The sequence below is a fragment of the Amphiura filiformis genome, chromosome 15, assembly GCF_039555335.1.
Source record: "Amphiura filiformis chromosome 15, Afil_fr2py, whole genome shotgun sequence".
NCBI classification, from domain to species: Eukaryota; Metazoa; Echinodermata; class Ophiuroidea; order Amphilepidida; family Amphiuridae; genus Amphiura; species Amphiura filiformis.
Window position 1 is genome coordinate 26,677,999 of NC_092642.1, and position 144,179 is coordinate 26,822,177.

The 144,179-nt window shown below is 34.9% G+C and overlaps 1 protein-coding gene across 1 annotated transcript; it reads left to right on the forward strand.

The window, feature by feature from the left end:
- The first annotated feature begins 33,866 nt into the window (after window positions 1–33,866).
- Window positions 33,867–95,103, forward strand: LOC140170833 (substance-K receptor-like). The gene is made up of 5 exons (XM_072194048.1): window positions 33,867–34,374; window positions 77,632–78,059; window positions 79,239–79,334; window positions 88,459–88,702; window positions 90,085–95,103. Exons 1-4 carry the CDS (start codon window positions 33,867–33,869, stop codon window positions 88,678–88,680), a joined length of 1,254 nt encoding a protein of 417 aa, XP_072050149.1. The 3' UTR covers window positions 88,681–88,702; window positions 90,085–95,103.
- The last annotated feature ends 49,076 nt before the right edge of the window (window positions 95,104–144,179 follow it).

Here is a 144,179-nt window from a genome sequence, read left to right on the forward strand (position 1 = left end):
TACCATTATAGAGTAATATAGATATGTGGACATGGCAGCCTTAATACATTCTGATGTGTAATCGATCAGCAAGAGCATTCAATTTATTTAACTGAAGCGCCTAAAGTCAGGTGGGTGGTAAAGATGATTGCATCGACAGCTAAAGCCCCCTTTATAGACTTCAGACCCACACAAGCACATATTTGAGATACATGAGAACAATGGTACCACTTTACGCATGACTGCCCTTACACATGACTGTATTCACAATCACTTATTGATACTCGCCTGTTGTGTATATCGTTAATATGATGCCGGATCAGTGACCAATTTAATGGCGGAACCCCTTTGTTCGAAACAATGGTACCACTTTTATGAATAGCCTTGATATAAGCACAAACATGCTTAGCATTGGTTCAAATAAGTTTGATATAAGTGCTTGTTTATTGGAAGATAATATGAAACGTGTATGTCCTTAAAATGTTGGAAGCTTTATGTTTTTAATATACCATGAGTAAGACCTTGCTATATAATCCGGCATAGTCATGGGAATTTACACATGACGAAAGACATCAATATTTCACATCGGTGGGTTAATTTCATTTCATTTCATAATTTCATTCGGCTGCAAAGCAGGCGACTACAAAGTTTCTCCATGTACAACAATTTGAAGCCAAATGGCATCTGACAGTAAAAATTGTCGAAATCCCCCAATAGTTTTTGCACGTAAGACAAGTAGGATGTTTTTTGTTTGTCCTCCAGGTCTTCTTTTACCATGTAATGGGGGTGTAGAGAGCATATATCTTCTACATAGTTCATCTTCCTGCAATCGTAGTGTCGTGATTTGACAGAGTTGATAGAGCCACAGTGTTGGTGACAGTAAAGATCCTTTAACAAGATCTAGCAAAAGCGTTGATCTTATTTTCCATATCAGTAGATATCACCCAAAACTCACAGCCATAGAGCAATACTGTAACACAAGTGGTGCGAAAAAGCTTGGCTTTTGTTGTAACAGTGATTGTTGGACTTCTCCACAGATGCACCAGTTTTCAAAATGCATTTTGGAACGGTGGGCTATTTACATTTATTGTGAACAGGTGTGAATTTAACAGGAAGAAAAACTTTTGAGAAAATGCAAGATTTTGTTTGAAAAAAATTCTCACTTTCCACTGTTATAAATCAGCCACCCTGTGTGCAACACATTTCAGTAAACTCTCAAGCAATCAAGACGTTTTATTACCGACAGCTCCTGGTAATTCGGCAGTTGTATATTGGTAGCTTGTTACAATGTGGTAATCAGTACTGAGTCGCGGTCTGCCGGTGGCAAGTTAGCTTTTTATTAGAATCTATACGGCACGTAACGTGTCTTGTTAAGTGTAAAATAAGAACTCAATGGATACATTACTTGCGATGTCATTTATTTCTCCCCAAAAGACCTACAAAAATGTATGTCTTCAATACGAAAGGTCAAAATTTTCATATGATGGACGGCTGTTCATCCCAAAAAGTACATATCATTAGATTTATAAAATTATTTGATATCAGAAGGACATTCTTCGCATTCAGAATGTAATTTAATGTGCCGGATGTGCTCTCATGTCCCACAAAACCAAAAACATTACTGTGCAAACGTTGCTATCCGATCCCTTAAGAATACTTTGCAGACAATTTTTCATTCTGAAATAATATCTACAAAATCTAAAGAACTAAACCATTATTCTCCTTATTTCTCCTGGTTGTAGTCATTTAGCATTTTAATTTGACAAAGATTATAAAACTAGTAGAAAATAGCATATCAATTCTTGTAAACATTTGATTCCATGTCTGTAAATTACATACAAAGAAGGCTGGCAAAAGCTCATGTTTAATTCCAGCGGCTTACCTGTCTTTTACTCCTTTTTATTGATGATTTTTTTCAACTATCCACCATAAATAAGTGCCAAAAAGAGACACAATCATACTACATCATTCATTACATTGCATATTAATCAATAAGCATTAGAGTATCAATATCACGCAGACGTGATTAAATTTCAAATATATTTTAATAGCAAATTTTCAAGCTTAAACGCCATGAGATGAGAATGAATGCACTTGCTAAATTGGATTGAGTGTAAATGACGTGCGAGATTTCGTTACACTGCAGACAAACATGTCCATTGTATACGAAGTATACTTTGCGATTTCACTTTTTCAATTACTTGTACATATTTGATGATAAAGTCACAAAAATGAGCGAATTAATTTTATTTTGTAATAAGAATCGCACCTATAGACGCACCTCGCACTCGATTTATTTTCAAGTATCACAAATTAGCACGAAAGAATAGATATAAATCTTTCTTCAGGACTGCTTTGGTTCATACGAAAACGTGAACTATTACGTAATGGCTATTCTATTATATTGTTCATAAAGCGTTTTCCATTCACGATCAGCAGTATTATGGGGATACTGGATTCGTGGACAGTAGCAGCTCCATTTTGAATTCTTACAAGCATTGCCCCATCAGAGTTGTGCTGAGGATCCCACATACCTTAGCAAAACTCAAGTTTACACTGGTGTAGGTCTTATCAGAGACATGCAAGCAATGGACCAAGTATGATTTGCTGTAGTTTGGTTTTGTTATTCCAAGTTTAAAACATAAAAACACTTTCCTAACCCTACATCTAACACTTAACCCCACACACCCCTGCTTGTCTAACACGCATCCATACCTAAATCACATCATATGTCTTTATAAGTTAATAAAAGTGTTGGTTTACCAGCACCTGAGTTTCACTTCAACGTACGTAGTCATGCTCCAACATTGACACGTGTAATAGGAGAATACGTTAAGAATCCGGTTATTGGTTATCGATAATTGTTTTATAGTGTATGTGATAAGTTGGAAGGGAATCCTCTGTAACTCAACACGACAGTTTTGATGAAATAAATATTTAAAGAAATAAGCAACGCCATCATGGTAATAGATTGAGATAAGTAACTGTAAAAAGAAAACATCGTCATCTTTCACAGCCTCCTCTTCCTGTTCATCACCATGATCATCATCTACTGCTTTTTAAAACAACCCTTTAAAATATGTTACTATTTCCAAGTTGCTAATGCCTTTCAATAGATTCACCTTTTCGGTAAATCCCATAAGCCTTTGCGAGTACACCTGAGAATTCGTCATTTGACGTCACGCCGACTAGCAATGCGCAATAACGATGTTCGATAAACGATGTGCGCATCGGCGCAGATCGGCGTGGCGTCAAATGACGAGGTCTCAGGTGTACTCGCAAAGGCTTATGGGATTTACCGAAAAGGTGAATTTACCTTTTCGGTAAATCCCATAACCCTTTGCGAGCACACCTGAGAACTCGTCATTTTACGTCACGCCGACTTGCAATGCGCAGTAACGATGTTCGATAAACGATGTGCGCATCGGCGCAGAGCGGCGTGACGCAAAATGACGAGTTCTTAGGTGTACTCGCAAAGGGTTATGGGATTTACCGAAAAGGTCAATTGGTTGAAGCACTTAGTTAACACATTCACTTACGAATTAGGACTGCATATAAAAGGTACGAATAAAGATAAAGGCATATGACATTAGAAATTAAACATTAATAAGATGACGTCTGTAAAGTAAATGAAAACTTGAATACTATAGTTAAGCGTTTAAATGTCGCACCACCAAAAAATTCTCGTTGAATTAATCTTTAAAAAATTATCAAAATCAAAGCAATGTCAAGATAAGGTTTATATACCACCATATATATTATCGTTAAAGAATGAATTAACTTAATTCGTATTTAGGCTTTCATTAACATTTAAGAACCCCCAGAGCATTCAAGGTCATATCAAACTTACCCCGACGAGATGGGGTCGACAAATGTTCATTGATAAGTAAACAGTTGTCTAACATCATTACCCATATTTCAACTTCGCATAAAACTTATTTAAACATGATATGAACAATGCGTTCACATTAGCACATACATACCTAGCATTGGTTAAGATATCATTTAATATCAGTGCTTAATGTGTTGGATGACACTCTGAGACGTATAAGTCCTCAAAATGTTGGAAGCTTTATTAGAAGCTCAGACGTCTTTGATCATATACCATGAATAAGACATAGTAGTCCAGTCAATCTAAACAAATTAGTGGTGTCACCCACCACTAATTGCAACAGAATTTTTTTCACTTTTATACATTTTAGAGATGTCCCCTGAACATCATACCAAAAATATACTAAAACATACTTGGTGGAAAGGTAGTTTTTGGCGGGAAAAGGTCATACAGGGGTCAAATTTCAAAATTGCTTTAATCTTTTTTAAAAACTATACCAAAGAATTCCTCTAGTCATAAGGATTCAGAAAAAGTATAGTTTGTCATATCTGTAATGTACCATTCTCAAGTTATAAGCGAAAAGGTCAAAGGTCAAATTTTGGGCTCCATGTGGGTCAACTTCAAAAAAATGCTCCGATCTCCTTAAAAATGGTCTCAATGTGTTCGTCCTTTAAAAACACTCCAAAATAAGAATAGTTTGCCATATCTTGGATGCTTCGTTACCTAGGTAGCAGGGTAAAAGAGGTCATTGACCATTGAACTCTATTGACCCCGACCTAGTTTTCGATGTTACGCATGTAATTAAACAACGTAAACAGTGCAAATATTCTTTAAATGAATTTTGTTTGCAAGCCGAACAATTTGAGACCATTTTGGTTAAAATCAGACAATTTTTAGTTTTTGACCTCTGTTGACCCCAACATTTGACCTTTGACCTTTTCGGTTATAACTCAAAAACCGTACATCACAGATATGGCAAACTATATTTTTTCTGAATCCTTATGACTAGAGGAATAATTTGGTATAGTTTTTAAAATGATTGGAGCGATTTTGAAATTTGACCCCTGTATGACCTTTTCCCGCCAAAAACTACATTTCCACCAAGTATATTTTAGTATACTTTTTGTATGCTGTTCAGGGGACATCTCTGACATTCATAGCAGTGAAAAAAATTCTGTTGCAATTAGTGGTGAGTCAAAACCCACTTTGACTGGACTATAGCTTTATATCCGGTATAGGCTGACAAGGAATTTATACATGACAAAACACATCAATATTTCACAACGGTGGGTTACAGGTATGAATATAACAGGTAGAAAAACTTTGAGTTTTGAGGAAAATGCTACATTTTGTTTTGAGTAAAAGAATGTGTAGATGGGTCAATAAGAGTTTCAATTGAAGCAGTATCTGATAGAAGTACAAATAAAATATGGAATACAATTAATTAGAATTTATTCGACTTGCAAGTTGCCAAGATACATTTCAAACAAGCAGAGGTAACTTCTATATCAGATCAAATATCAAAAACTAGTTCATTAAAAAAAACACACAAAAAAAAAACAAGACACGAATTCACTCAAACATACTTTTCAATTATTTTTAGAAAGATGAATACATACATATACTGCATGTCCATTCTCTTCAGGTCACCATTGAACTCAAGGCATAGTATCATTTGTAAACGACAAGCTCCTTATTTGACTAATTTACACTATAAATCAGACGCGTAGCCTACCCCGCAACAAATTTCAGTAGACTCTCAAGCAATCAAGAAGTTATATGTGACCGTCCACGGCGAATGAGACGTAAATTCCTCCCCCGGTCAATTTTGTTTTATTTCGTGTTAAAAAAATTAACATCATAAACTTAAAAATGGTATATCATTTGACTTCAAACGATATCCAGAAGCGGGGTTATGGTTTGTTAAACTTTTCTCCTTCAACAAAATTATAGCTTTTTACATTTTTACATGTGTCTCTTTTTCCACATTGCTGGCAATAAATATCAAACAGTCATAATTGGCGGTCATTTCAAATCATCCCCAAGTCAACGAGGTTTAAGAAAGTTCTCTCATTGTTAATTGTTGGTTATGCATACCTGTACAAAATACAATGCCTGGTAGCTCCTGGTAACCCACCACTTGAACAGGATTTAGCAAAAGCAAAAGCTATTAAAAGTTCTATAGCCATCTAAGGTAGAAGCTTATTATCCACTTCAACAATAGGATTATTGATTAGTTTTTGACTATCAAAATGAGACAGATGTCGGGCCAGCTTAAGTTACCGATGAAAACGACCTTCGTACACATTTTACACCGTAACTCAGAATACAATTTACGGCTCATTTGTGCTGCCGGGTCACATATTACAGACAGCTCCTGGTAATTCGGCAGTTGTATATTGGTAGCTTGTTACAATGTGGTAATCAGTACTGAATCGCGGTATGCCTTTTATTTTTATTGGAACCCATACGGCATGTTGCGTGCCTTGTTAGATGTAAAGGAAGAACTCAATGGATACATTACTTGCAATGTCATTTTCCCCCAAAAAATGCCTACAAAAGATGTATGTCTTCAATACAAAAGGTCTTTTCATGTGATGGATGGCTTTTCAGCTCAACTACATACACTTTGAGAACATACCATAAGTTTACTTCGAGGATTATTAAATATCAAAAATATCAATTTCTCATAATTTACTATAATTTTTTTTTTTTATTGCGAATTTCAAAATATCTAAATTATAAGGACATTCCTCGTATTCAGAATGCAATTTCATGTGCCCGATGTTCTCATGTCCCGATGCACCCATGTCCTACAAAAATACTGTTCAAACGTTGCTATTCGATCCCTTAAGAATACTTTGCAGACAATTTTTTCATTCTGAAATAATACCTACAAAAACGTTTGCAATATTATTAGACTAATCTTAAATACAACTAAACCCTTATTCTCCTTATTTCTCCTGGTTGTAGTCATTTAGCATTTTAATTTGACAAAGATTATAAAAGTAGAAAATAGCATAGCAACTTTTGTAAACATAACATTTGATTCCATGTCTGTAAATTAGATACATACAACAAAGAAGCTGCCAACAGCTCATGTCTAATTCAGAGTGGGTTACCTGTCTTTTACTCCTTTTTATTTATGAATTTTTCAACTATACACCATAAATCAGTGCCAAAAAGAGAAAAAAATCATACTACATCACTTATTACATTGCGTATTATTAACCAATACGCATTAGAGTATCGATATCACGCAGACGTGATTAAATTTCAAATCTATTTTAATAGCACAATTTCAAGCGTAACATTGACACATGTAATAGGAGAATACGTTAAGAATCCCTTTATTGTTTATCAATAATGGTTTTATGGTTTTAGAGTGCATGTGATATGTTGACAAAGAATCCTCTGTAACTCAACACGGCAGTTTTGATTAGATAAATATTCAATATATTGCTTAAGGGGCTACTACACCCCTGTGGTAAATTTGTGACTATTTTTGCATTTTTCTCAAAAAATAATAACACACTGGTAACAAAAGTTATGTATATTATTGGGGCAAGGAATCCAATTACTACACTGAAATTTCAGTGACTCAAGACAAGCGGTTCAGTAGATATGATCGGAAATGAGGTACATCCTAGCGGTACCTCTTTTCTTATCATAAATAACGAACCGCTTGTCTTGGGTCACCTGAAATTCCAGTGTAGTAATTGGACTCCTTGCCCCTATAATATACATAATTTTTTTTACCACTGTGTAATTAGTTTATGAGAAAAATGCAAAAATAGACACAAATTTATCGAGGGGTATAGTACCCCCTTAAATTATGTTACTGGTCATATCAGAAGGAAATATTGCTAATGGTTTTTAAACAGATTTGGTTAAAGCACTTAATAAATAAATACATTCACATACTTATTAGCCCTGCATATAAAAAGTACGAATAAAGGTATATGACATTGAAAATAAAACAAACATGAGATTGTTTGGAAACTATACATAATCTGAATAGTGCAATTAGCATTAAATGTCCCATCGCTTCCTAATATCATTCCATTAACAAACTTTCGAAATCAATGCAATTTGAAGATGATGATCGTAAAGGTAGCTACAGACTCCGAGTATTTAACGTAGAATATTTGAACTAACATATCTACATTATTTAACCTATTCCCATTTTCCCATTCTATTCCCATTAATATTTAAGTTATAACGAATGTAAAATCGGTAATACAGGGTGAGTAAAAAAAGTGCAATAGAGAAAATAATCCATTATCTTTTAGGTTGTAAAACATTTTATATGATATATCCATCAGTTACCTTATATGAAAAAACAATCAAGGTTGTTGTTTTGTTTTATGACACATTTTATAGCGATACCCAATTTCAATGCTTGTCCAAGAGACATCTAAAATTGCGATGTCAGCCCACTCTGTGTAAGGTAGATTGGGAACAACTGCCATTTTCTTAACCTCATTGTATTGAAATAAAATGGAGCATCCAAAGTGACATTGCCCTTGGTCTTGTTTAAGGAGAAGAGACATTATTTGTTGCTATTTTTGTTTTACCTTTACTTTAAAGATGTTTATTCTCTATCAAAAACATTTTAGGCAGGTTTTTCAAATGAAATGAAATTGAAGTGGAGTGAATTACAAAAGAAGGAAACGATCGAGGAAGTTGGACATATTGGGATTTAAAAACACTGGAGTTGGAGTCGAGTGAGCTATGAAGGACTTAAAGTAATGTTAAAAGATTGTTTGAATCGTTATCTAAATCAATATATTATTGAAATAACACAAAATTCAACCTTATTTAAGTTAAAGTCAGTTTCAGAGCTGATGCTTTTATCGTGCATTGTATGCTCTCATTCAAAATACATGGTACCTCATGGACAAATAATGAAATTGGGTATCGCAGCATAAGGACTCATAAAAATTAAACGGTCTTTGCGATTCACTTAATTTTTTTGCAGAAGGTGACTATTGAGTGTGGCATTTATAGAAATTTTCAATAATGAGAAAGTTCGACTTAGTTCTTACATAAATATCGATTATTTGCTCTATTGCACTTTTTTTGACTCACCCTGTATGTTACGTAGAGTATGTGTTAGCAATATAGAGAGATTGCGATTTCCAAACGTACTTGGTGGAATCTATTCAAAAACACTCTCTTGTGACAGGATTTTTAACAGATTCCACGTACGTTCGATGCTACGTTTGGAAATCACAATCTCTCTTGTATTATTAATTCTACGTTATCAAACATTCGAGGGAACTTAAACATTACTTCAAAAAAGATGGATATAGACTTATAACATAGATATGTTACATCGAATAATCTATATACATGCACTAACAAGTCTGTAGGGTTCTTTATACCACCTTAATGCCAACTTAATCCAAACTTAGGCATTAAGTTAATATGTAAGAACCCTCCAGAGCATTCAAGGTCATATCAAACTTACCCTCTACGCGCGGAGAATGGTATACATGGTATAGACAAATCTTATTGGTGGTTTGGTTTTTTCGAGTAAGAATAGGTAACTCTGCTTTTATTAAATCCCCATAATTATTTCAACCCGACAGGAATGTTTTCAAATTAAGTATTAACATGCTTAGTATTAGTTCAGATATCAGAGTTGGTGTACTGGGTGAACCTCTAAGAAGTGTACGAATTTGAACTTTTGACAGCTTTATTAGAAGCTCAGACGTCTTTGATCATATACCATGAATAAGACATAGCTTTATATATCCGGTATAGTCTGACAAGGAATTTATACATGACAAAACACATCAATATTTCACAGTAGTGGGTTGGTCTGGAATTTCTTGTCTTGCGTAAGAGTATATCGTTGTTACGGGAAAAACATGTGAACAGGTGTGAATATAGAAAAACTTAATGTTTTGAGAAAAATGCAAAATTTTGTTTCGTGTAATATTTGCGACATTGTGGCAGATGGGGTCAATTAGAGTTTACATTAAAGCAGAATCTGTTAGCTGTCTAAGTACGAATAAATTGTGGAATATGATTGATATAAATGATAACTGACATAGGATAGGAATGAGTGGAAAATATATGGAATCGAGAGAGAGAGAGAATGGAGAGGGGGCAAGTCAATTTGATCTGAATCTCCATTTATTCAGCAGAAACCTACGATTCCTGTCAGAGACACCAATAAGACAAGGGACGCTACCCTTGAAGAGCTCTTTTCAGAGCCACCCAATCATACTATGGTCAACCCTCTAGGAATGTCAATCGGCGTATTGAACGCTTAAGGGTAGATCAGGTATTGTTGGTCGAAGCAGCCAAAAAATACTTTTTGGAATATATCGATCTTAAATAAAACACACATTTACCAAAACATAAACAATTGTCTTAGGAATATGAATACATACATGCATGCATGTCTGGATTCTTTAAGGGTACATGACGTATTGTTGGTCGAAGCAGCCAGCCAATCGATTTTCATTATTTAAATCAATATATTATTGAAAAATAACACTGTCATGTCTTGCAACAGTTCATTCTACAAATCATTTACTTTGAAAACGTGCTTGATTTATTGTTGTTAATGAGTTATGTACGTTTTACAAAAGAAGTGTTGTTGTTTCAGCCCTCTTTACGACATAACTCAAGAAACACAGGACCTACCATTTGCAAGATGTTGTGAACTACCAAATCGCAACAGTTTAAAATAGTTGCTAACCTTAATCTAGCAATTTACTGAACTCGTAGTATCATTGCTGTTTGTAAGAAAACAAAAGATTTTACTCTCAACCATAAATTAGACAACCTGCGTGCAACATATTTCAGTAAAATCTCAAGCAATCAAGAAGTTATATTACACATAGCCTCTGGTAATTCGGCAGTTGCATATGGTAGCTTGTTACAATGTTGTAATCAGTACTGAATCGCGGTCTGCCGGCGGCAAGTTGCCTTTTTATTGGAACCTACACGGCACGTCGCGTGCCTTGTTAGGTGTAAAGGAAGAACTCAATGGACACATTAGTTGCGATGTCAGTACTCGATCCTTTTTATAGAAATTTTCTACAAATGGTTTACAAGTTTTCAACTTACGTAAAACTAAAACACATATTTGTTCGTGTTGTAGTCATTTTAGCATTCTAATTCTTCAAAAAGTCATAGAAGTAACAAATTTTATAAACATGAAAGATAAGTCAGTCGTCTGCAAAATAGATACACGCCAAAAAGGTTATACATACTTCATGTCTAATTTCCCGCGGTTTTGCTTACTTTCATTCGATTTAGTTGATAATTATTTTCAACAATCCACCCTAAATCAGTGCCAAAAATAGAACAAAATACTACGTCATTAATTACATCATGTATTCATCAATATCATACAGCCATGATTAAATTTTTAATGATTTAAGTTGTAGTCTCACTTTCAAACGCATACGTCATGATTTAGCTTAATTGCTTTTCCCGAGAAGAGGATAAGAGCATCTGAAAAATTGCATGTAAGCGATATCCCTTCACACAAAAGCGTCCCTTATTCTCACTTCATCAGTGTATGTTTGGTCACAATCGACCGAACCTAATTTTGAAAAATGGGAAACAATAATTTTACTGTACAAAAGAATATCGACACTAATTTCTGAAAATCCAGAAATACTTGTTTTTGCAGTATACGAGTATATTTTTGCATTCTAATTGACCACATGATTTTAAACGAAAAGTATTTAAAACCTTATACGGTTTTTTTAAAATCCAAGTGAGGCGAAATAAAGGTATGTTTGGCTGCAACAATTTTATTTGGATGCAGCAGCCCTTTAGTATCGCACAGGGTATGGTGTGCGCGGCCGCCTTGTTCCCACTTCCCATGTGGTGAAATATAAAGAGCATATTCTTTCATTGGCTCGTCGTCTATAAGAAGCAGTATATGGCCAAGAAATTTGAGCTGGTGAATCTAGACTCTGGCAACCAATGGTGATGTTGATCCAAAATAATTTCATTTGGAATCTGATCCACACGTTTGATGTTAAAATGACTCTGTAGAAAAACGTTGCAAAGGCATTGATCCATGTTCTTGGTGATTACCCATGATTATCACCAGAACAGTAAGAAAGACAGTAACACAGTATGTTTCAAACAGCTTGAATTTTGTTCCGATTGGCTGAGATGGGATTCTCCAAAGGTGTTCCACTTTCGAGAATGCTGCCCAGACGAGTATTTTTCTTCTTTTTATTCAAGTCGTAGGTGCACTGATGGCAAGACCTAGATCTGTTGCAATATCTGTTGCAATATCTTCTTATATTTAGAGATTCTAATCATCTTGTTACGCTTCGTTAAAGACTCAAGGCCAAAACCACATTTTTATACCTAAATTAATTGCAGAATGCACAATAAAATACACTGTTTGATTAAGTCAACAATCTGAATCTTAAATGAAAAGTTAAGTATAATTTACTGATTTGATACATAGTACTTTATAAATCGTCAATCAAATACATAGATAATGAATGTTACATAAAAAGGAGCCTTGTTGTTGTTGATGTTGATTACGAAGTTCTGATGTATATCCTGGCAATCACGTACCCTAGAACCCATCATATATTTTGTATTATACTTTCACAAGTCGCTTACCTCTCATATAAAGGTGAAGGCCATTCATAACTCAATGATAGATAACTTACGCATCAACTTTTCTTTTATTACAGCATGTATTAAGGGATCTAAAATGAGCGTTTATTGCGTTTCGACAGTATTTTTGTGGGACATGAGAGCACCTCGGACCTATCGAATTGCATTCTGAATACGAAGCATGTCTTTCTGATATCAAATAATTTTCATTTTTGAAAATCACAATATAATACAAATTTTATGACAAATTATAAAAATTTGATATTTTTCAAATTTTGATATATAACAGTCCTCGAAGTAAATTATATAAATCTAATGATATATTCTTAAAGTGTATGTAGCAGGGAGGAAAAGCCGACGGTCAATTGAAAATGTTGACCTTTCATATTGAAGATATGGATTTTTTCCCAAAAAGACCTAATTTTTTGGTGTTTTGGGAAAAAATCCATATCTTCAATACGAAAGGTCAAACTTTTCAATTGATCGTCGGCTTTTCATCCCACCTACATACACTTCATCAGATTTATAAAGTTTACTTCAAGTACTGTTAAATATCAAAAATATCAATTTTTAATGATTTGCCATAAAATGTGTATTAAATTGCGAATTTCAAAAATCAAAATTATTTGATATCAGAATGACATTCTTCGTATTCAGAATGCAATTCGATATGTCTGATGTGCTCTAATGCCCCAAAATAAATACTGTCCAAACGTTCATACCCCAGCCCTTAAATTCAGTTCAAGCTTTTGAGCACAAGAGTTTAATCTACACCGATACTCAATTTGAAGTTAATAGTAGCAATATAAGATCAGGGCTTGTGGACATATACTTAGTAACACCTCAAGGTCCAAGAATTGACACAGCAGGGTACTTGCATGCCGCGACAAGGGGAAAGGGTATTAAAGGGATGTTACCAGTGTTCGAATTTAGGAAAAATAAATAGTTGTCCCACGGACAACCAGATTACAATTTCTGGTTGTCCGTCTAAGTTTTTGGTTGTCCGTAGGCCTACAAATGTGACTTTTGGCTAGATTTATGGTTGTCCATCGACTTTTCTAGTTGTCCCGGGCAACCGGACAACCAAAATTTCGAACGCTGGATGTTACATTTGAATGACTCCCCATATGTATGAAACAAATAAAGCGGCAAATATCATAATCTATGATTAAAGTGGCTGAAACGTAGGCTATTGATTAATGACTAGAACTTCTCAACATAAAAACGCAAACCTAAATAGAACAAGTCATGTTATTAAATATTACAGCAAAATTTCATGCAGCTAAATCTGCCAAATATATGGCTCCAAATCCAATAATAAAAAATTGGTGGTACCTCCAAATTTTACATTGTGCTTATAACTTGATTTTAAAATTTTCTGCAATATTTTGTGCAGTTTGTTCTTAATTCTTCTTCTTGCCCCTCGTCTTGTTCTTGATCTTCTTGTTCTTCATGTTCTTTTTCTCCATTTTCGTCTTTGTCGTCTTCTGTATTAATTACTAGATTTTTAAATACTATTTTAATTGCTACTTTTAATTACTATTAAAATAGTGCTGATAATTTTGGAATATTATTTGCAATATTGTTTGCAGTATGTTGGTTGTTTTTTATCTTTTCCACAAGGCACCGAGATGCCCTGTGCCTTTATTATTTTTTTTATTTTTTAAATCATCAAAATCAACAAAAATCACAATCAAATCACAAAATCAAAGATAAATCAAAAAATCAAAAACAAAAGATACAAATTGATGCACTACATTTGTAATATAATATACAATAATAGTCAGTCACAAACAAAAAATATATAAAATAGATTACAAGTCAAATCTCCACTTTTTATAATGAGAAGAGAGCTTATCATACCTTTTGGCAATATTCTGTTTCTCTGTTGTTTTTAATGAAATTAACACAATTAATAAAATTAGGGATTTTCTCCTGAAATTTGCAAACATAAAGGCAGTATTTAATACACAATAAAAGATATGTAATGAATTAATCATCTTTGATACCAAATATTAAATCAAAGGATGAAATAGAAAAGTCAATGACATGTCTGTCTCTAATGATCTTAACTAAGTCTTTCCAAATAGGTTTAACAGAATCACATTCACAAAAGAAATGAATAATAGTTTCAGGAAATTTCTTACAGAAAACACAATTAGGAGAATCTTTTCTTTTAATCTTGAACAATCATTAAAAGAAATAGCATTATGAAAAACCTTAAAATAGGTCGTCTAATATTCTTGATTTTCTCTTCTAGTTCTTGTTTTTCTTCCTGTCCTTCGTATTATGTCAGTTAGCAACCTGGACAACCGATTCTTTTGTTATGCAATGTTCACTCAGTCATTTAATGAGGCAATACAAACGATCGAATTTGGTGTTGAAATGAGGTAAATTTTGAGTTACCAGGATTTTTTTTTCAAATCCTAGTGTTAAACTTAGGCGTGAAATTCAGTCATTTCGTGTAAGATTTTCGATTTTGATAGGCTTAAACTCTGCCCGCGAGCCTTTTTTTGGATCAACCTTTTAGCTTTTCAAAGTAATATAGTTCGCTAATGAAGATTTTTTCCCAACTTTCTAACGCACATCACCGTGAGCGATATATCATAGTTTTGTCAGAATTTCCGTTTTGATTTCACCATTTTTTACTCCCGCCTGAATAATTTTCAAAATCAACGCGTGAAATCTAAGGCTAATACTAGCATTGTGGATCGATATCCCAGGGTTTAATAGGAATACCGGCATGGCTACAGTGTTGCCAGACCTTCAATATAGCAACGAAATTCCCAGGCCTAATAGCGTTCCTACTGATCACAGCGGCGTAGCTGGGATTTTTTCCAAGGGGGGCAAGCCTGTATGGGGCGGGGGCCCAAATCCACCAAATTTCCCTGCACTTGGCGGGGGGGGAGAGGGGCGGGTCCCAAATAGACAATTTTTGCCAGGCTTATTGAATATAATCGTATGGTATTGCATATCGTATGGATTCTCCATCTCTCTGCCCCTCTTCTCCCTCTCTTTTTTCTTTTTTTTTCCTCTTTTTTTCCTTGCACTAGGGGCGGGGGCCCAAATAGGCAGGGGGCAATTAATTATTTGATTTCATCATCACCGTGATCATCGGACCAATGTGTTGAAATTTGCTTCTCCTCAAAACAACTTTGCCCGACAATCTTACATGCAATTGGGAAATATTTTAAACAAAACTTTCTTTTACAAAACATAATATTACGCTGTATGTTTTATGATCAAGCAAACTGTTTGGAACACACTTCCAAATAACCTTCGTAACGCCCCCAGACTTTCGTTATTTAAACGCCAGCTTAAAACCAATCTTTATAAATTGATTGTTTTTATGTTTGTTTGTAAATGTCGTGCTTTACGCGCTTTGAGTTCCTCGTCAGAGATTGTGCCTTATAAGAACCAATCATTATCATTGTTAACTTAAACAGGTTTTTGTTTTTTAACAAAAACCTGTTCAAGCAATTATTTAAAATTGCTTGCCTAAAAACAGAATAACTTGGATGTTAATACTTGACGTAGTGTTTCAATTGTCACGAAGGTGACTGGGTATGGTGCCTTTTGTTTGTGTTTGTTTGAAACTGCTTTTGGAAACCCACCGAAAGTCATAAGCCCTAATGAAGCAGCCAAAACAATACCAGGTTAAACATGGAAGTTGATAAAAACCTATTAAATAACCTTAAGGAAAAAAAACATTTGTGGCAACAATAAGCCTTGCATTGGAAGTCATGGTTAAAGTGTGTTGAGTACCACCCCAAAGTTTCCATACATACACCCCCACTACCCACCTCACACACCTCTGCACCCACCCCACCCCATAGGCCTACATGTACATGATATTACATAATAATATATAGCATAGCTATACATTTAGGTATACGCCTACATGTCAAATTAAAAAACAACCCCGAACACAAATCTGAAGGGTGTAATGGGAAAGGGGGGGGGGGGGGGTAGGTCATACAAAATTCACCTGGAGATAGGAGGGACAGAAGATTAAAATCTCGTACACGCTAATTTTTCTAGGTTTGGACCGTGGATTTTCCCATGGACCTCAAGCGTGCGTCTCTTAATACGGACTAACCTAGGTAAACAAACAAACAGACAGACAAAATGGTTTTCATAATCATGGAATCCATATAAATTGAAATTGCAGGCTATCACGGTAGAAAATTTTAAAATTCACCTCATTTACCAGAAAATCCAATTGGGGATTTGGGCTACTAAATCGCTGGTCGGGCAATATTTGCTTTTCAATGGAAAATTGTCCTGGATGATAACAATGAAAATATCGACTATTTCTGCTGGTTGCTCACGAGATAAAAGTACTGAGTTTGACATTTTCGGAGCATGAAGGGAAAAAGGGTAAAATAAAAACGGAAATTCTGACAAAACTATGATATATAGACCCACACGATGTGCCTTTCAGAGGTGGGAAATATCTTTCTTTAGCAAACTATATTAGTTTGAGACGCTAAAAAAGTAATTCCGTAAAAAGCTCGCGGGCGAACTCAAGGCCTATAAAAATCAAAAATATCACACTAAAAGACACAATTTGATGCTTAATTTTAACACCAGGATTTTAAAAAAAATGTATATCCAAGCACCAAGTTTTTAACTGACATTACTGAAGAAAAAAAAAAATTGCTTTATATTTGACCGAGAAAATTAATTTCATAGCAAAAAGGTGTATATCTAAATTGTGCTGATTTTAACATGTATCGATCGACTTTTATCGCGACTAAGCATTTCTAAAGATGGTTGTCCAGGTGGCTGACTGATGTGCTATATACCAGTTGAAATCCATACGTCCTTTAAGACATTGCCACAATCCACTCTGAGTATGTGAATTTCAAATGGAGTCAGCCATTCAGGTAACCCCATTTAAAGTGTACACTCCCTGTGTGCAAGATCACATTCCCTGTATGGAAGATTAGGTCAGCCCCCCCGTGATTTCCATAGGGTGCCTATATGCATTTCAACTGGAATAGCAAAATAGAATAAAAACTGATAAACCTTCTGCAAGCTTTTATTGCAGATTATTATTGGCTTTTTGTAACTAATACGCAACCAATTACAAAGCAAACAACTTTTCCCCATTTAGTCTATGCAGTATCTGTTCGAAATAAGATTGATTTGTTTAACACAATGGTTTGCATTGATCTCATTAGGGTTCAATGTAAGCTAGCTAATGTAATGAGCCTTCAAAGTACATATTAAATCGATCAAATCAGAAGCATGACCTGAAATAACCACAAAATATTGGCCCATTGATTCAGTAAACAGAATGCAGCTTGGCTTTGTCGCTAGAATTGCTTTTTACGATGTTCACAATTTGTTTGAGCAGGATGTTTAATACTATAAAACATCGTCACTCTACTACGATAATTGCCAAAGTCATTTTTTTGTAATTTTGAGAACAAAGTACAAAGTGTGGTTCAAGCTGCCATTAGTTATGTAATCAACCTAATTATTTTGGATTATTCCCTTTCATTTGTATCATTATCATTTGTTCTTCAAAGATTGGTGAATAAATATGTTTAAATGCATGCTTGAACCATATTATTCTATAGGCTGACGATATTAGGATGGAATGCTGGGATGTATTTCTTATCCTCTTGTTAATGATAACTTTTTTGTGTAAAACGTATTATTATATTCAAATCATTATTTTGGCAATCATCCATCATGCCCGTATATGTATTTACCATTCCACATCATAATATTGACTTCATTAAGATTTAAGCAATTTATCCCCAAGGGATTTTTTCATGAGTTAGACGCCATCACATAATTCACATTTTAATAGCATAATGGCTTTTAATAGGATACTATCAATCATAATACAAAAACGTAAATTATTCTACTGTCAAAATAAGACCATATTTGGTGTGATCAAGCACATTCAGTCCGAAGTCGGAAATATTGATTTTAAGATATCCTTTTGTTCCTATTGTTTTGGAAAGTCTTTAACTGTTCATATCTTTTGAACTGGTTGTCCAATTTCAATGGGGTTTTCTGCAAAATGTAGCTTTGCAAATGCCTGTTACAATCCAATAGAGTGTATGCAATAAACCAACCGGAACGGTATAACAATTGAAATGGCAGCCATGCTGGAGGACAGTTCTAACGTAACTTAAGATGATAGAGGGACAGGTCTCTAGATCGATTCCACAACCATTCATACCTATCACACGTTTTATTGTACTATCATGCGAATTATCCCGTGGTACCTTATGGAGGACAACATTTTATTTAAATGAGGATGACTCTGTCATGAGTGACGTCGTATTGCATACCCTCTATAAGAAAATGAATAACTGACTTCAGACTGATTTTGCTTGATGTTCAATTTTAAGTTTTTACATGATTGTATAAAGCATTTACAAATCAACATTTTTCTCCATTGCAACGAAAGAAATTATTGTCTTTATTGCAACGAAAGAAACAATTGCAACGAAACAATTGCAACGAAAGAAATTATTGTTTTTATTTGGCTATATCTGAAATCAATATATCCGACTTCCGCTTGATTCTGCTTGATCACATCACACATATAGTCGAAAAAATGAACATACCACCATCTACATAGTTGTCAACACGGTTTGCAGCACCCTGTTATATTGTAAACGTAAAAGGTCGACCATAATTATCGCCAATTGAAGCTTCACTTGGCACTAAATATGACCCCATCTTAGAAGAGTCAAACCAGTCTATCATTATATCCATTGGAAGCTTTAAGGGGGTACTACACCCCTGTGGTAAATTTGTGACTATTTTGCATTTTTCTCAAAAAATAATAACACACTGGTAACAAAAGTTATGTATATTATTGGAGCAAGAAATCCAATTACTACACTGAAATTTCAGTGACTCAAGACAAGCGGTTCAGTATATATGATAGGAAATGAGGTACATCGTAGCGGTACCTTATTTCTTATCATAAATAACAAACCGCTTGTCTTGGGTCACTGCAATTCCAGTGTAGTAATTGGATTCCTTGTCCCAATAATATACATAACTTTTGTTACCACTGTGTTATTAGTTTTTGAGACAAATGCAAAAATAGACACAAATTTATCGAGGGGTGTAGTACCCCCTAAGATAAAATAGTCGTGTGAGTTCCAGACAAGAATATCTGCAAAGAAATGCCTGTGGTAGTACTTTGGATAATTTAGACCATAATGTATTAATATACAACTGTGAAACCCACCATATCACTATTCCAAAAATATAATGTACTTTTAACACTGTGTAATGCGCTTGTAAATCAATAATATTAGTTCGAAAAGAGCAGTGCATTTTATTTTTGGCATCTATTGCTTGCCCTAAATTTGAAAAGCTGTATCTTGAATTTGAAGGACAGAATCTTTTTCCCATGACTCAAATTGGTATTATGGGCCATCAAGACGATTTGCTGCATACCGATTGATTCATTGAAAATTTGTGTTTCGTATTGTGGTTATCCTGTATATACCGTCCGTAACCGGCTCTAATCCACAGGGTGTGTACCATATAGGAATACACATTATGTTATGTTTTATCCGAAATTGTACAGAACACTAAAAATGAATCGAAAAATATCACGTATACAGGGTGTCCCATAAAATGTGGATACCACCGAATGTGGCGATATTTTAAAATGTCAACCATTCAGAGTTGCACCATACTGGTAGATTGAACACGCACAATGCTCACTCAATGGTGAGTTTTAGGCGACTTTTAAGTTGTAGGAGTAGGAGACGTTAAAACATGTGTCCTAATGTGGCTCAACTTGACATTTTTTCCTCAAAGGATTTTAATTGAATATATTTTTAAAAACCGAAATTAACTATAATTTATAGGGAAAATATTCTGTTCAAGTTCTCTATATTTTTCCAAATAAATTAAAAACTAACAGACCTATCATGTCAAAATTTTAATGTCATTTTCGAAATTTTCAGAAACCCATACGATGTAAATATTACTTCTTATGTTTTGATTTTTGATAAAAATGGAAAAAAAAGGCCACGGATGGACGCACGTTACCTTTTGTTTTCACTGCAATTGCAACATTGGTCCTGCAACTATGTTTACATTCGAGATCATATTTTAAAAACTGTATTCGCAAATGAGCTCTGGTTTACTACAAATTATCGTTAAGTATTGTTAACACATTTTAGAACATCCACATCCATTTATGGGACACCCTGTATAATCCTAATGTCGGGTAATGAATCTATAAGACGAATCAAACAGCAGCTTAGATATAATTGGATGAGAGATCGTAAGTTACGCATTCATCATATGAGTTGTCTGGCAAGCAAGGCGCATCAAAGGGTATCATATCGTATGATACATCAAATTGAATTGTAATATGAATACTATACTAGGTGACGCTTCAATAAGGAATGATATGAGTGTATACTTAGAACAAAGACGTTACTTCCACTGTAACGTTTTATCTTAGTAAAATATCTAAAATTACAAAAACAAATGTAAAAATGAGTATTATATAATTATTATCAATTTTTCTATGCAATACATTTCTACCCATACATTACAGTCACTAAACACCTAAACTAGAATTCTGGTATAACCATTATGTTCATTACAATCGATATTAGATTTCAAACTTGTTATATTTATGTTACTGTATGGTTTACTAGCTGATATAACTATTGCATCTTATACCTGATCATGACGTATTCTTTTCCAAGTATTAACGCTACCTCAACTGATATAGTTTAAAATAATAAAACATTTGCTTCCTACAAATCGGAAATTCTAAAAAGTAGACATTTCAAATAAACTTGTTCCTATTTAAATTAACTAACCTAAATCTTAGATAAGGCAAAATGTTATTGTAAAATATTTTTTGCAAACATTTTTTTGCCAAATATTTTGTCAACATTTAAATAACATTATGTTAGAATATTTGTAGGAAGTTATCAAAAAATGTTTTTAAATGTTATAAAAACGTTCTATACCCTTTATATACCCTTTATATAACCCGACATTTAAACGTTTTCTGGCAACCTTTTCTAACCTTTGGCGAATGATGTCGAAAATTGTGTTTGCTCGGTAAGTAATTATTGCATTTTCAAATTTGGAAACAGATTATTGAAATATTCCTTCAAGTTTAATCAGCGCAAAAGCTCCTGCCCCTTTGGTCAAGGCTAACGTGCCCTTACCAGGTGATCTCATTAGCTAATTAAGACGATGGTGACCTTATTACCTAATTAAGATGACAAGTGCTTTATTTAACCCTTGGTTTCCTGAAAGAAAGAATAATCTTTGTTTTTTCAGTCAAGCTTCAGATGTCACATTATAGTCGACCCAGGTCTCGCTTACCTTATCCATTCCGACATGCCATAGACGTTTCTAACCTATTCACGAAACATATTCACGAAACATTCAGAAAATTACACAATGTTACTTTTTTAGAAACTATGTTTTGAAATATTGCATATTTGAATGAATACTGTCAAGTGGTCCTTCAGATTGGTCAGATAATGTTAGCAAAAACTATTAGGTTGTTTGTATCTTCTGTACGGTAAGTCTTACATATTGGCGCGCAAAATATTAATATGGCTATTCAGCTGGAATGTCGATACTTTAGAGGACCATCTGTCCAATGGGTCATTGCATTAATCAGACATGTTCTGATGCCGAATTGATTTTGGTATACGGCTTGAAGGAAATACGATAACAATTTGCTCATGTCACGTTTCTGTAATAGCTTGTGAAAATATGTAACGGTAAGAAATACTGAGTTAGAAAGTAGGTCTGATCTTGTGCAAAGTAGGATTTTGTATTCTAATCCTCGAAGGGCGACAATTTTCTGTCCCTATAACTACTTCATGGCTAAAGTATATCAGACTGTAATACCTGACAGACAAGGATGTGGAGAGGCTTTGATGAGTGAATATGGACTTAAAGCCTTTATAGTCATGGTCTAGTTGCTTTAAAACGGGAACGACAGAACACATATGAGGTGCGATCAAGCGAAATCAGTCTGAAGTCGGTCATATTCAACTTTCAGTTTTTTATAGGGTAGTAAAAAGTATGTTACAAAACTGCATTTTGCAGAAAACCCCATTGAAATTGAACAACCAGCTCAAAAGATATAAGCAATTAAATAGTTTCCAAAACTGGGGAAAACAAAAGGAAATATTTCCTTTGTTTGGCTATATTTCAAAATCAATATTTCCGACTTCCGACTGATTTTGCTTGTTCACATCACATATGGTACACGGTTAGCCTAATGGGAAATAAGGTCATTTGTAAAACTATAGAAAAACGCTAAATACTGCATGGTGCTTCAATCAAATACGCTAATTGCTGAATTGCCAGCGATAATCAGTTTTCACTCTTTGATAACATCAATAAGTTGGACCGCTATACTTTTCCACACAAATTACAATCTATTGCAATGACCAACGAGAAATCTGCTAGATGTCTGCGAGTCAATATTTAATAAAAGACAAAAAGCACCTCTACAGTCATTCTAACATCAGTATAATTACCTTTGACCACTAAGTTAAATGATGTTAATACGTGTAGGTAAAAGACGATCTGAGGAATTATTTGTCACATTATTTTATCCTATCTGCACTCATAATATAATAAAAATTTGCGATTATGTGGGGTGGGAGTTCTGTTTTGGGGGCCTACTGTAGTGATGATATTGCTTTGGATATTGAATATTGTTGAATTTCGTTATGCAGGGTCTAGGGTATATGATGGATAGTATAGAAGACACAAATAAGTAAGCTTCCCCCTAGTCATCTATACACTCATTCTTGTCACACGACGAATTTCGACAAAGTCATGTAAACGTAATTTCGTTTTTCACCCGACCTCCGTCCAGAAACAATCCTGAAATGTTGAAAACCTGGGGTCGGCGCACTCATGGCAGTTTATCCTGAGGTATACTCTGTGTCTTTTGTAGCCAACCCTGTGGCTAAGAGAGGCTAGGAAATACTTAAACTAATACAAAAAAATCATACCCTCCTTTCATATCATACAATTCCAAGAAATTGACAGGCCTGTTAAATCAAGGGTAAGATCGATCGTTATTCTTCATGAAAAATTATGTTATTAATTCTGCTAAAAATTAATTAATAAATAACAAAATTACGTCATAATTATGACTTTAAGTCGGCCATAGAACTCTATTTTAAACGGATAAAATAGCCATTGGGGTTTCTTTCACTTTACCTTGCTAGGAACCCTTCCCAGCAGTTAGGCATATTACAATAAATATTATTTCATTCAGCATTTTGGGTAAACACTAACAAAATGACGTAGGCCTAAATCTTACATTGTTGCTTTAAACTGCCCGACACCGACCCGGGTGAGCAACGGTGAACCACGAGTCAAAAGTCGCCTAATTGGGCTACCATATCGCGGGGTTGGCAACTCTGGTTGCAAATACACTTCTGACCTTCAACACAGTCATGTCTTCCGAATTTATTCCTTTCTCTGCTGACCAGAATTGAACTTTGTTAATTAATGTTTTTTATCAGAGATAGTCACCACAAAGATACTGAGCTGTGTTCTAATCAGTTAGCAGTCAAGCACATAAACCAATTAGTGATTTCATGATTGGTCAGTGGTTGTTTTGTTTGGTTTAAGGATTAGGTGTGCACATGTCGGGTCCTGTTGCTACTGCAATCACTATGGACCACAATGGCCTCATACCAGTGGCATATTATCAATAACCTCAATTAAACAATCATAGTGCAAAATTTGACCTTAAGTTGCAGAGTATGAGTTTTTGTACTCACATTTTCAAAGGTCATTCAATGAATGCACAAATGTATTGGGGTTAAAGAACTGTGCCCTGATAGATGAGCATGTTGTAGATTCTTCAAACTGTAAACAACTAGTTCATGTGCAAACATGTTCAAAACATACATAATTAGAATGGTCAAATGTCACCGTCTATCGGGTTCTAAGAGGCGGTAAACTGGTTTAAACCATACCTGACCATACAAAGGTCACGATTTATTTGGTGTTTTTATAAGTTGTTACGAGTCGTACTTGACTCAAGGCCAAAATCACCTTTTACCCGAACTCACACGAATGCACAACACAAATACACTGTTTGATTATGCTAACAAAATCTAAGTCTTTAATTGAAAGCACGTTATTATTGGTACAATATATGACAACAAATGCACATACACAATAATCAAATATAATCACTATTTATCTATTTTGTACTTAGCCAGCATTCTTCTTCTTGGCGATCATAAAGTTCTTCCAATGTTCTGGACGACTGATGTAATATATCCTTACTCACTTGTCCTGCGAAAATCAGCGAAGTCCTTTGAACACTTGCATTGATAAATCCTTGCGTATAAAATCCTCATACGAAAATGGTGTTACTTTCTCCCAAGTACTAAACTCCTTGCGTCGTTCTCCAAACACATTCGTAACTCTTTGCGCAGTTCTCCAAATCACTTTACTCCTTGCGCCGTTCTCCAATATTAAACTCCTTGCACTGCTTTCTCCAAACTTGGTGCTATTTCCACCTTTCACACAATATCTTCAGGAAGCAGGACTGCGATGTAGTTGTCCCCACTTATTTTGACAGTTGCGTTGAATCAAAACACCAGACTTCAGCAAGTCGACAGAAGAATATATATTCCTTTCTTGGAAGAATTACGTTCATTGACGTATTCTAGATCTTCTCCGACAACACTGGCAAATAGTAGTATACTTTGACTACATAAAATATTTCTGGTTTGCAATTTCCTTTCTTTGAAGGAATTGGACTGTAAGCATATTAGCTAGCTAGCCCAGGTCAACACTATCAACTGTGACAATAATAAAGGCTATTGCAGCCTGTCAGATCTATATCCAGATGATAATAATTGTAACATTTTCCATAAAGTCCTTCACAATCCGCAGTAGACCCTATGTCTTACTTTGGGCTATTTTCGTAGCTCCGAAATAATAATCATAATTTCAGTCAAGGCTGAACTTGTAGCACTGTAGGAATCCTCCAAGGCCACACTTTGTAATACTCTCTGAGTACCCAGCTTAATTATTATTGATCTCTCTTTTTTGAGAGATAACTACACCAACCACATATTACAATCACATCGATACAGGTCTGCCTAGAATTATTGCAAACATTTTGTTTTATCCCCCATCTGGGATTTTCCCAATGTTCTAATCATAGACATTAACATTACACCTTACATCACTTCCTGTGGGTTTTTCCCGTGATGTCATTCTTTCTTTATACAGTCTCAGGGATTTCCCCTTGACATAAATAGTCTTGATAAATGATGTTGTTATTGCATTCATCTGGGTTTTCCCCTAGATGTAATAATAAACAAACTATTGCATGATTATAAAGGTAACTTCCCCTATTCCATGATACACAATTATACAGGGTACATCACAAAGTCCATTAATTTTGTATTTTAAACAAAGAATATACGCACACCATTTTATCCCGTGCATATCAGAAAACAATAATTAAATTAAAATCCATGCATATTGTGGTTTTATTTCTGAGCTGGGCATAATTTTAGCGAAACAATTGCTAAGTAAATCTAGCAAGAGTGAAATTAGAAGCTTTTCACAAAGTCATGCCAATAAGGTGCGCCCGCTTAAGGCGGGCGCCCTAAAAAGCTCGACAGTCTACGATGCGCGTTTGATTGTTCGTATTATATTTCTGTATAAAGCTGAATTTATACTTCATCGCTGAGCGACGAGCGATTGGAAGCGCGCTTTTCCCAACACAACAAAAAGCACGCCACCTTGTTGGCAAGAATTCAATCATTCTTCGCTCAGCGATGGAGTGTAAATTCAGCTTTAGAAGCAACAACCTATTTATTGGTTAATGGGTAGTTAAAATCAGCGATTGTAATTATTATTGCATAATTAGTGTTAATTTTGAATAAACGCAAGAAATTGTGAGTTACTAAATAGTCAGATAAACGCCCACCTAATAAAAATATGTATCGCATTTCATACTACCTTTAGAAATATTAATAACGACGGTGTTGATTGTAACTGAAGCATATTTAACTTAGTAATTCAAACATGGAGCTCGGACGAAGGACGTCCATTAAAATTGAAATATTATAGGTTCAAGTTTCATATACGTAGACGCCGGTAGTTATATAAATCATTGTTATATGACGCAAAAGTGAACTAATTTTGATTGAAAGTCTGGTTTATTTATTCCACTGTCCTACTTAATGACATATTTCCTTATAATTAAAAACAGTATATCACAATTTTGTTTGGTATTTCTGACACAATAGGGTTAAAGTAAATATTACTGTTTATCCTGTCGGATTTTAATTTCACCAAAAATTAAAAGGTTGCTGATAACTAATAATATAATTATTTCACTCCCTACTGTTCTTATACTCTGTCTCTCGATCTGTACTAGAAGCGACCAATCTGATCATTCCAGGTGGGCGAGAGTATGTCAATTTTCTGAAAGACAATTTTCCTTATCATCCTCTTATTATTATCCCCGGCTTCTCATTTCCTTCAATTCCCTCTTAATTTTCTCTTCTCTTCCCCTTTTCCTCTTTAATTGTTTTCCCCTCCTTTCCTAATTTTTCGTTATGTTTATTATATCTTCTTCCAAATATTATGCCCAATCTCTCTCTATCTGCTTGTCACCATTTTCTCTTCTCTTTAGTTTTCTTATTCTGCCTCTCTCAATCTGTATCTTTTCCGGCTCTCTCTATATCTGTTTACCCCCTTTTCATTCTTCCCCCTTTTTTATTCAATTATACGTTCAACATTGATTATAAATGTATTGACATTCTGATTCTGCCGATATGGTAATTAGGTTTTCTTTGAGCAAAAACAAAGTTATCATTTATCTGAAGAAAATAAAACCTCGGTCGAGGCATTGACTTTTTTAACGAAATCCATTGAATTTCTCATGTTCATAAAAGTCGATATGGGATGGAGGGTAAGGGGGAATTTACCTATAAGCCTAGTTTTGATGATACCCGACACTTAATTAACCCCAAATTGTATCAACGCACACACCTAGTAATCAACAAGCAATAGTTTGTATAGCGCCAATTTCTATGATATACAATATACTACACCTACAATGCTGTTAAATGGCTTGAAAAATACATACACATTAAGAGCTGATCACCATAGATAACGAGTCGGACATCTTTACAAGACAGACAAATGTAGCTGACAATCGGGTGTTGCTCTGATCGGAACTGATTGTAGCGGTTTTTTAATGGATCATCTGCCCGGCTCCGGTGAACTAGAATATACTACCAGCGCGATGTCGTCAATGCGTGTCACTCGTGCTATTTACCGCACGGTCCTTTGATGTGTGTATGGCTGTCCCACACGCCATGTACGTACTGTGTTATGAACATCGCGTGGGCGCGTTCGACTATATTCATCATCACAATTAAACGTCGATTCCTGCGCTTTATTCAAAATTTCGGATTTTAACTAGAGCACATAAAGTACATTACAATCATGTAAAAAACAGAATTTGGAAAAATATTGAGGGCGTTCTTCTCCACAAATGTTACGATATGTCTTTGAGGATCATAACAAGTGTGTCAAGATGCATGCAATTAGGGATGAAATTCTTCTTTGATACAATTACGTCAACTTTGTAAATATTTGTTGTCATTAGTCGCCAATAACGATCCCCTGATGATTGAAAACAATACGCATTGAATCATAACATGGCTGTATCGATGAAACACAATAAAGCTGAATTTATACAACATCGCTAAGCGATAGCGATTGGTTAATGAGGTCAAATACCAATTGCTCGTCACTCAGCGATTGAATATAAATTCAGCTTTAGGCACCAGAAACAAATTAGTTCGATCTTTGGATCGACCGTCGATGCTGCTTCGATGGTTGTTATTAATGAACTATCAACTAATTAATCAGAATTAATGCTAGACTTATATTGGTTATTATCTGTACAGGCACATATTACTATTATATTGCAATTAACAATAGTAAATTAATTGATTTCATAAATAATAAGGATCGACCAAGCATCGATGGTCGATCGAAAGATCGAACTAATTTGTTTCTATCGCCTTAGAAAACGCAGTACGTACAAACGTAAAAAAGATTTTATACACAGAGCTAAATTACAAAATTTGTGTAAAAATAATAAAATAATAATTACCCATATCAAAAAATGAGACCTTTTTCGGATAACTTCCCGATAGTCACCGGGTAGACACCGGCAAATTTCACATGCAAATTAGATAGGTAGCGGGTGACTACCCGATAAATTTTTGGGAAACAATAGTGGATACCTTTCAGGTAATAGGTACCGGATGACTACCCGATGACTGTTTTGGGAAACTAGCGGGTAACCACCCGATGACTTTTTTTTGGGAACCAGCGGATAACTACCCGATAACTTTTCGGGGACCTAGCGGATAACTTTTGGTGACGATATACCTGGTGACCTCTTTGGAGACTTCCTGCTGACCTTTTGGGGAATGCAGAAATACAAATTCATGAGTATGCACAAATTTATTAGGCAATTTAGCTTATTATTTGAATTGTATAGTTTTTTGGAGAAATACAACTTTGCAGTCATGGCAGTTGAGCTTGTGCTATCTTGCTATAAGAAACTTGAAAGTGTACAGTGCAATTGTAGTTATTGTACAAAAATATTCTTCTGATTTAAATTTCAATTAATGTACAACCAAATCAGCATATAAACATGTATACAGTACCTAGTGTGATCACATCACTTACACAGCCTATAATTTCTATATCAAATATTATAATTTATTTACAACAAATAGCTTAACATAAAGCTTATAAGTTAATTGACACATTAGCTGATGATTAGTAATTTAATTGACATTAATTTACTGTCAAAATCATGTATGATTTACTAGAAAAGATATAAACTAAACATTCAAATGTGTCATATATTAGGTACATTGTGTATAAAAACTGCATCAATATAAATCATTTCATACAAATTTTCCTACCTGCATTGTCATATATGAAATCAAGCATTCAATGCTTTATAATTCCTACAGCATGTTCCAGATTAATTATTAAACATCTTGTAATGTCCTACATGTAAATCCATACATTTTGGACCACAAATAACTTGAATATTCTGCACAAATATATTCCAACTGCCAACAGCTAGCTACTCCATTTTGAATTCATACAGTGACCTTAATTTGACCATATACCCACCCACCCACTCTTAAGATGCTTAATGCTATTTTCAAGGTCAAATTAAAAGCGGATAACCACCGGGTAACTCCTGCAAAGAATATAACTTTCTGGGAACCTTCTGGGTAACTCATTTGAAATATTTGAGTTTTTGGGAGACTTCCGGATGTCTACCCGAAAACTTTTGGATAACAATTAGGTATCCGCAAGGTATCCGCTAGCGGGCACTTTCGGATAACTCTGGAAAAGGTACCCGAAAGGTTTCTGATAACCACCGAATGGTCATCGGGTGGTCACCGGGAAACTTTTCTTTTTGCTATGGGTATATATTATGTAACAGATTGTAAAAGATTTATATAATACGGGCCATAGACAATTTGTTTTACAAATGTTTTGTGTAAATCAAAGATGGCCGGTCCGACCCCGGGTAAGGTGCTGGCGTAAAAGTGTTATCACTAAAATGAGCGCAAAGGCTGGATCTACGATTAGCTTAGGTTATTTGGGCGTAAACGCATGCGGTTTTTTATGACGGATATGACGGATGACAACCCCAACTCGTAGTTCTAGGGTTAAGGAATTCTATTCGTACATATAGGGTTGTATTAAATATTTATCACCTATTTAAATATTTATCACCTATACAGTTAATGTTGATTTATAACCTTGAGTTTAATCAGAAATGATTAAAAACTTATAATTGATTTAAAATAATAGTCTCTTTTCCATAAATGATCTCCTTTCCAAAAAGGGCGGCAAACTGGACCCAGCCAACTACAGAGCCATTACCCTCCTGTCAATCCCGGGAAAAGTATTCTGTAGGATGGTTCTTAACCGAATTCAACAGACTGTAGATAATCATCTGAGAGAGGAACAGTGTGGGGTTCAGGAGTTCCAGAGGCACCCCAGATGCGGTATTTACAGTACGCCAAATCTTTGAAAAGGCTAAAGAAAGACGCATTCCAATACACTAGAACTTTATAGACTTCAAAACAGCATTTGACACCATATGGACCATTTTGAAATGTTATCTGCCGGAGACGTTTGAAATGGGCTGGGCATATCTTCAGGATGCCTCTACATCGGCTTCCCCACCAAGCCTACATTACAAGGTCGTCCACCAACCAGATGGAAGGACCTGGGAATGACCCCACATGAAGCAAAGACACAGGCAACAGACAGAACTGAATGGAGGAGGCTTACTCGGCAGAGGGCAAAGGGCCACACCGGCCTAAGCAGATAAGTCAAGTAAGTCAAGTCAAGTTTCCATAAATATAGCTGTAGACAATTAGATGAAAAAGATAACGTTAAGAAATATAGCAACTTGTACCTAAATAAAAATTAATATCAGAGAAGTAACAACAACATTTTCGTTGTCAATTTTTAATAAGTTAGCCCGAGTGTTTAGTCCATGATTTGACCCTTTAAATCAGGTACTACAACTCTGGCTTGTCTAGTTCATAGCATAGCTAAGATTCTTAGTCATCACAGATACAAAACGTCCAGGTGCTATTCATATCATTATAGTTTCTTGGCATTACAAATATGTACTATTTTTTATCTCAATTCGGAAGGATAGAATATAATTGGTTTGATTTTAATTGATTGACAGCTCTCTATTGTGTGGACGTGGCCCTATGTTGCCACATGTTTGTGAAAAATCAAATTAATTACGACTTTGTTATTAAATGAGGCATATTACCATATACCTCAGTCGAGCCATTGATTTACTATACCTGATTGTATCTGACACTATAGAAATCAATTAACACTTGTCTCCTATATTTAATGGAATATACCTATTTTGAATTCAGAGCTTTCAGAGATGTTATAAAATTACGTAATCGTTATTGATGAATAATTAGCAACAAGAGAATCAAAAATTAATTGAATGTGCATTAGATGAGGCATATCATCAATACTGGAGAAAACGCAAATTGTAATTAAACACACCACAATACACACACCATACATCTATTAGAAAAAAATACCGATGCGTATTTGTCATTATTTCTGGTAACATTAGGTACCATCACATCTTTAAGTTAAAGCTACAAAGTTAACCATAGATCATGGAAAATTATAATGGTTCTGCTAAATGGTTTTAATTACAGCAAAAAGACATAAACAAATGCATCGTTCTTCTCATCTTTTGCAATAATAAGTCACAATCCATTCTTTATGCACAATAGGCAATAATCCTGTCATAAATCTTAAGGGGTGGGGTATGAACGTTTGGGCAGTATTTATTGTGGGAAATTAGAGCACATCAGACATATCGAATTGCATTCTGAATACGAAGAATGTCCTTCTGATATCAAATAATTTTGATTTTTGAAATTCGCAATGTAATACACATTTTATGGCAAATCATTAAAAATTGATATTTTTGATATTTAACAGTACTCGAAGTAAACTTTATAAATCTGATGATTTATATTTGAAGTGTATGTAGGTGGGATGAAAAGCCGACGATCAATTGAAAATTTTGACCTTTCGTATTGAAGATATGGATTTTTTTTTTTTTACACCAAAAAAAAATAGGTCTTTTGGGGAAAAAAATCAATATCTTCAATATGAAAGGTCAAAATTTTCAATTGACCGTCGGCTTTTCCTCCCTGTTACATACACTTTAAGAATATATCATTAGATTTATATAATTTACTTCGAGGACTGTTATATATCAAAATTTGAAAAATATCAAATTTTTATAATTTGTCATAAAATTTGTATTATATTGTGATTTTCAAAAATGAAAATTAGTTGATATCAGAAAGACATGCTTCGTATTCAGAATGCAATTCGATAGGTCTGAGGTGCTCTCATGTCCCACAAAAAATACTGTCGAAACGCAATAAACGCTCATTCTAGATCCCTTAAGTAATGTCTGTGAATATTTTCGTGTACAACCGTAAAACTGTTTTTCATATTCATTAAGGGTAGACGCAGTATTGTTGGTCGAACAGCCAAAATATCGATTTTCAATATCTAAATCAATATATTATTGAAAAATAACACTTTGATGTTTTGCAAAAGTTTATTCTACAAATCATACACTTTGAAAACATGCTTGATTTATTGTTGTTAATGAGTTAAGTACGTTTTACAAAGGTGTTGTCGTTCCAGCCCTCTTTACAACATAACTCAAGAACCACATGACATACAAAAGTATATTTATGATATTTGAATTCTTCTACACACTCGCTATGAAAATGATCAGTGCATTTTTTGACAAAGCTTACTACCATTCGCAAGATCATGTGAACTACCAAATTGCAACAGTTTAAAATAGTTGCCAACCTTTTAAGGTTGCCTTTAAAAAGCATTATATCAATTGATAGAAATATTTACTGTAATTGTCCATATCAACACACGTTCGATAAATTCTAAAATTTTACGTATTTCAATTAAGTTTAAGTTTGTAGAGACTAGTTATTCTAGTTAGTTATCATTTTATTTATTTGATTAAAATACGATAAGGTGCAATCTAACAACCCAGTTCCAAAAGTACAACACCATATAATAATTCCATACATGAGCTGCAAGTTAACCTAATGGATATTTCGAGAAATCAGAAACATCAGCTATGTGATTGGTCATAAGCATGCTTCTCTCTGCCTCGCCACTTGACAATAACGCGTGACTTACAACGAGTCGTAGCACTCAACCAATCTGGCGGGACAACTAGTTGTCTCTAGATGCTAGTTGGATGGGTAAGAGTTAGTCTCAAGCTAACACACTCTCTCATAGAGGTAATTCTCGCTGGGTAATCTTACAAGCAACTCTTGACTCTGCCTCCTTTATTGCACGTGTTTTATTGTATCACATGTGTTGCCATACTTCATTAGAACTTAATTCAACCAAATGTTGGCGCACCATACACCGATTCAACTATATATAAATATATTGGGAAATATAATAAGAGAGGTACGCTGGTAACAAACTGTTTGCGATTGCCTGAGGACAGTACGAATTGGCTGCAATGTGCTAACGGTATCGTTCTTGACGGAGCGGAGCACCGGTACATCTATCAAATCATTCTGATGATAGATAAAATCATATCATCTTCGCCACTTAAATCTTCACAAATCCGAAGCGATCAACATTGACAACGCAAAAACATTAATTTTCTTCACTTGATGATTTGACGTCGTATGATGGACTGTTTGACGTAGTAATTATGGATTTGATTGAATATTAACTTTTGAATAGAGGATTGTGTTTATCTACTTGAACATTCTGAAATCAACTAATGATGGATGAGTTCACCGAAGAAGGACCAACATACTATGATGAAAATTCAACTATGGAAACCTCACAGAATGATTACCATGCCCAACCACCCGGACCGGATGTCAATCCAGCGGTACTCTGGGCTAAAATAATCTCCTTTGCAATTATCATCGTACTAACTATCGTCGGTAACAGTATAGTGGTCATCATTATATTACGTAACAAACACATGAGAACTGTGACATATTATTATCTAATGAACTTGGCAGTAGCGGACATAGCAATTGCGATATTTACAGAGTGGACGTGGTTACACCATCATTTTTACCACTCATGGATATTTGGTAAAGCATTTTGCAAGTTCTCTACGGTTTTTCAAGGTAGGTTACACCATCATTTTTACCACTTATGGATATTTGGTAAAGCATTTTGCAAGTTCTCTACGGATTTTCAAGGTAGGTTACACCATCATTTTTACCACTCATGGATATTTGGTAAAGCATTTTGCAAGTTCTCTACGGTTTTTCAAGGTAGGTTACATACGTGTTAAACAAAACGCTACGGATATAACATTTATTTTCTGAATAAAGGAATTAGGTAATACATTATTATGAATGTTTTTATATAATATAAATGCATTAATGGAAGTAACTTTGAGTGATGGCATCTAATATACTAAAATCCAGGAGGGGTAGCCATAAGGATGGTCTAAGGTACCAAAGTTCTAGCTTCAACCAACCAATCAGATTGTCATTGATCCATCCTTTACACAAGAAGAACATACAACCACTTGCTTGGAGCGTACCTCTCCTTTCTTTTACTAACAACATTGTTCTACTTACGATCAAATATTTTTGGTTAATAAGTTCAACTCTGCACAAATACAAGGCAACACCATAAATGTGTTCTGACATATGTGTTTATTTACATAAGCTTTGTGTTTATACATTGTATCTGTATTGACCCAAATGGAACTTGAAGTGGTTTTGTAGATGCAATATTGACAAATACAATATAACGAAATCAATTTGAAAGTGTGATTGATTAGCGTAGAAATTTAACCCATATGCTGTGAGCACAAAAAGATAAACATTACATCAAGATGTTTCTACTTTGCGAAAAACAACACTGATTTCTGTTACGCATAACGGCTGAGACAGACGTTTCAATTATATTGTCGCCTCCTGAATTAGTAAAAAATTCAGTTGCAGCTTAAAACTTTATGTTCTACACAATGAAAGCTCAGCATAGAAAATATTTGTGCCCGTGATTAATTCCCTTTGCTGTTTGTTTGATATTCTCAAGATCTCACTCGCGTCACTGTTTAGGCAATATCCACACCAATTGATAACAAGACTCCTTTGTAGTATGTCACTCTTTTCCCAACTTTGAGACAAATACGCCAATCAACAAACATTTTTGTAAAAAGTTAATATTTACGACAACATATTGCCAGAATGCTTAAAGGGATTTTTAGGGAACCGTTGATAAATCGGGAAACTACCCTTAACATGCTCAAAGAATTTTCTTCTCGGAAATATCGACAAAATATGAAGAAAACTGGCAGGCTACCTCCGTCTTTGAGATCAAGTCCCCAAACAAAGAGACTAGCTTATGCATGGTAGTGGTTAGTTACCACATTAGGAAAAATGCTAAATAATTAAATGTATCGGGAAAGGGTAGTTTGAGATTGACATGTCTTTGGATCTCTTTAACGTGAGCACTAACATACAAGTAGTTATAAATATGCAAACTACAATAAATACATAAACAATTGTAAGAAGGTGATGAACTCAACACTTATTAGTAAAGAACATGCATAATTGAAAAGGTGAGTCTCAAAGAATGTTTAAAAAATGCCCAGTGCATTGAATTCACTGGTATTCATTGGCAAAGTTTAGGTTTAGAGACATGAAAGGTGCGATCGCCATAAGAACTGGCAGATTTTGGTATTGTCAAAAGAAGTTTATCAGTCATAGAGCGTAGTAAGTATCGATGGTGTGAATGTGGTGTGAAATCTTTTAGATACAGACTGCGGTGCGGTGTCATTCAAGGTTTTCCAGTCATTCAGCAAGACTTGAAGTCAGTTTTGTTATACAGGTAACCAGTGAAGTTGTTTAAGAACCAAAATAGGGTAATGTCATTTTTTGCGCGTTTTTTTTTTTTAGGGGGCGGGGCTTTGGGGGTAAAAGTAGGGGGCGGCCAAAACGAAGGGGCGCCAGAAGAAGAAGGGGCGGCAAAAAGAACTAGTAAAGAAAACAGGGCGGAAAAAAAAGAAAAAGTATAAAAAAAACTGTGAAAAAATTGTACTATACTTTGCTTTTAGGGCGCTAGCGTCTATAACCTAGCCCCCTGAGGTGTCTTTTCTTTGCTTTTATGGGCCCATTAATGTTTGTTTTCTTTATTTTTACGGGCCCCTAGGTCCCGGGGGTAACGCACCAGCTTAACCCTCCCTCCTTGTCGGCGGCACTGTATGAGGCGTCTACAGACACTACAATTACCCAGTCCATCCCTTCGTAAAGTACTTGTGTCAGATTACTTGGAGTTCTTAGAAAACATGTATTAATGTTACAGATTGTTCTTCATGATGCAGTCATGTCTACAGTAGAATTCATCTCGACCTTTGCAGGACTTAACCCCATTAAAAGCTATTAAACCAAGATAACACTCATTGAAACAGCTCAACTGATTAAATCGGATCTTCTCTGGTTGTGCACAAGTGACTGTTTTCATGTGCGATATCGCAATAAAGATGGTATTCATAGCTTCAGTTGGGTAACCGATTATAAAGGAAACGAAAGGAAACAATGTTATGTGTGGCTTTGTTCACGAAATCAGACAATGTCGTGCTTTTTGTAAACCAGCATTCTTGAAAATGAGCAACATAATGATTTTTGACTTAACACGGTTTAGAAATAATTTCTTCATATTTTTGGTGTTATCTGTCGTTTACATATCCTTCCTAAAACACCAAAGTACGAGTATTTCCAAACATCTAAATTTGCTAAAAATTTAGGACATGTTACAAAACTATATTGTCTAGAATTTTAGAAGAGTACTTTTAATATTGGCCGGTTATTTTTCACACAGCGACGTTAACTAGGCAATGTACTATTACCTATAACATTAACTAAAACACCAAAGTACGAATATTTCCAAACATCTAAATTAGCTAAAAATTTAGGACATGTTAAAAACTATATTTTCTAGAACTTTAGAAGAGTACTTTTAATATTGGCCGGTTATTTTTCACACAGCGACGTTAACTAGTCATATCCCCATACTGTTAACGTAGGGCTATTTGTAAAGGTCACGCGTCAATGGGAAAGAGCACTGTGTATTGTGTATAGGAAAACGGACAGTAACTGCAGTATGTGTCCTTAATTTCCGCCGAACATGTTACAGTGTTCCCACGCTAATGAACTGAATGAACTAAATACTAGTCAAATGTTGTTAGATCATTATCCCATGATTACGTTACTCTTCCTCTTTGCAAAAGATGTTTGCCTGTCTTTTAAAAGAGGAAATGAACACCACCATACATAAATCAGATACTAATGCTCGGAATGAATCATGAATATGGATGAAGTACAGTTGTTAATGACTTGCATTATTTGTAAACTGTATTGTAATTAACTCTCGGAGGCCTATTGGGAATTTATTCATGAAATAATGAACAACCATACTAAAGAGGCAGTGGGGACACGTGTGATTAAAATTAAATATAGAGTTTAATGAAAACAAAAGAGGCGAGTAGGCGTAACGTGACATGATGTGTTTAGCACATTGGGCTATTCCATTTAAAATCCACACTCTCCCTGTGGAAGATTTTGGAAATACCTTCCACAGGGGGCGTATGTTTTTCAAATGTAATTTGTCAGGGTTAATCATTTTGAAACCCATACACCCCCTGCATTATGGCTTTACCTATATCTTCCACAGATGGAGTGAGTATTTCAAATGGAAGTTACCCAACTGTCTATTCTATTCGAAAACTCATACTCCATCTGTGGAAGACTTTTGCTAAATCTTCCACAGGGGTAGTGTGGATTTCAACTGGAATAGCCCATTGCGGCATTACCATGATTACTGACATTTTTTATCACTTGATATTTTAGTTTATTTACCATGCATTTCATTGCAGACTTTGATCATGTTGATACAAAAACTATTTCAAAACCTTTGTACGAATTTATATGCTTGAAATGTTTGGAGAGGATAATTATCGACTTCGTTTTGTCTGCTATTATCAGTAGTTGTTTTTTAACCACTTCAAGCGAAACCCAAATATATGAGTAAAAGGTCATAGTGATACATTTATAACTTTGTGATAGATTCGAGCTTTTGAAGGTTAAGAAACCTTAAGTATGTTAAAGGAGTATTTCGTGATCCTAGCATCCTCTATTTATGTCATTTGTCATTAGATATCCACGAAAAAAACATATTCCCAAAATTTCAGTTGATTCCGATTTTGCGTTCGCGAGTTATGCATGATTATGTGTATTACACTGCTCCATAGACAATGCGTTGTAATTTCGTTCTGGTGCACCAGAACGAAATTCAAATTTCACGATATCTTTGCTAAACGAATTAATCTGCAAGAAATATTTTGTACATAAACATTATGTAGCCAGAGGTTTCCAGTGATATAAAAATCTCAAGTTTTTTTGAGAAAAGTGGGGGGATGAGGCTGTTGATCACGAAATGCCCTTTTAATTATACCCATACAAAATAAAAACTTGCATCATAATAAATGCCTTTAAGATGTTCCAGGTGGCGCTAGTCAATTTGTCTGTTTGCAATATCCATGGTACCAGTATTCATTAACCAACATTGTTGCTCATTCCTTTTAGTTCTTGCTTGTTGTTTAGATTACGAAAAAGATATAACTTCTTGAGAAAAATGTTTGGGGTAAAAATCCTTATTATGTTACAGTGTTCCACGTTCGATGAAGCTCATCCTATGAACGGTGTCAGTCAAAGCGAGATATACCTACGAAGTTGGAATTTCTTTGGCAAACTCTAACTTCTATTAGTACGCCAGTACGTTCAAGATCATGTTATTAAAATCACATTCTTTGTATTTACAACAATAAATCAAGCAAGTATATGATTTGTAGAATGAACTTTGCAAAACATCAACGTGAAAATCGATATTTTGGCTACTTCGACCAACAATACCGCGTCTACCCTTAAGTAATTTTACTCGGGATTTCGCGATCACTACACTGGTAGATCCCAAAATCAGAATTATTCAGTAAGTGCATTCAAGTATACTTTACTTTTACCGTCACAAATATTATAAACATTTTTATGACCATAATTATTGAATACTTGTGATAAACATCTGTATGATTTCGATTTCAACTAAATGCGTTCATTATGATTGATAACATATCATGTTATTTATCAAAAATGTCATAGTTCTAAAGCTTTGCCTCCACAAAGATGGAACATTTCAACCTTTAATGTGCTTCAATATGTTACCACTGATTAACTTTAAGCTCGTTTTCCACAAGATTTGAAAAACTTATAGATGAATTTGCATGTAATCTAGATGTAGATAATCTTCGTCAACTACAATCTCACGTTATTAACTTGAACTTTGTGACTTTTAATAATCTTCAAATCACGACTTCCAAAGTCTAAAGCATCTTGAAGTGGGCCCGCACGGTGGCTTAGTGGCGGTCGGCAGTAATTTTCATTCCATTTGGCCAGAGGATCTGATTTATTGGCGAACACCGGATCTGTAACATCTTAATAATTGAATTTGTCGAAAGAGGCATTATACAAGCCGATGTTTGTGTATCAATTATGCCTTCCACGTAGACATAAGCCAACAAAGGAAGTCAACGGCGTGGACAAACGAAGTGTTTATTTACAAATCTATACGCATGATCTGGACTATAAAGTAATGATAAGTGACAAGTGAATGGTGCCGTCATTCAAGTGATAGAATCGTCTAGACCGATCTCTGGCTTTCAATTGACTGCAAAGATCAGGTAAACATTGGAAGGAATCAAGTTCAAGTTGTTAAAACATTCCGTTAAAGCTTTATTGGACTACGAGTAACTCGGGAACTAGTGATATTTTCTTGCTTGGCAATACAAGATGGTGTCTTTCTGAAAGAAGAAATCAGGGTATCGTAAAAATGGACACCTAGCTTGTTAAGAGTCTTTTCAAGTACAAAGAGCGATCCAATTAAAATGGATCTAGCATGTTGTTATGTGTGTAAGAATTATGGAGATTTTATTGTTGCAAAATGTATTATGACAGTGTAACCCATTGCGTAAGCTGCATATGTCAGATATCTTGAAGATCTAGAATAATAGACACTATGTATTAAAGGCCCATTCAGTGATTTGCTCATCCGGACGAACGTAAAAATCATCAAGATGTTGGTACCTTTGTCATTGTCATAGATATGCTAATGTAGCCTGCAAGTGGTTCAGCCGAAAGCCGTGTATTTAAGACAAAATAAGACATTTTACACGAATCTGTAATTTAGATACTGACCGTATCTAAATTAGCTACATGTATTTGAATGGGGCTTCAACTTCGTCAGTACTGATGTTTTCTTCGTTTTTTGCCAAATTTGTCATTTCAAAAATACCAAATCACAATTTGAATGACTTATCCTTCACTTTTAATCAATTTATAAACAATTTTGATTTTTTTTCACACTTGCGCTGGGATCACTGAATGGGTCTTTAATGTTAGTCCAGAACGTTGCAGTTGAGTGTTTACATGCCTATGAACCGATTGAACTGAATAGTTATCACACGTTGTTAGATCAGTACTCTATAATTATGTTGATCTTTCTCTTTGAAAAATACGTTTAATTGTCTTTTTAACAGGAAAAAGAGGCCTCATCTTGCATAAAGCAGATTTTTTGGAATATATCATGAATATGAAGTACATTTGTTATTGAATCATACCCTGTATTGTAATTAACTCTTGGAGGGGTTTCGGAATAATTGTATTCATGAAATAATGAACAACCATGCTAAACAGGGAGTGGGGATACAGGCGATTAAATTAAGTAAAAATTTAATTAAAGCAACACATCCTCTCTGCATTGTTTGCTTTATGAATATGGTACCCTCGTTATGTTTAATTATTTTCATTTAAATACTGTTATATATTTTATGAAATAGAAAATGAAAGAGGAATCAAATGTTCCAATATATCTCTATTAAAGATAACTGTAGCATTATGAATACCTTAAAAGTGGCGTAGATTATTTTGCCTTTTTGTCTTTTTGTAAATATTAATGATATGAGTCTTGCGCCTTTTATGTCATTATGGTTTTTTTAGAAAATAGCAACAAATTGATAATAATAATAATAATAATAATAATAATAATAATAATAATAATAATAATAATAATAATAATAATAATAATAATAATAATAAATCAAAGATAATCACAACAACAACAACTGCGACATAAGGTAGTAAGGGAGTACAAGGTTGGAAGAGTACTAGTATGTACAGATATGAATAAAGAGATGCATAATTATTGTGCGGTGTTTTTTAACGAAAAAATAATTTTTATTAAGCTTTATTATACTATTATACTTCGTTGCCAAAGACTAACAATCTTCTACAAAACATGAACCATGTGTCTATTATTTTGTCAATAATGTTATGTATTGAAAGTGTATTTAGCTGGGATGAAAAGCCGATAATAATATGAAACATTTGACATTCAAGATATGCATGAAGTTTCATAAAAAATATAAGCTTACAAGAAAATCATTCATATTTACTGACAGAAATCGTGGGTTTTAATAAAAACCATGCGAGAATTATTCCTACTCGTATGCGTTACATGACTAACAATTTAATTTTCGGACTTGGAGGACTTTTAAATGTCAAAAATGTATATTCTTAATAATTTGCCATGAATTTTTATCACGAATTAAAAAACAAAACAAAATTATTTCACATCTGAAGGACAATCCTCGTATTCTGAATGCACTTTGGTCTGAAGTCGGGCATATTCAATTTTTAATTTTTTTAAATGATTGTATAAAACATTTGTAAAGCTGCATTTTACCGAAAACTCCATTGAAACTGAACTTTCAGTTCCAAAGATATGAACAGTTGAAGTATTTCCAAAACAATAGGGCCTATGCAGCAAAACAAATTATTGTCTTTGTTTGGCTATATCTGAAAATCATCATATCCGACTTCTGACTCATTTTGCTTCATCACATCACATAATGCAGGAAACAATGTGTGGAGGCATAACATGTGTTTTTGTTTACTTATTAACGTGTAAAAACCTTGCTATATGGCGTATATGAACTGTGTATACATAGCAAGCAAAAGTTCGCAATTAAATGTCAACCGTGACCAAATTTGGACACTTTCTTGGAAAACGCATGGAAAAAAATGTTTCAATTAGATAAGTTCAAAATAAGTTAAGAGAGATTATAATAGTTCAGTTCATATGCACTATATGGGGTTAACTTTTCTTTTAATTCTAAGTTACCCAAAGGTGAGCTGCTTCGAGAAACAAGGGCTATTTTAGGTGTTTTGAGAACTAAGATTTGTTCAATAGTCCTTTTCTTGTAAGACATTCTAAGATAAATAATTTGAGACCATTTTCTATAAAATTGGAACAATTTTCAATTTCGCCCGTGGAGCCAACATTACTATGACATCAAAATATTACCTTTTTGCCCATAACCGTACGTCGTAGATACTTTTCCCTTATGAATAGAGGCTGAAATCATATGAAAAGATTTGGCTACAAACTGATTCTCTTATAAATGCATCTACGCACAGTTTCCACCTCGACACCCCCGAGTACACAGAATTTTCCATGCACAACGAGTGTGTGTATATAATACACGGTTGGGTGCATAGCATCATAAGAGATGTGTGAGATCTAGCTGATGACTAGTGGAAAATACGGCATCTGTGATTTGTCGAAACCCCGAATGTTCCCTTCATCCAATCAGAAAAGTTTTTATATCAAACGAAAGCTACCACTTCACGCTAAAACACTTTTTTTCATTCAGTCAATAGATGACGCAATTTAATGTTTATAGCAACGCGAATGTGAACAATCTGTTGAAAACGACCTATTCAAACACAATTTGTGACCAAGATGTAGGTATTTAAAGTCAAAACCTCGGTTCCTTGCAATTATATTTTCCAAATTGTATGTCATTAAATGAACGGGTACACTTATATTGTCCATATACTAGCTTCATTTCAATGAGCAATGACCGATTCTCTTTGAATTGCAAATCTTGTGCAGAAAGTTACTATTTTCGCCTGTTTGTCATACGGTTGTAAATTCAATGAACTATGACTTTGCTAAAGAGCGCTTCCAAATTGATATGTGTTATTTCTAACTAAGTCCGATTACAGTCCGAACAATTTTGTGATCTTACCGTTCTTCTTGAGCCCTGACAATGTAGCAACTAAACATCTCAAAAACGTAACTAACCCCCTTAAATAATGGCCATTATTAAAAAACGGGCTATTGTATTACAAATCTGTAAAATGCGTTGACGCGGAATTCATTTCTGCGCATCATTTGATACGAAAGCCCAGAAAACAATAAAACACCGGTCAATTTATTGTAGTTGGGTCCAGATTTAAAAGTTGCACTTACAACAATACAAAAACACTCAGAGATTATTACACAAATATCCTTCCATTATACTGAATACAAATCAATATAATTTACTGCAACTTTCAAATATTGGGTTACATTAATTTAAATGTACGCTGCAACGTCAATATTTAGTCAATTGCTACAAATGAGGTGTCAAAATGTGCAGAAATAAATTATGCTTCCAACGCATTTTACAGAGTTGTAATACAATCACCAGTTTTTGAATAATGGTCCATATTTAAGGGGGTTAGTTACTTTTTTTGAGATGTTTAGTTTCCGTTCAAATCTCTGAGTATGGTACGCCGATAGTTATGTATGCTTCAAATCGGTACAAAAACTTTCATATTGATATGATATGAATCTCTTGACAATACCAGGGTGGTATCGCTGTTTTATATGTTAGAGATTTTAATCGAGTTGAAAAATTTTCCGTACAGAAACTTGAAAAGTTAATATTAATTCAGAATACCATTTAATAGTTTAGTCACCAACGTATGGACTTCGGCGAAAGACTGCGTTCCCTTCAGAGGAAAATGTAATAAATCTTTATGACATCTCTGAACGTGAAACTGTAAAAATCTGAATAAATATAAAGAAGTTTAATCCCATTGCATATAAGGTGTCATTAATAAATGAGTGGTACTAGGGAAAATCGAATTTAATAGTTTAAGCTGTTTGCCAGTTTCGATGACTTTTCATAATTATAAAAACTCTATGCAGCTGAGAATAGCATGGTATTATATTATCAACTTGATTGGCAATCGTCGGAAGGCAATCTTGAATGCGTTGGCTTTAATTTAAAACAGTGACCAGAAAAAATAAAATGCATATTATTGTTTCCGTTAAGATAGTGCTATGGAATCACGAGGTCTTGGAAGTTCTAGAAGGTTAAAAGTTAAAAGATACAATGTGTTACCGGACATTCAAAGGCCTTTCACATGTTAGTATGTTTGGATTCCGCCTGACACATGTTTTTTCTGACTTGTGTATCAGCATATGATCCATATAAAATCTGAGCAAAATAAACCGTTGATAGCTAATTTCAACTGTGTTGAATATGTTTCCGAAAGCATATGATGAACCACGGCGACATTGAACTTAAAGATGACTTTACATGTACCCTCCATGTATAATATTAGATCAAATTTCGTCACTCAGCTACAATCCGACTTGTTAGCTACCTGATATCTTATCAACTTTGAACTTTGTGACTTTTAAGATCTTCAAGACGTCCTAATCCCATAGCATCTTGAGGTGGGCCCGCACTGTTGCGTATTGGCAGCCCGCAGTAATTTCACGGCATTTGGCCCGTGAATCTCGTTTATTTTGAACATCGGATATTAGGTATCAATTAATGCGTAGAAATGTATCAATAAAATAAGTTAATGGCGTACACAAATGAAGTGTTTATTTACAAATCTATACGCATGATCTTGTGTTGTGGATGAAGTAATGATAAGTGACAAGTGAATGGTGCAGTCATTCAAGTAATAGAATCGTCTAGACCGATCTCTGGCTTTCAATGGACTGCAAAGATCAGGTAAACATTGGAAGGAATCAAGTTCAAGTTGCTGAAACATTCCGTTGAAGCTTTATTGGACTACAAGTAAATAAGAACTACTCCTTATTCCAGAAAATATTACCCTGTTTTGCCAAATGAAACATAGCTAAATCCTAACCCTTTAGTTAGTTCTAACTGGCAATAAAAATCATATTTAATATTTGGCCAACTTTTAGAAGGGCCAAAAACATGCGTTTTAGGGTGTGTTTTTTTTCTGATTAAAATGTGTTGTTAGCATGTTGTATAATGTGCATGAATTATGGACGTTTTATTGTAATGGTAAATGTACTTGCATGGAGCGTATAGAACACCATACAATATGTATTAATGTTACTCTTGAGTGTCCCCACGTTAACATGGTTAATAAACCGATTGAATTGAATAATTATCACATGTTGTTAGATCATTACCACATAATTGAAGAATGCGAATAATTAGCTTTTTATTTTTAAAGATGGAAAAGAGGCACATCTTCAATAAAGCAAATGTTTGGTGTTTCATGAATATGCATGAAGTACATTTATAATGAATCATACCCTGTATTGCAATTAACTCTCGGAGGGTTTTGAGAAGATATTCATGAAATAATAAACAACCATGCTAAACAGGGATAATAAAGTACACATTTAATTGAAACAAAACAGAACAGAACAGTAGGCGTAACTTCGCATGATGTGTTTAACACATTGAGGCATTGCATCAGTTTAGATTAGATTTATTTTATTTCGTCGATTTGGATACACAAACTAACCTATAATATTTTAGTCACCAAATTCTTAAACTCGAACATTTTTACCCACCTAACAAAATTGTTTTGGTACTCTTTTGTCAGTCTGTTTTAGTCAAATATTTTAGCACAGTCTATCTATCTATCTATGTCCCATGGCTAGGAGGCCGTTGGGGCGACGTAGTGATGGTCTTAGAGATGCATAATTTGTGTTTAAACACAACTAAACAGACACAATGCAGTTTGCAGGCAGCAGCTTAATCAGCGCCAATATTGCAACATTGAAACAAACAACTATACAAACATCCAATCCAACCCAACCCCATCCCCCAGTAGGCAATGAGGATAAAGTGCCTTGCCCAGGACACAACACGTTGGCACGAGCGGGGCTCGAACTCACAACCTATGTATTATGAGTCGGGCGCCTTATCCACTCGGCCACACGTGCTCCCCAATGAAACTTTCCATCATTGCCCTTACTTGTTTGTTGGTAGTATGCGTAGAGTAGTGGACCTGGAGGAGTCTTCTCATGCAGTTCATCTCAAACGCGTTAATCCTCTTTTCCATCTCGGCATTAAGCGTCCAGGTTTCACACCCATACAGGAAGACGGAAATTACCAATGCTCTCAGGAAGCACATTCTTGCTGCCATTGAGATGTTCTTGTCTCTCCAAATAGGTTTCAGATTGGCTAGTGATGATGTCGCTACAGCAATTCTGATTTTGATTTCTTGCACTGATTTGGCATCATCTGTGATGGTTGCACCAAGGTATTTGAATTGTGTAACTGTTTCAAGTTCTTCCCCTCCAACATGAACTTCTACAATTCCATCAGACCCCATCTTCAAGACCTTGCTCTTTGTAGCGCTGATTTCCATGCTAAGTCGCCTTGCACTGTCATCTAGCCTTCTTGTGAGGTCACTTAGTTCTTCATGATGTCCTGCCAAGAGGTCAATATCATCAGCGAATCGCAAGTTGGTAACCCTTCGCCCTCCGATATTGACTTCCCTCGCATCCATCAAAAGGTTCCATCATGATATACTCAAGGAAGATGTTAAAGATGGTTGGTGACAGTAGACAACCTTGTCGGACTCCAACTCGGGTACGAAACCACTCACTATACTAATTTCGTCTCCTAGCAGTACAGTACTCTTAGATGCAGTGTACAATGCTTCATTTACAATTCCATTATTGATGTTGAACTTTCTTAGGATTTCAAACATTGCTTCTTGCCAAACACGGTCAAATGCTTTTTTTAAATCAATGAAGTTGTGGAGAAGTGGCTTTTGATCTGTGCGGAATTTCTCACTCAGAATTCTAAGATTGAAGATTTGTTCCACTGTGCTGCGCCCTTTTCTGAATCCTGCCTGTTCTTCTGCTATGATTCTCTCTGCTTGAGGTCGAAGTCTATTAAGAATGATTCGGAGAAGTATCTTGCTCGGATGACTGATCTAACTGATGGTGCGGTAGTTGTTGCAAGATTTAAGGTTGCCCTTCTTCGGGAGAGGAATGATGATCTACCGTGTCCATGACGATGGTTAAATTCCTGATGTCCATACCTCATTGTAGAGTTTTGTGTAAGCCTGGATTGTTGTTTGGCCACCGCTTTTCAGCATCTCTGCCGGAACATTATCAATACCTGGAGACTTCCAATCTTTCATGTTTCTTATGGCCTCTTCAACCTCAGAGGTGAGGATTGGTGGATCTTTCTCTTGCTCTGTGTTTGCCATTGCCTTCAGCCTATTTAACAGGTTATGATCTGATGTTAGGTTATAGTTGTAGAGTTCTTCACAATATTCCTTCCATCTGTTGGATATTTCCTTCTTCTCAGTCAAAAGATGTCCATCTTTGTCCTCAATTACTGTTGTTCTACCAGCTTTCTTCTTTGTAAGGTCTCTAATGGTTTGAAAGGCTACTGTGTTGTTACGCTCCATGTTGGTGTTGATTGTACCACACTGATCATGGATCCATTTTCTTTTGCTTCTTTAGTTGCTTTCTTTACTTCCCTGTTAATTCTACTGTAGTTGGTATGGTCGATGTCACTTATGAAACAATACCAGAGGATAATTTAAACATATGATCCATAAAACATTACAAAAGTGTTATTACTAGGAGCTAGCAAATCCCATTGAATTATTATGTTCTTTTGAAACTGCCATCGTGTACAATTTACTCAGTCGATTTTACATAAGAAATAGCTCTACTTTAGAAGGATACATGACACAATTCATGGATCTGATTAATTTTGAAATCGACTGATATTTTTATAGTTAAGTTATAGTTTTAATAAGGGTCAAAATTCACATTTCCACTACACAGCCATATGCAGTGAACATGCGACCTTGGCCTGTTGAGCTGGCTGCATAGTTTACCAGTGGGTGTTGGCAAGTACTTTAATCATCCTCTGAGACAGTACATCAAAAGTTGCTTTACATAACTTTTGGCAAACAACTCATTATTATGAGGTAAAATTAAACTATTACTCAAAGCGGAAATTAGCTCACCTGAAAACTTTCGGAATGTATCAATATTCCTTGTTCACTCGGTAGATGGACTGGTCAAAGATACTTGTTATTGGTCAGAGACTGTCGAACCGACCAGTCGACCAGTAACAAGCATCTTACTCCAGTCCATCTACCGAGTGAACAAGGAATCCGTTACATTCCGAAAGCTCTCAAGTGAGCTAATTTCCGCTTTGAATAATAGTTTAATTTTACCTCATCATGACTCCACCAAAGCAGCTAAGTTTACACCAACGCAACTCATTATTATGACTTCCACAAACTTTGTCTCCCTTTATTAAAAAAAAGGCGGGGAAACTATATAACATATGGAAATGTTGCTCCAAATGAGACCAAGCTTCAAAAAGAGAGCAGAGGTGGGGCTTTTAAAAATGTGCTGCTTTATTTCCGTATGCGTCGGTTTGTTTTCGTACATATAACCATACACTTTACTACCTATAAATAGTAAAATTTGAATTTAATTTGAACGTACGAAACTGAAAAACCTTTTCTGCTAAAAAAGTTTTTCTTGAACGGTTGCACTTTTATACAATTAAAACACTTAAGCAAACGTTTTCGTATGATGAAGCTCACTTTAGCAGGTTGTAAAATATTGTATGAGTTATTTATATGCGACCCTTACTCCATTGTGCCACAAATTATGGTTTAAAAAGGAAATTTAAAGGCGATAGCATAATGTGACTTTGTCATTCCTCTATACCCTTATGTAGTTACAGGCCAAAGCAAAACACTGTTTTTTCTGTTTAATCGATCATTAAAATCACATTCATTAAATTGTTTTATTCAAAACTGTGCACTCACTATCGGAATGAAATCATGATTACAAAATTTTATTTCATTTTGCAAATAAAAAATATTTTTAATAAAAAAAGGGGGAAAATTGGTATGAAATTGAGGAAATTGACAAATTTTGAGGCAAGTTGGTTGAATAGGAGGTACGTACGTGTAGAAAATGCAGGAAACAACATTGTGTACAGGCATAACATGTGTATACATACGAACGTAGAAAATACTTGGTATCCGGCGGATATGAACTGTGTATACGTAGCCAGCAAAAAGTTCGCATTGATGTCATATGATTGATGTTAGTTTCACAATATTCGTGACTTAATTTAACATTTAAAATTTGTTTGAAAATGTATGCACATTGACTACTAAAATGTGTTGGGATAGCCTGTTCTAAAAAACACCTGTTTTCAAGTATTATCTACATCATTTATTTAATTTAATTTTGTTTTCTAGACAATATTTAAGCAAATGAGCGACAAAACTGTACTTTGAACAAGCGGGTAAAAACAAAGCAAAAGATTCCAAACATGCCATACATTGGTTAAATGGCTCGGAGAAGTTTTAATAAATTTAAGTCAGAATCTAATTTTGGAAAGAAAATAGTTTGCACATCCTTTCTCGTAAATTATATGTATTATGTTTTCTCATAGCCGTGCTAAATTGATTTGAATAATCACGCAAGAGTAAACGGAATTTTTCATGCTTCGTTCATCATGTTCATCGTTTTATAATTGAAGGAGTTTATACTTTTGCACGATTGACAAATACAAATGTCTCAAAGTCATCGTGAAAGAAAACTAAACAGATGCATTTATCGTAAATTCCTATCATTTGCTTTAAACACCGTGTCCAATTGGCTTATGGAGCAAAACTGTGTGAATACAGTTAGTATAAACGTGATAAATATAGGTTTCTGCCGAGAATTGTGTCCCAAGCGATAGTAAAATATAAGAGGGATGGTAAGAATCCGAAGATGAAAGGTACACGATTCTGAACATTTTCGGTACGTCATTTGTGACGCCTGACCATTGACAAATAAGATGAACCGCTACATCTAGTGATGAAATTAGAAACCATTTGATTGGCTAATACTAAAACGCTACTTACTACCAATTGGATTGTGAAATCCGATCAATATAAACATGGTGAGCAAAATCAAGCAGAAAATTTTAGAGCATGGAATGCAAACCTATAGCCTGGTTATACAAATGAAATCATTACATTATGTTTATAGTTGAAAGGGTTTTATATTAATATCAATGTTCTATCATATATCAAATTATAGGAGTTAATGTGTTCTTAACGTTATCATTATCAGTGTTGTCAGAGCGTGTACATCGATAACCATAAAAGCGGTAAAAGCGGCGGCATACAGGAAAGATTCGAATAACATTGTCAACTATCCGGAGGCTGTGGCAGTCAGTTGGTACTACAAAATATGCCGATTGCGAATTTTTATGGGTATTATCAAGCAAGCCCATCAATGCCTATGCTATGTAATCTGATTGTCAGAGGATGATTTAAGGAAGCCCCATCATGCACTGCAAAAAGTGTTATCACCACCGGAGTTTCAACTGCCACTAAACTTTTAAAATCCCATTGAACTCTGTGCAAAAGATGTTGTTTTAGAATTGTGTGTGTGTGTCATTATTACTTGGTCGATTTCAGAACAAAAGTGATGTGTGTATAAAGGATAATTCACACCTTCTGTAGATAACATAAAATGTGAAATTGACCAGCAAATTAACAGTGTTTTTATTGTAAATATAGCAGTACAAATTCAAATTTTATCATGCATGTCTATGCAGTATAGGATAGCAGTGGTGTCATGTTACTCATACAGCTCTGCTCACTGCACAGTTAACCCAGTAGGGTGTTGGGTAGTGCTTTTAACAATCATCCTCTGTCTGATTGTTAAGGGTGGTTCAATAATCATGTATACCAACGGGGTCGTGAATTATAGGGGAGGGCGGGCACAGATTTTTTGGCAGGACAGAGAGGGGAGCAAGTATTTTTGACAGACAAGAGGGGGAGCAAGTATTTTTGGCAGACAAGAGGAGGAGCAAGTATTTTTAGTAGTAGGTTGAGAGGAGGTGACAAATAAATAAATATCGGTGATTTAAAGTACCAGCACACTTCAACAATTATTCCGCTGCCATTAGGGTATATCAGAATCATTTCCGCTTCCACAAGTCCGCAACTGATGCGCAGGTACTCTCAGCTGACTAAGATTGTGATTACCCCAAGCAGCTCTCCATTTTACACCTGCGTGGAGTGAAGCAATTGGGAATTAAGCCGTCTTGCCCAAGAACACAACACACTGGCCCCGGTGGGGCTCGAACCCACAACCTTTCGATTATGAAGCTCGCGCCCTAACCATCGGACCACCGTGCTTCCCAAAGCGATTTTAGGGTATTTCCTTCCTTCCTTCCTTCCTTCCTTCCTTCCTTCTTTCCTTCCCTCCTTCCCCCTTCCCTCCCTCCTTCCTTCCTTACTTCCTTCCTTTACAGTGCTGACTTCTGAAAGTGAAGAACTACCCAGTCACTGCGGTTGCATCCCAAACTATAAGTAAAAATAAAATTTGGGGCAGCGTTACGCCATCAAATGGTGTAAGAAAAAACTTTTAGAACACCATCAATATATGATAAGACATTATTACAACAAAAGTCATTCCCTTCTCAAATAATAAACAATTTCTTGTCAAAAATAGCAAAAACGATGCTAAAGATTAAACCGCTTATAATAACGTAATAATCTGCAGTCAACATTTAGAGGTCTATGCCTACTATTTTCGGTGTACTTAAACATGTTTCAATGACCTTGAGTTTGTAAAGGTTTAAACATGTTTCAATGACCTAGAGTTTGTAAAGCTATATGTGGTTTTAGTAAAGTCTATATAGGAAACTTATTTATCTAGCTTTAATATCGTGCTTTAATAGGCAAGCGATCTTGATAGTATGTAGAAGGCGTTGAAAATCGTCGGATAAAAGAGCTCATAAATAAAAATCGCGAACAGTAAAATCCACAATAAGTATCTACATTCCAACACAGAATATGTATGCTCCCAGTCGGGACACACCTATTTGTCAACAGTTACTACTCTATATGTATCCCTTTTTATGACATCTTCGTGTTATCATTTTGGTATATTACTGTTTATTCAACTATTTCCTAGTGATTGTTTTCGGTATCGAACCATGCAAAGTTGATAATAAATTGACGTTCAGAATATTATAGTCAGTACGTGGACATCGTCAAAAGATTGAGTTCCCTTTAAAAGAAATTATAGCCTAGACTGTGTGTCAACTCTGAACGTGAAACTATGAAAATGTGAATAAATAATATGACGGTAAATCCCATTGCATATAAGGTGTCATTAATAAGTGGCGAGTACTGTAGAAAATCGAATTAGTTTAAGCTGTTTGCCAGTTTCTACGGTTTCATGAGAGATAATTTTGCTTTGCATGATAAAAAAACTATGCATCTGAGAATAAAACGGTATCATATTATCGACTTGAATGACATCCGCTCGAAAGCAGTCCTGAATGCCTTGCTTTATGTTTAAAGCAGTGTTCAAAAACAGTACACTGGATATTGTTTTTTCGTCAAGATAGTGTTATGGAATCAGGCATTTGGGTTGACTTGTACAATTGGCATAGTCGTTATACTTACGTTGTCAGTGTACTTCGGATATATATATATAAATGCGCTTTGATAAATACGCACGTGACCACCTCCGCGCTGCCAAAACAGCTTATAGACAGTAAGTCTCGAACTGACCTTCTACATAGCGAGTGGTCTTTCTATACATTTGAATGCAAGGGCGGAACAACATGAGACTGCTGTGCAGCAAAATTGTCTATTTTGTTCAACTTGTGATTATATCGTAAACGTTTCCGTCGTTGAATATTTTTTTTCCGTCGTCAAATACTTTTAAATTGTTTACAAATTCGGAATTGCAAAATGTGTAATAATTTTGCAATTCACTTAATACTTAAATTTGATGATATTTATCTACGGAGGTCCTATCCCTTTCTGTATAGTGGTCAATGCATGAGGATTTGGTCACGCTTGCTGATGTTGGTATATCGTGCCCACAGGACACGTGCGTATTTATAAAATTGAATTTATAGATATAACCGAAGTACACTGGTTGTATTCCTCAAATATAGTAAATCAACCAACACTTTAATAAGTAATATCAATGGGAAAAATAGATATCTGCTATTTCCATGATAATATCCACAGACTGAAGCGTTTGTACCATACACTTTGGAGATTTACACTAAACATATAATTGTAGATGATCTTCTGACTTGTTAATGCTCTGCGTGCTAGCCATTGACGCTTCAACATAAAAAGTCCAAGTTAGGAGCTATATCTGGTGAAATTACCAGGAGCTCGACGAAGTCTGGAACAGTCAATATTTCACCTCATGAATATAAAAACCACTGAACCAATTATACTTGGCTTATTTGTACTCATTTTAATGCATTTTTCACGCTAATTCCAAATATGGTCATGAAAATTTACAATCCTGAAATCTAACTTGTCGTCTGCAGCAGTCGACAGTCGCGTGGGGAGAGTTAAAGACCCATTGTGATCTTAGTGAAAGTGTAAAAAAATTTAACTAAGTTTATAAATTGTCTAACAGTGAAGGACAAGTCATTTAAAATTTAAATAATAAATTGACCCAAACAAGGAATGCAGCAATATTGTCAACGTTAAAAACCCATTCAAATACATTTAGCTAATTTCTCTACTTAAGTAGAAAGAAGACATATTCGTTAACAAAAATTAATAGGTCGTTAAGTTACCTAAGATGTCATGGTGATTACCGATTGATGACCTTGGTGTAACCGTCGGTTACTGTTTCTAGCAGACAAGCAGTGAAGATGGTGTGGTCTGATGGAATAGGTCTCCTGCAATTGGATTTCAGAAGTAAATTCAAAGGGATGTGGTTCGTCTTTGGCGGGAGCGGCACCATACAGCCCTAATGTTTTTAAATCAATTACGAATTGTTACAAGTATGCGCTCGTGTGAGCAGTTTATAGTTACAAATCTTTACAAATGAATATTATGTTGGGAACTAAGAGGTAATGATTGTCAATCTACTGCAGGATGAAGGTCTCAGCATGATGTCACAACGTGTTTCTGTATTTTGCTTGTTGGCACCAGGACACTCCAGTACATTACTACAGTAATGTTGTAGCTCGTTCCTCCATCGCTTCTGTTTCGTTTCCTCCTGTATGGTGTCCAATGTGTGAGTGTTGAGCTCCAACGACTGTCCTGTCTGCAGCTGATATGGCCAGCCGCTCAACCAAGGTCCGTTGTCTGCTTTTAATGGTTTAAAAGATGTCTTTAACTTGAAGTGAGTAAAAATCTGAAAACTCTCCAATCGTGTTGAATGATATACAAAGTTAATTATCTGATCGCAAGAATTTGCTATATACAAAATATCGTTACAAATAGTTATTTTACAAATAGTTCTAGTTTCATGCATAAATAAAAAGTACAATTGCACGAGATGTGGGAGCCTAGTTAGCAGCTTATTAAAACTATGAACTAATTTAGTTACATTCTTGTTTACATCCAAGTTCACAAAATACCACAATGTACTACTCTCAGCCATTCAAATGGTTTAGTCAATGCCGACGTCTATGCCAATTATGGCCTGCACATTCAATTCAAACTCAGTCTGTACAGAATGAGCGACATATAGCATTCTATTGTTAATTGAGTCCTTAGGTATTTGATTGCAGGGTTCTTTTAGAGTTCATATGGTCATGATACTTTATTAAATTTTAAAGTGAAACAAACCTGGGAACCATCCCCTAGATCTCTCTAAATCATAGAGCGAGTATTTTCTGGGCAAACCATAGTAGTTACACGAGGGAGGTGTTTATCTGATTTGTAAAGAATACTGCACTGGAAACATGAGCAACATCCAAGTGGATTGTATTATGCTGCGAAAATCATACGTGATTCACAGTTACTTTTTAGAGCATCGTAAAATCGTCTTAGGAAATGCAATAGCAAATTGTTTCCATTTTTTGCAGGATTATAAGCTTTAGTTAATGTAGATTTTTCATGTAGAAAATGACCCATTAAGTAATTAAAGACACTTTTTGACTATTCCGTTCTATCCACTTTCTCTCCCTCCCTCTCTCTTAATGAAGCCATACAGTCTTAGCTTGAAAGCTAACTCTGTGAAATCACACATCATATATAGTAACCTTGGAATATGGTATTTATATTTTATTGTCCATTCTATAAAATTACAATTTGTACAAATTTGTTCATTTCAAACTATTAAGTTATTGATTCAATGAGCAATAAAATAATTGTAAGCTTTGAAAAAGTACGAAAGGGCAGAAAATCAGTTAACGTGGAAAGAAATTGTTATTTGTTAATGTACCGTAAATGTTAATGTTTGTATCTTATTTGGGTCATATAAGGGGGAATTAGGCGGGAAATTGGATATTTTCAATAAACATAAATCAAATCAAGTTGTTCATTTTATTAACGATACACGTGTTATGAAAAAAAAAAAAAAATTTGTCAGTTTTAATCGTCTGATACAATACCATATTATGCAAAGATAAAGACTTTGAAGACTCATTTGTAAAGTTTTAAAAGGCAAACATTGTTTTATAATTTGAAAGTTGGTTTTGCGGAATATTAATATTATTTGCTCTTTGTATTATATTTTTTTGCCATTTATGCTTGGCTTAGTACGCTTGATATCACAATTGATATCAAAATCGGCATGTGTGTTAAATATATAACATTGTTTGTATTGCCTAACTTGCAGACACGCGCACAATTCATATTATGGAACATGTCCCTATATGCATAAGAAAAAACGTAACCACATGGGAAGTGTTTGCTTTATTAATAAAAAAAATAGATTGTTAACAATTTTGTTAGAAATTTACCATATAAATCCAAACGAAATCGTAAGCTGTTTTATAAGTTTCTTTGTTTTAAAAGTCAGTTTGATTTTCAAACTCCAAAGTGCAATGTTGTGCATACATAGTATTACATAGGGAACAAGATAAAGGTTTCAGTCAATTTCATGTTATCGTAAGCGTATCAAAAAACCGTGGTCACGCGGGAAATACTGTTCCATTACAAATATCCACCATTTTGTTTGACGTTCTATTTGAAGTAGGAAGATATTCGCCCTTAAGCGAATGTAACAATTCATGGGTGGCGCGTTGAACATATCGAAATCTAAATTGTAGAGGAGTGCTGCAAGTTTTATGTTTTGGTTGAAAACTCAATATTTTGAGTTTCTTTACACACTGATTTCAAACATTTTCATTTTTAAGATAGTAATTTCAGTTTAAAGCATACTTTTCGACATTCCTAATAAAAAACCCACAAATATGTCCAATAACGGCTATGGATGATCCACGTCTATTTAAATCGATCATTTGAAATTCAAAAATTGGGGGAAATTATATTAAACATTCCATTAATACCTCGATCGCCCGTTTCTAAACAGAGCATTACGAGCAGTTGCGCGTACAATAGTCCGCGCCGAGCGTGTCACTTACGCTGTGGATACGCGTACTTGCTCTACCTCGTTTAACAGCACATCTGGATTTATTCATAAAGTGTTACACAAGCTCAGCATTTTATGGCATAACATAATCCATGATAATAAAATTATCCAACGCGCCAAGGTCCTGACCATCTGAAAGAACGTGGTGATATGTAAGGACAAGGTTACATGCCCAAATCCTAGTAAAAACATTAAGTAATTGTTGGTATTTAATTCCTGCTCAAACTTGTCAGTTGATCAGGCCAACGATTTTGGACCTTTAATATATTTGGCCACAAAAGTGATAGTGGTACAATCGTCTCAGGAAATGCAATAGAAAATTGTTTCCATTTTTTGCAGGATTATAAGCTTTAGTTAATGTAGATTTTTCATGTAGGAAATGACCCATTAAGTAATTAAAGAAACTTTTTGACTATTTCATTCTATCCAATTTCTCTCTCTCCCTCTCTCTTAATGAAGCCATACAGTCTTAGCTTGAAAGCTAACTCTGTGAAATCACACATCATAGTAACCTTGGAATATGGTATTTATATTTTATTGTCCATTCTATAAAATTACAATTTGTACAAATTTGTTCATTTCAAACTATTAAGTTATTGATTCAATGAGCAATAAAATATAAGCTTTAAAAAAGTACGAAAGGGCAGAAAATCACTTAACGTGGAAAGAAGTTGTTATATGTTAATGTACCGTAAATGTTAATGTTTGTATTTTATTTGGCTCGTATGAGGGGGGAATTAGGCGGAAATTGGATATTTTCATTAAACATAAATCAAATCAAGTTGTGCATTTTATTAAAGCTATAAGCGATACAAAAATGGAAAAGTCATAGATTTGTCACATTATGCAAAGATAAAGGCTCTGTAGATTTTATCGTTTTGTAAAGTTTTAGAAGACAAACATTGTTTTTATAGTTTGAAGGTTGATTTTGTAGAATATTAGTATTGTTTGCTCTTTGCATTATATTTTTTGCTATTTATTCTTGACTAAAGTGTGATATCAAAATTTATATCACAATCGGTATGTGTGTTAAATATATAATATTGTTTGTATCGCCTAACTTGCAGACACGCGCACAATTATTCATATCATGGAACATATCATGAGCCACATGGGAAGTTTTTGCTTTATTAATTTAAAAAAAATAGATTGTTAACAATTTTGTTCGAAATTTACCATATAAATCCAAAGGAAATCGTAAGCTGTTTTATAACTTTCTTTGTTTTAAAAGTCAGTTTGATTTTCAAACTCCAAAGTGCAATGTTGTGCATACATAGTATTACATAGGGAACAAGATAAAGGTTTCAGTCAATTTCATGTTATCGTAAGCGTATCAAAAACCGTGGTCACGCGGAAATACTGTTCCATTACAAATATCCACCATTTTGTTTGACGTTCTATTTGAAGTAGGAAGATATTCGCCCTTAAGCGAATGTAACAATTCATGGGTGGCGCGTTGAACATATCTAAATCTAAATTGTAGAGGAGTACTGCAAGTTTTATGTTTTGGTTGAAAACTCAATATTTTGAGTTTCTTTACACACTGATTTCAAACATTTTCATTTTTAAGATAGTAATTTCAGTTTAAAGCATACTTTTCGACATTCCTAATAAAAAAACCCACAAATATGTCCAATAACGGCTATGGATGATCCACGTCTATTTAAATCGATCATTTGAAATTCAAAAATTGGGGGAAATTATATTAAACATTCCATTAATACCTCGATCGCCCGTTTCTAAACAGAGCATTACGAGCAGTTGCGCGTACAATTGTCCGCGCTGAGCGTGTCACTTACGCTGTGGATACGCGTACTTGCTCTACCTCGTTTAACAGCACATCTGGATTTATTCATAAAGTGTTACACAAGCTCAGCATTTTATGGCATAACATAATCCATGATAATAAAATTATCCAACGCGCCAAAGTCCTGACCATCTGAAAGAACGTGGTGATATGTAAGGACAAGGTTACATGCCCAAATCCTAGTAAAAACATTAAGTAATTGTTGGTATTTAATTCCTGCTCAAACTTGTCAGTTGATCAGGCCATCGATTTTGGACCTTTAATATATTTGGCCACAAAAGTGATAGTGGTACAAACGTCTCAGGAAATGCAATAGAAAATTGTTTCCATTTTTTGCAGGATTATAAGCTTTAGTTAATGTAGATTTTTCATGTAGGAAATGACCCATTAAGTAATTAAAGAAACTTTTTGACTGTTTCATTCTATCCAATTTCTCTCCCTCCCTCTCTCTTAATGAAGCCATACAGTCTTAGCTTGAAAGCTAACTCTGTGAAATCACACATCATAGTAACCTTGGAATATGGTATTTATATTTTATTGTCCATTCTATAAAATTACAATTTGTACAAATTTGTTCATTTCAAACTATTAAGTTATTGATTCAATGAGCAATAAAATAATTGTAAGCTTTAAAAAAGTACGAAAGGGCAGAAAATCACTTAACGTGGAAAGAAGTTGTTATATGTTAATGTACCGTAAATGTTAATGTTTGTATTTTATTTGGCTCGTATGAGGGGGAATTAGGCGGGAAATTGGATATTTTCATTAAACATAAATCAAATCAAGTTGTGCATTTTATTAAAGCTATAAGCGATACAAAAATGGAAAAGTCATACATTTGTCACATTATGCAAAGATAAAGGCTTTGTAGATTTTATCGTTTTGTAAAGTTTTAGAAGACAAACATTGTTTTTATAGTTTGAAGGTTGATTTTGTAGATTATTTGTATTGTTTGCTCTTTGCATTATATTTTTTGCTATTTATTCTTGACTAAAGTGTGATATCAAAATTTATATCACAATCGGCATGTGTGTTAAATATATAATATTATTTGTATTGCCTAATTTGCAGACTCGCGCACAATTCATATTGTGGAACATGTTCCCATATGCATAAGGAAAAACGTAGCCACATGGGAAGTTTTTGCTTTATTAATAAAAAAAATAGATTGTTAACAATTTTGTTAGAAATTTACCATATAAATGTTCCATGCAACGAGACTTCGCCAAGTTGAATGTAACAGTTCATATTAATATTCTTTCAATTGAACAAATATAAACATTTAATATGTTTTTATATTCCATTTTCCACTTAATTTTATAAATCAACAGGAAAACAAAATAAATTTAAAATAAAACTACATTTATTAGAAGCAACACCCATATTAACCGTGGAATATTTTCCAGTTGTCGGCATATCATTTATATTTTCTTGTAATTTGTTATTAACTTATTGATTTATTGATTTATTGAGCAATAAAATAATTGTAAGCTTTGAAAAGGTACCAAAGGGCAGAAAATCACTTACCGTGAAAAGAGGTTGTTATTTGTTAATGTACCGTAAATGTTAATGCTTGTATTTTATTCAGCTCATGTGAGGGGGAATTTAAAAAGGCGGGAAATTGGATATTTTCAATAAACATAAACCAAATCAAGTTGTTCATTTTATTAAAGGTACAAGCAATAGGACAGAAATGGAGAAGTCATAAATTTGTTAGTAGTTATAATAATTGGCGATTTGCGATCGTCATTGTGACACGGTACCACATGTAAAGACCACTTGTGCGCCCACTTTTCAGTAAATTCAAGTATCTAAAGTTCAGTATGGGAAAGTTAATAAGCAGTCCCAGCAGTATTCTTGTTATTTCCACACATTTTGACTTGGGAATTTTGTAACGTGCCATTCCGTGCATCATAACAACATGACAACTAGGAGCATCCCTACCAAAGTTTACATTTGTAAATTGCCTCTACTTTGCACCAATAAGATTGATAGATGCTATGGTTTCTATGTGAAGAGCTACTTTATATAAATTACATAAAATATATGAATACTTTTTCCCTAAATTCCCTAAAAGTCCTGCTTTTATTTAACCACATTGATATAGGTATGTTTAAAGAAAGATGTATTACCAAAAGCTACAATTATCAAGCATTAGAGATAGCGCTGTAGAATTTGTATTTATTTGATAACGTAAGGTAAGGGTAACGATTTATATATCATCTGTAGGTGTCGCCTACTTGGGAATCGATTATTATATTAGTGTTAAAGTTTATTTCTCTAGTGTTTTCTTGCTACAGTTTCAAACTTGTCCTTGGTGATGAATTTGCTTCATATGCGAAGGTAAATTAGTATGTTTTAGGGGTTTTCTGAATGTCTTTGAGTATCACCTAGTGCTAATGCTATGTTTAAAACATTTTAATTGCTTGTGTGATTTACAAGAAGAGTATTTCTCACTTTGACTGACATGATATAGAATAAGAGTTTACTTCTTGGTGCTATCAGTACTGGTTCCTTCCTGTCTTTTCTATCAGGCTCTTTTGTATAAGCTTTCATTCGAATCGTTAAACCAAAGCACTTATTCTCAATACCTGAAAGGAATCAAGCAGATTATACAAAAATGTAAAGGTCATGTCGAAACAATATTCACAGGCCGAATACGGATATCCGGAGCTTCTCTTGTACCGAAATTCCTTCCCACAAGGTAATAGACATATTACATAACAATAGATACAGTTCAGAGATTAATCCATCTCATTTGTTTTGCAGTAACGCATATTGTATTGTGAAATGGAATTTGGTCGAGAAACCCAGAAAATGCCTATTGTGCATCACTTCATTACGCTTTACACTTCTTAAACAATTCGCTTATATTTCACAAATGTTTTAGCTGTAAAAAGGAGGGGAATAACTCGTTAAACCATTCAAAAATGCTTCCAATATGTCACCAACCGTCAACATTAGATGATCTCTGGATTTTTGGACTGAACAAGCAAGTTCAATTGATGTACTTTTTGAAGTTATAAAAAAACGAAATCATCCGTTACTTTTCATTGGGACACACTGTACGAATAAGCTGCACCACAAACTTCAGGAACAGTGCAATATTGGAAATAAAGTGGTCAGCATGGTCAAGAGGAATTGGTTACCAATTTAAAAGGACCTGTAGCCTAATTCTTTTGTTTCTTTGTGTCTTTGTTTAACCTGTAAGTCTTGACAGAGACCCGCTTTGGTCTTGGTGGGACCAGGCTCAAACAAAATGCTGGAAAGCTTATATCTTTATGCTAGCCTGCAATTGAAGAGAAAAGAAATGAACGTAATTCAGGAAAAGAAAGGTTACTTCCCACAGTGTACGAGTACAATAATGACATTTCGCCAAACAAGTTGTTGTGAAGAGGTCCAAAATTCATTCTTATTTTCCATCAAAAATGAACAACAAAAATACAATATTTAAAAAAATACAACACGATGGAGGATATACAACGACAAGTATAGCCTGTGAATGTTGCACCCCCTATGGAGGTAAAAGGTCTTGTCAAGGATGCCACCTCCGGAATTCGAGCTCAACAACCTTCCAATCAAAGAGTCAAATTCTGATACGTTGTGCCATCGTGCCTCTATCAATTAGAGTATCATCTAACTTGAGAGTCCGCGTGAAAGTAAATAGCAAAGTTGTATTTTGTACATCCTGGTGGATCGTTTGTACGCATTTATGCCACTTAATGGTCAAAGTTTAAGGAACATAGGCTATTTTTTTTCCTAAATTTCAGGCGTAAATATTTCTTATTCAATGACATTTTCCAAATTTTGAGCTGAAATATCAACCTAGACATAGCTTTCGCATAAGAACTGTGTTGTCAAGTCTACAAATATTTTATCGAGAACTGTCAATGAAGTTTAGGGGAGAGTAGTGTAGTGTATATTTTCAATTAATACGTCGATAGCGGTGTCTAGACCTAGAATCATCTACTCATGTATGTCTAAATTTATACTTCTACCGCTGGCGACTGAGCGATTACTTTTCAGTGCTTTCTGGTGGATTAAGAATAAAGCTTATTGGCATTTATTTTTTATGATTCATTATTTCAAACAAGAGTCGTCTTTCGTGTTTATTTTATGTTTGTGTTATTTTACAATTTCATCTCCACTTTGTCTACGTCAAAAGTTAGATTTTGGTACCAGCAGATTGAAAAATAGGTTAAAACTCCTTAGGTGGGGTATGGGGATCCAGGTCATTCAACCAAGGCTGAGATAGCTTTTGATGAAATCGAACCATTCTCCTTCAACTAAAACAATTCACCGTAATTGAGTTCGAAGATACACAATAAAGTAGTTCTAGGAAAGCTCTAATCACATTCACTTAGCAGAAAGTTTTTCATTAAGTAATTATATTGCCAAAAAGAACTCCTTTAAGCGGAAATAGATAACAAGATCTGTGCTGGTAGAGCACTAACCTTATTGTGTAATGATCTGTGAATTTTTCACGTGTAATTTCATTCTGATACGGTCTGTAAGTATTAGTCATGTTTCTCCGGTATTTCGCCCAATATGTTTCACGGCTCATAAAACTACTAGTGTACATAATAGTAAAAAAACCTTGCTGGATGCTTCCAGCCTTGAAGCAACAAAGGAAAATAAATTTAACATTGTGTAAGACTATTATGTATCCCACATACACAATATGTATCCCACTTTCATTATATTATTGATAAAACACCTATAATTATACATTAAGATACCTGCATCGCTTGGAAGATGTGTAGGGTGTACATGGTAGTAAAAAAAATCAGTTTCATATTATTTGAAAGTTGATACACATTGGGTCCATTCGCGCGAAGAGCGCAAAATGACCAATTTTTACTATTTTATACCCAAATCAATCAATTTGAAATACCCGAATGTGCGCGTATTTAAACAGTTGTAAGACGAATGTATATTTCTGTCTTTCTTGGAGTTAAGTGTCGGGTGGTGATATTTGTCCGTGCCACTCACCACCCACCCCCATATCGGCCTAGCTATTAATATATTCATGAAACAGGTTTGATCATTGGGTGGAGAGATTGAATTGTGGAGTTTTTGACACACGTAGTCAGAAATAGTCATATACACTATACATTGGGATTTGTTCTTGGTCCGTTGCACGCTTAACGCAGTTAATTGTATAGACAATTTGTGAGCTTGTGTCACTCGCACTCATCATATCCTTCCTTTGCAAGTTAAAGGCCGGTTGTAAACAGATGCGATACTCATTATCTGCCCAGTTTTAACTTAGCAGTACGTTCCTATTCAGCATGTTCAGTGTCATTCACTAGCTCGGAATGCGGCTATTTTATTTCACACCATTAAATTAAAGATAGTTACCTGTACTATAAACTATTAACTCTGTTTGCACAACTCTTCTAATAATGAAGGAAAAATGCGTACAACCATAAAATAGAATATAGCAAATCGTTTCTTATCCCTTTACCAATGCCGAGACATATCACATGCTCGGATAAGGAGAAGAAATAGTTTATGCTTGATATGACACCAAAATAAGCGGCAGTTTGATCATGCCAAGTATTATAGAAATATAGCGAGATACGTTTACCAAGTCCCACTCCCAGCTACTTGTGTCCACTGTTGTAGTGTAAAACCACTCATCCAAATTTGCTCTTAACATTTCTCCCAATTCTCATCCTGTATCGAGTGCGAGACTTCTATAGCTTTTAGGAAATCAATGTTATTGGAGTATTAAGATAGTGACATTTAATAGATTTAGTAGTAATTTAATCACATCAAATAATCATTGCCAGACAAGAGCTCAAGTTAAGAACAAACCTGAACACCACAAAACGCCACTTTTATGAAATAATTTGATTAATTGCTTGAATGGTTAGTTCAAGTGTACAAATAGCATCGGTGGTTTATTTGACAATAATTATAAACAGACCATGTATTTATCTCTAGTACTATTTTACGAATTGTACGAATTTACACAAAAACAACAAAGCTAATTGTAGATCCTTCGCATACTGACTATAGACTAAAAACAAACTAAAGACTATTTTCCAACAGTCAAAGTCCCTGTGCATAAGCTGTAAATTATCGCATATTCACGTAAGGGTTGTGTACCTTCGCGTATACGCGATAAAGCGGATACGTGTCGTCGCGTTTTAATAGGCGACAGACCGTAAAATACGCCGTATATGCGTAGCAGTTTTGCCTGCCGAATTTCATCGATATCTCCTGGAATAACCTAACAAGAAAATCTTTCATGAAATGAAAATAATGGATTGTACTGTTGATATCTATGGTGGGCCTCACCAACGCTCCAAGGTCATTTTTTATGATCAATACCATGGACTAAAGATCGAGATACAGACGAACTCCAAACATTCAAAGTATCAGCATCACCCTGTAATATCACATTTTTTCACAAAACATCTTTAATAAATAAAGTAGGCTGGTGCTCCCCACCCTCTTTGTTGTCAGTGAGTTTATCCATATCAAATCTGATCAAGTTTTGGATCATTTTCAATGCATTGAAATATCACGGACGAATAAATGACAAGTGTCAGTATTTGGATTGCAGGTTGATGACTGCAGAATGACATTTATAGGTCACATTTATGTAGCCCTTTGAGCCCATGGCATTATTTCCAATAGCACAGTTGAATCAACTCTATTCATTAATCATACAGTATGGTTCAAAAAGAACTTTACCAATTTCAAAAGTTAACTTGCCAGAATTTAGAACAGCTATTTAGAATATTGTCACATATATTCTAAATAATATTGTTATCAAAATATGTGGTGACAAAAACTAGTCATGCTAGATACATTAACATAACAATCATGAACTTAACGTAGCAATTACACATTGGTTTCACCTGGCGCGATTGTTGAGGTGTCAAGGATTTCGAGGTGTCAAGATAAGACAATTCGCAACACAACACAAGTGACCTTTGTGGCAGAAATGTACTTTACAGATCTAAAATGAAGTTATACAATACTGGAAGTGTGTACACGTATGGTAAACGATGGAATGGATGTTTTAGAACTTGCGCTATTACGCGTGGACACAAAAAAAGTGATATTGGACCCCCATTTTTAAAACTAGCATCATTTTGTTAGTCTAGGATCTTTTTTCTTTCATTTTACCACTACACATAGTAGAATATGTAACAATATTTTGAATAGCAGTTACAAACTCTGAAAAATAAATCTTTGAAATTGAGTAAAGTTTATTCTGGACCACCCTGTATTTCAGATATTGACCCTTAAGTTATGGAGTATGATGTTTTGTACCTTACACAAAGAACAATGGGCTATTCCATTTGAAATCTATACACCCCTATGGAAGACATTACCTTAATCTGTCACACAGGGGTTGTGGACTTTAAACGGAGTCACCCATTCAGGTAACCCTGTTTGAAATTCATAATCCAAGTGGGAGATTTAGGACATGTCTTCTATAGGGAATGTGTGGATTTCAACTGGAATCGTCATGCTCATACGATTTTAGTATATAATAATAAATTGATATCTTTTACAGCTTCCCCTTCTTTTGAACCACTAGGGTTCCATCTTTACCCTGAAGCGTTATTGAGATGAAAATGAAAATAATCCCAGATGAAGATATATTTTTCATCACTGAGACATACTTTCTTCCGAATGACAATGATTATAGATGTATTTGGGGCATTGCGAATGGATTCTCCTGACGCCAGTGTCTACTAAACGTAAAGTTTGACTTGTTTAGAAAAAGAATATGTAAAAAACACAAAGTTGGGGTAAAGTAGGACAAATCTAGAGCTAAGAAGATATTTTGAGAATCGTGAAGAAAATAATGTGATTTAATATTGCATGAATATTATAAAAATATTACAAGTGCGTCATGTGTATCAGAAACTACATCCACTCACGCTCCTCGCGAAAAAAACGTCATACACCGCCTTTTTTTTACAATTCCTATTAGGGCTTTGTAACCCACCTTTGCACAGCATTTGTTGCGGCATATCAGACACATTTGAATACGAGGAATATAATTATGTTGACCTTTCGTATTGAAGATATACATGAAGATTCCCAAAAGACCTAAAATATCTTCAATACAAAAGTTCAAAATTTTCATATGATGGTCGGCTTTTCATCCCAACTACATATTCTCTAAGTACGAAGCATTACATTTATAAAGTCTGCTTAGTCTACTTCAAGGACTGTAAAATGTCAAAAACGTTGATTTTTAACAATTGGTCATAACATTTATATTATATCGCGAATTTCAAAAAATAAAAATTTAGTCTGATGTGCTCTCAGGTCCCACAAAAAATACTGTGCAAAGGTGGGTGACCGAGTCTTTAAAAGTGAAATATTTTGTGCAGAAGATCCAAATGCACAAAGAAGTGAGAAATTGGATCATATAAATCTACCACACTTCTCTTTGTGGCGAGGTGAAAATAATATTTCATAAATGAAAATATTATGTTTTCCCTGGTGGTTGGTATTGTATTTCATATGTGTCTTTGGGCTTTTGAAATGTAACAATATACATTGAGTAACAATAGGAAATATAAAAGCTCTTTTGTACGTTGTACGGGAAATATTATTTTGACCTAAAATATGGAGACATACGCACAGTTTGATGTTCATTCTTGCCATTCTACAAAGTATATAGAATAATTTATGATTCAGCTATTTGGAACACTTTAAAGTCATATGAACACTGACATTTTGCGTATTCAGAGATTTGTCTTCATCACTTGCGTACGAACAATTGCTATTGTAAAATAAATCAATTTATTTATGAGCCATAAAATTAATGAAAACATGATTTATAACCCATTTGCTTGCTCTTCTCAAAGCAAAGTTGGGACAGAAAATATACTTGTCATTAATACATTATGATGAATGTACTTTTTTGTGAAAAAAAAAGCAAATTTTCAGATTTATTTTCACCACCCTTTTTTCAAGAGATACTGCAAGATAAGAAATTAATGTTTGAAGTTGGCTATTCCATTTGAAATTCACACTCCCTGTGTGGTCGCTTGAAAACTAGACGTTTAAAAGGGATACTTCATTTGAAATCCACACTCCCTGTGCGGAAGATTAAGGTCATGTCTTCAACAGGGGTGTATGGATTCAAACTGGAATAGCCCATTACCACACTATTTACTATAAATTAGAATCATCAAGTAAGGGGGAATAAATTGAAAACAAACCTATTATTGTTTACATAAAACCATTGTACGTACCTTATTTCCCGTGTGTGACATAACACCTTATAATTATGGCAATGCTCTGATGCAACGCAAATAATTGATATATTTTGAAATAGATTTGCTTCTTGGGTATCTGAAAATAATTTAAGTGAGTTTGAAAAACGTTTTAAAAACATTTTTGTGTTTGCTGGGAAGCTGCATTTTGAAGAAAACTTGAAGAAAAATATGAACAATTAAAGTTTCTAAAACAACAGAAAACAAAAGAAAATATATGTTTGGCGATATCCAAATTCAATATTTCCGAGTTCCGACTGATTTGCTTGATCGCATCACATATATCATGACATAAACCCAAAAAGTAATTTTAAGTAACGCTACCAATTTCCTTTTTCATCTAATTTGATGGATATGGTGGTCGCCATGCAGACTTTGTTTACACTCATTATTCTATTCAATTGTCGGTGTGTCATTTTCTGTTGATGCCGCAACTCTGCATTCACCCTCGTGTACTTTTGGCCGAAGCTTCCTCTTTTAATGGCTGGGTAAATAGTTTTCCATTATCGCACGAAAATCGGGAATTACTGATAACAAATAAAATGAACTAGACTCGAAGCCCTAGTCGCCGTGTGTGCTATGAACCCCATTTTTATACCGTCATGGACAAAAACTCAACTTAGAGCAACCTCGTCAAATCTTTATTTTGACAAGCGTAATAAGAAAAAAGTAAAAGAAGAAGATCAAAAGAGACCTTGTATTTATAAGTGTGATAAAGGCCGCGATCATACCTGCTAATAACGGAAATGGTTTGAAAAACACGTTTCATCTTTTTGTTGGAATGGTAATGAACTCTCGCTGTTCATAAAATAACAGTATACAAAGATCTCATCTCATTTAACATACTTTGAAGCTTGAACAAAAAGCACGCATCTTAATATAGTTGTTGAATGATGTAAAGAGACATTGAAAAAGATAATCTTTGCCATACTTGAGTTACATGTCGAGTGTTGAGAGCCGAAAAGCCTTAGCTCACAAACGATTCCTTTGTGAGTTAAGGCTTTCTGGGTTTTCTGGCTCTGAAACCTTGGCGCTTGCTCTTCATCGATCGAGCCACATACAGTTCAATTATATATTCACGCGAGCTCCAGAACATTTAGCTTCCAAAGCGTATCCCGGGCATCAAATTTTGAGTTTATTTGATAGCTAGTCAATTTGGTACTTTTCAGTGGCGTTAACCTACTTAATCGCATTCAGTAAGAGTTGGTTTAATAATTATAATCGAGTAAACATTTCCGCGTGGGTAAAACATCACTTTAAATTTTGCAATTAAATTAAATCCAATGTTAGTGTTCTTAATAGCTAATTACTGGTTTAGCATTCACATTTGGTTTTATTTAATTGACAAAGCTGGCTTCAATCCCATGTCATTTCCGTTTACATTATGTAGTGCATCCACTTTTTATTGCGCTACATTATGATGGCTACTCAAGAGCTATAAAATGTCTGTATATGCTACCTGCTACAACGAAATTAGTATAAAGTCGCAAGTTGGCAGTTTCGAGACATCCTGACTGATTGAGTTGATGTTCTTTGTTAGCTGCGAACCTGTACAAGCCAGTTGTATGTCCTTCTTCGTGAATGACCCGCTGTGTCCCTATTCACAAAGGACATACAGACCGTAGATTTTATGTACAGACACACTTCTGGCTTGAACAGGTGCGTGTGAAACAAAGAACGCCAACGCAGTAGCCAGGGGGTTTTGAAACTACCAAGTTGCGACTTTACGCTGATTTCGCGGTAGCAAGTCACATTTTGAAGTATGAGTGTAATGCATATAAATGACCACCTTTTGTAAAATTGAGTTACTGTTTGTAATTTAATGACTTACAAATAATGATTAAAACTACATTATAACAGTTACCATAATATGTAAACCATTATACCAGGCACGCAACCAACCAAATTTAACGCAATTCGGAGTAACTAATAACCATCTTTTTTTTAATAACCATCAAATATAGGTCATTCCAAAAAAAGTGTCAAAAATTGTCTGAGGTTTACGTACTAATCGTTTTAAGGTGGTTCGCAACTTGTAACATGACTGTAATGCTGTAGTTGCTAATCTGATTGTTACATAAAGCATATTGCGTTCTATATTGAATATTGAAGTTTTTAATATCTTCAATCATCATTTGTATTGACATTTTATACAAGTATGAAAAGTTTAATCATCAGTCATCACATCAACGTATCTGCAGTGTATTTATTTGAGTTGTAGCAGGACTTAGCATTGTCGTCCGAGTTAAATCCTGGCTCAATCACTCAATTTACTTTGTCAATACATCTCGCAGGGTTTTAAATGTTTCTGGGAAACATTTCAAATGTATTCGTTAACATTTAGCTTCTTACACTTAACATTACCAAACCTTATCTGGTCTGATATTAGACTATGCCATAGTCGATTTTTGATCAATAAAAATATGTTATTTGATTATTATGAACGCATTCAGTTGGACTCGAAATTATACTGATATTATTTTATTACATCAAAATACTAGTAAATACTGGTTATGAAAAGGTTTAGTGACAGTAACAGTAAAGTATATTGCTCTAACGCTCCATAGCGTCCCGTGTTAAGAATCTTAACCGCAACCCAAAGTAAGTAGTCCAATATTGGGAAGCTAACAAACAGAGGGAGTACGGTGACTAAAAAGAGCAGATGTGAAAATCTATCAATTGTGCACAAATTAATTAATGGGCAAGTGGACTACGGAGAAGTCTAGTCTGATATACACTATACATTGTTTGAAAGTTCCTTTTGAATACATTGGTTCTAAGATTCTAGTTGTAATTCTGAATGTTTTACATGCCGCATGTGGTTGAGAACGATGTCGATGCAATCTATTAATCATAAAATAGGTGTGTATCTCCCTGCAGCAAAGTGAAAGATGACAAGTATCAATGTAATTCCAATTTGATTTCAGATTCATTTTTTATGTAGTAATAACACCATGGGATTAATATGGTCATTTTAATCTCATTCTACCCATTTTTTTTTATTGTGCTTGAGTGAACATAAAAAAGCTGCCACTTGAACTTTTTGATTGATAATTCGTCTTTCCTCATTCAATGAGAAGTAATATGATCGAAAAATATTAAGTTTTTATATGTAATCGAACAACCGAAGAAAAAATTTAAATTTGCAGGGAAAAAGAAAATGTTTTGGTGTTGGGGTAATGACGGCAGCAATCATATCAATATGAAGTGATACTCACGGTAAGGTATCACGCACTGGATGCGGATATCGTCTGCAACCTCAAACTGGCCTTTTAACCGGTGTCAGAATATGTTCATAATTTAAGAAATCTTTTGACATTGTCATAAAAAGTACATTAAATTGACAGTCACCAAAATGATCAAATGTTTCTACTGTGCATTTTGATGCCGGTTTTCTAAAATATCTGTTGGTGTTGGTACTTTCTTCCTGAAATATTTCTTTAGCATTTATTGGCTAACCTAGTTGAGATCAGTGTGCAAAATATGTCACCTGAAAGTCATAGCCATTTTCAATTACATCCCATTACCAAGATAACTCGGGGTATTTATTACAAGTCTATTACAAGTCTAATCCATTCAGATGATATTCATGATATGTTCGGTTTTAATACAATCTAGATCATATGGGTACTGAATATCACTTTTGTGTCACGTGGACTGATCCGAAGGGATGCAGATCAAATGTCCTGAAATCAATTGTAAATAGAACTTTTCCCTTATTATATGATACCCTATTGAGGAGTGCATTATAGGACTTTGTTTGACTCTCCTAAGTGTACTACTGTAGGGAAAGAACTTTTAAAATAGAGCAAAGTAAAGACTAGTTGGCATAAACCAATAGGAACAAGACAAATCTAGGTAAAGTCAACATTACAATGAACAAGTGTGCGGGCAGGAAACAGACCAAGGGAAAGTAGAGTCAATCAAAGAAACAGTTAGTATAAATGGGTTAAGAATATTTAAAACAACAGCGAGAAGTAGCCTTAGTGAATATCTAACTGAAAGGCTTTCATCCAAAATAGATTTGGGCGTATTCAGATTTAGGTAATATACCGCATTCTTTGCATGTATACAGGTGAGGCTTCCTTTTCTGCGCTATATTATATAGTTTGTGTTCCTCTTCTTTATACTTCTGAAAAGTTTTATACAGATGTGAAAAAGTAGCTTATGACAGACATCTTATATAAATGACAAACTGGAAGAGGTTCATTTGGATAGTTCAATGTTCAATTGTAGCTAAGTTCTATAAAGCATATCCATGTACAAAGTACTCACATTTTATGGAGACTCGACGTTTCAGAAACCTTCTTGTCTGGTTTCCTAATCATGAGTGATGACTTGATCCAGCAACACTGGTGGTGTTTCTAGAAGATGTAGTGTTTCTAGAATTGTTCTGGATCAAATGGTCATAACTGTGACTGAGGTAGAATGCTGTGCCCCTTGGTTGTTCATTGCTTTGTCTCCCCTGCGACGAATCCATATAAATTCCCTTATCCATCTGGGATATCTTTCGTCTTCTCGGTGGAGGAGCTTTGCTCCCTCCCAGTCTATAACGTGGTTTGTTGCGGCGACATGGTCTGATATGGCCGATTTGTGTTGGTCTGATATTGAAGAGAGTCTATTTGCTCTGGTTTGGATTTTATTGATGATTTTGTCCGCTTCCTTCCTATGTTCTTTGATACGTGTGCTAAGGGGTCTTCCAGTTTCACCTACATAGACAAAGTCACAGTTGTTACAGCCTATTTCGTATACGCAGCCCGTGGTCTCTGTGGGTTCGCGTTTGTCTTTTGGATGCACAGGTGATTTTCTTAGTGTGCTGTGAGGTTTGAAGGCGGTGGCGATGTTGCGTGCGTATACGAAATACGATGTGGCTGCGTATACGAAATAGGCTGTAACAACTGTGACTTTGTCTATGTGGGTGAAACTGGAAGACCCCTTAGCACACGTATCAAAGAACATAGGAAGGAAGCGGACAAAATCATCAATAAAATCCAAACCAGAGCAAATAGACTCTCTTCAATATCAGACCAACACAAATCGGCCATATCAGATCATGTCGCCGCAACAAACCACGTTATAGACTGGGAGGGAGCAAAGCTCCTCCACCGAGAAGACGAAAGATATCCCAGATGGATAAGGGAATCCATATGGATTCGTCGCAGGGGAGACAAAGCAATAAACAACCAAGGGGGCGCAGCATTCAACCTCAGTCACAGTTATGACCATTTGATCCAGAACAAATCTAGAAACACTACATCTTCTAGAAACACCACCAGTGTTGCTGGATCAAGTCATCACTCGTGATTAGGAAACCAGACAAGAAGGTTTCGAAACGTCGAGTCTCCATAAAATGTGAGTACTTTGTACATGGATATGCTTTATAGAACTTAGCTACAATCTTATGACAAAATTCTGTCTATGCATAAAAAGAAGTCTCATTTCGCCTCTATGGGTTTTTTCGTGCGTGTTCTTCCCTAGATAAACTTAATAGTATAAATCTTAACACATGTAAAAATACTGTTGTGATATAAACAATACAAAATATGCATCAATTACTCTCATTCTGTAGAACACTACCAAGACAACAAAAGCAACTAAACATGAAAGAAAAGTGTGATATTTCAACCCAAATTTTATCCGTTCATGTTATTATTATATACACCTTAAGGTTAACTTTAAAACAGCACATGTTTGATTACCATTAAAAATAAAAATTGTGAGCTTTATCAAAAAACATTTCCATTTTTAAATCCTGGGTACAAAATTAATATGAAAATGCAAATGCACTGAATGTTTCCAGGCTATTGAAACGTAGTAAAGACGATAATCAGGAAATGTGCCGGAAGAAACACAACTTAAGATCTTTTAATTTAGTAAAATATCACAGTTTGAATTGCGCATATAATTATTTGCCGCTAAAACATCAAATATTATATGTTATTTTGATAACTTATGAGAAAAAGAACAATATTTTTCTTTGTGGGATAAACTTTTTTCTTTATCACAGGGTGGTATCACGAGAAGAATAGTGCAAAATAGCAATCATAAACGACGCCAATACTTTATGAAAAGAATGGTGGTCTTCACCTTTCGACTAAAACAACATAATATTATGGTCTTTTTCGCCCTCGTACGACGTTAATTTCGACGTTTGTTCGGTTTATTTCTTTTGTTCGGTTTATTCGAATAATAATGTCATGAAGTCGTAAACTTTTTCTCCTAGCGAGCCATGACGCTATGACAGTTTACATGTTACATTAAACCCCAATGGATCATAATATCAAGTTTATATCTGACCATACACATAACCTCAACTTTATTCAACTAATAAGGTCTCTGACTATTGAGCAGTATGATGTTGTACAAGGTGCCTGGAAGGAAGGACGTCATGTTTTCAATGGCTTAATCTAGGAGCTAATCTAATCTGTTGTTATGTTGTGTCAGAATGTGTGTTTCATAAGAAAAGAACAGTGGGGGTAAATTGTCTGATAAGCTTTGCGTTACAGACATGAACGTATAGTGTTCTGAATGTTGTCTCTGAATGTTGCTCTCGGATTTCTTCTAATGTACTAGGATCTCAAGCATGCTCATCTGTCAGGAGACAGTTCGTTAACCTCCCTATTTCTTACATAGAATGACCTTTGAATATGTTGCTTCTAAAAACTCATTATCTGTCCCCTTCAGACGTCTAGGCTTAGGGCATTGTTGCATGAAGGTTTTGAACCATAAAGCCATTTCAAAGTAAACCAGTTTGGCTTACAGTGATTTAGACTATTGTTCTGTGCTGAAGGCTATTTAGTGGCTTACTAGTTCCCGCGGAGCCTTTGTTCTTGTTAGAGGCACTATAGTGTATCGTATTTTGCGTTGCTCTTGTGCTAATAGCTAAAAGAAGTTGACGCATGTTTTTTTATTTTGTGTATTTTCTTACTAGCTGATGTGATTGTTTAACAGGTGTTTAAACCAGGCACGAGCTTAACGGAACATGGTTCATGATAATATCCATAACTGATTTCTAAATAAGCTAATGTGCTTATTAAGCAGTGGCAATAATAAACTGGTTAATCTGAATGTTTTTGTCAACGTTCGAATCAGTGAGAGTAGCAAACACATAATGGTACAGGTGAGTGTCCAGTGGGTGTCGAGCTGTAAATGAGTTTTGCACACCAAATCTAACCTATTGGGCATTCATTAAACAAAACCTTAATGGCCATTGCAACAATTTCCGAGTTATCAACTAGAGCAAATGTTGCAATCTGTGGAATGGGTAAGTTGGCAAAACAATAACTCCTTGTGATACGAAAAATGCTATGGCGTCAAATTAGTCCCGAATTAGTCCGTCAAGATGGACCCTTGGTCGTTCCCAACTAAGCACCTAAATCGTCCTCCCCTTCGTATTACGTCGAAATTTCATCATACAGACTTTATAGCTCTTCAGGACGCCTTTGATTGAGCGGGATCGATTGGATGGGCTGGTGAGGTTACTTTCAGTGGAACTACATGTATGCCTCATTGGACTGGGAAAATATTTTCATGGAAATATTTTCAAATTGGAACCTCACACTTGTAAGTTGCGAATCAAATGACAGAAACAGTATTATTTATCCAGGACGTAGCCAGTCAGTGAATGATTCGGTCAGTCTGGGTTGATATGTCCAAGGCGCCATGAATTGGCAATGATACCGGAATTCAGGCTGAACAAACAAAAAAGAAGACGATAGCTTGAGTGATATCGAAAGCCGAGACGACGACATGTCCGTATTACATCGGTGTGGGTTTTCTGTGACAGCACACTCGTGGTCTCGCAGAAGAATATAAGTACACCGTACTATCTGGTTATCGATTTTATCATGGTTTATGCTATCTAGGGAACTGAAAAGATCAATGTGAGGAAACGTTTGTTGAGAAATATAATCGACTGGGACATTACCTCAAGACTGCGTATAAAATTGTGGCTGGAAATCGGGTGTTGTTTTATTTATTATGTGCTGGTTTGTGTTGACAGCCGCTCGTTCTAAAAGGTTTTCCACGTGTCCAGATTACGAAATGAGACGCGTGTATTTATATCAGGTCATTCAATTTGTTTTGACAGAGACGGGAGTGTGATATTATAATAGAATTGAAGAGGATCGTTATAGATATCACATTATTAAAGTCTTTTAAGAGAGAACTACATCCGATTAGAAATATATTGTAAGGAAAACAAACTCTCTCATAATAAATCCCCCACGGGAAGTATGTAGGCCAGTCTAGCCCATTACTGAAGAGGCTATAAGAGTGAAATAGTTCGTATCGGTATACGGTATGTCAATTGCTTTAAATAAAATATAAAATGTGGTGGAACTTCATTTCTGTCTTGGTGCTCGAGCTTAAATAATGGACGCTTTTGTTGGCCCAATATTAGTGAAATATTTAAAAAGTCTTACCCTAATGTATTTTGATCACAATCAGAGTAATGGCGTACCGAATATTATGTGTTCAGCCACCTTGGCTCCAAATAAAGGACACAATTGACCATATTTACATTTTGCTTTTTTTTTTTTATTACAGATGACACTTTATTATGGCTCATATTATAATTGCTTATTTTAGCACGTATTTTTTTTATATGTCAGCATGTAAGCAGGATTACTAATTTTGCCCTCTTGGTATTAAAACGTGGTATCATGGTTAATATATATCTATATGTTGCCGCTTTCCTACGAATTTAGTTCAATTGTATTTCAAGTCAGAATGATGCCTTAAACCTCAAGCGTAACTTCAAAACATTGTCGATTTCAATAGACACTGTTTGATCAATATAAAATATTTGTTTTTGCCTAAGTTTTAATAAAATATCAAGTTCATATAAGTTAATAAGTATATCATGAGAAAAAGATTATGCACATTGCATTTTAAGTCTGCACTGCCAGAATCATTTTAAAAAGCATTTTTGCTGAACAAATTAGCTGCTGCAAAACACTCAAGGCAATTTAAAAGAAAATAATGTATCACACACTCCCGTATACCAACATTAACACAACCCAAAATATTGACCAAAAGGTTACAAAATAATCGAATCGAATAGAATACATTAACAGAAGTTGTTACCACAAAAAGCAGCATACATGACATACTCAATATAGTGGTTTCATTAAAAAACACTCAATTGACTGCTGGTGATTTAACATTACGCAATATTCTTTCAAAAAGACACAGACAATACTAAGATGTTATATACAATGCTTGTGACCATTATTTGTAGCTTAAGGGTAGACGAGATATTCGTCGAAACACTCAAAATTTGATTTTCATTATCTAAATCAATATATCATTGAAAATAAAACTTCACAAAAGTTCATTCTAAAAAATCATATACTTTGAATACTTGCTTGATTTATTTTTGATAATGAATTAGGTACGTTTTATAAAAGTGTTGTTGTTTCAGCCCTCCTTACAACATAACTCAAAAACCACAGGACTTACAAAAGTATATCTGTGATATTTGAATCCTTCTACATAATCGCTATGAAATGATCAATGCAATTTTTGCAAAACTCACTACCATTCGCAAGATGCTATGAACTACCGAATTGCAACAGTTTAAAATAGTTGCTAGCCTTAAAAAGAAATTTTGTAAACTAACGCGGAACACCAAATGGGAGCGTATACGGACGATCAGCAGAGACGGTTATTTAAAGCTCGTATATTGCAATATTACACATTGATATGCGAGTGTCGACTGCAGACGACAGGTATCAAATTAATAGTTGAAATCAGCATTAAAATGAGTACAAAGATGCCCAGTATTGGTTCAGTGGTTCTAAAGATAGTTCTTGATATTTTCAGAAAATATCTCAAAACATGGGACTTATGTTGAAGCCTATGACTAACACGCATATCATTAATCTAATTTTGTTTCCGTTTCTTGTCTTATTTTACAGCCATATCAGTTCACGTGAGCATTCTGACGTTAACAGTCGTAGCAGGAGATAGATATTTCGCCATATTGTATCCGCTCAAATCTCGCGTGATAAAACGTAACGCGGGAGTTGTCATAGCAGCCGTTTGGGCTATTGCTATCATTGTCAATATTCCTTTGGTTATTCATGTTAAATACATTACTCATACGTGGGATGATGGAATCTCACAGGCTTGGTGTGTGGAATATTGGGATGACAATCAGATTATAGCAAAAAATAAGAAGAAGCATTACTCGCTGTCTTTGTTTGTTCTTGTGTACATTATACCCCTTTTCATTATGATGGTGGCGTATCTACGGATTGCGATGACTTTGGGAGCCAGAAGTACACACGGGCCTGGTGTGAATGTGGAGTCAACTATAAGTGCACAGGAAAGGGCAAGAAGAAAGGTATTTTAGCAAAACCTAAATTATATAATTATAATTATATCATAATGTTGTTTCTGATAGAAAACCAAACAAAACATATGCACGCTTTTTAAAACAATCCGCATACAAAAATCCAGAAATGTTGTTTAGAAGCGGGATAATTGGGGCTAATTATCAGTGTCATCTATAAACACATCCCTTAAGGTTATTAATTATTTTAAACTGTTGTGATTTGGTAGTTCACAGCATCTTACGAATGGTAGTGAGCTTTGACAAAAACTGCATTGCTCAATTCATAGCGAGCGTGTAGAAGAATTAAAATATCACAGATATACTTTTATAGGTGCTGCGGTTCTTGAGTTAGGTTGTAAAGAGTGCTGAAACAACAACACTTTTGTAAAACGTACATAACTCATTAACAACAATAAATTAAGCAAGTTTGCAAAGTATACGATTTGTAGAATGAACTTTTGCAAAACATCAAGGTTTTAATTTTTAATAATATATTGATCTAGTTAATGAAAATCGAGTTTTAAGCTGCTTCGACCAACAATACCTCGTTTACCCTTAACAAGCAATTACTTGACTGATTGACCTATTTTAGATACTAGTACAAGAGGAAGAGCTATAAATCAGCCTCTGATTTTCCTAGACACCAATCAAATCAATATTAGAAGTCATAATATAGTCCAATCGGACTGGACATATTTCGGGGCTTTTAGAAATTGGATCATAAATACGTGCATTTTTCGTAATGGGGCTTGCATTTTTCCTCCTTCTGGATTCCTTATTATTTTTCCTTAAGCAACCAACAAATATCGTCCGAATACAATTTTGTTCCAATTTTTATTAAAGTGTACCGAAACAAACAATCATAAACGCAAACAAAAGCAACAAAACAAAAAATGTTTCTTGCATGTTCTTGTTCTTTATCAGTCTGAAAATGACTCAGTTCAAGTGTTTTGCCAGCTTACGAAATAATAAAGCAATTGCATTGCACAATGGCGTTCTCAATCAATATGAAGCAACTAAAAGCTATATGTGTGTCTTTTTCTGTTCACTTTAATTTCTCAATATCAGAAGTGTATTAAGGGGTTTAAAATAATTTACAAAACTAAATGGCTATTAAAAATTAGAAGCGATCAGCTGTCATTAATTATTGTAATACATAAATTCAGTTTATTTCTTGTGTTTTTGCAGGTGATCAAGATGCTGATTGTTGTAGTAAGTACGTTTGCACTCTGCTGGCTACCGTATCACATGATGATCTTATACCGGGACTGGATTCCACATGCGGTAAATATTTACAAAATACTCAGGTTACTTCGAAAGCTCAGTGGAACTTTGCTTCATCTCTAGTTTGCCATTTTTTTGCTAAAAAATTCGAACCTCACAGGTGTTTGATACCCAAAATCTATTTTCGCCAAAAATTGAGATGATGCAGTAGAGCTTAGACTATGCCATAGTCGAATTTTGATAAATAAAAATATGCTACTATTAATCATTATGAACGCATTCCGTTGAACTCAATATTATGCTGATGTTTATTACAATTAAAGTGTTCCATAGTAAAATGGTCATAAAGTGTTTATATAATTAGTGACAGTAAAACTTATTGAATGCAACATATCTTGCATAATTATAATGGCTCACTTCAATACTGAACAATTCTGATTTTTGAATCTACCAGTTTATGGATCGAGTAAAAAATCCTGTCGAAGCTAGCAAACAGAGGGAGTACCGTGACTGAATATATCAGATGTGAAAATCTATTCATTGCACAAAAATTAAAACAAACTTTTATGCTTAAATGTAATAGCCAGAGTATGCAAAATGGGCAAGTGGACTACGGAGAAATCTATGTTGAGCTGAGCCTTCGACTCTTAAAGTCTAATCTTTAACGAATCGTGATTGCTTTTTGACCATAATTTATGATGTTGGTGCACTAATAAGTATATTCGCTCATCGCTAAGACAATATATCTTAAGTTTTAAGGGGTACTACACCCATTGATTTTTTTTTTGCATTTTTTGCATTTTGTGAAGAAATTACAAAACAAAATTGGACAAAGTGGTATGCAAAATGAAGGGGCAAATCTTCACGTTTTATTGGTGGCATCGGTATCAATGTAGCTTACATGCTTTTGAAGATAAACACAGCCAAAAAAGAAAGTCTCCAGTAGTTCCGTCCCCATCTAATCAGATTCGGATGAGTTTATGGCAAAATAATTTATATAATAATTTTCTATACACTTTCCTGCGAAGATTGATACCAAATTTGATATCAAAAGTTTAATCATCATGAGCAAAGGAGCCGTTGTTTGGAAATTCGTGCAATTTCAAAATGACAAATTACGAATTGACCACGCAAAAATCAATGCATGGTATCAGCTTATTATGTGGCCTGAAGCATGCCCGTACATGAATCATTGTACTCTTGCCTGCGCACAATTGAAAGAGCGGGGTATTTGATTTGCATTTTGACATGCATGGGCAAACCTTTAACCTGCCGGCCTATTCAGGCGACGTAATTCTTGGCACTCACGCTAGCTCTGCTACGTGATACAATTTCCTATGTCATTTTTAAAATTGCACGAATTTCCAAACAAATGTTTCTATGCTCACGATGATTAAACTTTTGATATCAAATTTGGTATCAATCTTCGAAGGAGAGTGTATAGAAAATTATTATATAAATTATTTTGCCATAAACTCATCAGAATCTGATTAAATGGGGATGGAACTACTGGAGACTTTCTTTTTTGGCTGTGTTTAGAAGCCAAAAGGAGGTACATCACTGATGATTTAAATTCACTTCATTTTGGAAAGCTTACTATCAACGGATTTCGTTAAAATTTTGGATATGTGTTGCTAACACATTAGGGAAATAATGTTGATATGTAAAATGGGAATAAGTGGTCCCTGATTTCTTTTATGAATTCCTGAACTTGGTGCTCCACAACTATCAAAAAACGAACCGGTTAAAATGCTTCTATTTTCAATGTCGAGCTTTATTTTGTATTTTGAACTTGCGACACTATGTCACTGAAACTTAATTAAGTCATAGGTAACAGGTTACCAAAACCACACTACAGCAATGTTGAAAAAGATTGTATTTTTTGTCACCTATACCACCATATTAGGTAGTTTCCCGTAAGCTTCATTTTTGTGATTTTGGTAACTATTTTATATTTATTTGCCCAATCCAACTCAACTAGGCAATCTAAATTGTACTCACCATTTACATCCCAAGGTATTTTAGTATATCCACCTCACACATTTCCATTATATATCCAGTAACAGACAAAATATCAAAATTGATGCCTCATTATGACATGTATGATATCCACAGACTATCACATGTATTCAAAATGGATGCCTGAATTTGACCTGAACCAATTGACCTATAACCTGACCTTTGGTGACCTTATAGCCTTTTTTAATCTCTTTTCCTAACAACATATTCAGTGATATTATAGAAGATACATACATGGTGTAGTATTGAATTGTCTATGTGGAAGAGATTTAATTTATTCAGTGTTATAATCAGTGAGTACATTTCTATAGATAGTATAACAAAGGGTTTAATGTATTCTATTCATGTATTCTACTTGGACATGTTCAATAGAATAAATTAAATGGTTTGTTATGAAACACACATCTCAGTTACCAGGATACAGTAAACAAAAAAAAAATATATAGGGCTAAAATGATTTTCTAAAATGGTTTAAAACCACTTTTATGTAGAGATATTTTATAAGTTCAGGACATGAGATGATGAACATATTTATATACTTCATAAATTTGCAACAAAAAAAAGAAGATGGGTACTGATGAAAATCAGGGTATTAAATCGCCTTAAAGAGCACAATACTCAGTTTAAAGAGGCCAATGCAGTCTATACATGTACTACTACATAGAAGCTGCAACGTTATGTTAAAGTTCATAATAAATTATCTCAAAGAAAGAAAGCAATTGGGACCAATTACAAAATGGTGGAATTAACATCAGCTAGTTCTATCACTATGACTATTTTCAATCATATACATTACAATCGGCCTCCTGTATTCCTAACCGGTTAAGGTGCATGACCAGGAATAGTTGGAATTCTGAAACAGGTTAACGATGTCATAAGTATGTATGATATGACATCCAACGGACACTTAATCCTATGTAGCAAACGTCTTACTACCCACTAATTGCATTAGTTAACATTGTCACTGCCATGTTACATTTAAGTTAAAATAGCTTTAACTATACTTTATCCTATATAGAGCTTCTTGTTATCCCAGCAAACACAAAACGTTTTCGACATCATTCGCAAAAGGTTATAAAAGGTTGTCAAAAAACATTTAAATATCGCGTTATTTAAATGGTATTTAAAGGGTAAAAAAAAAACGTTTTCACAACATTAAAAAACATTTGATAACCTACTGCAAATAGTCTAACATAATGTTATTTATGTGTTGACGAAATATTTGGCAAAAAATGTTTGCAAAAAATATTTTACAATATCATATTAAAACATTTGAAAAATATTGTAAGTATTGTGTTTTCATACAAAACGTTTTAAAACGTTTCCATGATCTTTATAATAAGCCGACATTTAATGTTATTAAAACGTATTTATCTAAGCCAAAACCCAAAATATAGCGTGCTTAAAACGTTTTAAAAACGTTCTTGTGTTTGCTGGGTATATTCAACTAATGATACCATTTTCACTATAAATTGTTTAGAGATGAGAAGAATTAGTTTATATTGTTAATGCCAAAGTAGATTTGATAATTCTATCACAAGGTTTTATTTCACATGTTGCGTGAGGCGCTTGCCATGAAATCACCTGTTTCTTTAAGGCGCTATAATAATGTCTCATTGAAAATAAGCAGGAACATTGATCTAACAATTATTAGCTAGTAATTGGATCGATGTGCAAAAAGTTACAAACATATCTTTAAATAAGAGAATGAAAGCAAAACCCATACCTGATTATGGCATTAAGTTTTCAAGTCTCATTACTATTGCATCGTCTGACTAAAATGACAGACGAGGTAATGCAGTCGGATTTCACCAGTATGTCAAAAATACTGACGAGCAAAACATGCACTGCTTAAATGTAATTTTTTGAAATTCGCGATATAAAGAAAAATTATTTAAAAATATTATATTTTTGATATTTAACAGTCCTCGAAGTAAACTTTATAAATTAAATTTAATGATATGTACTTAAAGTGTATGTAGCAAAGACCTACCAATTTTTAGATGTTTGGGAGAAAAATGTATATCATATATAAGAAAGGTCGAAATGTTTCATCTGATGGACGGCTTTTCCTCCCAGCTACATGCACTTTTTAAAGTGCATGCACTTTTTAAAAGTACATATCATTAGACAAATAGCAATGTAAATCATTTAAAAGAAAAGCTTGCAGAAGTGAATTGGTCTGAAGTTTTGCATGACCAAAATGTTAATGATGATTACAATAGGTTTGTATCAATACTGAATGATACATTGGATGAGTGTATCCCATTTAGGAGAAATAGAATAAGCAATAAATCAGACCCACTCTCTCCATGGATAACAAGAGGCTTATTAAAATGCATAAATAATAAGAATAAGCTTTATAAAATTTATAAACATTCTCCTACTGACGAAAACCTACAAAAGTTTAAATCCTATAGAAACAAGCTGCATAATTTAATTCGTAACTCAAAACGGAAATATTACGAACACAAATTTCATCAATCCAGGAACAATATGAAACTCACTTGGAGAAATATTAATGAAATTTTAGGACGTAACAGGCGAATGCAGAATCAGTCTAAATTTAAAACTAATACTGGTAATTATTGCACTGATAGTCAAACAATTTCAAATGACTTTAATGATTTTTTTGTGAATATCGGTCCAAAATTGGCATCAGAAATGGATAATGGAGGCCTGAACTATCATGAATTCTTATCGAATCCACTGCCTTGTAATTTGTTCATGTCCCCTATATCTGAAAACGAAATTTTGAAAATAATTGGTAAATTGGATTCTAACAAAAGCCCTGGTCATGATGGCCTTAGCAACCTATTAATTAAAAGGATAGCCAATGAAGTATGCTTACCTCTTACCAAGATATTTAATTTATCTACTATAACAGGTACTGTTCCAAAGGACTTAAAATTGGCTAAAGTCGTTCCTATTTTCAAAAAGGGCGATAGGGAATCATATTCGAACTATCGGCCTGTTTCAATTTTACCATGTTTGTCTAAAATTTTAGAACGTATCATATTCAACAGATGCCTATCATTTATGGATAAATATAAGATTTTAAATAGCAAGCAATTTGGTTTTAGATCAGGTTATTCAACTGAGATGGCAATTATTGAACTAGTGGACAATATTTACAGAGCAGTTGATAATAAGAAAACAACATTGGGTATTTACTTAGACCTATCAAAAGCTTTTGATACCATAAATCATAACATCCTACTACATAAACTGGAACATTATGGTTTTCGAGGAATCGTATTAGATTGGTTCAAAAGCTATTTAAGTGACAGAGCTCAATATGTGTATTATAATTGTTGTAAATCAAGTATTAAGAGCATATCTTGCGGAGTACCTCAAGGCTCAATATTAGGGCCACTCCTTTTCTTACTATATGTTAATGATATCATCAACACTTCTTCTATCTTAAATTTTGTCTTGTTTGCGGACGATACAACAATTCTATTCGCACATGAGGACCTGGCTAGCAAAATTCAAATTGTAAACAATGAATTAATGAAAGTTACAAATTGGTTTAAAGCCAACAAGCTCTCCGTAAACGCGGTTAAAACAAATTACATGATCATGGGCACTCCACAGAAGACCTTTAAATTCAAAACCAATATTAACGTGATTCTAAACGGAATTTGTTTGTCTAGAGTAAACAAGACTAAATTTCTAGGAATAATTATTGACGAAAACCTATCTTTTAAACACCATGTTGAAGCTATTTCGAATACCATTTCCTGTACCATCGGTGTTCTAAATAAGCTTAAATATTTTGTGTCCAAAAGTAATCTTTTATGTATTTATAACTCTTTAATACAACCTTATATTTCTTACGGTATTTTGGCTTGGGGTAACTCTCATAATATTTATCTAGACAAAGTATTTAAACTTCAAAAAAGAGCAGTAAGAAATATAACATTGTCTCACTACAGATCTCACTCCAGTCCTCTTTTTAAAGATCTCAAGCTCTTTAAAATACAGGACATGTACAAGTTTTATCTATGTGTATTTATGTGTAAGTATTCCATGGGAATGCTTCCATCTATATTCAGTAGCTATTTCAATCTAATGCAAAACATTCATAATTACAGCACTAGATATATCAATAATTACCAACTGGTTAGAAATAAAACCACTTTTTCATCCAAAGGTGTCAGAACCACTGGCCCTATTCATTGAATAAACTTTCTTCTGATGCCAAAACTCTTAAATCTCTAAATATGTTCAAATCACACTTTAGAAATGCTATTATCATGTCTTACTAGATTTAATAGTCAGGGAAAATACTTAGTATTTTTCGTGGGTCCATGCTTTTTATTTTCATTTTAAAAATATTGCATTTTCAGTTGATTGGTTGATTATAATCTGTAATATCACTCTTTATTAGGCATAAGGTATTATCTTTTTTTTTCTCATGTTTGCTGCAAAATTAATTTACAATGTAATGTAAGGTAATGTAACGTAACGTAACGTAGCGTGAGTAAGGGGGTCGTTCACTGCTGGCCTTTTGGCCTTTCGAACGGCTCCTCCATGTCATGATAACAGAATAACTTGTACTATTTTTGTCTAATTCTTCATTAACATAATATAATTTAACCAATGTACTGACTTATATGTATAATGTTTATGTTTGTAATATGACATGGAAATAAATTTGATTGATTTGATTTGATTTGATATTAAGTTTACTTCGAGGACTGTTAAATATAAAAAATATTTTAAAAAATACAAGTTTTTAATAATTTACCATAAAATTTGTATTATATCTCGAATTCGTCGCATTCAGAATGCTCGATGATTAACTTTTGGTACTGAATTAATTCACAGCAATAATTGATGGATGTTCTAAAAAGCGACGAGCGATGCATCGCAAAATTCGGCGATTGCCCATCGCTTTCCAAAAGCGGTGCATCTCAATCCCTCGGCGATCGAGTATAAATTCAGCTTTAGAATACATTATCTAAAAGATTGCAACATAATATCAAGTTTCTTCTTATTCTGTATTTAGTACACATATTCAATCATCAGCACATTTTTCAGGCCATACTTGGCGTCTCTTTTCATTTAATTCAAACCCAATTGTTTTGGCATTTTATTTAGCTTGAAACACATAGTTATTCTATGTTCTCTTATTTAACTTAAGATAATTACATTTAATAACAAATTCTCCTTTCTTTATGCTTAAAAAATGGTTTCGTTCTTCCCGTATCCGCACAACATGAAATAGAACACCTCACCTATAACTGTCCAAAAGATGACTTCTTTATTGTGTTTGCATCGTAAAGCAATATCGCAATATCCTCTTAAGAACTCAGCATTGGTTACAGGCTTTAGCATGACTAGACTGATATAAATAAATGATGTACCGCATTAACTTAAAGAACTTTACCCTGTGTTACATACAATCAAATTTTATTCTCATAAGGGGGTAAACTGTGCATAACCATAGCACAGATCTACTCAAATGTACATTAAATAGGTCGTTTGATTTACATCATAAATAGTATAGAGGCCAGACTCGTGAAATTTTCGCATCGTTGGACAGATGTTTCAAATTATATATTAAAATGTTCATAAGAGTCTGAAGACTCTTTCCTGCTATGTTGCTAAATTTAAACCTGCGAGAGCTATTCCGTTTTCATGGCAACTGTCACGCTGTTTCGGGATCTTTTGTTGAGTTGATTTATTGAGTTGAAGATTTGTATTGAAAACAAAGGGTCAAAATGCTCAAACCACTAAAACATGCATTTTATACATACTCTGTGTTTCAAGAGGTCAAAACCATGATAGGTCACAGACAAATGTTGTGATTGTCTTATTTGATCCAAATATCTCAATCATCTCAATCAGTTTATATAGTACTCAAGACGTAATAAGTAATTTGTCAAAAAAGTGTCCATGTAAAATCTACATTTTTTGGTCAAAACTGTACAAAAATGTTACCCATTAAGCAAATGCACGGGATGAAGTGATGACTTTGATTATAGATATTAAATATCCATGTGCCATGCGCACCAAATATGATGTTTCTACTGCATTAAAGGATGTCTCCGGCAATCAGAACATTATGCCTTATATATTAGAAAAACACGAATCACGTATATAACACGTGACGATATAAATCATATTGACCATAAAAACGAATTAATACAGTCGTCTCTCAACACGCGATATTCAAAATTTCCGGGCGCTGATATTGTCCAGTGCAACGACGTCCCAATAATACAATGAAGGCTGACAACATATGAGCACGAGTAATAATGACGTCATTGCACGAAGCAATTTCGGCGCGGGAATTTTGAATATCGCGTGTTGAGAACCGTCTGTTATTATTCGTTTTTATGGTCAATATGGTTAACATATAAGGCATAATGTTGTGATTGCCGGACCCATCCTTCAAGTTAAAATGTAACCTTATTTATATTAAAGTATATTAAGTTGGCAACATAGCACACAACATATCAATTCGTAAACGCTCTTTAGCAAAGTCATTGTTCATTGAATTTACAAACGTATGACAAAACAGGCGAAATCAGTAACTTTTTGCACAAAATTTGCAAAAGAGATTTGGCCATTACTCATTCTAATGTCTGATGTCTATTTTCCCACTAGATTTCACACAGCTCTTATGATGCTATGTACTCAACCATGTAGTATATATAATACAGACTGCGTGGAGACTAAACTCGCTGTGCTGGAAATATCTGTGTACTCAGGTGTACCGAGGTGGAAACTCTGCGTAGATGCATTTATATTAAGAGAATCGTTTTTGTAGTCAAACCTTTTATATGGATTATTCAGACTCTTCTAAGCATTTGGACATTATGATTTGTTCATTTAAAATTAATAATTTAATAATAATAAGTTAAATACAGCACTTTTTGGCTGCGTGGCATCTATACTGAAACGGGCTCTACTTTTAAAATCGATTCAAAAACCATCTAATCTAAATTAGTCGACCAATACATTTTCAAAACTGATTCATGTGGTGAAATAGAAAGGCTAAACAAAAACCAAGGTTGAATCTTAATATCTGTTTCATTCTACAGGTGTTTTTTTATCTTTCGACAGCCATAGTGTTACTGTCTTTGATTTATTAACAAATTATACAATAAAAAATATGGCTGATTTTATGATATATATTTTTTTTATTCTACAGGTTGAGAGTGAAAGCGCATTTTTCGTCTGCTTGTGGCTTGGCTACGCTAACAGTGCAATGAACCCGTTTATCTATTGTGGTTTCAACGAAAACTTTCGCCGCGGTTTCCGTGATGCATTCACATGCCAGTTATTCAAGAAACAGCAGAGCTTGGTGAAACCCAACAATAAGAGCGTTTGTTCGTCACATACTGATGGTACTGTGTTAGAAAGTATGCTCTGAATTGCATGATCAAATGACACAGGTAAATGTTAAATTTACGCTACGATCACTACCAACTGGTGCTGATTTTGGAGCAATGGTGCAACGGAGCGATAAAAGTAAAAAAAAATCATTACAGTAAGCACCAATAGCTAACGCTTTGAAATTTTAAATCTCAAACAGCTTTAATAGTTAAAACCTATAAAGAAGCAAAACATAAATGTTTTTTAATACTGATTTAATTTTAATTCAAGAAATTACATTAAGCTTACCGGGAGTTGCATACGGTTCGCCCTGTTACACTGAAACGATATAGAAAGTGACCATTTGGCCTTATATGTAATTGTAGGGTCATCCTTTGCGCTCAAATTGACGATAGAAAATGACAATCCTACCTTACCCGGGGGTACGGTATGCCATCAAAGTCAAAGGGTTAAAATGTGGTTGCCATCAAGATCATTTTATAAAGTGCTCTAATTAGAATGTTATTGGCTTGAAACTCTCTTTATATGTAAGAATAGTTAGTTCCGTTATCCTAAGCCAAAACTTCGATGAAAAATGTTTTACACTTCATATATGTAACATCTATTTTTGAAAATCAAATTTAATTTCGTACGACTCTCTATTAAATTGATTAGAGTAGCCTTGAATACATGAGAAAACCGCATGGTTTTTTTCCCGCCATTGGTAATAGAGATTTGAGTTTATTTAATGTCATATTACATTCCCCAGAATATCTGAGTCCCGGCTTTAATTGAGTACATTACATTATACGGATGTTGTTCAAGCCTTTATAATTTTATTAAACTGAAATGTTTTATTCCGTCAGTTACCTGATTTCAAGGAATAAACTTCAGTCTCGCCTCCTCTCATGCTTCAGTGAATTCCGAACAGATCCATATGAAAACAAATCATATAATAACAATAAATATTTTTCAAATTATAAGGTATAACATCTAATTGGGTCCTATAGCACTACCGGTGCCCCGTTAAGTACCGATAACTCTTTCTATCGTACCCTGAATATTTGCATAGCGCTTTCGTTTTTTATTTAATTGGAAAACGATAACTATAAGCGAATGTTAATTATTATACTTGATATAATATAATCAGCAGGGTATGATAGAAAGAGTCATCACAGGGCACCGATAGCGCTAAAGGGACACATTTGAGAACACATTTGAGACAATTGAATACACACCACCAGCCATTCCTCCCCAATCACACCTCTCATACCACACCACAACAGCCACACACCCCACCAAATACAGAACAGAACAAGTTATACTTAAAATAAGAGACAATGAACGTTTCGGGTTTTGGATAAATGCGTTGAGATTCACAGATTTGTAACTGACATCTCGTAACTGACAGCGAATGATCCGTTCTTATATTTTATCACAATTATATGCTTGTGTTTTTCAGATCACGTATTTTGTAATTCCTAGGTGTCGCCTGTACATGTATGAGGAAGAGCGCCGGGAGCAGACAAGCACGATGGTCATGAAATGGTCATGAAATGTTACAATTTTTCCAGAATGTGTGTGCGATCAATATTCAGCTGAAATTAGACTCGGACAGTAGCCATGTTTGTTCTTTTGTTTTTGTTCAAACAATCACCTCGAATCAAGTGTTGCTTATTGGAAATATGATATAGATTATGTAAACCGTGGCGTTAATGATGTATTTGGACATATTATGAATATTCGGACCCGCTGCTTAATGTGAACACCGTATGTGAAGAGTTAATCCGCCAATGACAGCGCTAATACATGGAATTGCTGGGAGTGGTTAGATCACGTTTCATACGTGTAGGAGGTAAATAACAGTGTGTATGTAACAACAAAACTATGGCTATTATTTTCTTGAGATTATGTTGGATTATTTGGATCAACCAAAGTTATGGGTTATTCATATGATTAGAAAGGAAATAATGTGTCAATTGAACGTGTAATGATGAGAATTATCCAGGCATAATTTATGAGCGGGAAGGAGCATTACTTAAAAACATTCCCTAAATGCATTATGACTAGTATACGTAAGGCAACTTTAAACATGACAAGCAAACGTTACGCACTACGATTATGCATTCTTCAAGTGAATGCAACAAAGACACATCATTTAGAAATACAGAAATATGGTTATTGTGACGGTACCAGGTTAGGCAATTAAAGCATTTTTCTGACAGCTTTATTATATTACCATAGAAGATGCATTATATGCGATGTGATAACTCGGCAGACTGATTTGCCTATTCGGCAACAACTTTGGCATTGTTATGCCAATCACTTTGACGTTTAAAGGTGTTTGTGACACTTTGCTTGAGGAAGCATTTTTTTGTTTTTGTGCAGGTAGTCTTTGTTATTCTCACGTGATGAAATAACTGTTATTGAAAGAAATTCTCTTTTTGAGTCATATTTTAAAGGAAGTGTTAGGAAATATCGATATGCATTAACAATTTGATAAAGTGACGCATATATTCAACAAAGAAATATTATCATTAACTGAGAACAGTGAACATTTAAGTAAAACACGTCGCATAAATGTGGAAGTATATTTTTCGACATAACAACGAGGTACGTTAAAAGCGCATCATAAATATAAGTTATTTCTCGCAAGCCCTTTGGCGGGCTTTCAACGGATCACCAATATGATAGTTGTTATGACATTTTCGACGTATCCCTGCAGAAACCTTTCCATTACTGTGACGCGACCAAAAAGAACAAGAATTTATTTATTGGAAAAATCGATTGTAAAAATTGATGTATTGTTTTTTTCTTCTTTTTCAGAAACAAGCCACACAACAGTTAGGCAAATGCATAGATAAACAAAGGACTTGTAAAAGAAACTAAGAACAGAGCATATGGCAACAATCAATATACCAAAACTATACAGTGACTACTGACTATCTATCAAAATATACCAACCAGCCTTACCAAACAACTAACCCTTGACAATGACCAACAATTACAACCAACCGACCGACATACGACCATTACTTATGACCATATCAATGCCAACCATGTGCACGAATACATACACATACACCCCTAAACATAGATTCTACCAAAACACATATTCACGCGTCCATCTCACACCAAATCAAATACACCCACACCTCCAAGTTAGAAACACAACAAAATTATAATTACGCAAATCTACACCACCTGACAAAAACCAAACATTAACAGGTATGCATATAAATATGCACGAACCCCACCCCTCAAACTCCCATAAAGTGTATTATGTACATGTATATTACATAGTCCCGTTATATTAGATGTTATATATTCAAGCTCCACATCATTGATAATACCGAAAATAGGTCCTCAAAAGAGTATTATGGTTGGAGAGCAACCCGGATGACACTGTTTAAGTGCATAGAACGTGCTGAGCCCGGGTGTTGAAATAAACATCTCAAAAAAAGTAACTAACCCTCCTTAAATAATGACCATTATTCACAAACGGGCTAGTGTATTACAAATCTGTAAAACGCGTTGGAAGCAGGATTTATTTCTGCACATTTTGACACCTCATTTGATACGATAGTCCAGAAAACAATAAAACACCGGTCAATTTAATGTAGTGAGGTCCAGATTTGAAAGTTGCACTTACAACAATACACTCAGATATCATTACACAGATTTCCTTCCATTATACTGAATACAAATCAATAGAATTTACTGCAACTTTTAAATCTTGGGTTACATTGATATAAATGTACGCTGTGACGTCAATATTTAAGTGCTACAAATGAGGTGTCAAAATGCGTAGAAATAAATTCTGCTTCTAACGCATTTTACACTTTTGTAATACAATCGCCCGTTTTTTGAATAAGGGCCATTATTTAAGGGGGGCTTAGTCACTTTTTTGAGATGTTTATTTGTTAAGACAGTTGTACCTAATGTATTGATGCTGTCTGCATGCTCCACATACCCCCACACCCACTTCACACACCAGAATCGGATTCTGAAAGAGTGACACATTAGTGACATATCCGGGTGACATATTTGAAACTATAGGAATTTAGCACAATCATCGCCCAATCGATGCAATTAGCCCTCGCATAGTATCGAATGTTGTAACAAATAATCTGATAACAATGGCTATCTATAAGTTGCAAATCAAAACGATGCACGTGGTCGAAAGTGCCAAGCGTGGTCAAACTTTCTTGCCCTCGATGGGCCGCTTGTCGACTATCCAAAGTGCCGGTACAGTGCGCGATTTATCCAATTGTTAATTGGAAGCACATGGAAGAGAAATGAGAATGAGACACCGCAGTGTGCAGTGGTAAACATCAATGGTGGAAATACAGGATATTGAGTTGAATCATTGTTACAAATAGCTATAAATCAGCAAGACTCAAATGACACTTTTGCTTCTCTTTTTTGTAAATCTTTCTGTACAGAGTCATTATTATGTTTTTAACGGTTTTAACAATTTTTTAATTATTGTAAGTGTTTTTGTATGTGTACCATGCTGTCTTAAATGACAGAAAGCAACTTGTTAATACCCAGTTAAAAGTTCAACATTTCTAGACCTTTGGTATTATGGTTTTAATTTGACTAAGTTGTTTAAACTTTATAAGTGGGACTTTATTTCAACTGCTTTTCAGCAAGTTGCTTTCTAGCATTGTTGCTGTCGATGTACTAAACATCCATGCGTTTCAAATTAACAATTAAAAAACCCACATTGTACCGGCACTTGGGATAGTCGGCAGGGGCCATCGCGGGCAAGCGAGCTTGATCACGCTTAGCAATTTCGACCGCGTGCATCGTTTGGATTTGCAACTTTTGAAAATGCAACAACTTTCATATACTGGTATCAATATTTGTCAATTTTGTTTGTTTGGAGGCAAGTTTGGTATCAAATTGGAGCTATGGAGCTAACAAGATTCTGCACACGACCTAATCAATCAAATTGGCATAACAACATCAGGTGTTAGTGTTCGCCAGCACCAGCGAAACCTCCCGAAGACCTACAGCTTATATACGAAAGAACAATGAACAAACTCAGGTAATATACATTATAATACGAACACATATCGGACAACTACCGAACATGTGTTCGGCACACTCCGTCTCAAAATATCAAAACTTGCCGACGGACTTAACGAACATCACTTATTAACACGAAGCGCTTTTGGCGGATGATAGCAGGACATAAAAAGAACATAAAACGAACATTGACGATCAACAACTGATTTACGCAAATTTTACTCAAAGTTATTCAAGCATACCTGATTAGTTCAGTCTCGACTCCTGACAGTGAATGCCGAACATACCTATATGAAAGCAAATCATAATAATAACAATACATATTTTTTAAGATATGATAATAAATACGCTAACTATTTGCTTCTCGATCCAAAGAAACAAAAACCAAAAACAATAAAAGAGCACTCGAAATTAACCCCCAGGAATACACCCATCACCCACCACCTGCCATTTCTCCCCAATCCTACCTCTCATCTCATACTAACAACACCCATACACTAAGTCAAATACAGAACAGAACCAGTAATAATTAGACAAAGAGAGAGAATGCATTAACAGAATTGATAGAATAGTTTTTAGATTCTATCAATACAGTTCCATAACATGTAAAACGCATGACTGTTGACTATAAAAATAGATCTGTGAAAAATGGGTCAAAGTTGGGATGCGTTTTTATGTACACACAACACAGTAGGTTTCTTACTTTGTAACAAAAAGTACTCATAAATACTTACACACACCTACGGAAGCACCCCAACTGGTAAGACTGAATACACACAAACACACAACATACCTGCTCCGTAACTCATATGGTTTCTTACTTTTGTAACTAAATCTTATACACAGCGATATAACGCAGATAAGCAGACCTATTGGTAAGATCGGGTAGCCATGGACCGACACACAAAATAAAACATAATTTATAGACAGCTTTAAGCAGACAGCAGTTTAAACCCAGTCAACCGTGAGCAAATCATAGAGTAGAAGATGACCGTAGACGTCAGCGACTGTTTGCCTTATCCATTCGTAAATCAACAAACACCGCCCACATACACCAACCCACCCCCACCTCCCCCTCACACACACGCAAAACACAACAACAACATTACACACACAGCGATGAAAAACTTAATCGCGACACAATATCCAACATTCAATATACCGTACACTATGAGTCATATCAGTTGCTCGTGCGGATATTTTTGCTAAAAGTGTCAATACATAATTATGTATATCTTAAATGATGGCAACGGTAAATAATTGTAATATGACTATGAATTGCTTTGTATCCCCCATCGTGGTTCTAATTGAGCAATGCTGATACACATGTAAATTCCCTTTTATACGCTGTTATTGCAACGCTCTAATAATGTGATTATGTCAAACAAAAAGTTGTTGCTGAATTGTGACATGTTGATTTAATAAAAGATCGTATCAGTAAAACATTTATTAGTAATGTGTAAATACAGTCTGGTTATTTAGACGAATGGTGTTTACCATGTTAGGTAAATCCAAAATAAGGTGAGGTTAAAATGATGTTTCTTGTTGTAACACAACACTTTCTCAAATTGAATGTTCAGCTTTGGCCTTCCTCGTCGGCTGCTTCCTACTGGTAGCTGACGTAGATGGCGCTGTCAGTAACTTATCATATACTGTGCGAAGGAAGTAAGTAGTTACCACACTCCCTGTTGAGTGTATTAGCCTGTCCCCTCTTACTTATTTATATTGATTCCTGTATGCGTCTTCTTTTTCTGTTGGTTTCAATGTCTCTTATTTTGGCTTGGTCCCAGCCTACCACATGACATGATTATCCTCAGCGACATTATGCGCTTACATGCACTGTTTCAAACCATCGAACATTGGGCTATTGAAGGGGCGGATAAGAGCAGCCTGAGTACGCCACTGGACATGGTGCGTGAGGGCGGATATCTTAGGGGAGCTTTCAACTGATATTTCTCTTTGGTTCCTTCAGCACATATTTAATCAGGTATTGACAGCGCCATCTACGTGAGCTACCAATAGGAGGCAGACGACGATAAAGGTCAAAGCTGGTCATTCAATTTGAGAAAGTGTTATGTTTAAACACGAAATACCATTGAGGTATATCAACATCACTTTTATTCGAATTTGTTTTTAAACATTTTGTATAATAACAGGTATGTTATTAAATCATAATTATGTAAAAAACTATTTGCAACATCGTGTCACGGATAGCAACTGCTCTGATTGTCTGGTACTTTTTGAAGAGCTATGGTTGCAACTATGTATGTTGCGGACGTCAGTTGCTAAGGACAGCAAGTGTGGAATTTTTTTTTTTAAATGCGTATTTTTCTCACCAAAGAAAATGAACAAATGAAAAGGAGCTTTGTGTTCGCCCCTAAATTTGTTGTCAGTACAGTTTGTCCACTCTGAAGTACAAAGTGACAATGCGCGCGTATACAACGCGTAAACAGTTCGCAGTGTTGCGTCTCTGCTGCAGATATGCGTGCCTTCAAAGTCGGCACGATGTGTGCGTCCGCGTCGGTACTTTGTACTTCAGAGTGGACTGACTGTATCATCAAAAGGTTACATTCTGCATACAAAGCCTAAAAAGAATCAGATAAATTTTGGACGTTCTCAAACGTCAGGTATACCCCCCCTGCCCAAATGGCCTCAATGCATATAACAAACCCTATTCATTAATCACTTCTCAAAAGTTGACCCTTAAGTTGTGGACGCCGATATTTTGGTATCGGGAGAATGGTATGTTTATACGAGGTAAATGATAAGGTATATAATATCTTGATCTATTGTTCAGTTTCACCTTACTTTGGACCACCAAGGCTTCATCTTTTCCCCCTAAAGCGTTTATTGAAGCACGTCTCGTGCAGAACATCAAAATGTATAGGTTTTCGAATAAAGGAGTGGAAAATTGAAGTTTGTTTTTGTATAAATCTACCACACTGTTTTTATCGAGAGGTGAAAATCCTATTTTATAAATGAAAATATTATGTTTTCCCTGGTGGTCGGTATTGTATTTCATTATGTATCGTTGGGCTTTTGAAATGTAACAATATACATTGAGTAACAAAAAGAAAATAATATAAAAGCTCTTCTGTACGTGACAATATTGTTTGAAGAAAATGGAAAGATATCTGATACGTACTGTTGAAATTCATTTCTGCCTTGATACAAAGTAGAACAATTTATCTTTCAGCTTATTTGAAGACTTCTACAGGGTGTCCCTTCATGTTTCTGATCCACTTATTTGTTGTTTTTTCTTCTTGTGATCTCTGGCATGCTCCTTTCCAAACTGTGTTGAGCCACTCTCAACTTCTGCTCCATTCTCTGAGTCATGGCCCAAGTTTCTGAGCCATACGGTATGTCATGGGTGGGAGGACATACTGGTTATAGACTTACACTTACTTTTCTTCTAACTTCGTCAAAGTGGTTATAGCTCATTTTGACAACTTGTATACCCAAGTATACATATTCTTCTACTTCTTCTATTGTTGTTTGTTGAATGTAGATTAGCTTCTTGATGACAAATCTGTTGAACATATACTTTTGGTCTTGCTCGTGTTTATCTTCAGCCCCACTTGGTTACTACCACAAAATGCCTTACTCTCCGACCATCATGCCACTCGCCGCCTGAGATTAAAAGGGTTTTCTGCAAAGATTATAATATCATGTGCAAATCTCGGGTGGCTTATCCTCTCCCCATTAATATTGATCCCTTTCTTTTCCCAGTCAAGCTTTTGTATGACGGCTTCCAGAGCTGTGTTGAAAAGTTTTGGTCAATCACATGACTTCATCAAAAAGAACAAAAGATATCATAACACCTCTTTTAATCATTTTATCTACCACTACGTTTGACTATACACATCTCTGATCACATCTGATTTGAACATGCGTTTTTACCGAATGCAACTAAATTATTCTAACGACCAAAATGACTGTTCATATGTGATGCGATCAAGCAAAATCAGTCGGAACTCGGAAATATTAAATTTTCTAATAAGATAATAAAAAGCTGCATTTTGCAGAAAACCCCATTGAAATTCAACAACCAGTTCCAAAGATATGAGCAATTAAAGAGTTCCCAAAACAATAGGAAACAAAAGAATATATTTCATTTGTCTGGCTATATCTCAAAATCAATATTTCCGAGTTCCGACTGATTTTGCTTGATCGCATCACATATGTCAAAATATGTTCAAAATCAATATTTCCGAGTTCCGACTGATTTTGCTTGATCGCATCACATATGTCAATATGTTCAATCTTACATCGTATTTTAAAACTCTAATCGAAAATTTAGTGGTTTAGTATCTAATGCGTAATCTTATTTTTCAAATGTTTTATACGAGGGTCATGCTAAAAGTTCTACCTCCATCATCACATCCCTGTCATCTTACGTGCCAGGATGTTGTAATTATCCATGGTTATACTCTTAAATCTTAGCTACAAAATAAAAGTTATTTGATTAAAATGTGAATTTTGGTTGTTAAAATGCGTTGGTTTAAGTGAATACATATTTTTGGTAAGTCGTAAACGATCTGAAAAGAAAGGCTAATTTTGATTTAAAAGCCTCAGGCGCCAACATCTTTGTGGAAATTATTACAGATTTATTTCTGAAAAAAAAAATTGCTTTATTTTTGTTACAATAATTTAATCAATATACATTGTATAATGCTTGCAGATAGTACACTGTATCGTGAATTTTGCACAACAAAACTGATACATGTTAAGATTATAGCCCTCGAATTGACCCTTTTCCATAGATTGTTGACTTCGATCGGGTCAGCACTTGTTGGTTCAAGTCAAATTAATTGGTTCATAGTTTAAAATCAAATAAGTCTTATGCACATTTTTTGTATTTTGTAATCATATACAAGGTTGTTAAGATGCATCCATTGCTTAAATTATGATGTACCCAGCAAACACAAAAAGTTTTCGACATCATTCGCAAAAAGGTTACAAAAGGTTCGTTTAAATGTCGGGTTATATAAAGGACATATAAAGGGTATAAAACGTTTTCATAACATTGAAAAACATTTGTTGATACCCTACTGCAAATATTCTAACATAATGTTATTTAAGTGTCAACAAAATATTTAGCAAACAAATGTTTGCAAAAAATATTTAACAATAACATTTTGAAAACATTATAAAAATATTTTTGTAGTGTGTTTTCATACAAAACGTTTTAATATTTAATGTTAACCGTTTTTATCTCATCCAAAACCCAAAATATAACATGTTTAAAACATTTAAAGAACAGTTTTGTGTTTGCTGGGATAGTTACGAATTACCCTTAAACGTGGTCTAGTCGAAATCTGGCAAAATTCACAAACATTTGTTCTTCTTCTCTGACGGTACACCACAGAGCGAATAGCTACATATAATAAACAGAATGACATAGAGGAAAAAAGTGACAAATTCATAGAGCACTTAAGGGCTGGGGTATGAACGTTTGGACAGTATTTATTGTGGGACATTAGAGCACATCAGACATATCGAATTGCATTCTGAATACGAAGAATGTCATTCTGATATCAAATAATTTTGATTTTTGAAATTCGCAATTTAATACACATTTTATGGCAAATCATTAAAATTGATATTTTTGATATTTAACAGTACTTGAAGTAAACTTTATAAATCTGATGATTTATACTTAAAGTGTATGTAGGTGGGATGAAAAGCCGACGATCAATTGAAAATTTTGACCTTTCGTATTGAAGGTATGGATTTTTTTTCCCAAAACACCAAAAAATTAGGTCTTTTTGGGAAAAAAATCCATATCTTCAATATGAAAGGTCAACATTTTCAATTGACCGTCGGCTTTTCCTCCTGCTACATACACTTTAAGAATATGTCATTAGATTTATATAATTTACTTCGAGGACTGTTATATATCAAAATTTGAAAAAATATCAAATTTTTATAATTTGTCATAAAATTTATATTATATTGTGATTTTCAAAAATGAAAATTATTTGATATCAGAAAGACATGCTTCGTATTCAGAATGCAATTCGATAGGTCTGAGGTGCTCTCATGTCCCACAAAAATACTGTCGAAACGCAATAAACGCTCATTTTAGATCCCTTAAGAAGTACGATTATCCTAATTGGTCCTTTGACAAAGCCACGAAATCCAAAGGAGCTGGCTTCAAGCTGAACCCCGAAACAGCAACAAGAACTATGCAAACGTTGAGACATATGTAGTTCTGCCCTACGTAAAGATAACCTTCGAAGTCCTTAGAAGAACTCGACAGTTATGGAGTCACAGATTTTTTGACATTTGTGTGTCTGTTGAACCCTTCGTTGTTTTCTTCTCATATAAAACATGTTTCATTTTGTTTTTGAAGTCCCTAGGCATGTCAGGGAGCTCAAAAGGACCAAAATATTCATCCTAAGTAAGTAGTTGGACAACCACATCTTGAAACCATTTTCATGGAAATTATCCAAAGCTACAAAATGACGCTTACTATAAACTTTTGGCTTCAGTTTTAACCGTTTCCGATGTACCAAATCTGTATTCGCTTTAACCGACATATCTTATTATCTTAACAATCAAAAATCACATTTTCATCAAATAATTTTTTTTTAGTAGCCTAGCTTTCAGAGTATAATCATGGGTAATTTCAATATCCTGGCATGTAAGATAACAGAGATGTGATGATGAAGGTAGAACTCTTTGAATGACTCTCGTACTTCATATGTGGGCATTTTGAACATACAACTGGCCTCTTGATATACTGAAACAGGCTTGATTAGTCTAGGGTTGTTGAATGATGTAAGAGACATTTGAAGAAAATAATCTTCGACCTACTTTGAGTTACATATATCCAAACCTTGGCGCTTGTTCTGTATCGATTGTTTCACATATATTAATAATTGTATATTCACGAGCCGAAGTCCCCGAATGGCGAATACGTCGCTTCTACAGCGTATCCTGGGAAAGCATCTTGCGAATGGTAATGAGCTTTAGCAAAAATTGCATTGCTCAATTCATAGCGAGCATGTAGAAGAATTCAAATATCACAGATATACTTTTGTCAGTGTTCTGTAGGTCCTGTGGTTCTTGAGTTATGTTGTAAAGAGGGCTGAAACAACATCACTTTTTTTAAAACGTACATAACTTATTAACAAGAATACATTAAGCAAGTTTTCAAAGTAAGAATGAACTTTTGCAAAACACCAAAGTGTTAGTTTGCAATTAATATATTGATTCAGATAATGAAAAGGGATTTTTTTGGCTGCTTCGACCAACAATACAAATAAATATTTAAAAAAATGTAGATATTTATATAGCGCTTTATGCCGTAAACAGCCTCAAAGCGCTTTACATTTATTCCGCCGTCATTAGAATATGTCGGAACCACATTTGCAGCCTACAAGTGGCGCAAGGTCCACCAGTACAACGACTGTGACTACCCCTAACAGCTTCCCATTGCACCTGGGTGGGGTGAGGCAAGCGAGGCAAAGCGCCTTGCCCAAGGGCGCAACACGGTGGTGGGATGGGGAATCGAACCCACGCACGTTGAGCAAGCTCTCCGATTATGAGTCCAAGGCCGTAACCACTAAGCCACCGTGCCCTCAAAAAGCGCAGTGATTTATAGTGCGCTACGCACAGGCACAACGCCTAGACGTTGATCCACAAGCCTCAGCACAGCACACTTTACAGATTGTCGCTGATCACTATGGCCCCATATCATTCCACAAACCATTAAACAACACTTCAGGGACTTTGCTTGTCCAGGGGAATTTCAAGCTAACTCAATACCTCGTATAACCTTAAATGTCCGTAACTCGATCAGCCGCTCCCCCCACCCCCCCCATTTTTCCTCATTGTTGATGACCTTCTGGTATCATAGAATAGATCATATTTTTCTCATTATTATCCTGGAATTAGACGTTCCAACTCGTATTTCCTAAGAAATCGTGAAAAACAGTCTATTTGTGGTTACCACATTATCGGGGGATTGTAGTATAAGGTAAACTGGAATTTTACTTCGATCAAATCGGGACACTGCACGAACGTTCCGTAAGCAGCTGCGTAAGCTTCTATATAGCTCATGATTAATACTCATTTATGATTAAATGTGGCCAATATTCCTGCTATGTGCGCGCTTTCTATAATATAAGTGAACTATATATTGACATAAAATGAAGTTTCATACGGTCCATGAATTCTTCCTGGCATATAGCTGTTACAATGCAATTCACACGTACCAACGCATTTGTTTGGTATTTGCGAACGACGTGAAGTACGAACGAGTTGAAAACAGGCGATTAAAATAATTTTCCCCTTTGAAAAAAACTTCACTTTAAATTATGCACTTAAACACATATTTGTGTTCTTAATAACTAATAGTATCACCCCCACCCCACCCCACCTCCATTGTGGGTGGTTATCATACAAAGTTAAAGAAACGTTACGCGGATGAGTTTATCAAGTTTACGACACGAAAGCAAGAAAACCAAGTCGCTTGCTTTCCGTATCACACAAAGTTAACCAAGGAGACGCTGGAAATAAATAATCTTCAAATCAAATCATATCGTCCTGCATTAACTTGGTGTATGTCTGACAGCACACCACAGAACGAATAGCTTATAGCTACATATTTAAACAGAAGGACATAGAGGAAGAAAAGTGAGCACTTATGAAGTACGATTATCTAAATTCGTTCTTTGACAAAGCCACAAAATCCAAAGGAGCTGGCTCCGAGCTGAACCCCGAAACAGCATTAAGAACCAATCAAACATTGAGACAAATGGATATGTAACCTCCGAAGTCCTTAGAAGAATTCGGCAGTTACAGAGTCACAGTTTGTTTTAAACCCACTCAAACTCTGAGGAGGCTACTTGTCTCACTTGTCTTTAACCTTAATATGTGATGAGATCAAGCAAAATCAGTCGGAACTCGGAAATATTAAATTTTTAATTTCTTATAGGATAATAAAAAACATTTACAAAGCGGGATTTTGCAGAAAATCCCATTGAAATTGAACAACCAGTTCCAAAGATATGAGCAATTAACGAGTTTCAAAACAGAAGGAAAAAAAAGAAAATATATTCTTTGTTTGGCTATATCTCAAAATCAATATTTCCGAGATATATGTTCTTATTTTAATTGTCAAAGCTAACAATTTCATGTTATTTCTGTTTCTATTTTGTAGTCGACCCACTTTTGATGGGACTGTTATCATGATAATAGACTACTCAACAGCTAAATAATAATAATAACAATAAATAATAAAATGGCGTCTGCAAACTAATAACATGTGGTATTTCTACAACAACAAAAGATAATAACTTATAAACGCCCTGATGTATTTGAAATCTGTTTTAAATGGATCCACTTTTGGAAAAGTGGTTGTTGAGATATTGTTATTTAATAACCAAATTAATTATCGAAATTATAACAGTTACCATCATCTGCAAACCATTATAACCAAGTCGCCTTTTCAATCATGAACAACCACATATGAAACAACTTCGGTAGTACCTTATATCCATCAAATGTAGGTTAGTCCACAAAGTGTCAAAATCGACTGAATATGAGGTGCTAATTGTGATAAGGTGGAAACATGACTGTTGGCTGAGAGGCATTGCATGAAACCGTATACACCGCTGCACCATTGTTGCTAATAATACGAGTGTTCAATTCGAAGAAAATTGTGTGGGCAGTATGGTTAACATTGGTGATTATAAGTTCTCCCAAAGACTTACACAAAAACATATCAAAAGTCCCCCAAAATCCAAGTAGTGGAACAGTGCCAAATTTGCATAAATCCAAAATGGCCGTTTATGCGGGGGAGGGGGGTGATATTTCCAATTTGGTCAAATCTGTCATAAGGATTCTGAAAAAGTGAACAAACCTGCCTGGTTATAAAATTAATCAGTAACAAGTTTATCTTTGAATTTGACAAGTGCTAGTTGATGTTTTAGTGTTATTGCATCAAATTAGCATCTGTCAAATTCAGAGATAACCTTGTCACTGATTAATTGGATAACCAGGCAGGTTTGGTTCACCCCAGAAGAAATGTTCTGACGGGGCTTCCTCTTTAATCAAATAAGTTTTTGTTTGGCTCTTGAAAGAAGCAACTGTGGTAGAGTTTCTAACAGTAAGTGGTAAAGTGCTTGGGTAGTATTTGTGAAGACACGTTCGCCTTGAGCAGTGAAGGTTTTGTTGACAATAAGATTGTTTCCGGAACGCAGGTTGACAGACGGAACGTAAATCTGAAGTTGTTCAATAAGGTAAGTGGGTGCTAAATTGTTCAGACACTTGTACAAGCAGGATGATTTTAAACTTGATTTGCTGTTTGACCAGCAACCAGTGCAACTCTTGACTCAGAGGAGATCTCAAGTCTGCTTGCCCGAAAATGAGACGTGCAGAGCAATTCTGGATCTTTTGAAGAAAATTCAAGTCTACGCTACTCAAATTGGTATACTCACTGGAGCAATGAATATACTTCATTATGTATTTGTTGGTGTTGGTACTTTCGTTCTGAAATATTATGTCAGCGTTTATTGGTTATCCTAGTTGAGTTTGCGCTTTGTTCATACTTATGCTAAGGCGCTATATAAATTCTGTTTATTGTATTGTATTGTACAGTGTGCAAAATATGAAAGACAAAGGTCATTTTCAATTACATACAGTTACCAAGATGACTCGGAGTATTATAATAAAATTATTCATTCAGTTATGATAAGTCTAGTTACACATATTTCACTTTTGTGTCACACGGACTGATCCACAGGAGGTGTAAGTCAGATTTGCAAATATCAATTGTAAAATTTCCTATTCCTTATCATATGATACCCCATTGAAGGGTACATTATGTGACTTTTTACTTTCCTAAGCTTGTACAGTATTATATCAACAGCAAAGTAAAGACTAGTTGGCATAAACCAATAGGAACAAGACAGATCTAGGTAAAGTCAACATCACAATGAACAAATGTGCGGGCAGGATACAGACCAGGGAAAAGTAATCAATCAAAGAAACAGTTTATATTATAGATTAAGGTTACGACTATTAAAGACAACGGCGAGAAGGATTGTCCCCTGACGAATCTGAAAATTATTTAAAAAGAAGGCTGTCAACCAAAGTAGATTTTATTTTGTAAAGGAAATATAAGCGTATTTAGATCACTAGTACTTTCGGATGTGGTTATGTGGGTTAGGGAAAATAAACAAAAAATGTGCTTTCTTACCATTGCAGTAACAAATTCAAAGACTCGGATCAAATCTAAAAGCATTCACAATTTTTGAGTATAGCCTATGAATTTGCTATGAATTAAATATCTTGGGTTAATTAGAAAAAAACAGAAAGCACAAGTCGAAATTCGTCTTCTTACTTCTTACTAATCTAATCTAATTTAATTTAATCTGATCTAATCTAATCTGATCTAACCTAATCTAATCTAATCTAATCTAATCTAATAGGATATTTTTTTAAATTTAAATCCCTAAATATTAGTGCTGTATTTATTCGTGAATCGGGAGTTAACTACATTATACTTTGCATCTAAACTCTTGTGAAAGTACTTTGGTGACAAAAACAATCAATACAATATAACATTTCTGCCCATTGTGACAGATACACATATAATTTGGATATGACAATGAAGGACTGTATTGCCTGAATTCCAGTAAATGCCGACGCAAAAATATTTTCAAATGTATACCTTCATGCTAACATGGCAATATTCTTCTCATTATAAGAATAATTCGCATTATGAACCAGGCAACAAAATCAACTGAGCATGGAAGTAATGTATGGTATTTTAACCCAAATTTTCTTCCGGAAAAATTAGTCCAGGTTATACACCTTAGGGATGATGTTAAAATAACACATGCTTGCTTGTCATTACAAACAAACTTTGTGAGCTTTAGGAAGTCTTTTTTCCCCTTTACTATTCTGGGCGCAAAATGTCATGATTAATATCAAAATGCACACTGCCAATGAATTTTCCAGGCTAATTTTCCAGGCTAAACGAAACACAGGTGTTAATCAACAAAATATTCTTTTCATATATTATGCGCCGTAAGAAATTAATCTAAATAAGAACATTTGATTTGACTCAAATATCACAGCGTATTGTATTTCTCTAATATATTTACAACCTATTCGAAAACTTATGAGAAAGATATTATTTGTTGTCGGTTAACCTTTAATCTTTGTTTTATAGATGAAACATTGGACAAATTCTTACATTTTTGACGCCACCTGTATGATAACAATAAACAATAATAAACAAGAATTTATATGATTTATTACACCAACCAAACAAATACAAAACTTGAAAGAAATAATAGTTCACTAACCCAATATACGTACAAAGTGTTACAATTAAACAAGACAACAAATAACCAAACATAATAACGACGGGCACACAACCCAACTTGAAAACAAAGCAAGTTCTCCATCTATCGGCTACTTTTTTGCAATTTAGTTTTAGTGCCTTTAAAACCATATTGTAACATATGCTGAGGATATCGAGAACACCCTCATTTTTCAAAATTATGTTTTTTACACGATTGTAATGTACTTTATAAAACTAACGTACTCTGCAAAATCGAGACTTTTGGTGCTGTAGCTTTGTCAAAATCCAAAATTTTGAATAAAGCGCAAGAATAATCGTTTTATTATCACGATAACACAGTATGTATATGGCGTGCGGAACGGTCATACACAAATCAAATGACCGTGCCGTAGTACGACCGCCGGAGTGACACGCATTGGCGACATCGGCAATTTGTCTTTGCTTTATCTCAGTTGTTTGGCTCAAAATTAAAAAAGGGGGAGGGTCTGACAGTAAAAACTAAAAATGTTTGGAAAAATATATTGTTCTATTTTTTATTGAAATGTTACAATATGGCTTTAAGATATCAGTTTGTAAAAAAAAGGTGGAAATTACACCCCTTTATTCATTCATTCATCTTTATTTCATTCAAATATAAAATATGACAGCACAACAATTAAACACATACATTGAATGAGGAGGTTCTCGGAAGGCCGGATGGCCTGTATTGAGAACCCCCTGTCCTAACAACAAAAAGTTTCAAAATAACAACAACAACAAAATATACCGCAAAATGTCACAACCACCCACCCCCCCCTCATTTACCCTAACAAAAACAAACAAAAACCTGTTTTGTGATCAGAATATGCAAAAAAAAAAATACCGTGATAAATTCAATACTACATTAACTATATAATACAGATAATACGATACACAATTAATTTACTTTAAGCCGTACAAGGAAATTATATAGATTAAATACTAAATGTAATTAAGAATAATATTATCTTTCACTTTGGTTTTGAAATGCTTGATCGTCTTTATATTCTTTATATGTTTCTCAAGTGAATTCCACTTAATTGGGCCCGCCGTTTTTAAGGTTTTATGAGCGAAATTCGTTTTAGATTTAGGAACCTGGTAATCTTCATTATTTCTCGTGTGGTACTTGTGCAGAGTACTCTGCCTTACAAAATACTTTTTTTGTTACGGTGCACAAAAAAGAAGTGGGCCAAAAACCGTTATTTTGGGGATTTTGGGCCAAAAGTGCCATTTTGGCCCAAATTTGACCTCACAGATGAACTTATCAAGTCTTTGCCATTCTAAATATGTATACTTTTATATACTTTAGACCAACAATTTAGAAGTTATGAGGCCCGAAAGTTTCCATAATTCCAGGGTTCAGACCAACCTTAATTCAAGATCATAGGTATCGTAGACATTAAGTACTTTATAGTTCTGAAACAGAGGAGCGGAATGACTTTTGATACAATTCGAAGTGCCCTCTTTTGCAGCTTGAAAAGTTTATCTAAGTATGTTTTACAAGTGCTGCCCCATGCTATAATACCGTAATTAACATAAGGAAGTATCAGTGTACAATATAATGAATATAGAATATGCTCAGGTACGAAATGTTTAATTTTGTTAATGATTCCTATACCCTTAGATATGTTTTTTGCAATGTTATCGATATGATTTTTCCATGTCAGGTTCTCGTCAATAGTTACTCCAAGAAATTTTGTATTTTTAACTCTTTCCAAATTCGTGTTATCCAATACAATGTTAACACTATCATTATAAATACATGTTTTACGACTTGTACCGAGTAGCATGTAATTTGTCTTGCTTGCATTTACAGACAGCTTATTTGTTTTAAACCAATTATTGACCTCTTTTAGTTCCTTGTTAATGAGATCAAATTTAGATATAATATCTGGGTGTGAATGGGTAATAGTAGTGTTGTCTGCAAACAAAACAAATTCTAGAACAGAGGTAGTATTACAATATCATTAACATACAGTATGAATAGTAATGGGCCTAAAATCGACCCCTGAGGTACACCACACGAAATGCTCATATAGCTGGATTTACATGAATTGTAATATACATATTGTTTCCTATTGTACAAATAATCTTTACCCTTCAACTTTGATAGCATACCTTACTCTGGGTAATAAGGCAGGGTTGCCAATAATCATGGTAATCGTTTAAATGAGTGCAAACGATGGCCTACACCTTTGTTTCCAATGGACATTTTATTGTGAAATTTCATTGTACAAGGAATACATTAAAAAAAATCCACATAGCCACCGCATGAAAAGTATTTAATTATCTTTGTAATCACTCAAAAAGCATTTTGTGTGAAATTTACATTCGAACTAGGTGCTATTTAATTTTTATGAGCCTTTTTATTTTACATGCAAAGTCTATGGGGTGACGATTAGAAATGGACGGCAATATTGAAAAACCCTCATTTTGGGCCATTTTAAGCACTAAAATGCCCATAAAAAAGAATAACACTTTGTTTGGATGTAAAATTCACACACAATGCTACCTGGGTGAGTACAAACATAATTAAATACATTTCATTCGGGGGATATAGCAAAAACAAAAAATGTCCTATACCTTAATGGTTATGGAACAAAGGTGTAACTTTCTATAGCGATTTAGTGCAAACAGGGAGACCCGTTGGTAGAACGAGGTTTATGAACCAGTTTTTGTCTCCGGTATCCAGAGCTTTGAGGAATGAATAAAAACAAATTGGAATATAAAACGAGGGGGAAATAGAATGGGGAACAAGGGTGGAGTACAGAGCAGAGAAAAAGCAGCAAAGTGGAAACAAAGCAAGAAGAATAGGAATAGCAGAAAAATGGGGGATTGAGATGAAGAGGACGAAATGTAAACGACACCCACTCCCCGGAGCAATAAAGCTGCCAACGCCTCTGTCATTTAAACACTGTTATCGTCTTGCAGACTGAATTGTCTCTGGATTTTACGTTTTATGTCATTTATATTTTATTCATGCTGATATTTGAATTAAGTCCATAGTACATTTGATTAAGTAGAGCACTATCCCAGTATCATAGTATACAAATATTATACTGCCATGAGAGGTTCTGGTTAAAACTATGGGCCCATGGTGAGATCAATAGTACTATTTTCCTGAGGGGGCAGCCCCGAAAGAAAATAGTATTAATTGATCTCAACGAGGGACCATTAGTTTTAACCAGAACCTCGAATGAAGGCAGTATATATTTGTTTTATATACTTCATTAATATACATGTATTGTTTGTTCATTGATTTGTTAAAAGAAAACTATTCGATATTTGGACTCTCCAGCATTATCCTGAGTGAACAGGCTAAAATCGGGCTAACCAATTACAGCAGCGCGAAATCGCAGTTGTAATTTGTCAAACTGATCATCTAGGGGCGTATGCGCGTAAGCAGCGGCAAGTTGGACAGATTGTGGACATCGGGGCGGAAGTAACTTTTTATGTCATATCAGCTCATTTGGGTCTTGTTCGAACCAGGACAGAATTACTCAATTACCGAGCGATTGCCTTTGAGATGACCATGCTGGTTACTTACTTACTCATCTACTTAATTGTGACTACAGTTGGCATATTCAATTCAATTTTCTACTTTGGGGAATGACAGCATTCATTCGGTCGTTGTTCATAGCTTTGTAACGTTTCCAAAATATGAGTCATGAGTCATCGGCTGTGACATTACCTCAAAACTGCTTATCGGGATTTTTTTTTTAATTATTCATTATGTGCTGGATGTGCCTTACCCGCAACACAAACAACAAAGCATACCAAAGACCGTCAGGGAGGAAGGATTGCTGGGTCTAGTCTTTCTTCCCAAACACAATAAGAGACTGGAATTTAATACCACAGAACATTGTCAACATTGAAGAAAATAAGCAATTCAAACAAGAGATCCTGAAACACTATCAACAGCAAAGTTAAACATCTACGCATCGCATCGCGCACTAATCCCTCCTCGCCTGGTTACGATTGTAGCGTTGGGGAGTAATTAAGCAGAAGCAGAAGCAGATTGTGTTGATCCACTGGTTCGAAAAGGATTGCAACGTGTAAAACTTACAAAATGAAACACGTTTATTTGTTTCAGATCATTCAATTTGTTTGGCTAGAGACAAGAGTTTAATATTTCAATAGAATTGAAGAGGATCGTTATATAACATTATTGATATCTTTAGACAACTATTTTAGGACCAGGTATCTGACGTCGGGGCAAGTAATGGAGATACAGAATGGTTCAAAATTGGAAGAGGGCTGCGACATATGGCTGCATATTATCAACAAACCTGTTTAATATTTACTCAGAAGACATCATGAGAGAAGCCATTGACGGGTTTATTGGTGGAGTGCAATTTGGCGGCAGTAGTATCAAAGATCAACGTTATGCTGATGATACCACCCTGGTATGCACAGCAGAAAGGAACTGCTGACCTTTTGAAGTGCATCAAGGAAGCAGGTGAGGAAAAGGGCCTTCTTCTGAATAGTAATGGTTATTGATAGAAATGGAGCGGAAGAGGACTTTTGTTTGATGGACAAAGATCGAGGAGGTTAAACAATTTGAATACCTGGGTTCAATGATAGACAACAAAATATGTGTTAACGTATCTGAGATCAAACGAAGATTAGCTTTGGCAAGGCCAACAACTCAGAGTAATGAGAGTATGTCAAAGATCTGGAAGAGTCATGGTTTATCAATCAACCTCAAGGTACGGTTACTTCGTGGAAGGGGACGTCCAACAATATCTTGGACAAACGATGTGAAGAATGTTTCATAATACCATCTGACAAAAAGAGAGAGAGAGATATATAAAGAAAACAATATCCCTCGCGGGGAAATATATCGGCCAATCGCTTCTATCATTGAAGAAGCTAAGAGTAAAATAGTTTTTTGTTTATTCTTGCTCTTGCTTTGTTACAAGACATTGTCACATGTTTTAGATCATATCTTATTCCCATTCCATTTATTTTAACCTTACGTGTTTTGCGTGAAAAAGTTTTGTCTTTATTAATTCCTATAACTTGTTTTTAGATAAATTCAACTGAATAACATATTTCCGTTTTCCGCGGAGCTGCGCGGAGAAACATGGATTAGAATATTTCATCTACTAAGACCCCATAGCAGGCTTCCTTATTTTCTCTACATCATAGAGCAATGTCGCAATATGTTTCTCCACTTAAGAACTCAGCATTGGTTACAGGCTTTAACATGACTAGACTGGTATAAATAAATGATGTACCGCATTAACTTAAAGGACTTTACCCTGTGTTACATACAATCAAATTGTATTCGCACTATGGGGCAAACAGTTCATAACCATTGCACAGGTCTACTCAGGTGTACATTAATGGGCAATTGCAAAACATTATGGTAGAGACCGGATTAAACATGCTGCCGAAATGGGTGGCATCATGTTTTCGTATGGTGATCTACTCATTCAATGCATTTAATATTTTATTAAATAGCTAATTTGATTATATCATAAATGGGCTCTATTTTAGAAGTAATTCGAAATCTAACTATTGAAATGTACATTTTGAAAAACCAATTTATGTGGTGAAAGAAATTGCAAGAGACCAATATTGAACCTTTATTTTTGTTTCTGTAAAAATGGAACAGAAATAAAAGTTCAATCTTCGACTTTATTAATATGAAACCGAGCTCTCCAAATACACCTCCATCCACCACACAGCACGTGAATGCACGAAGTTGTGAAAGTTTTGAAGCTTACAATAATTACAAAAAAATGTTCAAAGTTTGAAATAAAGCTGGATAAATGCGTTCAGATACCTGGATTAGTCTGATAAATCGCGTAACTGATAGCAAATGATCTGTCCTCATCCTATTTAAAAGTATTATCACAATTCTACTCATTTATTTTTTCAGAACATGTCGTTTATAACGCCTAGAGGTAGCCTACATAAGAAAAAAAACGCCGGGAGCAAACAATCCTCACGAGTACACTGCACACAGGTCATCCAATTTCACAATTTTACCAGTATTCATCTGAAAGTCGACTCCGAAAATAACCGTGTTTGTTCTTTTGATCTTGTTGGAACATATACGACAAATCGTCTTATTTATTCAAAATATGTTTAAGATAATATAAACTGTTATTATGACTGATTTTGACAATATAATATGTGAACATTTCGACCTGGTGACAAGCGTAAAATCGGTATGCGGAGAGTGAATAAAGCACTGAGATCAATCATACAGGGAATTGCTGGGCGTGGTAATACCACATTATTGCGGGAGGAAGAAAACGGTGACTGATTGCTGAGACTGTATTGGATTATGTGGATCAAACAACATTATGAGTTATTCGTATATCATTAGAAAGGAACAGATTCTGTGGATTGAACGCGTAAAGACGAGAATTACCCAAGCGCGATTTATGAACGGGACGGGGATTACTTTACGACGTCCTCAAATGCCTTGGGACTAGTGCGTTTAAACACAGGGGATACATGTTGCGCATTGTAATGATGGTTTCTTTTCTGGTGAATGCAACAAAGACACATAATTATGTTAGAAAGCTGCCATATATCAACTGATGTTACAATTTATAAGTAATACTTACATCCGTACACCCCTATATACATGCATATTCATTCTTTATATAGCGCTGCTACATCTAGAACGTGGTGCTAAATGATGACAAAATCAAAGAAACAACAGGGAAAAGCGAAACAAATACCAAAGATGGAACCAGGGCTGGCAATTTAGACTATAAACGTAATGTAATTTTACTTTTATCAAGTACATAATAAAGGATACACTGTGGCCATAACTCGACAGACTAATTTGCTTACAATAAAAGACAACTTCTGTACACTTGTCTTTTTGACAATTTGCTTAAGGAAGCCATCAATTTCATTCCCCGATAGTCTTTGTTAATATCATTGTGGGAAAGAGCTTTCTTTCTGTGTGACATATTTGAAGGAGAGGTAAGGAAATATTGTAATGAATGAACAATTTGAACTTATCCCCTTTTGATAAGGTTAAGCAAAATAATACTCAACACGGGAGTATCAATGATAGCAACAGGCTATCAATGTACATAAAGTACAAACAAGAGAAGAGGCTTACGCATCATACACTGGCACATAGAAACATTCAAACATTACAAATTAGCGCACGAGATCAAATTCATGTTGCTTAATCGCTATTCTTAATATATACAGGGGAAAGAAGAATTACGCATCGCACACTAGCACAATTAAACATGAAATTACAAATGGAAACATGACATGCATAGGCAGATATACCAGAGTAAAAACTCCGGACATACCTGCCTGTGCGGGGACTTGAACCCAAGATCTCTCGCTTGCAAGCGAGTGCTCTACCACTGACCTACACAGACAGTCACTGACAGCACTCAAGTCTGGTACTTAAGGATATGAACAATCAGGGTAAGCAGTACAAACAACACATTACATACCAGTGTACGAGATCAATTAATGATGCTTACAGGTGACCGATATGAATGAAAAGTTAATATTAAGCTCCATACTGGACAAACGAGGTCTTCTCTGTATGACGTAATTTGCCCGCAGTGGTGAAATGCTAATTTTGTTCGTTCATCAGAACTTGATATTAATATCTACCAAATACAATACATTTTAGAAACGCTTGCTGTTAGAATAAGAAAATTTTTAATGCTAATTTATTGCGCATTCTAGGGAAGCGTGGTTACCGTTTTGAAATAACCGAGTGAGAGGGTTTTCAAGAAAACATTTTTCCTGTCAAAACTGAAGCATCCTCTGTATAAAAGAAAATATGAATATTAACTGCACATCATATATAACAATTCGTGATACCCAATTGTGGCACATTTTAAGTGATGTCGTTTATGAGGCAGAGAATTTTATTTCAATTTTATATACGCCAAAATATTTTTTTTAATTGACCGAGAATGGCGATAGAAAAAACCTTGAAAATGTAAACATGACATTAGACCCTACCAATGATTACTGTTTCGTTTTTATGGTAATCTAATCTTTTATTTCCTGAAATAAAATTAGGGGTCTAATGTGGATTTATTGTATAAATGATGAAAACATCGACGCGTATACAAGAAGCTACAAGAAAAATGGTAGGCCACGCCACACCGACATACTTTTGGTATACGGCGAGCACGTGCGAGTCAAAATCGATATAATGTATGAAAAAACTATTGTGCGTAGGCTCATTTATTGTATATAGAACACGCAGTTATCAACAATTGAGCGCTATACACATTAATGTTTTTAAACAAATAAAATTCCAAAATATGGTACGTTTTCTGTCTTTGCTTGTAACGTGGTATGTTGAGATAATGAAGTTGCGATTATATGTTTAAATTTTCATCATGATGCAATGAAGCCCTTACGGCCGAGCGGTTTAAGGCGCTGGTGTTATGTCAATACTGTATAGTACTGCTCAGTGCAGCGTGGGTTCGAACCCTGCAGGCGCCTCTGCCAAAATAAATTTCTTTTTTCTTCATATTATGTTAGGGAAATGTGGCTGGGAGAATGTATGTATGGCGAAGAGTGGTGTGGGGGACCAGCACGCAGATATGCTCCATTGCATTATTGCACTACACGTTCCCTTTGTGCACTTTTGGGCGGATTTTATCGTGCCTCAATCAAAGCAGTTTATTTAGAACGCACATGTAAATTCAAAATATACATGTATGAACCATAAATTAATAACAAGTTATTGTTGGTTTTGTTTAAACCCTCTAACACAATAATGTTTTCAAGTACCATGTTTAATTCCATCAATACTGGCAACACTGGCGCATAAGTTTGGTTACTGTGCATATGAATTACACACATTTTCATATCTTTATTCTGGTAAGCTCTTTCAATACATAAGTACTGATCTCCCAAGAGGTCCAGATCAGACAATATTTACAAAACAAAAATGCAAAAAATACTATAATACAAAAATGAAGATATGAAAATAATACAGCAATGAAATAGCCAAAAATGCTATTTACACATGATATTATGGTAAGGACTTGAACACATCTTATCTAGTGGCATCTGTGAGTCGCATGAAATACAAAGTTATCAAAATTAATACAGTTTATCGTTTATTTAATGAATAGGCCTACATCTTACTATCACTACGATGGGAACGGTACGTGTTAATAATTGATTGTCACCATATTCTATATAGGTGGGGAACATCACTCCAAAATGTTAGGACACGGCCGGGAACTGACTGTGGTAGTGATCACCAGCTACTTGTAGCCAAAGTGAAACTAAGACTGAAAGCTAAGAGAAACAATGCACCACCTACCAGGTATGATGCTGGCAATATCCCCCTTCAACTTGACGAGTTGTCCAGAGTAAGGAAGAACCTCCAACATTGAGATCTGAAGTTAAGCTTGCTATAGAACAAATGAAAATGTAAGTCACCTGGTATTGATAATGAACAGGAAAAGAAGGGATAGACATAATGAGGAGTCTATGTTGTATCATATGAAAAAAAAGGAAATGGCCAGGAGATTTGAAAGAGTGCGCCAATCACCACACCATCATCCTAATTTGTCATGCAAGTAAAGTGCTTCTGAAGATCATCATCAAGATAATACAGAACAACATGGAGCAAGAAATATCTGATGAGCAGGCAGTTTTTCGAGAAGGAATGGGGACTAGGGACATAATCGTCAATCGTTTTTGGGCCATCCCCCTATTCATAATATGTATTTACAAGTGTCATAGAAGTCACGATCATACCGCCAAATAACGGACCAGTTGTGTAAGATAAGTAAGTCACCTAATTGTTGGATTATAAAAGATATCTTGTTGCTCTTTAGCATACAATATACAGCACTATTAAAAATAAATAGATTGCGAAGATCCCATCTGATTTGAATATTTGTCTTCAGCTTGACAAAAGTATCTGCCCAAATACAATGATTAAAATTATTCCTACAAAGCTGTTAACGACCAAAAGTTTCACTGGTTACAACATGCTCAGTGTTTTTCTTAGCTGTAGCTGTAGTCGTTTGGTTTCTCGTGCATGCTCTTAATTGGCAAATGTGTTCTACTTCATAAGTATGGCATTTTCAAAGAACGTACAGGTGGCCTTTTCATATACTGTAACAGGCTTGATTAGTCTTGAGATGTTGAATGATGTTGAGAGACATTTGAAAACGAAACTCTTCGTTCTTCTTTGATTTACATATATCCAAACCTTGGCGCTTGTTCTTCACCGACTATTTCTCATTGCTAGGTGTATATTCACGAGACATGGCCATCGAATATCTCCCTTTTGCGGCTTCCACGTCGTCCCGGGCATAAAGGTTTATGTTTCTTTCATAGCTAGTCAGTTTGGTACTTGTCAGTGGCGCGAACCTACTTAATCGCATTCAGTTAGGGTTGGTTTATTTGAGTAAACATTTCACGCTCGGTTTTGTCTGGTTGGTACTGTTTAGCGTGGGTAAACGTCCTTGTAAATTTCATACTTAATCTAAGTCCAATGTTTGTGTTCTTAAAACTAATGATTTTTTATTTTAATTGAGCAATTTTTTCTTTGCCAAGTAATTCCCGTTTCCGTTACTGATGTAGTGCATCATTTATGATCTTATGAGGGTGCACACGACAAAAACCTATAAAAAATATAACACGAACGTTATTATACGTATATATACGTTTGGTAAATGTTGTAACTTTATGAGTTATTATCTCTAAACCAGCAACAGAAATATTTGTACATATGTGACCATCCAGCACAACTGAGCCCTGAAATCGCCAATCATAATTTTTGAGATATTCAACCAAATTATTCTGCTTGCAATTAGCTTTAAAATGATGTATATCATGTCTATAGTACTTGACATTTAAATAAAAAAAACAGTCACTAAATCCTTTGTTTCCTATTGTTTATTGTTAAGTTCAATGGAGCATATCTCAATAGTGGCACTGGCGACATCCGGGCTCAGTTGTGGTGGATGGTCACATATGGCAAAGTTTCGGCAGCTTTAATTGAATTGCTAAATTCATTGATTATATTGTCTAACGAATTCCAATTCACATTGCAATATTATGTCGATTTTCCTCTTGTTCTGGATTTACGTATTGTGCTCATATTAAGTCATCAACGAATATTTTAACCTATTGTTGTTTAATTTATTAATTGTTAAATCCACTTGTTGTTCAAACAAATCTATTTCCTTTTTTTTTTCGAGTCCGCACTGAACAAGCTAGAAAGTAGAATACAGGTGAGTTCCGTATTTTCTCTACACCATAGCTCAATAGCGCAATATGTTTCTCCACTTAAGAACTCAGCATTGGTTACAGGCTTTAACATGACCAGACTGATATAAATAAATGATGTACCACATTAGATTAAAGGACTTTACCCTATGTTACGATTAATCATACCTGATACGCATTAGGGGCCAAACCGTTCATAACTATATAGCATAAGTCCATGAGTACATGGAAGAGCCATTTCAAAGCATTTAACTCGTGCAGATCGTTTAAACATGCTACTAAGATGGGTGGCATCATGTTTTTTCATTGGTAATTGTTACTTTTTAAGTGTATTTTAATGGCTCATTTGACTTATATCGTATACTGGTTCTACTTTCAAAAGTGACTCAAAAACATTTAAATCTATACATCTAGATTCTCATTCGCGGTGTGGCAACGCGGCAGATTACCTGCGCTGCAACACCTGGTGTGACCCTAACGCTACACCTACAACCTTGGCGAAAAATTCGTTGCCACACCTGCACGTTCTGGTGTTAAAAGCACGCAATCGGAGCCAAATATGTGATAGTTCCGTATTATTTTGTATTTACACTCGCCCATTCCCCACCCCCCATTTTTCAATGTTGGGAGACTGTAATGTAGAAATGATGACGATTTTGTCCAAATCAACATTGCAATAGGGGAGCGGGGCAGGATGCCAATTAACGCTCAGGTGTGGCAACATTTTTCGCCAAGGTTGTATACCGTGTACGGAAAGTAAATACCCCCCCTACATATTTAAGGTTAAAAAGTGATGGAAAATCGTAGAAACTTACCAATACTTTAGTTTTTTTGCTTTTCTGATCTGATATAGTTGTCGCCATCGTGTTCAAATACAACTGTTTCTTTTGTACCCTCTAATATATTAATGCTGTCTTAATGTCGCTCTGGACCATTTTTGTCGGAAAAATGCATATTCTTGGCCATTTTGGACCTCATTTTGGACGCCATTTTGAATTTGAAACCTATGAATGGCATAGTTTGGGTACAAACGTTTTAATTGCATAGCCTCCAAAGACATATTTAAAAGCTGTCTTAATGCCGCTCTAACCCATTTCTGTTTGAGAAAACATATTTTGTCAGCCATTTTGAACTTCATCTTGGGCGCCATTTTTTATGGTCTGCTGAGCTCCAAAGACCTTTAAATTTCACCTCCTCGGGAAAACTGCTGTAAAATTGCGAAAATTTTATCAAATTTGATGCTGTAAACGCTGAGATATGCTAAAACATTTCAGTTACCATCTTAGATTGTGTGGTTATGGTATACAAACATCTTGCCTCCAGTAATGCATTTGCCATACAGCACCAGGGGGGGGGGGTATTTACTTTCCGTACACCGTATAGATGGAAGCTTCTATGCAGTTACTCAGTCACCTGTCTGTCTAGGTGCTACACTAGTACCACCTTCTATATGAACATATTAACACAAGCAATTATGAGGTCTGCTACTACCATATCCATAAACAATCTGCGTTCTGGACTCTATACACCGCACTCATTCCACCTTTGAAGCGAAACATTTTGTGCAGAATATTAAAATGTAAACTGGGATGTGAAATGAAAGAACTACCATACTGCCTTTTGTGTGAGATGAAAATCGTATTTTATCAACGAAAATATTGTGTGTGGGTTTTTTTCATTTAGATATTAATATTGTATTTCATTATGAGTCTTAGAGCTTTTGAAATGCAACACTATACATTAAGCAACAAAACAAAAAGAAACGAAAACTCTTTTGTACGTAACATTATTATTCTGACAGAATAGAATGGAATAAAATGATATATACTATTTAAGGTTCATTCTTTCATTTCTAAAAAGTAGAACACTTCTAAACCATATTGGAACACTAACATATTTAGGTATTCAAAGTTTTGTCGTCATAACTTGTGTAAGAACAATTTATATTCAATTCATGAAAGAGCTATATATTGATACCTTAAGGACATGCATTTTGAAATTTGTACAATCAAAATTCAAAATATATTTATTTATGAGCCATAAAATAATGAAAATACGTCTTTTAACCAATTTACTTACTCTCCTTAAAGCAAAGTTGCAATAGAAAACACGACCAATTTACTTTTTTTTTTTTTTCAAGAGGAATATCGATAATAACAGGTTTGAATTTATATCTTTCAGATTCGTTGTCATATCATATTCACATGAGATATACTGAAAGAAAAGAAATTAATGTTTGTATTACCAAACTGTTTGCTACAAATTTGAATCCACAAGTGAGGGGAATATAAATTGAAAACAAAACTCCTATTGTTGACATAAAACAATTGTACGCACCATATTTCCCCTTGTGTGATAAATCACTTTATAATTATTGCAATGCTCTGATGCAACGCAAATAAAGACTTGATTGATATACTTTTGAAATAGATGATTTGCCTCTTGGGTGTCGGGAATTTTTTTAAAATAAATGTTAATTACTAAATCAATAATTAAGAAATGGAGCTCAGACAAACTGGCATTATAATAAAGGAGAGAAAAAATCAGAACCGTTCGGATTCAAACCAGCGCACACTAAACGATTGCATGTCGTTCTGCTCACAACCACACGCCACAACAGCTCATGGCGGATCTGCAGGCTAATTGAACTTGTAATGATTTTATTCTCTCGTAAATGTCTCACGTCCAATTAATTATTAATAGTTAAAGTAATAATTATGAATTAATAACTAATTTAGCTTTCAATGATTATATTGTAAAGTGACTGGTAATAAGTGGGTTTTAAATGCATTAAAAACGAAAAGCAATTTGTGTCGATATTTAAAATATCTTCTATTCTTAAGAGTTATCTTCTTTGTTTCTTTTTATCTACATTTAATCGTTCTATTTCTTTTATTTCTTCTTCTTAGTCCAGCCGAGCGGCGGCTGGACTTCTGTTTTTCAGCGGTTTCTGCTTCTTCTTTCTTTCTGTCAACATTTGACATAATTGGCTCTAGCTCCCTAATTATTTGACCGATTTTAACCAAATTTGGTCAAAGGCTCCACTACCCCAGCCTTGACATTTGACATGACCCATTTGGGGTCAAATGTCACGCATGAGTAATTTTGGCTAAAAATGCGATTTTTACCAAAAATGCTTCTTCTTTTACAGATTACATGGTAGCGCAATGAGACTTGGTCATCGGCATCGACTATAGTTGGGGTCTATGGGGTAAACACAGATTTGGGGTCAAAGGTCATTAAGGGTTTTTTTCTGCACATAACCAAATACTTTCAAAATGCTTCTTTTCCTACAGATTACATAGTACAGAGATGAGATTGACACATATGCACTGACATTAGCTGGTGTCTATAGGGTAAACACGGATTTTGAGTTCAAGGTCATGAAGGGGTAAAATAGGGTTGATTACTGAAAATCACCTTAAAGTTCACTTTTTCCTGCATATTAAATGCTATGATCATCAGAATAATGCCAAAATGACTATAGCATTGGATGTATATAGGGATATAATCAGATTTGGCTTGAACAAGGGGAGGGGTCTGTTTTGGGGTCAAAAGGGGTAAAATTTTGAAATTTGCCCAATTCAAATGAAAATTAGTATTATGTAATCACGGTAGGATTCAAAATATGATGGAGGTCATTTCAAGGTCACCAGAGGTCAACCAAAGGTCAAAATGAGTCAAATTCCAAAATTCGTCCAATTTAAGTCTAAATTAAAATATGTAAATGGAGGTCATTTCAAGGTCATCAGAGGTCAACAAAGGTCAAATTAGTTTATTAGATAGATTGTTATCAAACGTAATGCCAACATTTTTCACGAAAAGGCAATTGTGTTACAAATCTTTTCAAGGTCATAAGAGGTCACTTCAAGGTCACGGCTGGACTTCGCAGCCTTCTGAGGATGCAATATATCTAGTTCTTCTTCTTCTTCTTCTGCTCCTTCTTCAGCTTCATTTTTCATCTACTTATTTTGTATTTCCCTGTCTCTTTTTCTTTATTCTGATGCTTTTTCCTCTCTTCTACTTTAAGTGATTGTTTTTTATTCCTAAACTAAAGTTAAGTTGAAATGGAAGCTTACTCTAATTTTCTTTCTATTATTTAATCATTGGTATTTCACATTAAAGTAAAGTCCGCAACTTATAAGTTCCCCTCTAACGCTCTTTGAAATAAATCGAAAAATATTTTACAAAATGTAAAAATGAAAAGAGTTATGTGTTGTCTCGGTCCCAGCCGGTTTGTGTTCCTCCGTCACTAAACAAACCTGACGAAGGAGCACAAATCGGCTGGGACCGAGACTAAATTATGTGTGGCCTTATTTGTTATACGCATGCGGTACAATTTGTAGTCGCAATGGTTCATTTTATGTAAAGAGAGGCCGTTTATGTATTGTTTGAGAGATGATGTCTATGGACTCAGATAAAACTTTTAAAACGATCCTTTTTTTTTACATAATGAGCCATTGCGACTGAATGTAATGATGTGAGAGGCTGTAAATGGGTCCATAATGTGTAAAATAAGTAAGGCTACGCGTAACATTTTACATGTTTACATTTCGTAAGATATTTTACTTATTTTTGATAAGCTGTGGATCACATAAATACACTGCTGATATCACATATATTTCCTATAAAAGCAGTTCCGTTTTGTTTGTCTTTTTTTTCTGCTTAGATTTTCCCAGTTCAAAACATATTTCAGTATATTAATCTCAAGACAGAATTCTTCATGTTTGCTGGATACCGCCACCGCCATACTTTAAACCCAGTATTCAACTCTTCTGGTGGAATGTATTTTTCTGTTGATAATATCAAGTTCAACTAACCAAAAAGGCGGCCCGTGCTATACCTTTGCAGCATTCATGTACATTACTCGCACTTTTTGGCCACAGCTTCCTTTTATGGTTGATCAGATAGTTTTCCATTATCACGGGAAACTCGTGTAATTACTGATAACAAACAAAGCTAGAAGCGCGGTCGGCATGTATGCAGCAATTCCATTCTTGTATTTGACAAATGTACCAAAACGTTCTTAATTTGCAAGCGTTTTATACTTCATAAGTAGGGCATTTTCAAAGAACGTACAGGTGGCTTCTTCATATACTGTAACAGGCCTGATAAATCTTGAGTTGTTGATTGATGTAAAAGACATTTGAAAAAGAAACTCTTCGTCCTACTTTGATTTACATATGCCCAAACCGTAGCTCTTGCGCTTCAACGATTGTTTCACATACATTGCTTAGTGTATATTTACGAGACTTAGCCATCGAATACCTCCGTTTTTTCGGTTTCCACATCGTATCCCGTGCATAGTGCTAAAGTTTCTCTGACAGCTAGTCAATTTGGTACGAACGCGAACCTACTTAATCGCATTCAGTTAGAGTTGGTTTAATTGAGTAAACATTTCACGCTCGGTTTTGTCTGGTTCGTAGTGTTTAGCGTGGGTATACGTCCTTTTAAATTCCACACTTAACTTAAATCCAGTGTTTATATTCTAAAAAACTAATAACATGTTACATCTGATTTAATTTTAATTGAGAAAGACGCCTTCATTGCCAAGTAATTTCCGTTTCCATTACTGATGTAGTGTATCCTCTATAATCTTATCAGGATATACACAAAAATCTGTTGTATTTCTGCAAAAATATATCACTAGCGTGTATATTCCCTGTTATATTTGGAATACATGTGTGTGTGAAATTCATGATAATGTCTACATTTGGTAAAGTGGTTCTTAAGATGTCTTCTGCAATTGAATGACCTACAAATACTGATCAAAACTATATAATAACATCATCTTTAAATCATTATAACCAAACGCGCACTCTTTTGTTTTACACCACATTCTATAGACAACTGCGGTGATAAGGATGTAAGTGATTCCATCAAGTGTGAAAAAGCGACTGAACGTGACGTGCAAATCGTGGTAACGTCACTGATACTATACGGACCGCTGTTACTTCAGTCGTGTCAAATTGAAGACCTGAGCGCAAGAAGACTGTAAGTCCACTTTTGACGAAATTGAGTTACAGGTGGTTTTGAAGTTATTGGATGAAGACAAAATTGTTGACAATTGGGGATCACGTGAGGGGTCAAGAGGGGTCAAAAATGATAAATTGTCCAATGTCGTCAAGACACATGAAGAGTTTGTTTCCAAAAGGCGCTAAATCCAACGGCTGCTTTATGTTAAATTCAATTGAAGATATTCGTAAGAGTAGCAGTAACCTTGCAAATCTAATAACATTGGACCACTAGAATAGTTCTAACAATTCTTTGGATATCTTAAAAAAAATAATTGCCAATCTCTTTAACCTCCCACGTGCGAAGACAAAAACAATAAATATAAAAGAAAGTAATTTTTTTTGTTCCAAAAGGCGCTAAATCCAATGGCAGCTATTTTAAAACGTTGCATTGGAGAATTTGTAGGGGGACAAAATGATTTTAAAAATAGTTAGAAAATAAGCTAGAGTTAGAAACATATCCATTCCATTATTGTTAAATGTTATTTAAACTTTTAAAATGTTAAAATATACCATAAAAATGTGACACAAGGCAGCTATTGGATTTAGCGCCTTTTGGAAACAAACTCTTCACATGTCAAATTACTCGTCTTATCACAACGATTACGAAAATATATATTTTATCATACATTTTGAGCTCGGTTAGAGTCAGAAGGTCAATTCCGGTTAAAGGTCAACTGAGGTTAAATTTTAAAACAACCTTCAAATTCAACAAACAAGGTGTCAAATTGCTCGTCGTTGCACATAGATTACCAATATGGTTAAATATTTCCAATATTTGCATTCAGTTGATTTGATTTGATTTTATTAAGCATATCATCGTAAGAGTCAAATAACATATTGCACAGAACATATATACAAAAACATAATTATTATAAAATACAAATTAAAACATAAACATAAACATTGACACGATAATACGCCAAGGATATCCCTTTAAGTCAGAGACTTATTTCCAAAGGGGTCCTTATAAATAACAATGAAAAAATATATATATTACAACTATTTAAAACATGAAACACCTATATTACAATATTAAAAACTATATAACCATGTGGTCTAAGAGGATAATTTTAGCATCTTTTTTAAACCTTGATTTTATATTGCACAATTTTACATTTTCGGGTAGTTTGTTCCAATCATGGATTGCATTGTAAAAAAGGAAGCAGAATCTGCTGTTTTGATTTTTGGAACTTGGAAGTTAAAATTGCTACCCCTAGTGTTATAACGATGAAGATGAGATAATTTGACAAAGTTTTCTTTCATATAGCTTGGGCAAACATCATGAAAAATATTAAAAACATGGTTCAAACGGAGCTGCTCAGCCCTTGTTCTGATATTTGAAATGCCTAAATCCTGAAAGTCAGCTTGGTTAATATGATACATGTGATCTTTTCCCAGGATAAATCTGATAACTTTGTTCTGAGCTCGCTGCAATCTGAGTTATAAGCTTTTGTTTCAATCCGAGCGCAAGAAGACCGTAAGTCCGAAAATGATAAATCGATCAATATCGATCAATATTACAGATATTTACTTGGTTGATATACAAAATGATTCTTCTTGCTTATACCCATGTACCTGAGAAGTATCAATATTATGGTGGTTTTTTGTTTGTTTCCAAGTTATCTTATTAAAAAAAACCATGAACGATCATATCTCAAAATGCAAAATATGGACTTATAATTACGGTCTTCTTGCGCTCTTCAATTGTAACCATATGGTGGGTGAAACTCGGGCTTTTACTATGGGTAACGATGGTGATTAATACGTTTCTCGCGACAAAAAAACAACAAACATATGTGACCAGCTCCAACAAAACCCGGAACAAGTCGCCAGGCACGTTTTTGAGTTATTGGCCTTTAAAGATTTAAGACATTCCCATTCAAAAATCAAATTTTGGAATTCTTAATTTCATGGTATTTGACCTCGGGATTGAGTGGACTTTCAAATCCTTGAAAGTACTTATTATAAAGAGGTTTATTTAATCAATAATTGACAGTTGAACTATGGTAATCCCTATTCAATGCAGGAACTAATGAGCCCATTTCTCAGACTAGCAGTTCAAGAAAACTATCAAGGTGTCATTAAAAAAAAATATCAATATCTTGCAAAGTATTGATGCTGTGTATATAATTTTGGTATCAATTTGAAGCTTAGTGTCACGTACATACATTTTTATTCAAATCATGAAATGTCAAAAATGCGACTTGGAAGCTATCAAACAGAGGGAGTACGGTGACTGAAAAGATCAGATGTAAAAATCTATCAATTGCAAACAAATTAATACAAATCAGCGTTTTATGCTTAAATGTAATAGCCAGAGTATACAATATGGGCAAATGGACTACGGAGAAGTCTAGGTTTTGTCAGAACGGGTCACATATTCAATGAGAGCATAAATGCATAGACACACTCTCACTCACTTTCGCGCACCCCATTCACCCACCCACCCACAAACACCCTTAATGTAAAAGAAAACGTTCCTCTAAAGTAACCACACAGCAAGCTTGAACATGGTCTGAGAAATGGGCTCATTTGTTTCCTGCTTTACACAGGATTAATTAGGGATCCAGAACGTCCTCTGTTGAAGAATTTCATAGTAATTTATTTGAACTCAGCGGCCGTGATTAATTGATGCAAGAGTTTAAATGGATTTAACTTATCTTAATTTTCTACAATCGGTTAAAGGATAATGGTCAATTTGGCACATTATGTTTGAGATCCCACTATATTCACAAGACGTGTACGCAGCCGTGAAAAATGATTGTTTCAAATGTGGTGTCATTGTAAAGGGAATAAATTAACTGTCCATTGATATGCAGCACGATATGAACATTTCAAAAATAATCTGAGAAATAGATGGTTGAAAAAACTTTCCAAACTTCTTTTGAGGAGTTTACATAAATACTGAAAAGCCACATGTTGTATTGCAGCTCAAGTTCATAAATTGTAGTGTTGATGATTTAACTATATTACTTAAGTTTTATCAATATACAATGGCGTTAATCTGTAAACTTGCTAGGTCCAAAATTGAAGGTTTTAGGGATTTATGAGTGTATGCTTTTTCTGACAACTTGGACACAACAGCAAAAGGAATAATCCACCAGTTGCTAAGATTTGACAACACACATCGGCAAAAAAATAGTGGACCTGATTCACAATGTCAAAACCAGTTCTGACCTCAATCTCTTGATAAAATCAATCCATTCAATAGGTTTGGAATAGCAACTTCCCTGTTAACTTGAACATCTTAAATTTTGGGAAATGTATTTGGTAACATTTTAGCTTCATTCGTGTTACATTACCGTCATAGTCACCTTATTATGTCTGATGTAAATTACCCATGGTTGGAAAGATCCTTATAAATCCTCATACTGGAAGTGTTGTTTGTAATATTGAATTTGGTACCTTTCGTATTGGTCTGGAACGAAAGAAGTCGGGGTAATCTATGGATCATGAAAAGCCTATTTCCCTACAGTATAGTGAAATATGACAGGCATCAATTGAATTGCAATTTAGTTTCAGATCCATTTCTCATTTGAGAATAACACCATGGGATTAACTGGGTCATTTTATTCTCATTCAACACCATTTTACTATTCACATTTGATTGAAATATTGTTGGGTGCACATAAAATAGCTGCCATTTGATCTTTTATTGATCATCCATGTTGCATCCAAAAAGTATTGTTTCAAATACTTAACTTGTACAATCAGCCATTCAAAGGTACGAGAAAAATGATATATTATGGTTGACGGCAGCCATCGTGTCAACGGAACGTGATACTCACAAGAAATGTATCACTCACTGGAGACTGGTATGAGGGTAAGGAAGAAACTCAAAGAAAAGTTATTTAAAGTATAAAAACAAAACACAGCAAACCACAAAAGAGCAGCTAAAGGTAACCCCATACACAACACGCGATCCCTAGTGGCGTATCCAAGAGGGTGCAAAGGGGCAGCTGTCCACTGCGAAAAGTGGGATGTGGCCGCCCTGATATTAAAGATTTGTAAGCTTTTATGGTTTGCGTCGGCTGTATTCCATAGTGGCGTATAGTGATTTTTGGTCATTTTTTTGAAAATTGGCACATATGATTTTAATGATGTTCTCTTTCATTTTTATAAGTCTCATCAGTCATAATTAGCTAATTAATTAGTAATTAATTAATTAAATGTGGCGTATAGTTACAAAGTGACATTTTTGTATTCCATAGTGGCGTATCGACCATACGCCACTTTTTATACACATTTTATAATTATGAAATATCGGCAAAATGAAAAACATCGTATGTCATAGTGGCGTACGCGTATCGGACCTATACGCCACTATGGAATACGAACGACGAAAAGTAACGCCATAGGGATTACACGGCGACCGAGGTGGCGTACGGTTAACGTAAGGTTAGGGTATTGCGTTTTGTTCGTTTTCCATAGTGACGTATAGTTTTATTGTCAGTGTTTGCCAGCAATAGTATGTATTTATTTCTTTTGAAAAATATATAACAATAAAATCTATTTAGTTTACTACAGAAATTTCACATCATTTACAAAATATAATGAATGTCTGATTTACACAACTCGATTTTAAATTGGCATTTCTTCAAACCCGATTTTCTCGAAAAGTTGTTTATTCGCGGCGCCCCACTATACGCCACTATGGAATACGGACGACGAATAATTTAGCTCATTTTAGACCATTTTCATCAAAACTGTCACCCTTAAAAGTTGTCTTTCCCCCCTTTGCCCACCCTCTGAAAAAGTGCTGGCTACGTCACCGGCGACCCCCGCCCAAACCTCATGAATTGCTTTGTATCCCCCATCGTGGTTCTAATTGAGCAATGCTGTTACACATGTAAATTCCCTTTTATACGCTGTTATTGCAACGCTCTAATAATGTGATTATGTCAAACAAAAAGTTGTTGCTGAATTGTGACATGTTGATTTAATAAAAGATGGTATCAGTAAAACATTATTATCAGTAATGTGTAAATACAGTCTGGTTATTTCGACGAACTATGTTTACCATGTTAAGTAAATCCAAATAAAGGTGAGGTTGACATACATCAATGATGTTTCTTGTTGTAACACACCACTTTCTCAAATTGAATGTTCAGCTTGGCCTTTCTCGTCGGCTGCTTCCTATTGATAGCTAAAGTAGATGGCGCTGTCAGTATAACCAATCATATTTTGTGCGAAGGGGGACAATTGGGATATTGAAGGGGCGGATAAGAGCGGCCTGAGTATGCCACTGGACATGGTCCGTGAGAGCGGATATCTTAGGGGAACTTTCAACTTTGGTTCCTTCCGCACATATATATTTGATCAGTTATTGACAGCGCCATCTACGTGAGCTACCAATAGGAAGCAGCCGACGATAAAGGTCGAAGCTGGTCATTCAATTTGAGATAGTGTCACGAACAACAACTGCTCTGACTGCCTAATATTTTTAAAGAGCTATGGTTGCAACTTATGTGTATGCCGCGGACGTCAGTTGCTAAGGATAGCAAGTGTGGAATATTTAAAAACAAAATTCGTATTTTTCTCACCAAAGAAAATGAACAAAGGAAACGGAGCTTTAATATGTTCGCCCCTAAATTTGTTGTCAAAAAGAATCAGATATATTTTGGACGTTCTCGAACGTCAGGTATGCCCAAATGGCCTCAATCCATATAACAAACCCTATTCATTAATCACTTCTCAAAAGCATGATGCAGTCATGTCTACAGTAGAATTCACCACGACCTTTGCAGGACTTAAACCCCATTAAAAGCTATTAAACCAAGATAAACTATGTTACATCAGATCTTCTCTGGTTAAATCCACACACACATGTGTCTGTTTTACCTGTGTGATGAGCAATGAGCTGGTATTATAGTTTCAGTTGGGTGAACGATTATAAAGCAAACGCAAGGTAACAATTACTGTGTGGCCTTTGTTCACGAAATGAGACAATACTGTGCATATTGTTAACCACATACTTGAAAATGAGAAACATAATGGCTGTGGGCCGTAACACGGTTTGGAAATAATTTCTTCATATTTTTGGTGTTATCTGTCGTTTACATATCCTTCCTAAAACACCAAAGTGCGAATATTTCCAAACACCTAAATTAGCTAAAATTTAGGACATGTTACAAAACTATATTTTCTAGAATTTCAGAAGAGTACTTTAAATATTGGCCGGTTATTTTTCACACAGTGACGTTAACTAGGCAATGTACTATTACCTATAACATACACTAAAACACCAAAGTGCGAATATTTCCAAACATCTAAATTAGCTAAAAATTTAGGACATGTTACAAAACTATATTTTCTAGAATTTTAGAAGAGTACTTTTAATATTGGCCGGTTATTTTTCACACAGCGACGTTAACTAGGCAATTACCCATACTTCTATCATACACTATTTGTAGAGGTTACGCGTCAATGGTAAGAGCACTGTGTATTGTGTATAGGAAAACGGACAGTTACTGCAGTATGGTTGACCCTTAAGTTGTGGACGCCGATATTTTGGTCCCGGGAGAATGGTATGTTTATACGATGTAAATAATAAGGTATATAATATCTTGATCTATTTTTCAGTTTCCACTTATTTTGGACCACCAAGGTTCCATCTTTCCCCCTAAAGCGTTTATTGAAGCACGTCTCTTGCAGAACACCAATATGTCTAGGTTTTCGAATAAAGGAGTGGAAAATTGAAGTTTGGTTTTGTATAAATCTACCACACTGTTTTTTTCGAGAGGTAAAAATCCTATTTCATAAATGAAAATATACTGCGCCAATAAAGTATCCTTACACTTGGAAAAATAATCACAATTTCCAAACTGAACAATATTGGAGTAAATTTTTTTTAATAGATGCACTATTTAATCCTGCACATTATGACACCACATTGAAATCAATGTGACTTCAAGAAGCAAAGTTACAAGCATTTGATTAGACGAAGGTACAGTTTTAAAGTGACAAACTGGCCTATTCAAAACTAGACATCTGGTTTGAGAGTGGTGAATGGCTAATTTATGCGTTTGGCTTTAATTTAAAACAAAAGGAACAAAAGAAAACTGAAACAAAAGAACTGACAAATAAAATGAAAGTTATGAAAAGTACAGAAAAGTAAAACTGAAATAAAAACTGCTTTAAATAACGCTTCATTGAAGAAACTGTGTTGTCTCTTTGTTGCGCTTGTTGGAATCTTTTTGCGCCTTGTATAAGCCAGTTTGTCACTTTTAAAACGGGACCTTCGCCTATTCAATGGCTTGTAACTTTACTTCTTAAGGTTACATTGGATTAAATGTGGTGTCATAATGTGCAGGATTAGCTAGTGCATCCATTAAAAAAACAAATTTACCCCAATATTGTTCAGTTTTGAAATTGTGATATTTTTCCAAGTGTAAGGATACTTTATTGGCGCAGTATATTATGTTTTCCCTTGTGGTTGGTATTGTATTTCATATGTGTCTTTGGGCTTTTGAAATGTAACAATATACATTGAATAACAAAAAGAAATATAAAAGCTCTTCTGTGCGTGACAATATTGTTTGAATAAAATGGAAAGATATCTGTACTGATATACGTACTGTTGAAATTCATTTCTGCCTTTATACACAGTAGAACAATTTATCTTTCAGCTTATTGGAAGACTTCTACAGGGTGTCCCTGAAAGAACTGTATCGTAGGAAACTTAATTGTTTTGGTATTTTAAGGTCAAAACTATATAACTGAATAACTGGTCTGGTGTGGTTGAGGAATAATTCAGCTATCACATACTTTTTGAATTTTGACAAATGACCACACCGTTCTTGAAATATAAGGAATTTGCGCAATTTTTTGTATCATCTGTATTCGGAGTGATATCACTGCGCATCATCAGCGCATGGGGCGTCTACTATCATTGATAGAAATTTGACTTTGTAGAACGGACTGAAAATTAGGTAGTTTCGTAAAAGTCTATTATTTTAAAAACGGAGCGGTCAAAGGTCAAAATTCAAAAAGCATGTGATAGCTGATATATTTTTTAACCACATCGAGTATTTAGGTATGTTTGGTTTATGCGTTAAAATGCCCAAATAGTTCAGCCATATTGTAACATTTCAATAAAAAAAGATTAGTATTTCTTTTCCATATTAAAATATTAGCTTTTGCTGTCAGATATTTCCCTCTTTTAATTTGGAGTCAAACAGCTGAGGTAAAGCAAAGAAAATTGGGATATACTACCAGCGCCGATGTCGCCAATGCGTGTCACTCCGTCGGTCGTGCTACGGTACGTACGGAGCTTTGATGTGTACGTGACCGTCCCACACGCCATGTACATACCGTGTTATGAACATCGCGTACGCGTTCGACTAACATTTGCATCGTAATAATTAAACGACGCTTTCTGTAATTTATTCAAAATCTTGGATTTTGACAAAACTACAGCACCTAGAAAGTCCATTATAATCGTGTAAAAACAGGGTTTTTTTAATATTGAGGGCGTCCTCCTCAGCAAATGTTACAATATGGCTTTAAAGACATTTTGTGCAAGTAAAGTATTTTATTTATAAGCCACAAATCAATGAAAACATAAAAACCAATTTATTTATTCTACTTAAGGCCAGTCGGGGAGCAAGACCTAGCTGTCTTTGCACTCAAGTATTGAGACAAATAAAGCCGGCACAAAATGTGACCGTCCACGGCGAATGAGCCGTAAACTCCTCCCCCGGTCAATTTTGCTTTATTTCGTGTTTAAAAATAAACATCATAAACTTAAAATGGTATATCATTTGACTTCAAACGATATCCAGAAGCGGGGTTATGGTTTGTTAAACTTTGCTCCTTCAACAAAATTATAGCTTTTTACGTTTTTACATGTGTCTCTTTTTCCACATTGCTGGCAATAAATATCAAACAGTCATAATTGGCGGTCATTTCAAATCATCCCCAAGTCAACGAGGTTTAAGAAAGTTCTCCCATTGTTAATTGTTGGTTATGCATACCTGTACAAAATACAATGCCTGGTAACCCACCACTTGAACAGGATTTAGCAAAAGCAAACAAAGACCAGAGCTATTAAAAGTTCTATAGCCATCTAAGGTAGAAGCTTATTATCCACTTCAACAATAGGATTATTGATTAGTTTTGACTATCGAAATGAGACGGATGTCGGGCCAGCAAGTTACCGATGAATATGACCTTCGTACACATTTTACACCGTAACTCAGAATACAATTTAGGGAATTTACGGCTCATTTGTGCTGCCAGGTCACAAATAAGAATGGCGTAAGTTTTATAAAGAAAATGCGCATAATTTTTTTTCTAGGCAGTGGGAAATAACCAAAAGTTATGATGTATTTGGACACAACATACCGATGCCTGACATGGAACTGCCAGCAGTGGACTCTGTGTTCACTTTCCCAAGATTCCTGGTGGATTTAACTATGCAACTTGGCATAAATTTTAATATGTTCCGTCAACATCATCATCCTAAGCGTCGACCCACAGCAGGGTGAAGGCCTCTCCAAGGTGACGCCATTCTCATTTATTCCACTCTTTTCATCCAGGTTACATCAAGAAATTTTGTAATTTCATCCCTCCATCTTTCTGTCTCACTTTCAGTCTTCCTGCGTGCCTAGTACCATTTCTAGGTATCCATTCTGTAACCAGTTTAGTCCATCGACCATCTGATGTTCTAGCAGGTGACCAGCCCAAGACCACTTCTTTGGTTTCACAGTATGGATGACATCGGTGACCTGTGTCATGCTTCTGATCCACTCTGTTGTTTTTTGTCTCTTCTTGTAATTCCTGGCATGCTCCTTTCCATACTGTGTTGAGCCACTCTCAACTTCTGCTCCATTCTCTGAGTCATGGCCCAAGTTTCTGAGCCATATGTCATAGGTGGGAGGACACACTGGTTGTAGACTTTCTTTTTAAGACATAATGTCATATTGCTCTGCATCACCTCATTCATGTTTCAAAAAACACTTCTCTTACTCTTCTTCTAACTTCGTCAAAGTGGTTTTATCTCATTTTTACAACTTGACCCAAGTACACACATTCTTCTACTTTTTCTAGTGCTGTTTGGTGAATGTAGATTTGCTTCTTGATGACAAATCTGTTGAACATACTTTTAGTCTTGCTCGTGTTTATCTTCAGCCCTACTTCTTTACTTCCTTATCTTAAGTGCCTGGATATTGTAATTATCTATGGTTATAATTTTAGCTACAAAATAAAAGTTATTTAATTTAAATGTAAATGTTGGTTGTTAAAATGTGTTGGTTTAAGTGAATACAGATTTGGTACGTCGGAAACGATCTGAAAAGAAAGGCTAATTTTGATTTAAAAGGGCGCCAACATCTATGTGGAAATTATTACAGATTTATTTCTGGAAATGATTAAGGGGGTACTACACCCATTGATTTTTTTTGCATTTTTATGCATTTTGTGAAGAAATTACAAAACAAATTGGACAAAGTGGTATGCAAAATGAAGGGCAAATCTTCTCGTTTTATTGGTGGCATCGGTATCAACGTAGCTTACATGCTTTTAAAAGTAGAAGCCAAAAGGTGGTACATCACTGATGATTTAAATTCACTTCATTTTGGAAAGCTTACTATCAACGGATTTCGTTAAAATTTTGGATATGTGTTGCTAACACGTTAGGGAAATAAAGTTGATATGTAAAATGGGAATAAGTGGTTCCTGATTTCTTTTATGACTTCATGAACTTGGTGCTCCACAACTATCAAAAAATGAACTGGTTAAAATGCTTCTATTTTCAATGTTGAGCTATATTTTGTATTTTTAACTTGCGACATTATTTCACTGAAACATAATTAAGCCCCAGGTAACAGGTTACCACAACCATACTGCAGCAATGTTGAAAAAATTGTATTTCTTGTCACCTATACCACCATATTGGGTAGTTTTCCGTTAGCTTAGCTTTTGTGATTTTGGTAACTATTTTATATTTATTTGTGAAATCCATCTCAACTAGGCATTCTAAATGGTACTCACCATTTACATCCCAAGGTATATTAGTATATCCACCTTGCACTTCTCGATATATATCCAGTTAAAGACAGAATATCAAAATTATTCCTCATTATGATATGATATCACAGACTCTTACATGTGTATTCAAAATTGATGCTTAAATTTGACCTGAAGTCCTGAACCAATTGACCTATAACCTGACATACGGTGACCTAATAGCCTTTTTTTCTCCTAACAACACATTATATAATTAAATTGACTAATGACTATTCATCCATTGTATAAGTGTTTATTTAATTTATTCAGTGTTATATATTTTGCATGCACCACTATAGACTTTCTATAGAGAGTATAACAAAGGGTTTAATGTATTCTATTCATGTACCCTACTTGAACATGTTGAAAAGAATAAATTATAGTTTGTTAGGAAACACAGATCTGAGTTACTAGGATACACAGTAAACAAAAAATATATAGGGCTAAAATGACTTACTACAATGTGTAAAAGCATTTTTTTTTTTTTTTTTTTCTTATTTTTTTATTTCACAAATGTGCGGGCAGGATACAGACCAGGGAAAAGTAATCAATCAAAGAAACAGTTTATATTATAGATTAAGGTTAAGACTATTTAAGACAACGGCGAGAAGGATTGTCCCCTGACGAATCTGAAAATTATTTAAAAAGAAGGCTGTCAACCAAAGTAGATTTTATTTTGTAAAGGAAATATCAGCGTATTTAGATCACTAGTACTTTAGGATGTAAGGGTTATGTGGGTTAGGGAAAATAAACAAAAAATGTGCTTTCTTACAATTGCAGTGATCAATTCAAAGACTCGGATCAAATCAAAAAGCATCAACAATTTGTGAGTATAGCCTATGAATTTGCTCAATTAAATATCTTGGGTTAATTAGAAAAAAACAGAAAACATAAGTCGAAATTCGTTTTCTTACTTACTTACTAATCTAATCTAAATTGATCTAATCTAATCTAATCTAATCTAATCCAATCTAATCTAATGTTTTATTTGACAAAACAAGATAATTTTTTTTTTTCCCAAAATATTAGTGCTGTATTTATTTGTTTATCGGGAGTTAACTACATTTTGCATCTAAACTCTTGTGGAAGTACTTTGGTGACGACAAAAGCAATAAGTACAATATACAACATTTCTGCCCATTGTGACAGATATAATTTGGATATAACAATGAAGGACTGTATTGCCTAACCTCCACTAAATGCCGACGCAAAAATATTTTCAAATGTATATCCTTCATGCTAACATGGCAATGATTTTCTCATTATAAGAATAACGCGTGATTATTCGCATTATGAACCAGGCAACAAAATCAACTGAGCATGGAAGTAATGTATGGTATTTTAACCCAAATTTACTTGTGGAAAAATTAGTCTAGGTTATACACCTTAGGGGTGATTTTAAAATAACATATGCTTGGTTGTCATTACAAACAAACTTTGTGAGCTTTAGGAAGTCTTTTTTCCCCTTTACAATCCTGGGCACAAAATGTCATGATTAATATCAAAATGCACACTGCAATGAATTTTCCAGGCTAAACGAAACACAGGTGTTAATCAGCAAAATATTCTTTTCATATATTATGCGCCGTAAGAAATTAATCTAAATAAGAACATTTGATTTGATTCAAATATCACAGTGTTTTGTATTTCTCTAATTCTTTTTACAAACTATTCAAAAATGTATGAGAAAGATATTATTCTTTGTCGGTTAACCTTTAAACACTTAAGGGTGTTTTATAGACGAAACATTGGACAAATTCTTACATTTTTGACGCCACCTGTATGATAACAATAAATTATAACACCAACCAAACAAATACAAAACAAGAAAGAAATAACAGTTCACTAACCCAATATACGTACAAAGTCAACAAATAAGACAACAAATAACCCCAAATAATAACGACGGGCACACAACCCATCTATCAGCTACTTATTTTGCAATTTAGTTTTAGTTCCTTTAACGCCATCTTGTAACATATGCTGAGGAGATCGAGAACACCCTCATTTTTTTTTCAAAATTCTGTTTTTACACGATTGTAATGTACTTTATTAAACTAACGTATTCTGCAAAAGTCGAGACTTTTGGTGCTGTAGCTTTGTCATAATCTGAAATTTTGAATAAAGCGCAAGAATAGTCGTTTTATTATCACGATAACACAGTATGTATATGGCGTGCGGAACGGTCATACACAAACCAAATGACCATGCCGTAGTACTACCGCTCAACCGGGGGGGTCTGACAGTAAAAACTAACATTTTTTTGGAAAAATATATTGTTCTATTTTTTATTGAAATGTTAAAATATGGCTTTAAGATATCAGTTTGTAAAAAAAGGGTGGAAACTACACCCCTTTACCCTTCAACTTTGATAGCATACCTTACTCTTGGTAATAAGGTAGGGTTGTCAATAATCATGATAATCGTTTAAAGGAGTATTTCGTGATCCTAGCATCCTCTTTTTATGACATTTTTCAGTACATATCCACGAAAAAGCATATTCCCAAAATTTCAGTTGATTCCGATATTGCGTTTGCGAGTTATGCATGATTATGTGCATTACACTGCTCCATAGACAATACGTTGTAATTTCGTTCTGGTGCACCAGAACGAAATTCAAATTTCACAATATCTTTGCTAAACGAATTAATCTGCAAGAAATATTTTGTACATAAACATTATGTAGCCAGAGGTTTCCAGTGATATAAAAATCTCAACTTTTTTTGAGAAAAGTGGGGGATGAGGCTGTGGATCACGAAGTGCCCCTTTAAATGAGTGCAAACGATGGCCATCACCTTTGTTTCCAATGGACATTTTATTGTTAAATTTCATTGTACAAGGAATACATTTAAAAAAATTCCACATAGCCACCGCGTGAAAAGTATTCTTTATAATCACTCAAAAAGTATTTTGTGTGAGTTTACATTCGAACTAGGAACTATTTAATTTTTATGAGCCTTTTTATTTTACATGCAAAGTCTATGGGGGTGTCGATTAGAAATGGACGGCAATATTAAAAAACCCTAATTTTTGGCCATTTTAGACACTAAAATGCCCATAAAAAAGAATAGCACTTACTTCGGATGTAAATTCACACACAATGCTACCTGGGTGAATACAAACATACTTAAATACATTTCATTCGGGGGCTATAGCAAAAACAAAAAAATGTCCTATACCTTAATGGTTATGGAACAAAGGTGTTAACTATATAGAAGCTTTTGGTAACTTTCTTTGCGATTTAGTGCAAACAGGGAGACCCGTTGGTAGAACGAGGTTTATGAACCAGTTTTTGTCTCCGGTATCCAGAGCTTTGAGGAATGAATAAAAACAAATTGGAATATAAAACGAGGGGGAAATAGAATGGGGAACAAGGGTGGGGTACAGAGCAGAAAAAAGGCAGCAAAGTGGAAACAAAGCAAGAAGAATAGGAATAGTAGAAATAATGGGGGATTGAGATGAAGAGGACGAAATGTAAACGACACCCCTCCCCGGAGCAATAAAGCTGACAACGCCTCTGTCATTTAAACACTGTTATCATCTTGCAGACTGAATTGTCTCTGGATTTTACGTGTTATGTCATTTATATTTTATTCATGCTGACATTTGAATTAAGTCCATAGTACATTTGATTAAGTAGAGCACTATCCCAGTATCATAGTATACAAATATTATACTGCCATGAGAGGTTCTGGTTAAAACTATGGGCCAAAGGTAAGATCAATAGTACTATTTTCCTGAGGGGGCAGCCCCAAAAGAAAATAGTATTAATTGATCTCAACGAGGGACCATAGTTTTAATCAGAACCTCGAATAAAGGCAGTATATATTTGTTTTATATACTTCATTAATATATTGTTTGTTCATTGATTTGTTAAAAGAAAACTATTCGATATTTGGACTCTCCAGCATTATCCTGAGTGAACAGGCTAAAATCGGGCTAACCAATTACAGCAGCGCGAAATCGCAGTTGTAATTTGTCAAACTGATCATCTAGGGGCGTATGCGCGTAAGCAGCGGCAAGTTGGAGAGATTGTGGACATCGGGGCGGAAGTAACTTTTTATGTCATATCAGCTCATTTGGGTCTTGTTCGAACCAGGACAGAATTACTCAATTACCGAGCGATTGCCTTTGAAATGACCATGCTGGTTACTTACTTACTCATCTACTTAATTTTGACTACAGTTGGCATATTCAAATCAATTTTCTACTTTGGGGAATGACAGCATTCATTCGGTCGCTGTTCATAGCTTTGTAACTTTTCCAAAATATGAGTCATGACCTAACAATGACAGTGAGTTTACATGTTACATTGAACCTCAACAGTCGGAGGGCCATCATGCGCGTTTTCCGTGAAAGGTCAAATTATTAACGTACGCGACCTTTGCAAAAATGACCGTCGCACTCTTGGGTATGTTTTTTTACCTTTCCCGCGGAAAATTTCGATTCGAAATGTACCGTATTATGTGAATCCAATCAACTTGGGCAATTTACAAATAACTTGTATTGAAAATATCTTCACAATTCTCTACTTGATTTCCATTTTGTCTACTTTTGTCGTTAGAATTCGTGATTTTTGCGTTTGCTTTACCTTCAAATTTATTTTCGTTGCTAAGGACTTCTAACCCGGATATTTTCTGTCTTAACGCTTTAATCATTCTAAATTTTAGCCAGACAAGTAATATTAACCTTTATCTATCGATTAGTCTTTGTTCCAAATTTTGAACTTAAAATTCTAAGTTGTTATAATGGTTTAAATTGGTTACCCAGATTAGGCCCATCGACGATAATTAAGTAAACAACTTCTTAACAATACCGCGTGACTTGACACCATGAACGAGTACATGCGCGCGACTTTGTTGCGCCCAAGCGCGCCATTCATCTGCGTTCAGTGAAATACGCGCGCGCAGTTTAACACTGCTCGCATGAACCTTCTCAATGTTCTTGTCGCATGGCTTACTGAATACTGGTATTTTTCCGTCTTGTAAAATACCTTTTCATCCCGGCAGGTTTTTGTCTTAACCAACCAAAAATCTTGATTTTTTAATATGAGGATAATAAGCCATGTTTCTAATCATATGCAAATTCCTGATTTATGAACTCGCACCATTTTTAAAATAAAGTTGTTTTTGTTACTCTTTTATCTCAATTCATGACAAAAATTTGTGTTTATGTGCCCATATCATATTCCTTGCAAAGTTACGGTATTTTTTGTGAACATATATGAAATGTTGAAAGCCTTTCTTGTAGTTATATATAAAATATATAGCTATTAGGAGTTGTAGTGAGAATTTTGGAAGCTTTTAAAACTGCAACCCAAACCAAGCGAATTTAAATTTTCGTTGTGTGCGTATTCATAGCGTACAGTTTAATAATAGCGCGTCAAAGTTGAATGGCCCTCCAACTGCAAAGTGTTATATCAAGTTTATATCTGACCATACACGTATCCTCTTTCTTACCTCATATAACTAATAAAGTCACTGACTATTGAGCAGTATAATGTTGTATATAGAATGTGCCTGGACGGAACTCTTGTCCTCAATGGCTTAATCCAGCAGCTAATCTAATATGCCTTTATGTTGTGACAGATGTGTGTTTCATAAAAAAAGCAACATTCTGTTGCAATATTTGCATCGAGGAACAGTGCAGGTAATTTTGTAGAAAAGCCTTGCGTCACAGATAGGAATGTGTCTGTTATTCTGAATGTTATTCCTGCTTAGCTGCTATCGGGTGTCTTCTAATTCCGCTATCTCTAAGGACTGCTATGTCTAAAGTTCGCTATCACTAATTACAAAAACTTTCTTTTATTCCTAAGGTTCGATATTATTCATTTAGGACGTAGCCAGTCAGTGATTTGCGGTGTCTGGATTGATATGTCGAAGACTCCATGAATTGCTTACAATACTGGAATTCAGGCTGATCAAGCAAAGAATAGGACGGCAGCTTAAGGCATCATAGCCAACTAATTAATCAGAATTACTGGTAAGTTTGTATTGGTCAATGTTATTGCATCCAAAGATATAATATCATAACATGTTATGTAATCTCAATTAACAATAGTCAATTAATTGATTTTATAAATAATAGGGATCGACGGTCGATCAAAAGATCGAAATAATTTGGTCATATTACCTTAGTGATATCGAAAGTGTGGCTTGTCTGTGACAGCACACTCGTAGTTTCGAAGAAAAGAGTAAGTACAGCGTACAACTTGGTTTATACTATCTTGGGAACTGAAAAGAATTGAGTTTTTTTTAGTTTTTTTATTTATTATGTGCTGCTTTGTGTTGATAGCCGCTGGTTCTAAAAAGGATTTCAACGTGTCAAAATCACAAAATTCGACACGTTTTTTTGTTTTGTTTCAGATCATTCAATTTGTTTCGTTAGAGACAATATTAGAATTGACGAAGATCTCCGAAGCTACGCGGAGAAACATGGATTAGAATATCTCATCTACTAAGACCCCATAGAAGGTTCGGTTATTTTCTCTGCACCATAGAACAATGTCGCAATATGTTTCTCCACTTAAGAACTCAGCATTGGTTACAGGCTTTAGCATGACTAGACTGTTATAAATAAATGATGTACCGCATTAACTTAAAGGACTTTACCCTGTGTTACATACAATCAAATTTTATTCGCACTATGGGGCAAACAGTTCGTAACCATTGCCCAGGTCTACTCGGGTGTACATTAAGAGGCAATTGCAAAGAATTGTGGTAGAGACCGGATTAAATATGCTACCGAAGTAGGTGGCATCATGATTTCGTATGATGAACTACTCAATAAATGCATTTAATATTTTATTAAATAGTTTATTTGAATATATCATAAACCGGTTATATTTTCAGAAGTAATTCGAAATCTATCAAAATCTAACTATTGAAAAAGTACATTTTGAAAAACCAATTTATGTGGTGAAACAAATTGCAAGAGACCAATATTGAATCTTTGATTTTATTTCTGTATAAATGGTACAGAAATAAAAGTTCAATCTTCGACTTTATTAATATGAAACCGGAGCTCTCCAAGCACACCTTCAAATACCCATCCACATAGCACGTGAATGAATGAAGTTGTTAAAGTTTTGAAGCTTACAATAATTACAAAAATAATTTCAACGTTTGAAATAAAGCTGGATAAATGCGTTGAGATACCTGTATTGGTCTGATAAATCGCGTAACTGATAGCAAATGATCATCCTATTTAAAAGTATTATCACAATTCTACTCTTATATTTTTTCAGATTACGTCGTTTGTAGCGCCTAGAGGTAGCCTACATAAGGAAAAACGCCTGCAGCAAACAATCCTCCACACGGGTGCACTGCACGCAGGTCATCTAATTTCACAATTTTATAAGTATTCATCTGAAAGTCGACTCAGAAAATAATCGTGTTTGTTCTTTTGATTTTGTTGACACATATACGACAAATCGTCTTGTTTATTCAATATATGTTTAAGATATGTAAACTGTTATTATGACTGATTTTGACAATATAATATGTGGACATTTCGACCTGGTGACAAGCGTAAAATCAGTATGCGGGGAGTCAATAAAGCACTGAGATCAATCATACAGGGAAGGCGTGGTAATACCATGTTATTGCAGGAGGACGATAACGGTAACTGATTTCGGAGACTGTATTGGATTATGTGGATCAAACAACATTATGAGTTATTCGTATATCATTAGAAAGGAACAGATTCTGTGGATTGAACGCGTAAAGACGAGAATTACCCAAGCGCGATTTATTAACGGGACGGGGATTGCTTTACGACATCCCCAAATGTCTTGGGACTAGTGTGTTTAAACACGATGGATACACGTTACGCATTGTAATGATGGCTTCTCTTCTGGTGAATGCAACAAAGACACATCTGTTTGAAAGCTGCCATATATCAACTGATGTTACAATTTATACGTAATACATACATACATATTCAATCTTTATATAGCGCTACTACATCTAGAATGTGGAAGGGGACGTCCAACAATATCTTTTCATAATACCATCTGACAAAGAGAGCGAGAGATATAACGAAAACAATATCCCTCGCGGGGAAATATATCGGCCAATCGCTTCTATCATTGCAGAATAGTTTTTTGTTTGTTCTTGCTCTTGGTCATATCTTGGTATCTTTCCATTTATTTTAACCTTACGTGTTCTGAATCTGTGTTTTGGTCTTTATTAATTCCCGTAACTTGTTTTAACTTTTTTTTAAATTAATTCAATTGAATAACATATTTCCGTTTTCCCCGGAGCTGCGCGGAGAAACATGGATTAGAATATTTCATCTACTAAGACCAAGGATTCTCAAGTACTAATATACTATAGGATAAGCCACACGTTTGCGCAAACGAAGTCAGTCATTCAGCCTATGCGCCTTCATGCATGTGATGGCATAGCTGTGTAGGAGTGTATTTTCTGTGGAAGAGATGAGGCATCTTTACGTCATCGTTTCAACAACAAAAAAATGGCGAAAAAACGGCACCCATTTGGTCGAATCTTTCCATTACTATCATATCGTGAAAAACCAAACAGATGAGGAGTTAGCTCAATATGCTAGGAAAATATTATAACCGATGACCCCATGACGAGACTGGCTAAATAAGCTGTATTTTTGCCGGAAAGGGTCCGAATAATTGGCAGTCGATGTGCGCCACACACCGACATCGCCTGGCTAATAATTATTTGGTGCAGCAGTGACATTAAAATGAATACACGGGATCGATACACGTGAATTGCTATGCACGATTTTGATATCAGACGAAAATCTTCGGATACTGAGTTAGAAAATGATGAATATCTCCCGTAAATGAATTTTTCTCAAGAAACCAGATGTGGTCTCATACACTTGAAAATACGTGTTGAACAGATATTATAGTCGTTAGCGTGCGCTTTGAAAATTGGCCGTGCGCTTTGAACTCAAAATTTGACCAAAACTCTCAATTTTATATTGCGTTGGTCCTATATGGACTACAGCGCGCAGCAGGCTATAGCGGCACTCACTCAAGTGGAGAGAGTATAACCATTGACCGCAATGTCGTATACAAGCTTGCTCACAGAGCGAGAAAGCAATTACCCCATATTGTCAGTAGCCTTAGTCAGGTCACTTCGCTAATAATATGCATCTCATAAGGTCCGAATAAAATGGTCATGAGTGGCTGTGGATTCAACCTACCATGGCGATTTCTACTATGAAGATATCGGGGCGATGTCACTGTGCGCCATCTTGGAAAAATAGCTGGAAATAGACTTCTTCGACAGTCGTTCAAGATTGAGGAGATTTTAGCCTGACGATGTTAGACTTGATCAAGACGGAGTGTCGTTTGCACTGTATCGGTCTACATGTGCACATTTCATACATAAAATTAGCTCGAAATTCAATAAAACAAGTAAAATATGGGTATAATATTATCTCTACTAATATAAAATTTGATGAAAATTGTATTTCTTTCTTAAAACAAATAAACATACTTTCAAATTGCGTTACAATCGACCTGTACTTGCAGGTCTAAAACTAAGACTAATTTACCACCTCGATGCCCTAGCAACTGTCAATCAAATACAGGATAAGTCCTTTTGACCAATAAAGCAGTAACGCGCATCATAGCCGTTCACAAGTACGTTAGTTTTAGGCTTACCACCTCGATGCATAGCAATCGGCATAGCAACCGTCACTCAAACTGCCGGCGAAGTGACTTCATTTTTTATACAGGGATTGAATACGAGTGTCACGGCCCTGCTAAGACCCCCATAAAAGGTTTCCTTATTTTCTCTGCACCATAGAGCAATGTCGCAATATGTTTCTCCACTTAAGAACTCAGCATTGGTTACAGGCTTTAGCATGACTAGACTGGTATAAATAAATGATGTACCACATTAGATTAAAGGACTTTAACCTGTGTTACATACAATCAAATTGTATTCGCACTATGGGGCA

Bases quoted from the DNA above. Each gene is read 5' to 3' on its own strand.
- LOC140170833 (XM_072194048.1), top strand. From the start codon at position 33,867: ATGGATGAGTTCACCGAAGAAGGACCAACATACTATGATGAAAATTCA. The intron at 34,375-77,631 runs GTAGGTTACATA...CTTATTTTACAG, and splicing joins GTTCTCTACGGTTTTTCAAG to CCATATCAGTTCACGTGAGC. The intron at 79,335-88,458 runs GTAAATATTTAC...TTTATTCTACAG, and splicing joins GGGACTGGATTCCACATGCG to GTTGAGAGTGAAAGCGCATT.